The 144,179-nt window shown below is 39.9% G+C and overlaps 7 protein-coding genes across 8 annotated transcripts; 2 read left to right on the top strand and 5 right to left on the bottom strand.

Annotated features, from left to right (window-relative positions):
• Positions 1 to 6,510: 6,510 nt before the first annotated feature.
• On the bottom strand, positions 6,511 to 12,599 carry LOC122651792. The gene is made up of 7 exons (XM_043845329.1): positions 12,579 to 12,599; positions 11,218 to 11,310; positions 10,850 to 10,920; positions 7,770 to 7,818; positions 7,577 to 7,683; positions 6,961 to 7,043; positions 6,511 to 6,870 (listed from the first exon to the last, which is right to left on the bottom strand). Exons 2-7 carry the CDS (start codon positions 11,285 to 11,287, stop codon positions 6,606 to 6,608), a joined length of 645 nt encoding a protein of 214 aa, XP_043701264.1. The 5' UTR covers positions 11,288 to 11,310; positions 12,579 to 12,599; the 3' UTR covers positions 6,511 to 6,605.
• A 4,352-nt stretch (positions 12,600 to 16,951) lies between these two features.
• LOC122651791 lies at positions 16,952 to 33,615 on the bottom strand. Its single transcript, XM_043845328.1, has 6 exons — positions 33,074 to 33,615; positions 24,577 to 24,675; positions 22,935 to 23,112; positions 19,401 to 19,498; positions 17,423 to 17,484; positions 16,952 to 17,328 (listed from the first exon to the last, which is right to left on the bottom strand). Exons 1-6 carry the CDS (start codon positions 33,545 to 33,547, stop codon positions 17,184 to 17,186), a joined length of 1,056 nt encoding a protein of 351 aa, XP_043701263.1. The 5' UTR covers positions 33,548 to 33,615; the 3' UTR covers positions 16,952 to 17,183.
• Positions 33,616 to 46,712: 13,097 nt separating this feature from the next.
• On the top strand, positions 46,713 to 75,755 carry LOC122652256. The gene is made up of 10 exons (XM_043845948.1): positions 46,713 to 47,011; positions 48,545 to 48,779; positions 48,999 to 49,085; positions 50,778 to 50,947; positions 52,682 to 52,824; positions 53,279 to 53,456; positions 53,543 to 54,143; positions 55,148 to 55,260; positions 63,308 to 63,551; positions 75,322 to 75,755. Exons 1-10 carry the CDS (start codon positions 46,728 to 46,730, stop codon positions 75,547 to 75,549), a joined length of 2,283 nt encoding a protein of 760 aa, XP_043701883.1. The 5' UTR covers positions 46,713 to 46,727; the 3' UTR covers positions 75,550 to 75,755.
• Positions 75,756 to 86,579: 10,824 nt separating this feature from the next.
• Positions 86,580 to 103,133, bottom strand: LOC122651584 (UPF0426 protein At1g28150, chloroplastic-like). The gene is made up of 4 exons (XM_043845026.1): positions 103,123 to 103,133; positions 89,328 to 89,395; positions 89,069 to 89,185; positions 86,580 to 86,899 (listed from the first exon to the last, which is right to left on the bottom strand). Exons 2-4 carry the CDS (start codon positions 89,361 to 89,363, stop codon positions 86,720 to 86,722), a joined length of 333 nt encoding a protein of 110 aa, XP_043700961.1. The 5' UTR covers positions 89,364 to 89,395; positions 103,123 to 103,133; the 3' UTR covers positions 86,580 to 86,719.
• On the top strand, positions 89,617 to 99,944 carry LOC122651582 (elongator complex protein 5). The gene is made up of 9 exons (XM_043845023.1): positions 89,617 to 89,869; positions 89,954 to 90,046; positions 90,301 to 90,461; positions 90,584 to 90,630; positions 97,147 to 97,216; positions 98,425 to 98,606; positions 98,697 to 98,786; positions 99,081 to 99,156; positions 99,297 to 99,944. The coding sequence occupies exons 1-9, from the start codon at positions 89,703 to 89,705 to the stop codon at positions 99,494 to 99,496; spliced, it is 1,086 nt and encodes a 361-aa protein (XP_043700958.1). The 5' UTR covers positions 89,617 to 89,702; the 3' UTR covers positions 99,497 to 99,944.
• A 1,177-nt stretch (positions 103,134 to 104,310) lies between the features above and the next one.
• Positions 104,311 to 123,816, bottom strand: LOC122651583. Of its 2 annotated transcripts, XM_043845025.1 has the most exons (12): positions 123,812 to 123,816; positions 117,494 to 117,497; positions 109,487 to 109,602; positions 108,833 to 108,928; positions 106,216 to 106,300; positions 105,895 to 106,016; positions 105,678 to 105,702; positions 105,502 to 105,585; positions 105,357 to 105,386; positions 105,141 to 105,246; positions 104,698 to 104,762; positions 104,311 to 104,547 (listed from the first exon to the last, which is right to left on the bottom strand). In XM_043845025.1, the coding sequence occupies exons 3-11, from the start codon at positions 109,574 to 109,576 to the stop codon at positions 104,699 to 104,701; spliced, it is 702 nt and encodes a 233-aa protein (XP_043700960.1). In that variant the 5' UTR covers positions 109,577 to 109,602; positions 117,494 to 117,497; positions 123,812 to 123,816; the 3' UTR covers positions 104,311 to 104,547; position 104,698. The 2 variants fall into 2 exon arrangements, with proteins under 2 accessions (XP_043700960.1, XP_043700959.1); XM_043845024.1 differs by lacking the exons at positions 117,494 to 117,497; positions 123,812 to 123,816 and having other exon boundaries at positions 109,487 to 109,615.
• Positions 120,887 to 124,769, bottom strand: LOC122651581 (putative receptor-like protein kinase At4g00960). The gene is made up of 5 exons (XM_043845022.1): positions 124,567 to 124,769; positions 122,064 to 122,274; positions 121,723 to 121,960; positions 121,478 to 121,628; positions 120,887 to 121,373 (listed from the first exon to the last, which is right to left on the bottom strand). Exons 1-5 carry the CDS (start codon positions 124,762 to 124,764, stop codon positions 120,993 to 120,995), a joined length of 1,179 nt encoding a protein of 392 aa, XP_043700957.1. The 5' UTR covers positions 124,765 to 124,769; the 3' UTR covers positions 120,887 to 120,992.
• Between the last annotated feature and the right edge of the window lie 19,410 nt (positions 124,770 to 144,179).

The following is a 144,179-nucleotide window of genomic DNA, read 5'->3' as shown; positions in this document are numbered from 1 at the left end:
AGAGCCACCCAATAAGAGGTGTAAGAAGTTGAAGAAAACCGAAGAGGTCAAGTCGATATGGATTTGATCTTTGTCCAATGGTTCAAAATAACCATATCATCTAGCCACAAGGCAAAAGAATGATAGACATATGAGAATGAGTTCTTTACCATGGATGTGTAGGAACCAGTTTTTGCTAATTTTAAATTTCATCCGCAACAGGTATTTGGAAGAAGAGACTAAGGTTACATTATCAAAATCTTACATTGAAATGAAAAAACAGGTAAGACTCGGAGACACGGTGAATGCAACTGCAGGTTATGGAATTGGCATTCCGTGAAGAACGCTTTTGAAGACAAAGTAGCAATGGTGGACCAGTGCCTCATTATAACTATGAAAGACCTATGCTTATTGAAGGATAAGTAGACAATAGAATAGGTGTCGATAGTCGTTGCATCAGGGAAGAGAATGCTACGTGGTCGTGTGGCTTCTGTGCCTAGACACAGAAGCGTGTGAAAATACTGCGCTACCCCATGAAAAGGCAGAAATCCTTCACAAGGCGATGCTTGAGCATGCCCTCCCATTGGCCAATGTGCGTACAGGCTCTAGAGGTCAAGAACTTCTTTAAAACTGTTAGTACCCTAATCTAAGCTACAAAGGGAAGGCTAAGACAAGCCAACAGAAGCCTACAACTACCAAGGGGGGCATGCACTCCAACCGGCAAGCCACCAACCAACTGACCAAGCAATTGTAGTTTATAGCCAGATACTAAAAACTATCTGGCTACTGGAGGCTGAGGAACTTTATTGGATGTAGAAATCTAGATGTTCTTATGTAGTTGAGAGGGATACAAATATTTTCATGTGATGGGTAAAAGCTCGCTTAGAAAACAATCTATTGCTTTTATTTATGATAAGGGCAAGAGATCGTTGTATGGTCATATAGCCCATGCACCAACATGAGGCCAATGAGAGCACGCACGCAGAAGCATCAACATTGATGAGATTTTTTATTTCATAGGGGGTGGTAATTTCACACATAGGGGCCACACGACCAAGCAACATTCTCGTTCCCTTATGATAATAATGGTAATAAAGAATATGATGTCCTTTTTGAGGACTCGTTATTTGTTGTTCATTTTAATAACATCTACACTACTTCCAATCTGTTGGATCCATCCTTTGATTGAACCTTTTAAAACTGAAAATAAGAATAATGCAATGATTGCTCCCCCAACAAAAGAAGAAATCAAATAAGTGGTGTTTAGCCGAAGGGCTTATAAGCCCCATGGTTGTGATAGGGTATCAACTATGTTTATCATCAATGTTGGGATGTGATTAAAATGGATGTTATTAAGTTTGTGCTTGAGTTCTTTGAAATTTATATTTCCCTTGGAACTAATCATACCCTAATTACTGTTGTCCCAAAGAAAGAGAAGGATTGTCATGTAGAGGATTTTAGGCCAATTAACTTATGTATTGTGAATTACAAAATTATTGTTAAATTGTTGGTTAATAGAAATAAGCCTCTTTTGTCTCGTTTTTATTTCTCCTTTTCAAACGGTTTTTGTCAATAGGAAACAAATAACTAATAACATTGTTGTGGCTCAAGAAAATTTTTGTTTTTTTTGTGTTTCTAAGCATAAGGGTAGGAGTTTGACCCTCAAATTAGATATGTCTAAGGCGTATAATAGGGTGGAGTGGGGTTATGTCTGAGCTGTGTTTGAATTTTTAGTCTTTAGTCAAAGGTGGTGTAATATAGTTTGCTAACTGATGGTATTATGTACTTATTCTACAAAGTTGGAAGGTAATTTCTTCGAGTTGCTTGAGCATTCTAGGGGTTTGTGGCAAGGTTGCCCTCTTAGACCCATACTTGTTTAGGGTTTTTGAAATTAATAAATGTGGGAAAAAGAACACTACTTGGGCGTGTGCGGTGCACTACCATGAAAGAGATTAAGAATAGGATTTGTCGATGAGACTTTCTTATTTTGTCGTGCTTCTAAAGTGGATGTAATGAATATTTAGGCTATTCTTGATCTTTCTCGATTTTGATAAACCCTATTCTTAATCTCTCTCAGGACTTGTCCGGTTAGCAGATAAATTTTGCAAAAAGTAAGGAATTAATTGGTGGGTCTATTTCTTTTGCTATGCAAGGTTTGTGTTTAATAGATTAGGGGTTCATACTCTTAAGTAGGATGTGTTATATCTAGACACTTTTGTTGCCTTAACAACGAATAAAGTCTTGGCTTGGCATCATCTGATTAAGAGAGTTAAGTCTAAGTTTGGTTTGTGAAAAATAACCATTTTTTATTCAAGCTAGTCGCTCTGTGTTTATTAAATATTTTTTATGTCAATAAATTCTCCAAAAATCTCTAAGGTTCTTAATTGTATTTACTCTACGTTTTGGAAAGACAATGAGTATGGGAGTTGAAAATGGTGGCATCTATCTATTGGATTTTTTTGGTTGACTTTTATCTAGTCCGGTTGATGGGTTGGTTTAATGGTCTAATTTTTGGTCATCCATTTGAATGTGAGGTGAAGATTCTTCAAGTGTTGGAGTTTTTCAAGAAAATGAAGTCTTCAAGAGGTGGAGTCTTCTAGTAAATAGAAGAGTTGAGTCTTCAACAATATTGGAACTTCCAAGAAAGTGGAAGTGGTTTGGTGGTTGAAGATATTATGCTTGGTGGAATCTTCCAAGAGTCTCTTTGGAAGAAGTGTAAGTGAGCTTTTTCTAAGGAGAAATCTTCTCCAACAAGTTAGAAGAGAGAAAATTAATGGATTTTCTCTAAGGAGAGAGAAAATACCAAGAAGAATAAAGTGAGGAAGGAAAACAAAGGTGTAGAGACACTAAGGGAGAAAGAGTGAGAGAGAAAGACGAGGTGGGTGAGTGTCCAAGTGAGAAAGGGTGTGCAAGGGATTAGGGTTTGGGTATCAAATCTCAAGGATTATACTATTATTTTTCTTCTCTTGTTCGTAGTGGAAGATCAATCTCTTCGTGGATGTAGGCAGTATTGCCGAACCAAGTAAATCTCTTGTCTCTCATGTGATTGTTTTCTTTTTCTTTTCTTTTCTTTTGTTTGTTCTTGTTGATCTTGCGCATACTGTTTCCTTGCATTGATCACATCGCAAGAAAGTTGTTTTCAGTCCCAATAAGTGGTTTCAGAGCCGATGATTGGTGACCAAGTTTGAGGTTAACAGTATTGGTAGATGGTGTGCACATACGGTATTTCAAGAATATTGATTTGAGATCAACAAGATGGTGGGATCAACAAAGTTTGAGATGGAGAAATTTGATGGCAAGAATAGTTTTGGTTTGTGGCAGAGCACAGTCAAAGACATCTTGGTGCAACAAGACTTAATTAAACCGTTGATTGGAGAGAAGCCAGAAAGGAACTCAATTGAGGACTGAAAAGAGATGGAATTGAAAACGGTAAGAAGCATTCGCTTGTGTCTCACAAATAAGATAAAATATAGTGTTTTGAATGAAACCTCTGCTACTAAGATGTGAAAAAATTTAGAGCAATTGTATATGTCGAAGTCCCTCACAAATAAATTATTTCTTAAAAAGAAATTGCATCAACTAAGAATGGAGGATGAATCAAATATTGTTGATCATATCAATGTGGTTAACAAGATTGTCACTCAGTTGATGAGTTTAGGGTTGAAAATAGAAAAGGAGGACAAGGTCTTACTTCTATTGTCCTCTCTTCCAATTGTTGATACTTTTGTCACTACACTTTTTGTTGGAAATGACACATCAATGATTGATGAAGTTACTGCAACTCTTCTGGATACAGAGATGTTCATGAGGCCCAATAATGGTTCATAATCATAAGCATTGGCGATGAATGTTGATGGTAATCACCCAAAGGGAATGAACAATAACAGAGGATTTGCAAAGAAAGGACACATGATGATACAAATCAACCAAGTCAAGAAGCATAAATACTAATGAGATCATATGTTTTTGGGGTAATAAGGTAGGACACATAAAAAGGGATTGTCTGGAAAGAAAAAAATATTTGGAAGAAAAAGGAAAGGAGGAGAGGACTCGTGATGATACAAATCGAACAAGTATGACTGAAACTTGTTCTTATTTTAGTGGTGATGAGATCCTTGTCATAGCCGGTGACAAGCATAGTTCGAGACCGAAGGTGAACAAGAAACACATGTGTTGCTACAAGTGCAAAATATTTGTGCACATGGAGAGGGAGTGCCTGAACCAAGGAGAGAAGAAAATACATTCTTTCAAAGGTATGAACATTATTTATTGTGATGAATGGATTTTAGATTCTAGAAGTACTTTTCATGTTTGCTCTAATGGAGAACTTTTTAATAAGTTTCAAGAGACCAAAGGGACTATGTTACTTGGTGATGGTTCTACTTGTCATATCAAGGGTGTTGGGATGGTGAAGATAAAAATGTTTGATGGAGCAGTCCGCACTCTTAGTGATGTTAAGTATATTTCAAAAATACGTAGGAATCTAATTTCAATTAGTCGATTGGATTCCAAGGGTTTTAAGATTTTATTTGCAGGTAGATCAATGAAGGTCTCACGTGAAGGTCTAGTCATGATGAAAGATGAAGAATGTAAAGGGTTGTATCGATTGTTGGGGAGTACAATGGTTGACGGTACTCCATAACCACAATGAGTGATTGGAAACGTAGTGCACAAGTTGGAAGGAACATGTGCAAGCTTTCTTTTGTTTATAATATTGAGAAGTGAATTCATGTTCAACATGTCTCCAAGTGGCTATGATAAAAGCCAAGGTGGAGATTGTTGGATTTTTTTGTTGGCTTTTATCTAGACCGGTTGATGGGTTGGTTCAATGGTCTAGTTTTTTGTCATCCATTTGAATGTGAGGTGAAGATTCTTCAAGTGTTGGAGTTTTCCAAGAAGGTGAAGTTTTCTTGTAAATTGGAGAATTGAGTCTTCAACAATGTTGGAACTTCCAAAAAAGTGGAAGTGGTTTTGGTGAGATATTATGTTTGGTGGAGTCTTTCAAGAGTCGCTTTGAAAGAAGTGTGAGTGAGCTTTCTCTAAGGAGAGAGAAAGCCAAATCTTCTCCAACAAGTTAGAGGAGAGAGTATTCGTAGATTTTCTCTAAGGAGAAAGAAAATACCAAGAAGAATAAAGTGAGGAGGGAAAACAATGTGTAGAGACACTAAGGGAGAGAGGAGGTGAGTGAGTGTTCAAGTGAGAAAGGGTGTACAAGGGACTTGGGTTTGGCTATCAAATCGCAAAGGTTGTACTATTGTTTTTCTTCTCTTGTTCTTAATGGAAGATCGATCACTCCGGGGATATAGGCGGTATTGCCAAACCACGTAAATCTCTTGTCTCTTGTGTGATTATTTTCTTTTTCTTTTCTTTTGTTTGTTCTTGGTGATCTTGCGCATACCGTTTTCGTGCATTGATCATATCACAAAAAGAAGGTTGTTTTCAACCTCAACACTATCTTGGGCTATTGTATGTAAGCCTAAATGTATGGGTAGGTTAGGATTTCGTTTGAGTAGTTTGCTTAACAAATCTCTTCTACTTAAATTAGCTTGGAGGCTTCTTACTGAATCAAATGAAGTATGGACAAAGGTCTTAAAGTCTAAATATTTCCCCCATAAATCCTTATTAGACGATGATGTTTTACGTAAAAAGGTTCACCAATTTGGAATAGTATTGTTAAAGGGATTTTCATCCTCTCAAGAAGTGCACCACACTTAAAAATCCAACCGTAAAAACATGGGTAGTAACGTCTTTTTATCCTTTCATGTGTTGGGTGGACGGTTGAATTCTTAAAGTGGGTTGGCATGTGGGTGATGGAAGGTCTATCTCTTTATGAACTGACACCTGGATCCCCAATCTTGATAATTTTAGAGCCTCAGAGTCCATCACTCTCATTCCTTCTTTATCTCATGTTAGTGATTTAATGAATGGCTGTTGGAATGTTCCCTAAATTAGGTCGATATTCCCTTGTTTGTTGATTAAGGCTATCTTGAAAATACCTCTTGGAAGAACTTCATTTGCAGATTTTTAGATGTGTCCATTGGCTAGGAGTGGAAAATTCTTACTTAAATAGGAATTAAATGGTTGGTAAATAGTTCTGCCCCATGCTCTAATAGGTATAGTTTGGGGTGCCCACTGAGGCTTAACAGTCGGTTTTCCTTTTCAAAAAATAAAAACTATTACCATTATTATTGTATTCTCTTTTGTGAAGGGCAAGAGATCACTGCCTGGTCATGTAGCCCCTGCCACAGCGTGGGGGACCAATGAGTGCATGCAGGGCGATGTCTGGAATCTGGATGGAATTTTTTATTTCGCTGGGGCTGTATTGTAATTTCATGTGTTCCTGTGTCTAGGCATAGGAACCAGACGACCAGGCGGCGTTCTTTTTCCCTTCTGTTAATTTTTTCCATGTGAGTACCAAATCCCCCCCTCCATCCAAAAGAAGAGGGAAAAAAAGGTCAATGTGAACATATTCTTAGAACCTTCAGTCTTGCCTCAAATAAGTGTGCTGATAAAAATACTCAGATAAGCTGGCTCTCTAAGAAACGGTATGTTATAAACATTGAAACTACAACAAACAAAGATTAAAGACACAAAGTTGCAACAGTATAGATCCATATGTTCCCTACTCATACTTCCTCTTCATCGGAAGTTTCATAAGCTAAACCCAGTAAGCTGTTAACAGAATTCTCTGGTTTGGTATCCACTACTTCTCCTTTGCTTGGCCTTGATGGAAGAAGCATTTTATCTGGAATTGATTCCTTTTTCCCATTCGTTGAAGTCAAGGCCACATTAACTGTGGCAGATTGATTTCCACTGTTAGGGCTTGACTCACTTGATACTCTGTGTCGCTTCGGTCTGATCTCCACAATGTTCTTTAGAAGATCTTGTTGCCTTTGTTTTCATCAATAAGTGGATAAAACCAAAGTCAGTCCCAGAAAAGAATATTACAAGTATGCAGAGTAAACAACAGGAAAGTTTTACCTGATCCCACTCTTCGGCTTGGGCTCTACACGCAGTGGCAAAGGTACAGAGGCAGGTGAAGAATCTGCTAAACTTGCAGCTTTGTATCCAGTGATTAAGGAAAAACAAGATGAATTCAGAAAGATGATAAAATAAGGAATATTTCCTTTCAAGACTAGGAAGAGCTGTCACTTCGATTTTAGACCCCACCATTTCCAGGATTGTACCAAAAAAATAAAGAGAGAATCCTGAGTGACAATTTAACCAGAATGGATGTCCCTAACAACCAAATAATGCGCCCTTTTTTAGACATCATGACAAGTATCTACAATCAGAAATTAAGCAAAGAAAAGTAGTAATAATAGAAAGAATAACTGTATATGGGTGATAATCTAGGACAAATCTAAATTGCACTGATTTGTATCATCCTAAAAAATATAATATACAACTGGTAAATAATAATAATAATAAGAATAGGCCTATAATTCAAAATGTAAGTACCATCCAACCAGGAGTTATCATGGCTAGATGATCTATAAAGTTATCCCACTCGCACATAATATAATTTCATTTATTTTAACACATCCCCTGCTTTAGTGCGACATTCCAACTTGAAATACATGGTCCCCGAGGATATTTTAAAGGCTGCAAATGCCCGCTTCTCAGTGCGGCGAAGAAGACGCTCAGCATCCTCCTCAGCTTCCATCTGTTCCTTCAGATAGAGCAAATCATCACTGTCCAAAGCTGCACCAGTAAGTATAACAGAAATTCAGAATATTGGTAAAGTAACAAGTGCCACTCTTTTTTTTGTCTTGAGAGAAAGGCAGTACCCCCTCTCCCATGAAGGTAACCTCCCCGTTCTCCAGCAACCTCCTGCATCTGCTTGCATCAACCACCCGGTACAAAAAGCCAAGATCCCTGCCGGGGCATGTTATCAGAACACTCCCTTCAGAGGGCCCAAAAGAAAAGGATAAAATCACAAATATCCTAAGAATAGAAAACAAGAGACATGTATATCACTCTCAAACAATCTACTATCAGAGAAGGCATCCCTTCCTCTTTTGATCCTCTACTTACTTCCAAGGCAGAGTGATCTTGGTTCAGGATTCTTTGGTCCCTAGGAAGACCTATCAAGCTAATTCCTCCATCAATCTAAACAGTAGCAATATAAAAATGCAAACTAGAAGTAGATTGCCCGAAAAAGAAAAACTATGTGCAAGGCTTTCAGGTTTAGAATGCATTTTCTCATAACTAAATGCAAATGATAACACAGTTAACAAAATTGTAGGAACCTCCAGAAAGATGTTCAAACAATATATCGTCAGACGACTCAGGCCAACAAACACCAACCAGTTGGAATAGAACATCATTACTTTCTCTATTAAAACAGAGAGATACCATGGATTTTGCATTTTTATATTGTAACTGTTTATATTGATGGAGGAATTAGCTTGATAGGTCTTCCTAGGGACCATAGAATCCTGAACCAAGACCACTCTGCCTTGGAAGTAAGTAGAGGATCAAAAGGAGGAAGGGATGCCTTCTCTGATTGAGGATCAAAATCCACATGATAACACAGTTAACCAAATTGTAGGAAGCTCCAGAAAGATGTTCAAACAATATATCCTCAGGTGACTCAGGCCAACAAACACCAACCAGTTAGAATAGAACATCATTTACTTTCTCTATTAAAACTGAGACATACCAATGGATTCTTAATTCCAACCAGTATATCTCACATGATTGTTAGCATCTACACCGGGTAGACATAGAGTCAGTAAATCAAAAGAAAAAAAAAATTGTGAATTCTAAAGACCTCCTAACCAACATTTTTTTTTACATTCAGCCCCTGATCTTTTCTATTTTTCGTTTCCAGCCACCAGAGGGATGTTTGTAATCCATCATTTATTAGCCCTAACCTTCAAAATCTCAAGAACCAATCCTCATACATTCATATTGTTACTATCTTTCTTTCCTATGAGTGCCACCACCAAAAGCTGAATCCTGACAAGCTCAAGCTCATCTTGGTTCGAACCGGTTCAAACCTTGATGAGAAATGGCGTGTACCACTTAAAAGGCAGATAACATAGAAGATATAGAAGAGGATCACCAGTTTCAAAACAACAGAAACCAACACTGAATTCGATAAAAGAATTAGACCTTCTACATGGGATAGTGGGGGATGGCATGAACCCCAAGTGCTAATAGATCATTTTCTGCATGGGCCTCTGTTCTCATAACCAGAAGATTAGTGCCTAGATCTAATATTTGCTTGTCAGCATACTCACTTAGTTTTTCTGCCCTGAATGGGCTTAGGGGGTTACTAATGCAGGGTTGGTTGATCAGTTTAGGCTGTTTTGGAATGTTTGTGAATGTTTCCTCACACATTCTGTTGACGACCATGACCATTAGTGTTCTAGTCGTACAAACGCAAGGCAGCTTCTTCACTGGTCTAGATACAGAAGAAGCATAGTTGTTAAGGTGACTAGGCGACCCAAGGCGTTGGAGGGGCACTTACACAAGGCACCTTCCTAGGCATGCATTAATGGGTATATGTAACATATCAATGATAATTTTATATAATTATGTTTATATGCAACATAGAAGCCATATCAACGCAATATGATATAATTATGCTAGTAATGGCCAAATATGAGAAAGTCAACATATGCTTTGGGATATAATATAAGCATATTCATTAAAAAACAAAGCAATAAACATCAATCAACGTAAACCAGTGACGTGTCAACCAAACATGTTGTCGCCTTGGACCCAAGAAAGAGCTTGGATGCCTAGACGATGCTTAGAAGATGCCTTGACAACTAAAGTTTATACCTTCTAAGCAAAGATAAGAAATTTCTCAGTTCCAATATACTATTCATCGTCACCAGAAAGAATCCTTCAAAATTTTCTTGTGCACCCACCAAAACTATCCATGCACAATCATTAGAAACTCTATTGTACCTGCAATGAAGATATCCTTGATACCCACCCAGCAAGGACATGGGAGCATGCTGTCACTTTCATCCCTTCTCAAATCTGAATGTTAAATAGTTCTAAAGCTTTGCGCAGCCAAATGCATGGTTTGCCTATTCACTATTGTTAAAATATATCTTAAGTCAATCATTTTTCCTACCTAGACCTCTAATGCCTGCATCAAGGTCTAGTTAGGTGGAGGATAAGATGAAACTGGACATTGTATCTGAAACAGTCTTTACTAATATACTTGTACACATTCAATGGCCTATAACTCAGTGGAAGCATTGTTATATTATTCAGCTGAAATCATCTATTACCAAGAAAATGGCCCAGCAGGACCTTTCTCAAAACCAACAGATGAACTATATAACTACTCAGTATTCTCTCTAATTGAATTTTTTTATTTACTCTTTGTTGAGATACCACAATTTTAAAGCAAGTGGAAAAATTATGTTCCTGTTCAACAAAAATGATGTGGTTATCAAAATACCTAAGACTACTCATCAAAATACAGTCACAAGGTATAGACTTTATGGGCATCTGGAAATCATTAGATATTTTTTATTTTTCATGCATTTGAATTCACAGCTTCAAAGTCTAAAATGGATTCATGACAGCTCACTTGGGGAGGGAGGTGGGATATGTGACAATTAAGGATTGCATGATATGAAAGCATTTCTATGCATTCCTGTGATGATCTTATGCTTTCAAATTCTATGAAGAACTTATCATTTCATTCAACTAGGATTCTAATCATCCCCCTGAAACTCCTTCATTTCAATCAAACAAGAAGATAAGATTTTCAAGATAAGCAGAGAGACCCTTTCTCTTTCTTCATTCAACATGGAGGCCAAAAAGAAGCATCCTAATAATACCATCCAATAAAAAGCAAATAAATTAAAAAAACAGATAGAAGGTTCGATTCGCTAACCTTTGCCACCATCCGCTGGAAAGTGACATCTTCGTCATCAATCTTATCCTTTCCTTTCCCCAATTTCCTGTCTATAGAAACAAAATACTCAAAATGAAAAATTAATAAAGGCACTCAGATGAAAGGGGAAAAGCAAAAGCTTCCATCTCATAATTCCTTATCTACGAAACTAATGCAACCAGGAACCATATCTCTTATTAATGGAGAACCCAAAGGACAAGCATAAACATTAAAAAATTTTAAAAATATAAAATATGTAAAAATTGAAGCAGGACAAGAACAAAATAAATTAGAGAAGAAAAGCATATAAACAAAACTGCATATATTACCGAGAAAAAAATATTTAACAAGTTAACCATGGAACATACCTTTTGGGTCGGTGAGGTTGGTGTATTCTCGAACTTCCCTACCAGCCATCCCTGAAACCTCAACAACCATGTATCAAAGTCCAAGACAACAAGCTGTGTGGAACAGAACCAAAACAAATCCCAGTATTTTTATGGTTCAAAAGACAAAGTTCCTTTGATCCTTCTGTACTTCCACTGAACAGTTAGTATTGTTTACCTCCAGTACAAAAACCAAAGGAACAAAGTAACCTAGAAATAAAAAAGCTAAAGTGTTCGTTTTTCATATCCATGGATGCTCTAGGGTCCAGGACTGGCAAAAAGTTAAAGTTTGCATATTATTCAGTTTGGGATGTGGGGAGAAGAAAAGAGGTAAAATTTTGGAAACAGAAAAGTCAAACAACGAAAGTGGCTACAGAGAACACCATCGATCGTCACAAAAAGCAAGTTCAAGTTACAGATCGATGACTAACTAATACATATTACAACAGAAAAAACTAGAAAATCACATGAATTCCAACTTCCAGAGAAAACTGAGCTGCTGATAGAAGATTTTGTTTCCATTAACTACATTGTTCAACACAAAATTATATATCAGCAGCTAGGAAGATGGCCCAATTCATCACCAAATTCCACACACACAACCCCCTCCCCCCCCCTCCCTTTTTTTTATTCTTTTTTTTTTACATCAAATCCCCAGTTTTGTGGCTGTTGTGAGTGAATATATCCTAGGATTTCAAATTGAAAAAATAAAGACAAACAAGGGAAGAATTTTCTCAATATGCTTGGGTCACCTAAGCAGAAACATGGCTTAACTTTCAGTAATGTGCTCCCCCCAGATCCAATGGAAGACATAAATTAAGAACATGGCCTCCAGTCCTAAACCTCCAAGCAGGGAGAGAATACAGGAAGAGAGGAGAGAGAATAGTTGAATATAGTTGGAGCTGGATATTTCATGAAGTGATGAGGATGTAGGAAAGATAGAATTAAAAGAATGGGTGGAGGTGTGGAACAGATTACGATGCCGATCAAAGGAATGTAATAACGAAATGGGCTTGAGACGTGGAGTAGATTTGATTTAAGAAATTTGGTTTTTTTAAAGTCCAGATAAATAAAAACAATTTCGCTAAACCAGTATTTACTCGAGAAAATCTGTTAGTGAACAATATTTTCTTCAGATTAATCTGACTGTAGTATCATCAATCATCATGGAAGTCCTTTAACTTGAAAAAAAAAACAGATCTTCTCACAATTCCACGACGTCTATTGGGTTATTGACGTGCCAAAGGGAACATGGGTTTGAACAAGGCGAAAATCTCTTTCAATTAACCAAACATCTCAATTTTGTTGATTGGAAAATCGAGAGTGTGTGCAAGCGAGCAAACCTTAGGTCGAATTCCGTAGAGGATCAACGTGAAGTGAAGCCAGAGCGCGGGAGTAGGGCTGCAGAGTTGAGGTCGTATCGCAAGTTCCAGAGCGAAGTAAAACCGAGAGTGGGACTGCGTGAGAGGCAGCAGCCGCAGCACTGAATTAGCGAAGCAGAGACGGGAATGATCTTCGAAATTATATGAGACTTGGGAGGGAGATTGATTATTGGATTGAGGAAGTAAGGGAGCTACGACGTTGAAGTTCCTCGAGTTTCAGACTCAGTGCGGCCAGGATGATATTGGGGAATTAGAAGGTCCGCCCAGTGCGACCAGACCAGCCCGTAACGGCCTGAGTTGCTTGTGTCAAGGTCTTGGGATCTAGGGGTGCAAGTTTGCCCTGTTGCCTCTGAGCCCGAACAGGGCCTGGGCTGAGAAACCCAGGCCCTGAGGATGGGTCAAGTGTGGGAATTTCTGGCCCTAAGTTAATGTTGGGTCGGACGAGGGTTGAGGTTTTGGATTAAGCCCGAATCAACTTAGCCCAACCCGTTCTTCTTCTTCTTCTTCTTCTTACGGTCCAGCTTGGCCTACCTTCTTCTTCTTCTCCCCAACTTGGCCCAACCTTTGCATCTCCCCTCCCCTCTCCATGGTCAAGACCAATCAAGGTCAGCCCAAGCCGACCCTGAGGCAAGTTAAGGTTGGATTTTTCAAGCCCTAAGTCGGGGTCGAGCAAAGCTTAGACTCAAATAAAAGGACTCAGGGTTGGGGTGGGGTTTTAAAAAGAGTGGAACAACCCAACTCTGTTGCAGCCCTATTGAGATCGACTCTCCCACCTTTACCTTAAAAGGCTCTTTTTTCTTCTTTTAATGGAACCTTAAGCTCCCTTGTTGTTGTTGTTGTTGTTTTTAGGGGAGGCACACTCACATGAGAGGGGTGGGAACTATGATACGTCAAATACGAAGGTTTGTCTTTGCGACCCCTTTTTGTGAGAGGGGGATAAATCCGTGCATAATGTACGATTGTGCACAAAACCTTTTGCTAAAATTATATTCAAAAACTAAAAAAGAATTAAACATGAAATATATTTTTTATTTAAAGAAAAAATTTGAAATATTTTAAAAAAGAAAAAAGAAAGGCATAAACTTATCATTATTTTCATCAACAATTTTGTTTTAATATATTTTTCTTTTCTTTCCTTTACTTTTCTTTTCTATCCATTTTTTGCATTTCAAAACATAGCCTAAGGAAATGTTAGGTAGACGAAACTTTAAGGAGAGACCATTTTACGAACCAGGATATTGGCAATTGAGTCAATGGGATCTATGGTGAGCATGGAACAAAATTTCGATCGAAACCTGTCAAAACCACCGAGTTAACTCGATTTTTCAGGTTTTTGAGACGAGTTGAAGGGGGATTTTATAAAATCTCTGGATTCAATCGGGTTTCGATGGTTTCGACCAGTTTCTGGTGGTTTCGACCATATTTCGGTGGTTTATACACATATGCCCATCGAAACTAGGGGAAACTTGGCTTGAAACTAGGACATACAAATATTTATGCCAGAAATTTATCAGAAACCATCATTTAAGTAAATGTTTTTGTATTTGTATTTCGTTTACTTAAGATATTATTCATACATAAGCAAATACCATCTATTTGAATCCAATAAAAATAGTTAAAAAATAAAATTCCAAAAGCAAACAAAATCAACCCCCCCAATTCAAGAACAAAAACTGAATTTTCGACGGTAGGTGCAATTTTTAACTTTCTAATGCTGTGGTTTTTCTCAAATCTAAAAATTCCACAAATCTTAATATGATAAAACATTACTAAACACCAAAAGTGCGGTAAAATATTCATTTGTTTTGATGTCCAAAAGAATATTTTCATTCAGAGCGATTTCAACAGCATTCGCGCACACCAAATTAAGTTTGATTGGTACATAACTCCATCAATATAAATCAGATTTAAGCAATTTTGGACTTATTGGAAAGCTATCAAAACAAAGCTTTCTAACAAATCCGAGATTACTTAAATCTCATTTATATTGAAGAAATTATGTTCCGGTCAAACCTTATTTGATACTATGTCCAAGAACAATATACAGTATCAAACTTGGATCAAAACCACAAGTAATATTTTTAGTGTTCTCTATGTGAAATTAATGCATGGATTGAGTTTAAAGTGTCAAGAATAGGCAGCATAACAAGAATCAAGGCAAAGAAAAACAACTTCTGGGCCTCGAAACCAAAATTCGAGTTAGCCTGGAGAAAGTCCCAAGTTTCAACAGAGATATGGTCGAAACCGAGACGAACTCGTTTTCTAACTGATCGAAACCTAGTCGAAACCCGAGTTTTAGAACCTTGATAGTGAGTCAGCTTTCGAAAAAAATATTCATCACCAATTCACAGTTGAAGTCTTGTGCAATAAAGAAGAGCTTCAGACCCATGGACATGAACAATTGAACTAAGGAAGACCATAGATCTAAATCTATCCACACAATTAGAGGAAAATTATCTACTCCATTCCTACCCGGTCCATGTCCCCAAGTTCCTCTAATTGGGGGGAGTGAACCCCATCCAGGCTGTGTGTTCGAGTAGGGTGTAGGGTGGTCATTTCAGCCCCCTATTAGAGAAACTTAGGGAAATGGACCGAGCAGAGAAATGGAGCTGATAATGATCCCACATTTAGAGGACTTTAGACTTTCTAGAACCTTTGGTAGCAAAGAAAATTCTAGAGGAGCTTCTAGAAAAACCATGTACATAGCTAAGAAAAGGGAGAGGTTTCAAGACTTCTCCAAGAGGAAAATTATCCTTTCCAAGACTTTAGAATCCTCCACAAAGGAGGTGGAGAAGAACAAAAATATGAAAAAATTGCACTGACGAAGAATAAATCATCGAGAAAAAAATTGCACTGAAATTTTTCCAAAATCTAGAAGAGAAAAAAAAAGAGGGGGGGGGGGGGGAGGGATTAAAGTTAGAAGAAAAAGAAGAAATTGGTTGGAGAACAAAACAAAGGAGGTAGAGGTAACAGGCATGAGACAAAAAGAGGATAAACGTAGAGGAGTTGGGTTAGATTTATAAGGGCTAAGGGTGTCAATACCAAACAGAAATCAAACCGAACCATTTACACCAAAATTGAGATCAATTATTTGAACGATTTAAACCGAATCAAACCGTTTAACCAATTAGTATATGGGACGTTGTTTTCTAGGTGGGACACAGGGGTCACGCCACGCGCACCAGCCAATGACAGCACACGTGGTGGCACAAAAGGGGGTGGAATTTCCGTCATACTTGGGGGGCATGGCAGTCATTCCGGCCCCTGTTGTGCGTGGGAGTGGCCCCTACATCCCACACAGAAAACATTCTCCCTTATACATGGTAAGTAAGTCATCCATGGTTAGAATAAACAATTATGGTAAAAATAAATAAATTCCACTAAAAAATTAAGTGACATTCAAACCTTTTGAAAACAAAAATCGAACTTTTTAATAAACAGTTTCGATTTTAAATGAACTCTTCTCAAATCGAACCGAACCATTTAACAGGCGTAAGATCTACAGAGTATTTAGACTTCAACCCCTAGCTCCGATGCACCAGCTTTCTTCAACCCCTTTTTTATAATGCAGCTGGCACAATGAAGAAGTTCAAAGAAACCCTACATGTTATTGTAAGGGGTCATTTAGCTATGAGTAGCCTCCTGCGCCATGATTGAAACCTAATAACCTTTCATCAGTCACAAAATTGTAGCTGCTCATTTCACTAGATCCATGGCCACACAAATTCATCAGTTAGTTCACCTCATCCACCACCATTGTTCACCTTCCAAGTTCCAAAAACAGTCAATGAAGAGAGAACTACATAGCAGACAAAGTTGGAGGGATAGATCATGAGAGAGAAAACAAAGGTGGAGATCGAAAGGCCTTAGTTATGGTTTGCTCGAAGATCTGACAGCAATTCAAGCAATTAAGAGAGCGTTTGTAAAGGAGCAGAGATTTTTGGATTTGTAGTTTTGTAGATCCAAAGAAAAGAGCGATTAGAAAAGATGGATTGATAGACAGAGAGAATCAAACCTGGAGTAAAGGGGGATAGAGGGTGAAAGGAGAATCAAAGATGGATCGATTAAACCACAACACGACTCGCCCTGACCAGGTCTGATTCGCACTGAGTCACCAAGTTTTGGGAGGGTGATTCAGAAACCCTGGTTTTCCAACAATGATTTCAACCATATGGATATCTCAATAATAGTGCATATGTAACCACATATTAATTAGTTCAGAATTTTTCAATGCTTCATTTTGCCACTTGCTGAACTGGAAAGGCCAGTTATCCACATTACCCCAACGTAATTTAAATGTCCATGGCAACCATTTTAGGAGAATAATCAACCCATTCATCGCCTAGATTAGCAAATAATTCTTAGCAAAAATTTATGTATAAAGGGGATAACAAAAGAGTAACACAGTATTGCAAAATTGAAACGGAAAATAGGCCTTGTCAAACTTCTTTTCCTCTCTCACTTCTATCTATCTTAGAAATAGATATGAAGAATTTTTCAAACAAAAATTGGACTTTTCTGTAGGGCTAGACCCTATAGTCTTACACTTATCCCTCCGCAAGAATCCTAAGCACCTGATGCGTCATTCTTAGAACCATTAGATTCTCCCTCACTGGTGTCTCCTGCATCTAATCCATCCACCATTTTCTGAATCGAATCCATGTCTCCAGCCTCAGAGAAAGTATGTATCCGAAGGGTATCTACATCTTCACTGAAAACAACACAACGGATTGCAAAATCAATAAATTCAGAAGTGAAAACCCCATCACCTTTTTTTAAGAAATAGTGTAAGGGAAGAGGCCTACTCTATAACCCCAAATATCTCCTTAACGATTAGGGAGCTATCCCTTGAGCAGAACTCTGGAAGCTGTCTCAAAATGTCAAATAAAACGTTTAGTCAATTCAACAAGCAAAAGACACAATCTTCTAATCAACTTGGAATAACTTTAGCAACCCCAAATATGGAAACTCCAAATGCAATGATTGAAAATGTGAGATTTAAAAACCAAACTGAAAGTTATGGAACCTCAAGCAACTGAGTTTTAGCCCCAATTGATCAGAAAACAGTCAGGTAACAAATCTAGAAGCCTATTTGATGCACAATATATCCATATGAGCCCTATGAACCTCAATTTACAGGAGACCCACTCAAACAGACCAATCAATTGGCAAACCCTGTGTGGCACATAACAAACAATTGCTTGTGAAGACATTTAGGTAGTTTAAACAGTCTCAACCACAGAAACCTCCATTGTCGGTCGCTCCCCCAGTCCCAGCAACTTGAGATTAGATTGATTGCTTATAATGCAAAACCGACCTCGAAACCAGCAGGAGATCGGTTGCATCAGGATCAATACAATACATAAAATTAAATAACTGAAACTCTTTTTTTATTTCTATTCTCTATTTACATATGAAGAAGAACATCAACGGTTAGAAACGAAGAAGAAAGGGATATAGAAGGGGGGGAATAGGATCAGCTATCTCAGCCCATCATACTCTCAACCAGGGTTTCTCACCCACGGTATCTCACCGTTACCGCATCTCACAGCTTCATCAATAGCTCTTTTCCCTTCCATCTCTGTCTCTTTCTGTTCAGCCACATACATGTATTTATAGTAAAACAACCCAATCCTAATTTAGTTAAGAAACTAATTAATAAAACCTATAAAATAGAAACTAGACTGTAACTAGGATTCCCAATTACGATTACAACTCAAACAGGAAACTAAATAAGTGTCTAATAATAAAAATAACACCAAAACTCAACTCCTCTAAGACAGCAGTCCATATCAGCCCCCAAATCACTGTTCACGTGAACAGTGCATGAGGAACTGTTCACATGAACAGTACTTTTCTTCTTCTTTGGTCTTCGTCATGCTTCGACCTACATCAACTCTCCCCATCTTGAAAAAACTCGAGGAGTTAGACAAAGCTTCTTGTTGTGCACGTCCATCTTCATGACTGACCATAGTAGGCTCTGATACCAAGTAATGCCAAATCGACCTCGAACCAGGGAAACCAGTGGGAGATCGGTTGCAGCATGATCAATACGATAAAATGAATAAAATTAAATAACTGAAACTCTTTTTTTATTGTTATTTTTTATTTACATATGAAGAAGAACATCAAAGGTTAGGAAAGAAGAAGAAAGCGATATAGAAGGGGGAATAGGTTCAGATATCTCAGCCCATCATCCTCTCACCCAGGGCTTCTCACCCATGGTATCTCACTGTTGCTGCATCTCACAGCTTCATCAATAGCTCTTTTCTCTTCAATCTGTCTTTTTTCTGTTCAGCCACATACATGTATTTATAGTAAAACAACCCAATCCTAATCTATGTAAGAAACTAATTAATAAAACCTATAAAATAAAAACTAGACTCTAACTAGGATTCCCAATTGAGATTACAAATCAAATAGGAAGCTAAATAATAAGTGTCTAATAATAACAATAACACCAAAAATCAACTCCTCTAAGCCAGCAGTCCAGCCCCCCAATCATTGTTCACGTGAACAGTGTCGGGAGGTACTGTTCACATGAACAGTAACTCCCCTCTCTCTCTCTCTCTCTCTCTCTTTGGTCTTTTTCATGCTTCGATCTACATCAGCTTAACCATCGAAGTCTGACAACTTTAAGCCTACCCAGTAGAACAGAAGGCATATTTGTACAATACAAGAAGAATGTGTCTCAATACTCGCCTAACAAAGTGAAAATGCAATACCAGAAAAAAGCAGTAAATCAATATGGAGGACAGACTCAAATTATCTTCATCCATTTACCTCAGATAAATAATGAACCTTTCCAAAAAGGGCCCGTACAGCTAGTTTTCGCCTTAATCCCTTTTCTGTGTATCCCGAAATATCCATGACAACTGGTCCTGAAAAACATAGACGAGCTGTAAGCACAAGAAAGCATCATGTTGAAACCGATGTAACTAGGCTCTAATATTGATTCCTTTTTTCTTTTTCTTTTTTTCAAGAATAAAAATCTGTACCGTAGGCAGTTGATTTGTGTCTTGTCTAATAGTGGACATGCCAGGAAGAATACAAATTTTCATATTATAAAGAAACAGAAAAGGACAAGTAAGGTCAAGTACTATTGCCTACAGCATACCTATATCTATTTGCATGTGTGTAGATCTCTCTCTCTCTCTCTCTCTCTCTCTCTCTCTCTCTTGTAGATTTTGGGACTGTGTTAAACAATGATACACATGTTTATCCTCACAGACATGGAAGAACAACTCGGTCAAAGCCTGCAGTTTAGACCGAGTTTTCTCGGTTTCACAGCCTACCGCGACAGATGTGGGTTGACTTTATTTTCGACCTGGTTTCGCATGGCTTCGATAGGTTTCAACCATATTTTGGTAATTTCCCAGGTTTCGACCTGAACACCTATATAAATTCACTTATCCCCATTGAAACTTGAGGAAACCTGGCTCGAAAACCAGGCAGCCACTTATTTATGCCAAACATCAGTTAAGTAAATGAAATTATTCATATTTCATTTACTTAAGATATTATTCATAAATAAGCAAATACCCCCTATTTGAATCCAATAAAAATAGTTTAAAAAATCAAATTCTAAAACGATAAAAAGTCAAACCCCCCAGTTCAAGAACAAAAACTAGATTTTCGACAATAAATGCAATTTTCAACTTTTAAATGTTGGGGTTTTCTTAAATCTCAAAATTTCATAAATCCTAATATGATATAACACTGCTAAAAACCAAAAGAGCAGTAAATATTCATTTGTTTTGATGTCTAAAACTTATTTCCATTCAGAGCGATTTTAAACAGCATTCGCGCACACCAAATTAAGCAATCTTGGATTTGTTGGAAAGCTTTCAAACAAATCCAAGATTGATTAAATCTGATTTATATTGAAGAAGTTATGTTCTGGTCAAACCTTATTCAATACCATGTCCAAGAACAATGTACACTTGGGTCAAAACCACAAGCACTATTTTGAGTGTTCTCTATGTGAAATTAATGCATGGATTGGGTTCAAAATGTCAAAAATAGGCAGTACAACAAGAATCAGGGCAAAAAAAACAACTTCTGGGCCTTGAAACCAAAGTTTCGAGTTGACTTGGAAAAATGATGTGCATCAGCTGCAGGTGTAGGGATTCTTCCCTACACCAGCAGTAGGGTAGGTATAGGGTAGGTGTAGGGATTCCCCTACACCAGCACTAAATTGTGGGCTGTAGGTTAGGGTTTTTATTTGGTTTTTTAATTAGTCATTTATTTTGAATTGAGTTGTAATCCTAATTAAGATTCCTAGTTTAAGTTTGAATCCTAGACCTATTTTGAGTCCTATTTTGAGTATGTTTTTCTATTCAGCCATAATGCTATAAATACGTAAGAGCTCTTGAGAGCCCTCCACGATTTTGATGAATAAAGAAGCTTTGCAGTTTGCAAATTATTGTCCTGAGATGGGCTGTGAGGGTGAGATACCCAGGCTGAGATAGCCTTTCCCTTTCCCCCGTCTTCTTCCCTACTTGATCTCTACTCTCTTTCTATTTTCTGCTTTGTTCAAGAACCTGCAACCAAGCAATCGAGTGAGCATTCTGGACATTTGACTCAAGCTTGAAGAACCTTGACAAACTATAGCAACACAGATTCGATTGCTGATCTGAGGGAGACAAACCAGAGTTGCCGACTGCTGCTATTTTCTATCTTCTGCTGAAGATTCGAAATCCAGATCTCAGTTGTCCTACATCCAATAGGAGTGAGGTTTGGAGAGCTGTTTCTGCCCCATTCAAGCTGCACTCGACCTGCCTTTGAAGAGCTGTTGAGCACAGATTAAACAGATCTGGAATTTTTCCTCCTGGGTTCAATCGGCTGGCTGTTTAGGTTTTCTCTGCTGCAAATTTCAAGTTTCTATATCTCTGCAAATAATCTTCTGTTCAGACTGTTATTCGAAGGACTTATTTCTTCCTCAGAGGACTCCACTCGATCCAGGTTAGAGATCTATTCGTTGGCTGAAAAAAACCCCAATTTCTAACCTTCTACTTCTGATTCTACCTCTATTTCGGTGGACTGTTAATTACTATTGCTCTGCTGGACTATTTGGATCTGCTGTTGAGGGTTATCTTTTGGGGTTAGGGTTGATTACAACCTAGCCTTACATTAAGAAAGTACCAGGTTTCGACCGAGATATGGACGAAACCTGGGAAATCTCGGTTTTTGGCTGGTCGAAACCAGTGTCGGCACTGAGTTCTTGATCCTTGCTCACAGAGTTATTCCATTTTCTCTGTCCATTTTCCAATTGCTGGGAAACATACAATGAAAAATGACCCTAAAGCCAAAATTAGCTATTAATTCTCCATAGAAAACTATAATCTTGTTCTTTACCCTATCATTCCCATCCTTGTAATGGATTTGCGCAAACTTTTGCCTACTCCAGCATAAGTCCTAGAAATTGAGCAGGTGATTGGTTATGATTCTGAGAATGGTCTATGACAGAGCTTGATGGCCCTCAAAAATCAACGAAAATTTCTGATCATCACCTAGTGGAGTTGAAGCAATACATCCGAAGCCTGATTGTTATTAAAGTATTGATGTTCCAATTCCCTGAACCAAATCCAAGTCTTTTGACACATAAGGAGATTTACATTGACATGATAAAAAAAGGTGAAATTGAGGAAATTTTGCAAACAATATGGAAAAAAAGTCATAATACTCCATAACCAGTTCAAAGAGCTTTTCAACATCGAAAATTTACTTAAATTCTTTGCAGAAGATCTGCAATAAGAATCTTATTCTTTTCTTTCTAATCAGCTGAACCAGTAAATGACTGTAATTAACAGTCCACTCTTCCAGTTGGTGAGAGGTGAAAGTTGATTAGACCCCAAGATTTTAACCAAATAATCCACATCTAACATCAAAAGTCTAAAGCTCCACATTGCTCGCCTTTGTTAATCTGCATGCTTTAGTTTCTTCGCCCAAAACTCCAAATTGCTGAGTAAGGTAGTCAGGCTATTAGGACCACTTACCATAGGCCTGAATGATCATATGAACCTCCTTACACGTCTTTTCTTGGGAAAATATTTACTTGGTCAATGACTGCCCCTAAAGATTGTATGACCATTGTTTGAACCAGACACTATTTTTCATCTATAGCGTATACTATACCCCTGTAGATGCATTTTTTCCTACTGGGATAGGGGAAGCAAATAAATGTTGACTGGATAATATACCCATGCTTTATATGCTTAACAAAAATCACACACACACACACTGTATATATAAATAAATAAATATATATATATCTCACAAGGACCACATAGCAAAAACAGTGGTGCAATATGTTACCTTTGTCTCGCACAATTCGCCTTGAGATCTCATTTAGAATTTCAGCAACCGTGGCATCATCCAACATTGAAGCTTTTCTGAGTTGGATTAGATCTGCAACCACGTCTGCATTGAAGGGTCTTTCATTCATCACATACCGGATGTACTTCCGCAAAATTTCCTCCATGTCAAAACCTGTCTGGCTATAAACTAGGCTATTGTATAAAGGCCAAAATAAAAAACTGAAAAATGAAATGAATTCATCATATAATAAAGCAATATGGCTCTGCAGTATCCATCTAAAACAAAACATGCCTCTGCTATACAAAGGGCACCATTGAAGGGGTGTTTCAACCAAGATTAGAGAAGGCTGCCATAAATAAGGTTTCTAGTGCCAACAAACAATCAAATCAAAAAAATTCAGCCATCCTCTAGGGAGAAATCTGGACCTTCCGTCATACTTTTGACTTCCTATAAGAATGTGAAGTTCCAATCAGGTCAATTTTGACCAGGGATATTCCAAAGGTGCACCATCACTAACGATGACCACAGTACACACTCCGTCACTCCCTGGAGCACATTTTAAGTTGTAAAAGAAACTCTGAAGCAAAACACAAGGGAACACAAAATACTACAATTTCATTTCCAAGAAGCACTCCTCTCCAATGGAAGTTTCTTGCAAACCCAAAGTTCCCACCTTCATCACCCCACCCCAACAACACCCCCCCCCCCAAAGGAAGAAAAAAAAAAACTAGATTGAAAATTTCAGCTACACCTCAGGTGCAGTATAAATCAGTGTATCACAGACAGCCAAAGGAAGCAATCGGACCATCCAAACCACCTGTAAAGGATGAACAGTCCAATCCCAAATGAAACTTTATTCATAGGTTAGAAATATGTTTGCTCAATGAAATGTCCAATTTGCATAGCCATATCATTTGAAACATTCAAACCTGTCAACCAAACGGTTGGATTGTGGGCAAATCTTTTGTGAAATTAAGAGCTGAATTTTATTTAGACAAACACATGGGTTACAATACTTGAACCCTTGAACAATCTTGCATGCCAACAACCTTTAGTTGATCGGTAAAGTTTGTTATATATTTCATCTAGCCATAATTGGTTCCAAATTTCCTTCTCAAAAGAAAAATAAATAAATAAAAGAAACCCCCAATTTAGGATTGTTTGATTCAGATTATGGACATGCACTTTCTATTATCTTGTCTCTTTATATTAAATGAATAATTTTATAGGGTGAACAAGCATATAGGCAGCTTTCATAGTAAGGAAAACACGATATTTGGGCATTGATTTTCAAATTATTTAAAAAAAAAATCATAGGTTTGTTAAACTAAGGGCCACTCTTACATGTATAGGCATTTAGCTGTTTTATACCACGTGTTAGCAAAGCAAGTCCAAGGAAAAAATCTACAATAAATTTAGGATAGAAAGGGATCATTGAGGTAGGGTTACAGTGAGCCAGCATATATGCAAGAGACACACACAAACAAAGCAACATTCAAGTGCCTAGTTGTGACCATAAAAGGACAGTAAATGGAAAAGTGGAAACTTTGCAATCAATAAATATTAAGAATTGGTTCCTTGCGTACAAGAAAACCACAATGTTCAGGACTGTAACTACAACATATGTGAATTATCTCACCTTTTGCATAAGCACCTTCAGAGATGAATGTTGTACTTCATGCCTTCCTTTCTGAAGCAACTCATCTATCGATTTGCATAACACAGCATTCTTGTTCACCTAAAAAAACGATTCAAAAGAATGACATGGCAGAAATGCAGAACTAGTACTGCAAAATGAAGCTTAAATGAGGGTACAGTAGAACAAGTTAAAGTACAATTTTTTTAAGTCTCAAAGAAGGTGATTGCTTGAACAGTTAACACACACATTTTCAACTTCTCACCCATTAGCAGTGTACTGCGGATCTATGGTGGCAGATTCACTGGTATAAGCATCCTCCCTGTGGGGTGGCAATGGGTTGGTCAGGCTGTGAATCCTGTGATGTACACAAACATTACAGCAAGCATTATAATCGCAAAGCTAAGAAGAACCAGGCACATACTTAGGCCCATGTTTCTTCAACTTGACTTTGATCCAGGCCAGACCAAGCCCATGTGGTCTGGGTTTTAGTTGGTTCACTAAAAACCAGAATCATGGGGGACTTACTGTAGTTTCTATTTTGAGTTTTAATTAGATACTACTTAGATATTATCTTTCCTTTTATTCATGTTTCTTATTGTACAAGGGTCCAAATATATCCGTGAGACTTCTTTCTTATTTATTTTCTATGTTTGTTAGAGTGCTACCAGCACCTCTATATTGTAAGGGCCATTGTGTCCATACCCACGATTTTTATGAATGAATAAGCGTGGTTTTATGCCATGGCTGCTGTGAGATGCAGTTGAGAGGTGTGAAATCTTTTTGGTTAGTGAGAGACTGACCAAGGCCATAGGTGAGAGGAATTGGTCATATCCCCCTTCTTCCTTCTCCTTTCTCTTATATCCCTCCTCTCTTTAGTTTCTATTTCTAAGACTGCTACAAGGCCTGATCAGAGAGGCATCGATCAGTAATGTTGTTGTTGCTGTTAACAACTTGAAGAGCTGCTCCCATCGAGTTCTGTCCAAGAGATTGAAGACCACTGTACTGCTGGCGGCACTGTTCTGTTGGGATCCTGGGCACAACTAACTTCTGGTTCTCCTAACTTCAGTTGTAGCCGACAGATCCATTCTATAATTTGAAGGTGTAATGCTGTAGGTCGAAGCATGAAGAAGTGAAGGACTAAAATAGAAGTCAGAAAAAGTTACAGCTCACGAATTACTGTTCATGTGAACAGTACTCGAGCTGCTATTCACATGGTACTTTTCACGTGAACAGTGTCACAGCCATATTGCCTTGGTGGGAATGTTATTAGAAGATCATGTGGGCCCAAGACCAGATTGCATGGAGGCTTTATTAGAAGATTCAATTTTGTCTATGCATGGGGGATTCAGGAGTTCAATTTTGTTTCTTTTTTAAGTTGAATTGGGTAACAAGTTAGTGAGTTATTTAGGCACCGCTTGATAACATTCCCAGAAACAGTTTCAGGTGTTCTTTTATGCTGAGAAACACACCAGAGCACAAAAACTGCTTGATAACCACTGTTCTTTATAAATTGTTTTCTGGAGCATAAATCAGAATTTCTACTCTCCAGAAGACATTTTACAGAACATGTCTTACATGTTCTGATTCAAAAGTGTGCCCGATAATTTTAACCCAACCCCACCCCAAAACCTAACACTATTCTTCAACGAAGGAATTCTCTCGCTCTCTCGTCGCTCTCTCGATCTCTCGCTCTGATCTCTCGCTCTCTGTGGGTTCTCCTACAGATCAATCCACGGCGGCTTGGGACAATCTCGCCGTCTAGCTATTTCTTTGCCAACGAGCAAGAACCCTTAGCTCTGGTCTTCTCCAACGGGCACAAGAAACCCTTGCTCTGGTCTTGCTTCCTGCCATTCTTCTCCACCGAAACCGAATCGAAGGCATCTTGCGACGTCGTCTTCTCCAACGAGCAAGAACCCATAGCTCTGATCTTCCCCAACGAGCACAAGAAACCCTTGCTCTGGTCTTGCTTCTTACCATTCTTCTCCACCGAAACCGAATCGAAGGCATCTAGTGGGTAGAACAAATCTCCATTTTACTCAGGTATACCTCTGCTCATCAAATTGTTCTTCTTCGTCTGTGATCTTCTTATCCTTCTTCCTTTGGTCAGACTCTTCTTCTTCTTCTATTATTTTTTTGTACTCTGATTTTTGCAGAAAAACCCAAAAAAATCAGAGTATTTTTTTGTACTCTGATTTTTTTGTGTATTTTCATTAACCCTCTATATCGGATTTGTTTGGTTGGATTTGAACAGTTAGATTGCTTATGAATGATTAATTTCTGGTTTGATAGACTCTACTCTTGGAACTTGGTTTTATTACTTTTTTTCCCCTTATCCCTGTCTGGTTAAATGTGATTTCTCTCTCTGTAATCCGTTCAGGCTGAGCTTTGTTTTCAATTCTGCCAATACTAGAAGCTGGAACAGAAAAATAATGGAGTTTTTCTTTATTTTGTATTTAAGATGTTGGACTTTTAACATTGAAATGTTCAATAATTATAAAAAAGAAAAAGAAAATAAAGCTTTGTTCTGTGTTTGATCCTCGACCTTCACTGCTAAAATATTGGTCTGTTGAGCATGAATTGTTCAAAAGCTTTAGTTCGAACACCAGTAACTTAATGGATTTCTTGCAATTGTACAAAACTAGAACCAAGCAGTGACTTACAGCTTCATTTGGGGCCATTTTCTGTTTCAAAACCGAACCATGGTTCAGTTTCTGCTTCACTTAAAAGAATCAGTTCGTGGGGTTCAGTTTGGGTTGTTTCAATTTATTTTTATTGTTTATTTCCTTGTTTGTAAAGTATTGACTGGGTCCTGTTTGAATAGAACTCTTCCTTCATTATTCAGCTGTTCATAGCATAGTCAGTTATGCTAATAATCCACACAAGAACCCAATTTTAATGGCATCTTTAAAATTTGACATATTTTTATACCTACTTTGGTAAGAAAAGGATTTTACAAGATCTTTTTTTGGTATAATTGAAAAAAAAAAATGGCATTATCGTAATTAACATCAAATAGGAAAGAAATTTTTTAATTACAATGTTTGAAATACAATATTCAAGATAAATATTATTAAAATACATTATTCAAGATAAATTTTATTCAAATTGGTCACATTTCCAAAACAGAAACAAATTTTATCAAGCACTAATGGTGTTCATTCGTCTTCTGGAAACATTTCCAGAACAGGTTTACCAAGCAGGTAAAAAACAGTTTCTCAGCAAAGAAAATGAAAAAAAATGTGCTGCGCAACAAAAAAATGTTTTCTTGTTGCGCAGCACACTTCCAGAACAGAAACACCAGGTAAGGTTATCAAGCGGTGCCTTAGTTAAGTTGCTTTCCTTTTAATTTCAGCATCTTTGTTTCTATTTTAGTAAGTCAATATTGTCCCTGTAATAGTTGTCTAACAACAACTAAGTTAGAGTTACTTAGGCCGCAAGTTTTATCTTTAGTAACTTAGTCCTATATATTGTAATAGACCCAGGGGGTCTCCTCAACGATTTAGTTGATGAATGAATGCTTGCTTTGGCAGTTTATGTGTCCTGACTCCTGTGAGAGGATGAGAGGCTGAGAGAGACCCCCCTCCCCCTATCTATTCTATCTTCTTCTTCACCCTCCAATCGATCTCCTCTGCTGCTGGCTGCTGCTACTGTGAGACTGCAACAAACCGCTGCCGGCAATACTTGTGAAGGTCTAAATCAACTCTTAATCACCACCCAAGTCTGCTGCTGTTGCACAGTGCTGATAGAAGAACTGCTGCACACCTGCGGTTCATGTTTCCTGCCCAGATCTGCTGTAACTAGCCATTGGAATTGGCTAATTTTTGGAGCACAAATCCCCCTCAACATCCTCTTCACTCGATCCAAACCTGGATTTGTTCTGCCGGTTGGTTTGGGTTTTTATTCACTAAGTTACTAATTCGGAATTTAGTTTCTATTTCGGTGTCCTACTGATATCTCTACATCCAGCCATTAATTTGAGCTGAGATTTTTAGGGTTTCATCCTCCCTACTAGACCTCTATTTGGTAGGAATATCAGGACCATACAAGTTGGGTAACTGCTATTTTGGAAGTTGTCAATTTTATGGTGTTGAACCCTATTTCTAGACCTGTGGCTGCAGTGTTTTGACTGCCTTTGAATGTGAGATTGGTTTATCATTTGTGGGTTATCTTTGGGGTTCGGTTACCTATAATCTAGCCTTACATTATGTAATCTCTTCATTAGCCTCCTTATTTTATAGTGATCTCAGCTACATCCAGCGGCTGGATCTGCCTAAGATCTGTAAGTTGCTATATTTCATTCCTAGATTCTAATTCCATTAGTAGGCGGTTGCACATCCAACCATCAATTCTTGAAGATTTTCTGAATTCATAAGGAGTATAACAGTCCATTCCATTGACATAAACTGTGGTTTCAATCGGGTGGTACTGTGGGATTAGTTTTTAGCTACTTACTAAATCTGGTTTGAACTTGTAACCTGTGTTCTGTTCATCAGTAGACTGAGATGATTTAAGGGGTGTCTAACGTAACCAAGACCTACTACTGATATTAATTTGGGGGTATTCGACCCTAGGGTTTGAGAATTATACATAGTTACTAATTTTGACAGCAAGTTGCCATTTACTTTGACCTACTGTAATTGTTAATCCAACCATTGGATTTCTATTAGCTTTGGAGGGTCAAGTACTTTTCTGTGTCTTTATTGTTGACCTATTTTGGGTCTAATCCAAGCCCTAATACTGTGGTTATCAAGTCCTCTATACTATTGTTGAAGTGTAACCAACAGTCCTACGGTTTAGTGAGCATAGGCCCCATTAGGCTGACAACACTGATAAAAACCAAGGGCCCAAACCCCGCCCAACCTCTGATTAATCAAATTCAGAAGTGTGAGCTTAGAGTGGATTGGGTGGCCAGGCTGCTCAATAAAATGCCATGTCAGTTTCCTTCTGGGTATGACAGTTAAAAACCAAACTTCTACCAGACCTGTTTAATTGTTGGGGACCTAGGGTATAGCTAACAATGGCTCCTCATGTCAGGTTCTGCCATCTCTAGTCTGACTTGCAAGGAGGGAACAGATCCAAAGAGAACCAAAAACTTGACCATTGAGCTCATACAAGCCTAGTGGACCAGCTAGCTTTAAGTAGACAGGATATTATTTAGTTTTCCATTTTTTATATGCATAGCTTTTCTTCGGTTATAATTTGTTTTCTTTCCTTCTTATATATATATATACACATTAATTAGTAGTAGTTGGTCTATTCTTTATTATTTTAAAAGCCCATACTCTATGGATAACTTAGTAGTATGATTGCTTTGGGGTTCTTTGTTTGCGTGTGTGTTTGTTGAAAAGATGTAGTGATGCAGAGCTGAAGCACTATATCCGCAAGAAGAAGAGGAACAAAAAGCTGTCCAAGTAGTAGTAGTAATAGTATTTCCATACTTGGTTTATTTTTAGTGTTTTGTGTTTTTTAAATTGAACCGGCCCAGCCTGGTTGAACCAGTGGTTCAATTTAAGTGACTTGAGCCACCCTTTTATTTATTTTTTTTTACTTTTTGTTTGGACCACACCTCCCACGAATTTAGAAGGGGGAGGTGGTGTTAGAGTAAGCCGGCGAGGAGTATTTACACTCCTAGGCTGATTAGGAGTATGGCCTATGGCCACTGTAAATAAAGTAATTCGGTCGGGGGTATACTAATCTCTGAATTTTTTAAAAATTGCTCAAGCTGCTACTTGCAACTTTGTTCTCTCCTTTAGTAATTGCTTTGTGTCTGATCAAGGCTAGAGGGATTGGTGTCTGATCCAATCGACACCTGGCAGTGTGAAGCCCGGGTGGTTCTAGTGAAACTCTTCTTCAAGTTCAAGTTCAGGATTCAATTTTTATTCAAGTTATACCACCAAACAAGCTGCTGCCAGTTTGAACCTGCAATTACAGTGAGTTTAAACTATTCCCAACCCCCATTATTCTTCTCCTTAACCTCTACAGCCCCAACCCTAACTTTCCCCCATTTGTTTTTGAGTTTTCCAAAACCCTAAAACCTCCACAAACCAAACCAACCATCAGATTCTGCCCATACTTGGACCGAATCACTCTCACACCCTAAGGAGAGTTCGATCCAAACCCTAGCCCAAACTGACCATCCTATAACCCTAGAATCCCCCATATTCCTGTTTTCAAAAACCCAAAAAACTTAACCCTAACCTGCTGCCCAGTCAAGTTTACATACTTCCCTCCATCAAAACATATCAGGACCTTCACTGTTAGACTCCCCTACATCAACTTGACATAACCCACACATCAACCCTAACCCTAACCCTAACCCTAATTTCACCAAAAATACCTAGTTTAGCCTGGCCAATTGAGTATTCATAGCAGACCCTAGTTTACTGGCTCCTAGTTTAACTTTTCAAACCTAGGACTACATTATGTAGGCTGATTAATGAAGGTGATGCAGGTTCATCATAGATATTGGCTTATTTCTTTAGAAATAGGCCTAGGGTTGGGTTATATACATGTTGGGCATTTGTTCCCAAGGGTTTTCTATGTATTAGGCCACTTTAATGAGCCTAAACTAGGGGTACATAGGTTGCATACGGGATTAGCCCAATACTTAGTTTATTTTTATGTTTTCTAATTGAACCGGTTCAAATTGGTTGCATCCAATTGGTTCAATTTAAGTGATCATGTGACTTGGTTGAGTGGTCATGTGACAATTTAAGTGGTCATGTGATGTAAGTTGGGCTGGATTAGGACTCTATAAGTCCAGCTATGTTTTGAGTCTATTTCCTTTAATATTTTAGTTTCCTAGTCAATTTAAATTACCTAATAGGTTAGGGATAGGATTAGGCCATTCCTTTTTAGTGTCTAAGTCTATTTTTTAGTATTCTATATAAGTTTGTAAGGGAGGCCAGCATTGTACACGAATTTGGTTAATGAAAAAAGCTTTTGCTTGTTGGCTACCATTGTTGCTGCTGCTGTGCTCCTTGTGAGTGTGCATCCTTATGGCTCTATCAAGGTGGAAAGGGACTGGTGGAATCCGGTTGACTCCTTATGCCGTGACGGCTGAGAGGATCTTCTTCAAATTCAAAGGTGGTTTTATCCTTCACAACTGTCGAAGCTTGCTGCCAGTGGAATCTCCAGTAAGTTTGACGCCAAAATTCTTCTTCTAATCCTCTAATCCTTTCCCCCAATTGATCCCCTTTATTTTTTGTTTGAATCCCATAAACCCTAACTCCATTAAAGCCCAAAACCTGCAACTCAATTCTGTCCAGAATTGCAGAATTTCAAAACTCATCCAAACCCTAACCTTTTTATACCATATTGACCCCCTAGACCTGCCCATTAATACCCTATAAACCCCATTCCCAAATTCCCATCCTAAACCCTAATTTTGCCCTAAAACAGCCCCTAATCAGCCCCAAACAGCAGGCTTGACCAGACCTTGCTTTTATCTGGCTCCTAGTAGGATTATCTCCTATTCTAGGACTACATTAGAAGGTCTTTGGGCTTTTGTTTCAGCCTCTTGGAATTTTGGTAAAGCACCATAGTATTCGTCCTCTTTTTGCTTCACACAAGGCTTTCAATAAGACAACCTTCATTCAAGTAGGAAGACAATGGGAGTAAGCTCTCAACCCAATTACAACTCACAGCCATCGTTATTGGTTCCGAGCTAACTGGCCCAGAAAAGTTCTAAAGGCCAACTAATTTCTACAATTTGCTTTAAAATTGCATCTTCACTTCTGGACAATTTCATCTATGGTATTATTATGGTTTAACTTCATTAGCCTACTCTTATTTTGGATCACTGACTGACTAACATCTACAGCCATTTTGATATAGTCAAATTGGTAATTTTTTTCTTCAGCATTATGTCTTCACTTTTCAAACCTCTTCAACACTCTTTCCCATGTAAGACTTCTTGTATTCTGTCTTGATGAAATAGTTTGAATAGTGTAGATTCTATTTTGGTCTACCTTCAGTCCAAATTCAACCAACCTCTCAATATCTCGGGATCTCCTAAATAACAGGATCCTCCCACCCCCTCCCATTAATGTCCATTACCTTGTGTGAGAGAACAAAATCCAAAATTGCAAACTACTTTTTTCACTTGCATCCAAGCAATACATGCTTGTCTAAATTCTCTATCTATAAAAATTATAGTTTATATTAACAAAGAACTATGCACTTGATTGTTATCTCTTAAATTAAAATCCTAAAGGTTTTATGAATTATTATTCTTACATTTAGGTTTTTTTTTTTTTTTTTTTGGGGGGTGGGGAAGGGGGGGTTGTGGAGAAGCAACAGTCTTATATCTAAAATTTATAAGGCAAGGCGACCTCTTCTATCTTGAAAATTAAAGCCACCAATCGAAAATGGAAATTTCATAGCTGAAAGAAAGAAAAAAAAAGATATTTTCTCGATTCTCATAAGCCATAAGCATACACTCAACGAATTTAAGATTTTGAACCATAACAGATGGAAAAGAAACAAGAAAACTCACCAATTTTTTCCTTTTCTCCTTTGGGGAATTGAACTTCCGGACAGTCTTGACAAATGCGATAACAAAAGTGATACCAGTATAAACCAACGGTAAAGCGAGAATCCACGGCAATGAACTACTACCGACCCTGGGCCCAGGAATCGCCTGCGTTACCGACCCCGTGAATTCCACCAGGTCCATCGCCTTCTCCTGAAGCCAAGGCAAGTCGTCCTCTACTTCTTCCTCCACTTCTTCTTGGGGTTTTTCGCCACTAGGGTTCGTTTGCCCTTGCTGGGTCACTGCCGTTTCTTCGGTTTTCCTTTTCGCCATTGTTGAGAATCGGAGAGTGGTGGTCGTAGCTCTTTGTCTCTGCCGAGTGAGAATGGATAGGGATGAAAGATTAGGGAAAGATAATGAGCTACCATTTGGAGGAGCACCTAGGTGCCAATTAACCGCACCAGTGAACGAAGCTCCAATAAGCTGCGAAGAAGCCATAGATCAATGTAAGTGCCCCTTCTTCAGCAATGAGCGACCACCCCTTCTTTCTATCTTCGTTAGTGCAATTAATAACGCCTTGTACTTGGGTTTTATCGTTTGAACACGGCACTCGGATGCTCTGTGTTAACCCCTCGGTAGGATTATGACTCTTATTTTCCCCCCTGGGTAGGCCTGAATGGTGTATTGCCGGCCTTCAACTGTATAACTATAAGCCTAGGGAGTAGGGAACTAGGGATCAGGGTTTTAAAAATTGGGAATCGGGTCGAAGTATCGGTCGATTTGGATCGGAATCTACCGTGATCAATCCTGATTTTCATTGACACGGCCGATTCATACCCAAAACCCTAAAAAAAGACACAGGAGCCAGCGGAATTACTGTCCTATCCCCATGAAATAAAAAATCTCATAGAGACATAGATGCCTTGTGCACGCTCTTAGTGGCCCCTGCACTGGTGTAGGGACTACACAACTACGCATTGATCTCTTGCCCTTTATTTTATAAAAAGTTATCTGAGCCATCAAAGGAGGGTATGTTATCACCCTATTTGTCTCTCTCTTACTCGTATATTATGACCTTACTACCCATGTACAAAACCGTTCCTCACACCTTGTTGGTGAGCAAAAAATAATCCTCTTCAATTCCCTAAAGCTCAGCAGTGCTAGGTGGAGATACCAACACGTTGAGCTCGGACCGTTGGATGTCTGAGCTGCCACGTGTCGGCATCCCCACCTAGCACTGCCGCACTATCGAGCTTTAGGAATTGGAGAGGATTAAAATCCGTTGGTGAACTCCTCCATGATGCTTGCTTAGAAAACCCACTCCCATTTTAATTATACATTTGCTTCTTAGAGCCATCCTTATTTAATTAGGTAGAGTGTTTCTTGTCCAGGAGCATAACCTAGCTAGTGGGAAAAAACCACAAGTGCCCCAAAAAATTATTTCAGAGGCGGATACGTCATTTTAGGGGAGGGGAGAAGACAGAAAGAGAGAGGAGCATTGTGGAGTCTATGCTCTCAACAAGAATCATTTTCCCTTTAATTTAATTTAGGGAAGTAGTTTTCTGTCTGGGAGTGTGGCCTACACCGGCCAACACTCTCATGTGTCTATCTCTCTCCTCCACAAAACAAAGGGGCATAGGTGTCTTTTCATATGGAGAGGAGAGAGGTAGACCCATGGGAGTGCTGGCGTAGTCTACACTCCCGGACAGAGTTCTTTTTCCCTTTAATTTATGTAGGATCTATTTTTTATGTATCGATGATCAAATGGTTCATTCGGTAGGGGTGGGTTTTGGTATTTCAAGGGGCTTTTGTCTCCATCCAAGGGTTGAAGTACAACTATGCACCATGCATGTTCGTACTTGAAACTTTTTCCTTTAATTTAATAAAAGTATGTAGGTAGTTTTTTTCATAGGACGATGTTCTCTGCCCAAGATGCACGGGGCGCCCAAACACATGGGGCGGGATGAGGCGGTCATTTTAGTCATTCAAGGGGGCGAGGCAATCATTTCGCCACCCCATGTGTCTGGGTGCATCAGAATATTTTTCCTTATTTCATTTAGTGATGACTATACCTTCATTTAAACTTCATATGTTGATAGGCATGTAAGGTACCACTACAATGGGTCTAACACAATGATCAAATATTTTATAGATCCATGAGGAAACGATGTCACAATATACAACTCTAAGTCCACATGGTGTTCTTTGGTTTCAACCAAATGTCAAATTTGGTTGCTCATCTTAAACATGTGACTTATATTTTAATCAATTTAATTAAACATGTCACTTATATTTTAATCAATTTAATAAAAAAAAAAAAGAAAAAGAAAATAGGTTGGCACGCCGCAAGGTGCCCAACATGTGTCATCATCTCTCCTCCCCCTTTGGAAAAGAGTTACTTGTCCTCCTATGTCCAACCCTGTAATTGGTGCATGCGACATTTACCAAAAGCTATCGGCATGCCCAACCCTCTCCAAAAAAAGACTTATACTTTATCAAAGTTTATTTTTGTAATCTCAAGTTCTCGACTATTGAAGCATCCTTCGTACGTATTGAATTTTTGGCCTTTCCACCAAAAAAAAATTTGGCTTTTTGGGTTTATAAAAAGAATAGTTTTTTGAACATTTGTTTTGTAACATGGAAAACTCTATTGTGGTTCATAATTGACATCAAAGTAGAGGATGGTGAGAAGTGGGGACGTATCCGTGCACCACTTGACAAGCAAAGCAATAAGGCCTCTCCGTCGTGTACAAACTATATTTTGTTAAGTTTCTTTAGAATCTTTGGACACAAATATTTTTTGCTTATAAAAAGAATAGTTTTTTGAACATAGTAGAGTATAGTGAGTGGGGACGTATTTATGTACCACTTGACAAGCAAAGCAATAAGGCCCCTCCGTCATCTACAAACTATATTTTGGTAAGTTTCTTAAGAATCTTGGACACAAACATTTTAAAGAGGCATACAAAGTGATAAGGGCAATTAGGCAAGAGATTGTTGTTTGTTCCTATATGTCGCCCCTGCACCAACATGGGGGCTAACAAGAGTGCATATAGGAGCATCTACTTGGATGGGATTTTTTATTTTGTTGAGGGTTGGACAATAGTTTTATGCGATCTTGTGTGTAGGTGCAAGAACCACGCTATCAGGCAACATTTTTTTTCTTTTTTCAGTTATTCTGCTAATGACTTGACCTCTAATTTTGAACCACTTGACAATCAAGGACAATCTAGATATACCACGTGTCAACTTTCTAGTTCAAATTCAACCATGTATTTCTTGTATCATCATGTATGTCTACGCACATGTCCTGTACTTTGACCTATGCACTCGCACATCTCTTGGAAATTTGAAATATGCTTGAATTCAAACTTGACACATGAATATAAGACAAACTAAAAATGTCATATGGCAAAATAAGTGATTGTGAAAAAAATACCCTTTGCATGGTCACAAAAAGGTACCATTTTCATATACGATGGATATGTTTTAACGGTAAAAAAATGGAAGGATAAAAAGCTTTGGGCCAAGGTATACCATGGGGGAATAGATGATCCAACATATGAAGAAGAAAATGTCATCTTGTAGATGTTAGCTAGGCCTTCTTTGTATTTTCCATTTTGTCTTGCTCAATTGTGCTATCTATGCTCCTTCCAAATTAGCGTTCAGTATGTTGTTTAAGAATATTTCGACACAAATGATTGGAAATCGATATACAAAGTGAAGGGAAAAAGAATATTTGGCCTAGAATGTGAAATTATCATCTTGTCCTCATGAAATCAAAATGTGCTTATATCTTGATGCCCCTCCGTGCGCTCTCATTGGGCCCCATGTTGGTGCCCCCGTGCTGATGTAGGTGTTGCACGACTAGATAACGATCTCTTACCCTTTTTTTTAGGGAAGTGATTCATATCCAAGGTATAGCATCCGCTAGCAACCCCTCTCTTTCTCTCTCCTCTCTCAAAAATGACTTCTCTACCCCTATTGATTGAACCAATAGGAGGTACTCATTGGGTGTTTCTTGCTAGTGTAGTCTCTATTATTGGACAAAATATCCCCACTATTTTTTTAAGGTCATTCTCATATTAACTTATCTTATAATTTTTTATACATGGAAAAATGTTATACATGTTATCAATGTTTAGAACCCTCTCATATTCTCTCTCCTCCTCTTTCTTTTCTAACACTCTTTTTTCTCGTTTTCTACCAATTCACGCAAACAGCATGCCAATCCCTTACCCTGAAAATATAATCATGGAATGCATGGCCCAATACCTATTATAAACTAACCAATAACAATTTATCAGAAGACATCACCTTCGATGTAATTCTAAAAACAACAATGACATCACATGTTGAGATAAAGATAATATAATCTATTTGAAAAGAACATGAGAATGTATTGTTTTATTTTAGGGTAAGACATTCATTTGGTCTATTTCCACTCCCCTTACCACATCTACGACTCTTAAGGCCGTCTTAAACAGTCGTGCCCACTCCATCAACCATATCAACTATCTCATCTCTGATGGTTTCCTCACTAACCTTTGGCATGACCTGTGGCTTAATGACAAACCCCTCTTCTAAGAATCTTAGATGGTCTTCTCCTCTTTGTTGTTGTGGCTCGTTCACACCTCGCCAAAGTGAGCTCCCTCCTCTCTGATAGTCTTTGGTTTCCTTCCCCTCCCTTGGATATCTTCATCTAAGTCAGATGGGACCAAATTCTCAATGTTAAGATCTTTCGTAGATTGAGCTTTGATATGTTTACTTGGACCGTCACCATACATGGGAATTTCACCTTAACCTCCTCGGCTTGGGATTTTTTTCCTCTAAGGTTTCCTCACCATACGGTTCGTGAGGTTCTCCTTAGGGATGTTCGACACATGTCAAACAAACATCCAACGGCTGGCTTTTGAAATACAGTTTATGATGGTGGTTCCCAATGAATCAGTGACTCTCTCTCTCTCTCTCCTCTCTCCACTCTTTCCTCAAAACCAGACTTGTCTCTCTCCTCTCTTCGCTCTTTCCTCAAAACTAGACTTGTCTCTCTCCTCTCTCCATTCTTTCCACGTTTGCAGTTTCCCAATGAAACAACAATTCTCACGTCTCCTCTCTCCACTTTTTCCTCTTTCCTGCTCTTGTCTCTCTCCTCTCTCTATACTATTTCTAAAAATCAACGAAGAGCCTTGGAGAAACTCCGATAAAGCCGAGCTTGATCACCTCTGCAAACTCTAATGAATGCGGGTCAAGGTGAAAGCAAAGACGCTACACGTGCGTGAGTCCCCCGTCTGCTTGCGTTCTCTATCGACTAATCTCTTTGCAAATACAATGAAATGTTAAGAGCAAGCCTTGGTCATCTGGCTCTTGAGATCACTATGGTTCAAATAGTATAGCTGCAGGAATCATGAATTTTGTAGCTTGAAACCCCAAGCCAATTCATGATTCACAATAAAAGCATAGTGGTGTTTTTGATAAATACATGTATCAGACATGGATTGATTCCATGTATCTCAAATGCTCTATTAAATGCTGCTACATTGTAAACTTTGAGATCCCTGATCTCCATCTTATTTATCAGAAAAGTAATAGTACTTGCAGCAATGGTGGCTGTGTGCGTACTAAATGGATACGCCAATAAAACAGGAGTATTAAAATTAAGAAATGAAAAAGCTAAAAAACTGTCATACTGGGAGAAACAAGAAAATCAAAAATAAATATTGTGAGAGAAACTTGAAGTGACTAACATACCTATTTTGCTTGAATGGCAAAGCTCCAATTGTCACACCCTGAAACCACCCCCTGGGAGGAATTCAAAGGCTGACCCGAATACCCGACGTATTCGGAGCCCACCAGGATCCAAATGCAGTAAGTACACGTCACAAGCACAACACAATTTCAAGATAACACATGTTACATTGATCAGAGTGCAGGGAAAGTAAAGTGCTATAAGTTTTATACATATTATTTACATTGAAAGTTTCAATAGCTCGATATTCCCAAGTTCACGACCATCAAGCCAACACACAACTATCCTAAAATATAAATAGTGGAAATTCATCCACAAAAAAGGATAGTGTTAAACAAAAGAAAATAAAAAGGTAACGCCACATCATCAGTTCCTGTTCTCCAAGTAATCTTTTCTGCCACAAACGCATTCACCTGCAGGATCATCTAAAAAGAAGAAATTCCATAGGGGTGAGCTCCACTGAGCCTAGCAAGTAAATGATAGACCACACACACAAGCATGCATCATAAATGCATGGGTTCAATTTTAATATCAAATCCACCTAACAAACAAATGTCTAAGTCGGGTTTGTGCTACAGCAACACCTTAGGCAGCATCCCCTCCGTTGGCGATGTCAAACCTGAGTTGCGCTGGGAGCCGTCGATCTTGGTCCTCAATCGGATATCGTTGGTCCCAGTACCTCTGTTGGTAACAGTTGGTTTCCCAGCCCTCAATCGGATATCGTCGATTCCAGTACCTCCATTAGTAATGGCTGATTTACTCAGCAAACCCCCGAGATTTAGTCCTCTACCACTGTTTTGGTCCTCAGTCGAAATCACCGTTCCCAGTACCTCCATTGGTAACAGCTGATTTCTCGGTCCTCAATCGGATATCGCCGGTTCAAGTACCTTCATTGGTAATGGCTAGTTTCCACAGGGAGGACTGTCCAACACATAGACCCCTGTTGGTAAGGGTTGTAACACCAGGGAGTGACATTCCTAACCACATGCAATCTAATGGCATAGTATGAGGTGTACAGTACTCCCGCATCCTATACTACGACACACCATACCTCTCGTTTTCAAGCCAATTACGACATCTATTCTAACACAAAGATTCATATTGCCCATTCCACATCATATCATTCACAATCATAAGTTATAAATAATGAAATCAATAATATCATAAATAAAACATAAATTCAAATATGTGAATGATTCCTAGCAAATACATCTACGAATGAAATAAACACTCCCAAAATAATTCAAAGTATATCCCCACTTACCTTGTTATGATCGAGACGGTGATGTTGGGTTTTGTTCGGTGTCGATTGTTGGCGCGACTTGACGAGTGAACGGTAAGGTCCTACAAATGTTTAATCACATCCGATGTTAGAAAATGTCAAGAACTCATGTGGAGTCCTAGGGTTACCCCGTGATAAAGTTGGACAGGGTCTAGGGTGTGTTTATAAGTGAAACAACATCTCAGGTTGATGAGGCAGTCAACCGGGACATCAACCTGAGATGGCAGTGCTCTAAAAATTGATAAAATTATTCTCTGGCTGGTGAACCAATCAAATGAGACACCAACCTGAGATGGTAGTGTTTTAAAAACTGAATTTGCATTCTCTGGTTGATGAACCAGTCAACTGGGACATCGACCATAGATGCACAACAGCCCCAGAAATGCAGAGAACAGAATTTCTAATGGGGGTTTTGGGCTGAATCCACATTCAATTGACCAAGGATGTTGTTTGTGTGATCTTTACTATAAATGGGACCATCCAAAATCAAGGTCAGGCTTACCTTGAAGTTGGAATCAAGAGATGGGTTTACTCAATTCCCTCTCAAGAAATAAATTAAAAGAATCCATAGGTTTAGGAGAAGATTAGGCAAGAGAGGGATTTAGGGGAACATTTTGATGATGAAGGAAAATGGGTTTCATAGAATCTACCAGAATTAAGTTGAAGAGAAGATGAAGGGGTGAAGATTTTACCTTATGTTAGCAACCTCTTCTTCTCCTTCTTTTCTTTTCTTTTCTCTCCTCTCTCAATCAGCCTCTCTTTCTTTTCTTTCCCTCTTTTCTTTCCCTCTCCGGTTTAGTTTCTACGGATGTAAGTGGGTGGGTTTGTTGTTGGAACAGGTTTTAGTTTTTATTTTATTTTTTATTTTTTATTTTTTAAATGGTCGATTTAGTGGATGTAGAGATAAGTTAGCATTTTTTTATATTAATTTCACTTGGGTCGGCTTGTGGGTGTAGTATAAACTGAAATAATATAGAAGGTTGTTAGGTTTTTTATTGATTTTTTTATTACATTAATGATGAGGTGGTTTATGGGTTTAGTTAGGTGTCACATTAAGATGGTATGAGAGTTTAGATAGGTGTCAGTTGGGTGGGGTTTAGATAGATTTTGAACATAAGTCAATTTTGAGTTAGAATAGCTTTTGATTATTTAATTCTTATTAGGAGTCGGTTACGTATGTGATACATCCAATATTCATCGGGCCAATCAACGATCGCCACGTGTCACAGACGACCCGCTCCATAGCCAAGGGGAACGAACTGGGGTCCCAGCACCCAGGCGTGGCCCGCACCCGGGCGCGGCCCGCACCCAGGCGCGGCCACCACTCGGGGGCGGCCTCACCCAGGCATGGCCACCCCTCGGGCGCGGCCTCACCCAGGAGCGGCCACACATCCGGGGCGCGGCCTCACCTAGGCGCGGCCACACATCCAGGCGCGGCCTGCACCCAGGCACAGCATCATGGGCACATGAGGTGGGGGCTACCCATCTACGACCCAATCGTGTCGCTAAGACTCATGTCACCACCAGGACTCTAGACCGCCGCTTAGAGGTCACGTCACCCAGACGGATTCAAGCACCAAGGATGTTATCACCACACGCGGGTATCTATCCACCAAGGATCCTGATGCCACCAGGACACTCCCTCCCGCGGGGAGATGGCCAATCAGGATAGAGCCCCGTTACCCAGGGCCTCTATCCACTCAACGGGACAATCGCCATCAAACTGGGACTCTCCACACTGCCATACGCTACTATAAAAGGTAAGGTACACAACCCCATCAGGGACATCAAAACTCATACTGAATAATCACTATTCATCTGTTTGCGCCAGGAGATCTAACTTTGGCATCGGAGAGCCCTAGGCCGGGACCACACCGGTTCTCTCTGTTGACCCCTTTGGTCCACTTGCGGTGACGGCACTTATCGGGGCAACGCTCGGCGATTTCTTGGCCCTTAGCAGTATGGTTTGATAAGGTTTGATTATTCAAATCCTAATAAGAGTCGATAAAATTAGAAAGGATTAGATTGAAGATATATTTTAAGTTTTTAAATAAACTCTAACATGTGTTAGTTTTAGGTTGAGACATAGTTTAGTGTTGAATTAGGATACATGTGTCACTTGAGTTTTGATTGTTTTACTAGTTAAATGCATATATCTCATCTAACCGACTTAACATTTATTTGTTTGTCTCTTAGTGTTAAGTTTTGTTTTATTTATGTAATAAGTCGACACCTAATCATTATTAGCCAATCTAGTGGGCCCCATGAGTCCAAAAATGTGGGGGAAACATTCCAAACCAGTATTCGGGGTGCGGCGGTGAGATCCTCGACCCAAAACACTGGGTCCCGCGCCTCTAGGAGCAAAATCTGCGATGGTACGATTCTCTGGTCGATGCAACAATCGACTAGTACATCAACCTGAGATTTCTGTCTTCATTTGCTTCATGTCGGGACATCTAAAAGTTGATTCGTTCCGCAAGCGAACCCACTCGAACATAATTATAATACCAGAAACACCTAATACGAGGTTAGGGTCCCTTACCACGAGTTGTACATCCGTGTGTGGATCCCACAATCGCACGGGGAGGTATCTATCATTTTGCCGACAAGCGGTGGGTTACCACCGGGATTCCTTCTTCATCTTCTACCTTTCAAACATCAAATCAATACTTCGTAATGCACACGATGCCACGACTTTGGGTTCCGGATCTATATTCGGATTCGGGTCAAAAAAAATTTCTAGGTTGTAACACCAACACTTGTCAAGCAAAAGCTACATCTTATCAGAAGACATTTGATGCCCTTCATAACATTTCAGCCTTTATGTAGCATACACTTATAGCCATGAATGTGAAGTAGTGCCATCCCTTCAACAGGAGCCACCTTTCAATGGAAAGTATCAACTTTGGAAAGCAAATCTTCCACCAAGTTGCTGTTTAGTAACTGAATAGTGGATAAAGTGCAGTCCTCATGCAAGCATGCTAAGTTAGAAGGAATGACAGAAATTTTTTTACCTCGGCAACAATACCTCGTCTGGAATCATAACAGATAATCTCTCCTCCAACTGGTGACTCAAAAGAATCCTGGTTGTTGCCTATATGACTATTGCTTTTGTGCCTTACACCACCACTAAGATAATATTAACAATGTATAATAAGTACGACTCATCTGAAGGATCAACACTTTCATTAATATCCCTCCCAAAGCACTGCCCCACCTTGTACCTGAGACTCCCACAATTAGTTATACTCATGAGAAGAGAGCATTTGGATGGGAACTCAAGTTAGTGGTCCATTGGTTTAAGCTGTTAATTCACAGAAAGCAATCATAAGGGCACAGAGAAATGAAAAGGTTCCATTGGCATAGTTTGAAGAATTTAACATAAAGGAGGATACACAGAACCCAAAATGGTAGTTCTTAAACAAGTGACCCAATTTATATTCGTTCAAACTAATTTGATCTTGATTTAGCAATTCGATTTCACTTATTGGCTTTGAATATTATCAATTAAATAGAACATTTTTTTTTCTCCCTTGTAAGCAAGGTTGAAAGCCTCAATATCATAGTCACATGGTTTTGTTTCAAGAGGAACTAAATGAGTAATAAAAGTTGGTTGATAGGTAATGAACACCCAAGCCACCACCATATTTGCCGAAGTTTGCAGAGGTGACCAAGCTCGGCTTCACCAGAGTTTCTCCAAGGCTCTTCGTTGATTTTTGGAAATAGTATAGAGAGAGGAGAGAGACGAGAGCGGGAAAGAGGAAAGAGTGGAGAGAGGAGACGTGAGAGTTGTTGTTTCATTGGGAAACTGCATACGTGGAGAGAGGGGAGAGACAAGTCTGATTTTGAGGAAAGAATGGAGGGAGGAGAGAGACAAGTCTGGTTTTGAGGAAAGAGTGGAGAGAGGAGAGAGATGAGAGCGGGAAAGAGGAAAGAGTGGAGAGAGGAGACGTGAGAGTTGCTGTTTCATTGGAAAACTGCATACGTGGAGAGAGGAGAGAGGAGAGAGACAAGTCTGGTTTTGAGGAAAGAGTGGAGAGAGGAGAGAGAGAGAGAGAATCACTGGTTCATTGGGAACCACCATCGTAAACTGTATTTCAAAAGCCAGTCGTTGGATGTTTGTTTGACATGTGTCGAACATCCCCAAGGAGAACCTCACGAACCGTATGGTGAGGAAACCTTAGAGGAAAAAAATCCCCTCAGCTTGGGAGACCCTCCGCTCTAGGTTCCCTCTTGTTTCTTGGGCCCACTTTATATGGTTTGCTTACTCCACTTCCAGATTCAGCTTTACCACCTGACTTGCTCTACGAGGCCGCCTTTCGACTTGTTACCAAGTTGGCTTCTTGGGGGTCTATTACTAACACCCATCGTTTCCTTTGCCTCTCCCATCCAGAAACCCTTGATCACTTCTTCTTCAATTGCCTCATCTCCCATACGGTTTGGAAGTCCATCCTCTCCTTTAATGTCTTCTCCCGCTTCCATTCCCCTTCCTGGTCGGAGGAAGTTTTTGGACCTCTCTCCATTTTAAAGAAAATTCATTCTGCCAACAAGTGAAGAAGTTCAACTTTTGTGCAACCATCTACCATCTCTAGATGGAGAGAAATAATAGATGCTTCAACAACACCAAGCGTAGGCCTGAGAAAATCATTTACTCTATTGTTCAGGACACTTCCCTTAGGTTCTTTTACTCCAAGAAATTTGTTCCAGACAGCGTGCATAACATGACCTTATTTTCTTGGGGAATTGAGCGTATCTTCAGAATTAAGAACACCCAACCCTCCACCGATGGCAACACTCTTTGCCTGATTGGATGGTTCTCAACTGTGAATGTTCTATTCGGGAGGACCTAGGTGGGTATGGTTGCATAATTAGAGACCCTAGAGGTAACCTTTCCCTTGCTCTATTTGAAACCACCACCTTTTCTAGCATTTTGTGGATTGAAATCCTTAACATTAATAAAGGTCTTCGCTATGTCGTGCATATGGATATCTCAAAGATAGTTGTCAAATTTGGTTCCCTCTCGGCCATCATAGCTATATTGGGTGAGCACCGGGGCCAACTTGGGCACTTGACACATTCTTCAAGAGATCATCGAGCTTTCTCATCACTTTAGCGACCTTGTTTAAGAGAATCAAATCATTGTGCTATTTGGCTTCCTGGCATTATGAACAGAATCAATGAGCACTCTTTTTGTATAGATAACCTCCCCCTCCTCTACATCTCCTTATTTGTAAAGATGCTAGGGCCTAAGGGCATAACTACATTAGGATGTAATTTTTGTTTACATATATGATCATTTTCTTCTAAAAAAAAAAACAAAACTGGGGAAAAAAAAAATTCAAGCACGGCCACATTAACCCAATCAACTATTCATATAATAAGAGGTAGTCGAGTCGTCCAGGTAAGGGTGTCAGAATCAAACCGAAAGCGTTTGTCGAAACCGAACCGAACCGTAAAACTATTTAATAAATGGCTCGATTATGGTTTCAAAAGTGAGACCGTTTAGTTAAACGGTTTGAACCGAACTGTTTAACACTCTTAAATTTACATAAATGTGACAAAAGTAAATAAAAACCGTTTATCAAATTGAACCAAACCGTTTTAAAACCGAAACCATGAAACCGTTTAATAAATGATTCAATTATAATTTCAAAATTGAGACCGTTTAGTTAAATGGTTTGAATCGAACTAAACCGAACCGATTAACACCCTTACGTCCAGGTATTTCAAGGGAATGATTGTCCCCATCCAATGGCTTCGAGTGCAACCGTACACAAAATCTTTTTATTTTTATTTTTATTGGAATTGTCTTTTACCTTTATTTTACATGTATGGAGTGGTAGTGGTGTGTATGGACCTTTTGACCGGAGTATAGAATGATAGATATTGAGTCGATACTGACTAATCAATATGATACTAGATGAGAGTTTTTTTCAACAGAAAAAGAGAGACCATTTGACCTAGAATCGATCCAATCCGACTCGATAACAAGCATGGTTTTAGTAATCAGTATCGGTATTGGTCTCGGTCGATATTGATTCAGATTGGACAAATTTACCTTTGTCTTCTTTGAATTTATGCTTGTCTGTATGATCCACCGGTACAAGTTTGATCAGGAATTAGTATCGATCTCAACCGATATCGATACGAATTGACCGATCTGATACCGATTCCTCAAACCATGGATACAACTGATCCGTATCGTCTCTCCATGGGTTAAGGGACGGAGCGGGGTTTACGAGGGACGGAATTGTGCTCTTCTAGAATGTTTGCGTCAAGACTTTGGCTCGAATTTATTCGTGGAGTGGACCTTGGGTCTATGGTTATTTGGTTTCTCCGCCAGAAGCGAGTTGCCAAGAGTAAAATGGGCCCATCCCATGATCAAAGTTTATAATTTATACCAGTTGCAAACCGTTGATGGCCCGGTCCAGCCCATCTAGATTGAAGCAAAAGCAACAAATTTGAAAGTCAGAAAAACTTCTTCTTCCTTGCTAATAATAACTTTGAACATTTCCACCAATGGCGTTGGTTGAAAACTGAAACTTAGCCTGAAAACTGCAGTTGCACTGCGGGAAGACGAGGGGCGACGCGACGACAGACATACTCCTCGCTTTCTACCCTTCCCTTTTGGTTGGGGCTTGGGAGTTCCAATGGAGAACAACCGCATTGGCATCTTCGATAATCTAAAACGTCCTAAACCTTTGAAATCGTTCTTCCACAGTGGCAGGAAGTCGGAAGATGTGGTCGAACGCCCGAAATCTTTGAAATCCATCTTCCAGAGTGGCACGAAGTCGGAAGATGTGATCCAACGTCCGAAATCTTTGAAATCCATCTTCCAAACTGGCAGGAAGTCGGAAGATGTGGTCGACGTTTCTCCCAATCCCATCCCTCAGCTCTCTTCTATTGCCAATTCCGTCATTGCTCGTTGTTCCAGGTGAGTTCCATTCTTCTTCCTTTCCACTTCATCTCCACTTGTCCAATGCTGAAGTGAAACAGCCTTTACAGGAATTCTTTCCTCTTTCTTCTCTATGCTATGACATAGTTCGCGCTGTCCACGCATAATGAAATTATTTCATGGATGTGTTCGTTCATTTCTGTTGGTATTTCTTTGATATATTAATACTTGAAAGTGGGGGTAGGGCTCAACTCGAGATGCTTTCACACAAACGCAGACTACTCGGTCATTCTTAACCGGCTTGGATTAGCTTGGATGCATGACCTAGAGCCTGGGAACTGACTTCAATTGAAATACCGCCTCTACAATTGACAAATTTTTTGCTAGTTATAGGCACATTCGATCATTTAAATCAGAATCATCCAAAGGATGAACATAAGTTGGATTAATTCCTTTATTGAATCCCGTGGACTGCCCCTATTTAAGTGATGCCAGCTGAAATGCAGAATAATAGAAATTGATAAATTTTAAAAAGAATGAAGAAAGGGTTGACATTATAAATAAAACGCTTTTATAAAAGTTTCTGAATGGATCCTCTTATTTATCGTCATTTTTCATGAAATATAATGAACTAACTATTTGTGAAATATAACGAAGTAATTATGCATGAAATACATAATGAAGTAAAAGGAGAGAAGATCTGCACCAATTGAAGATTTTTTTCTCCTTTTATCTTGGCTCTGTTTGTTTCTGTGTAAAATGATCTGAAAATGGCAATTTTACCTTAAAATCTAATTTTCTAATTACTGTGTTTTTTCAATAAGTCGTTGCTTATCAAAAAAGAATTTCAAATGATTGGGAGACATTGGAAATTGAGAATAACATATGCCTTGGAGAAGCAGTAGTTAAGTTCTGGAGAACATATACCTCGAATTAGAAAAACACCATCTCCCAATAATTGAAAATAACATTTATGTGGATTCTGAGATAGCCTATGGAGTACAAGAAAATGCAGATGACAACTGAGCCAAAAGCAAGAAAGACTTCCTCCACCACTTACAGCCCTCAAGACAGAGGTACATTTAAGTGTGGACAAAGGGTCTTCACAGACTATTTCCACTGTGAGAGGTTATATAAAGCTCTGATTTGTCATCATAATACCCAGTGCACGAGGCTCCTGCTACTGCGGGTCTGGGGAGGGTCATAATGTACGCAGCCTTACCCTTGCTTTCGCAGAGAGACTATTTCCAGACTCGAACCCGTGACCACTTGGTCACAATGGAGCAACATTACCGTCTCACCAAGGCCCACCCTCATAAAGCTCTGATTTGTGATGGTCATATTTTAACATTGCTATTTTTTTGGTGTTGTAAGAATCGTTCACGGTAGTACTGTCTCATGAACGATTATAATAAATATTGTCATCTATCGCCCCCCCCCCCCCCCCCAAAAAAAAAAAAAAAAAAAAAAAAAAACAGAATCTTGTTTTTGTTGCAAGACAAACTACATTTCTTGAAGAATATTTTAGTTTCATACTTTTTTGTTATTGAAGCTTCATACATGCAATTGCAGGATTCTTTCAATTCCAACTGAAGAGTTGCAACGTTGTTTTGAGACTGAGCTACCTGAACACACTACACAATCTCCTACTTATGCTAGGAATTTGTTAGAGTTTTGCTCATACCAAACACTGGATGTGGTGACTCAGCGTCCAGATTATCTGAGGGATAAGGAGATTCGCCGATTGACATATGATATGATGCTTGCATGGGAAGATTCAGGGGTCAAGAGGGAGCCCACACAGAAGGTGAGACACCTTATTGTTGATATTTGTAAGAAAACCTGGAATTTTTTTTGCATTCTTCTGCAGGATGTCATTCTAGTAACATGTTTGGTTTGCACCTCACTACTGGTGCTTGGGTTATTGTAGTTAATTTTTTCTTTAATATGCTACGGTGTGACTGAAGTTGATGTGAGTCATATTGTTTTAGGCTTGATGGGGCTATGACATGTTTTTCTATTGCAGGAAAATGCCTCTTGCAATAATCAAGATGTCGAGGATGAGGATGGTTGGTCGTTATTTTATTCAAATTCCGAATGCATGGCTGTTCAGGTTGGTCTTGCCTCGTTAATTATCTTTGTTTGTCTTGAAAATGCAAAATCATTTTGCATTGATGTATTAAGGTGGAAAGTCATAGTGGTATGGTATGTTGTAACCCTAGAATGTTACTGGTTTCCCCAGTATCTTTCTCTATGATGTTGTGTTTATCAGGAATATGTTTTGTGAAGCATGCAAACCCCAATATCTGAAAGTGGGGACATGGCTCACCTTTTATGGATTGTTACACTGAAGATATACCTAAGTATCTTCAGTTTATACCTTTTCAAATCTCTGCTCACAGGCGAAAGAAGCCCCAACAATTGGATTGTTGGTGCTTGGATCACCAAAGAGTACGTTATGTACTTTTCCATTTTCCAATTTTATATCACATAGGTTAGGAGAGAAGTCAATGGTAAGTCAGTGCAACTGCCATACATACATATCTTTATGTGTATTATCATGAATGCTGGTAAATCAAGTCAAAAGAAGAAATATGAAGGAAATAAAGGACATAAAGTAACTATTAAGTGAGGCGGCATTGAAGCATGTGATAGAAAAAGGACCTCAATCAAGCAACTCATTTTATTTTCCTGATAGGCAACAGAAAAATATTTCTTTTTTAAGAAAAAGAAAAGAGAGAATATACATCCAAGAGAAAGAAGAAAGACAACAGACAGCAGTGCACCAAAATACCAACCCCTCAAAACAGGGTACGCTACAAGAATCCTCACACCACCATGCCAATATGCCAACAGCCCAGCGATAAAAAGATGGCTTGTGCACAAGAAACACATTACTTGTCAGCACTTCCTGGGCTTTGTGACTTCAATTCTTGTATCGTGTTGTAGACCCACCAGGGAACATTAAAAACCCAAACTCTCACTGACTCAAACACTCTAAAGACTGCATCCTTGGCCAGTTCCAATGAGCTTGGATCATCCCACTACTCCCTCCACTGAATTCTTCTGTGCTACTAGAAGGTCCCAAAGCATCCCTTTGTCTGAAACTCTCTCAAGAAGAAATCAATAGGCTTCTTGCCATCTGCTTGACCACCAACAATTGGAGAGACATACCTCCTCTTACTGGTGAGACAAGATGACCTGAGGTGTGGTTACTATTCATTGACATAGCTAGTATATGATAGAAGGCTTCTCCATAATAATAGATCTTTCAGACTGATTGTAGAGGCTACAACTATGTCCATATGCATCACTCATCAGATCATTGACAATTTGGGAATGAGGAAAATAGATCAGAGGGCATGTTAGTGTATAAGTAGGTATGGTAAAATACAGAAAAAGTTTGTGAATACTGGGTTGGTTAAGAGATTTTTCTTGGAATGTTTGAAAAGCCTGCCATATGGTATAATTTTTTCCCCAAAACTTCAGTATGTGCTCAAATTATTTGTGATTAATATGCAAATATACCAACTATGTGTTGACATGGGTGCATGCATGAGAACTATGAGGGGGAAGTCTGCTAAAAATCATGTATCTTAAGTTGCTTTTCAAAATACTAAATCACATTGTATGCCGTATACAATGGTGGAAAGCCATAATGGTATTGTATGATGTATTTCATACAGCCTAAAACTGTATTTCCTCAAGAATTTGATCCATCAACTCCAGTGCAAACTAATTGTCTAGTGGGTTATTGTTTAGACTGCTGGTATGTTTTCCTGTTCCTTATTATTTTATCCATCAGGTAGATGACAAGGAAACTGTTGGGCCAGAGGCTTTTGCACGAATTGCTCCTGGTTGTGCTTCTGTAGCAGATATCATTACTGTCCGCAATCTTTTTGATGCACTTACAAGCTCTTCAGGTGGCCAGCTGCATTTTATCATCTACGATAAATATCTTAAAAGCCTTAACAAGTATGCATCAGCTTCTTGACATTTTGCATTTGTACAATCCAGACTTTCTTTTTCCGTTAGCTTTTGCTGATTCTTGTAGAATTGGGGTGGAACTTGCTATAATTTTCCTGATTCTGTATTTCAATATTTTGGGGTATTTCTTATATTAATAGACACAACACGAGCTTATATTTAACATGTACAATATTTCAATTTTGGGCCTGATTTGGTCAGGTTTTAATTCAAAATCTTTTGGTTAAAAACCTGCAATCAATTGAAATATGGTAAGAACCAGGAAATTATTTATCAAAAAAAAAAAGAAAAAAAAAGAGGAAACTAGATGAAAAATTTTTAGTTTCATGATGAAACTTCAGGAATGTTTATTTTGTTCAAGAGTAAAGTATATTACTATTTGCATTCGTTGAGAAGGGCTTATGATGTTGTTGCTGCTATTATATTTTGGATTGCGATTGGTATTCTCTACTGCTTATTTTGTTCGTTGTTGTCGGGATTTATTCGACATGAAATTTTTTCTCTACTATTGCTACTGATGATTGGTGTGCTTGAGTGGGTATTGCTACCAAAATGAAGTTCTCTCTGTGCTCACTGATGTCTATGGACCGATATATAAGTTCAAGCTGGTTCTGCTATTAATATCTATTTTTGTTGTTCCAAGCTGGAGGCACACACACACACACACACGATAGGGGAAGTGTCCCTATTGTGAGTTGTGTTGAGTTGTAGAGTTACACACACACACACACTCCAGCATGAGGGGAGTGTTGAAGGTCACTCACGATAGGGAAAGTGTCCCTATTGTGAGTTGTGTTGAGTTGTAGAGTTCAAGTTTATGTCTATATTTCCCTTTAGTTATTTATTTTATAGTTATTTACTTTAAGTGTAATTGTGTAATTGGACCTTGACTCTTAATAGGTTTCCTACTGAGTCCATTATTGAAATACATTGTAAAGGGTAAGGTATGGTTAGGTATTACCAGCTGAGCCTATATAGGCTTGAAAGAGGACCCCGGAGTGACTCCAAGGGACCAGGTTCCAACTCTAACAGACTTCAGACGAAAGGGAGACAAGAAAGATATGGCAGACCTGGCAGTAGAGGTGTCCAGGCTGAGTCCTCCATCAGTTGTTGTGTTAAAAGCTTCCAGCTTCACCCAGCAGCAACTTCTATTGGGGGCTTTTGAGTCATCACTGTGATTTACACATGATATTCCCTGCTCTGGAACTCTCTATTTATTGTTGGATTCCAAAGCTAGTGAATCTAAGTTGCAAGGTCCTTGGTTGACTCTCAAGCCTAGTTGCTCTGATACCTAGTTTGATATGTTGCAGCAGTAATAGTAGCAAAGAAGAGAAAGGGAGAAAGGAGGAGGAAAAAGAAGAACATAGAAGGTTGCACAGAAAAGAGTTGGGAGAGGTTAGGTCGATACCTCTCCCCTATTCACTAACATGGAATAAAAAGATACGATTACATAAATGCCCCTTTACTACATGTAATACACTAAGTGCTTATTTCCCATTCTATTTACTATTCTACCCTCACAATATGCATTACTAACAGTATAAAGCCCCTTTCTGATCTTGAGGCCTTGCTGCTGTGGCTCTTCTTCTTTTTTTGTGTAATTCGATTTTTCTAGCATAATCTTTATGTTGCCTCTTTAAAAAGGAACAATTAGTTGGTACTGTTATCGCATCATAGACTTCCTGTATATGCATTTCAATTGTTGTATGTTTCTGTGTACAGAGTCATCAAAACTGCAAAAAGTGCACCTGGAATGCCTTTGGCTTCTAACCTTAAGCTTGCTGAGGGAGAGATAATCTTAGACGTGGATGGCACTGTTCCCACTCAACCAGTTCTGCAACACATTGGAACCTCTGCATGGCCAGGTGAGGCATCTTTCGTCCAGTTATATTTTTCTTTTTGTTTCCTTATGATTCCTCTGGCCAAACTGTTTTCCTCTACGTGATCAGTCTAGGTTTAGATCAATGTCTGAAGGCAACTTTGTAGTTCTAACTCTAATGAGAGATTGATGCATTGAAGCTGTTGGCCTCACCTCTGACTTGTGGATAATACAACATGATGTGGTTTGATTTAATCCATTTGGATGTTAAAGTTGTCTTGTTTTAACCTAACTTAGTAAAATAATTGGATTTGGCCGAAGGACAAGTTTTATGGGCTTCACTGTGTCTCCTGCATTCTGATGGATTAGCCAATGCAATGCGAATTTGGCTAAGGCTTGAGTTAATTTCATTGACATGATAATGTTGTACTATTGGAGTCACACCATTGTTTCGACTTGAAGGATTTCTTAATTTTGGTTGAATTACTTACTTTTGGCAGGTCGCTTGACACTTACCAATTATGCTTTATACTTTGAGTCGCTGGGAGTTGGTTTATATGACAAAGCTGTCAAATATGATCTGGCTACAGACTTGAAGCAGGTTTTAAAGGCCGAATTGACTGGCCCACTGGGTGCCCGTCTGTTTGATAAGGCCCTGATGTACAAATCAACATCCGTGTAAGTTTCTACTGTACACAATTATTGAGCAAATATCTGAGTATAGACTTCGAGATCCACCCTCTCTAACTTATGCTACTCTACAGAGCGGAGCCCATATTTTTTGAGTTCCCTGAATTCAAAGGCAACTCACGCCGGGACTACTGGTTAGAAATTAGTCTTGAGATTCTGCATGCTCACAAGTTTATTAGGAAATATAACCTCAAAGAGACTCAGCTGACCGAAGCACTTGCAAAGTCCACTCTAGGCATCTTCCGGTACCGTGCCTTAAGAGATGCTTTCCATATCTTTCCATCTCTTTACAAGACTTTACTTGCTTACAACTTAGCTGAAAAGCTTCCCGGGGGAGATAAGATATTGGAAATTCTATCAAGTCAATTGGAGCAATTCAATGCTAGGATGCTCCAACATGATGACACCATGATATCGCTAAATGATGCCAAATGGAAGTCTTCATTGTCCCCAACATCATTATTTGCACTAGTGAGACTTGGGTTGTTACCAAAAGGGGCATATTCTGATGGAGATGCAGCATTCGTGGTACGAGATGTGTCTGCTGGTGAGATCAATCCTTTAGAATTGGCTGTGAAGAAATTGAAACATGACACAGGGAGAGCTGAGGCAGCACAAGCGACTGTGGATCAAGTGAAAGTGGAGGGGATTGATACAAATGTAGCTGTGATGAAGGTAAACTTGATAGCTCTCCTACATCCTACCCAGTGGATTTAGATTTGTGCTGTTCACCAAAACTAATTTTCAGTAGGATTGGCTAAAGCTTTTGGAATTATAGTTTAATTGCATTTTTTATGTGGTTTGAAATAGTTTGATAACAATCACTATCTAAATTACAAGAAATATATATTTTCCATGAAATTACAAGAAATGTAAGTGTTCCATGAAATTACTAGAAATATAAGTGTCCCATTGTATTTACTGAAGGGAGAATCAGATGACAGTATGTCATTTAGTAAGTTCTATCCTCCTGCAATCCATCCAAGAATTTTGTTCCTTCTCTTTTGTTAGTTGATGAAAAAATGTTATTGTATTATGCATGCAAGAGTTTGACAATTCTTTAGTGGGGAAAGCAATCTTTTACCGGAAAAAAAAATCCTTCGATGGACCTTCCATTAGGTGGAAGTGATGAGTTTTCATTGCAATGGATTCCTTGAACACTAAAACCTCAGGTTACAGGCTAGAATCTACATCTCAATATAATGTTGGAAAATGCCTATAATTTTCTTGAATCAAGATCATCATCTTGTTTGGTTGCCTCTCGGATCAGCCATAGCTTCTGAGTATGCTAATTGAATCATCCTAAGTGTCTGACCAGTGAACTGTTCTACAGTTCTAAGGGCAGTGCGAAACATAGCTAAGATTGGATGGTTTGCATCATCCAATTGGTGTAACCTTATGTCAGTTCATGACATAGCTATAGATCATGTTGTCTAAATTGGCACTCAGCATAGATTTAATTGAAACATTGCTAATAGCATACTGTATACCGTTTTATAAATGGCATAAGATTCTGACCAGGACTGGATTCTCGTTGGTAACATAGATATGAGGACTTGTTTTTAAATTTTTGCTTATGTTTAATGGTAAGGCATGTTATAATCATAAAGCATGCCTTTTGGATTTTTCTTCATATCAAAAGGTGATATTTCTTTCTCCTTGTTCCCATTTGATGGTAGGAATTACTCTTCCCTCTGGTTGAATCGGGCAAGCTGCTCCAATTTTTGGCCTCTTGGGATGAACCTTTTAAATCTACAATGTTTCTGATGCTGATTTGTTACACAATTATCTGGTACGAGTATATATCTTTCTGGGAGGCTGGTTGTCATTTTTCTCTGGCAATGCATGTCTAGTGTTTCTTGCAGAAACTTTGAATGTAAATTCATTTATCGTCATATTTGGATTGTTCTGCTTTGATGGTTATGTCTTATGTGAAAGCATCTATTTGAACCATCCGAACTACTGTCGTCCTATGTAAGAAAGGACTCTCCATCTTTCATTCTACTGCTTCATATGCTACCTTAATTCATGTATTTTATCTTTAATTTCTACTCAGTTGCCCTGTTTTAGTATTTTTTGACGTGATCAGACTCATTTTTTTCTTTTTGGATTAATAAAAAATTCATTACCAAAGGAAAGAGAAGGGGGGGAGGGGGAGAGCAAACATTACAAAAAAAAAAAAAAAAAAATTACAAGACACTGCCTTTACAGAGGGGGAGGCATGGACCTGAAAAAGAGAAGGGGAAGAACCCAAAGAAACCACAACTCGACATACAAACCCATCTTCAGAGAGCGGACGAACTACAAATTGAAGAAAGCCACAAAAAATGTATGAATGCCCACCAAATCACAAGTTGTCACGGCAAAGGAAATGACCGCAGATATCCAAACTTAGGAATAACTTCTCATTGCTGGCAAGGAATAGTCAGGAGGGACCTCTTCTTGGGATAAAAGGGAGCTTATGTCATTCCGGAGGTAAACACAAAGGGAGGGGTGATGGACGACAGAGGGCTGGAGTTGGTGAGGAGTTGAATAGAGGGAAGGGGAAGGTCCTGGAAGGAAATGGGGGAGATGGGGAAAGGGAGAGGGAGAGGGCCTGTCCGTAGATAGAGAAGGGTCAAAGGCCTCAGAGGAGACAGGTGGAGGAGGAGGGAGAGGAACCACCCCCACAGCCGAACCCAGCCCCAAAGCTGAAAGAGGATCGAGCAGAGGCAGGGCTGGGAGGGTGGACTGACGAGACAAAAGAGCAGCCAAAGGAGGGGCAGGCAAAGACGATGGGTTAGGGCTAGTTTGGGTCGAGTGGGACGGCAGGGGCTCCAACCTCGCAAGTGATGGGAGGGGAGGGGGTATGGTAACATTTGGTTAGGATTGTGGGCCAGAGGGCTGGCAGTGGTCGAGAGTTGGATGGGCCACAGGGAGGTGGGCCTGATGGGCTAGGACGAGGTCCGGATGGACTCATGGCATCGATTAGAAGAGCCAATAGGCTGGGCCAAGGGGATGGGTCCTAACGAAGGTTTGGACTGTTCAATCTATTCAATTGGTGAAGGGAAAAATAGGAAGGATCAAGGCCATGGCTGGGCCCCATATTTGAGGGGTACGAAGGGGTAGGAAGAAGTGGGTGGAGTCGATATTTTCGGATTTAGTGATAAGATGAGCAGAGGAAAAGGAAGGCAAAGCCAACCTGGGCAAGGGAGTAGAGGCAGGGCAAGCTGTCATCGAGCAAACTACTGAGCCAATTGGTTGATGGAGATTGGTCTACGGACAAGGAGGAGGAAGGGGATGACTAGCAGGGAGGGTCAGGGCCATAAAGGAGAGGACAAGACAAACTGCGATAGAATCAGATGGGGGCAGGGTTGAAGGGAGAAACCATTGGTCCTTGACGGACTATGGACAGCGGTAGGGAGGGGGTTAACGGACTGTGGCCACACGGTGTCTGAGGGCTGTGATGGCAGTGCTTCCTTTGGCGGTGTCTACAATGACCTTGGGAAGGGGAGCGATGGCCAGGAAACAGGGGAGAACTAGGGTTAGAGAGGGAAGGGAGCGAAGGGGGGGGGTACATGGTGGCTAAGTGATTACTAGGGCCAGAAGTGGTTGAAACGAAGCATTGAGGAGTTGTAGTTGAGAGAGGAGTTTCGGTTGTGACTATGCAATCATCGGAGGCATGAGGTGTATCAACTAAATTGGGGGGGGGGGGGGGGAGCAACAATCGATCAATGGTAACTTCATGGGGAGCAATAGTGGTAAATTCAGAGGACAGAGGGAGGTCAGGAGGCATAGGGGAGCACTTACTGGAATTGTGCCAAAAACCTTGCAGATCAGGCGTTGGGGAGGGAGCCACTCAAGGGAGATAGGTTGGTTGAATGTAAATCGTTCAATATCAGCTACAAAGATGTACGAAGGAGGGCTTTCATAAGCCTAAATCTCTACACAGATTCTTGCATTGGCTAATTGATCCATTTTTTTCTGTTCTTCCATTAGAATAAAGGGGTTGCCCAAAACTGAGAGGCATGAGGTGTATCAACTAAATTGGGGGGGGGGGGAGCAACAATCGATCAATGGTAACTTCATGGGGAGCAATAGTGGTAAATTCAGAGGACAGAGGGAGGTCAGGAGGCATAGGGGAGCACTTACTGGAATTGTGCCAAAAACCTTGCAGACCAGGCGTTGGGGAGGGAGCCACTCAAGGGAGATAGGTTGGTTGAATGTAAATCGTTCAATATCAGCTACAAAGATGTACGAAGGAGGGCTTTCATAAGCCTAAATCTCTACACAGATTCTTGCATTGGCTAATTGATCCATTTTTTTCTGTTCTTCCATTAGAATAAAGGGGTTGCCCAAAACTGAGCCAACAATACTGAGACCATGTTCACACCAGAAGTGGAGAGGAAGAACTGGAAGGGAGATCCAGAGAGGGATGCTTTTGAGGTCAACCCAATGCAGCTGTAGATACCCGTCCCATTGCAGGAGGAAGATTGGTTTCAGCCCACATGCCATGGTTCTCCCTCCAGGGCGCAAATCTTGTCATTCCCATAAAATTTGAATATGAAGAACCCATATCCATCAAGTGTCAATAACCTCTTGAATTCTCCATTGTTTGGTCAGAGAAAGCTTTACTATGTTGAATGGTGGGCAGCTACCTACAAAGTGGCCAACCAATGAGTTTTTCCATTTAGAAGCCTCATGGACAAGAAGACCAGCAGGGCAGAGAGCTGTCTTAGAGGACCCAACAATGGTGGGTGGGACAAAATTGAGAGAGACCCTCTCTAGAATGTAAAGGGGCCTTGCTAAAGAGGGAACTCCAAGTCACCCCCCCCGCCCCCCCTGAGGTGGGAGGTTCAAGGAGAGAAAAGGGGAGGGGGGGCCTTGGTGGTGACAGCTCCACACCAGGAGCGCTTGCCATGGTGGCAGGCACCCACGGAAGGGGACTCTCACTGTGGGGAACTCTCACTCAGGGTTTTTTCTCGTCACACCTTTTCACTCCATGTTGGGATTTTGTACTTTACCCGACTCACTTAAGTCTCCTTTCTTCCTGAAATCTGTTTCCAACTATATCTTCAGCTCTCTATGATGCAGATTTATCACCAAACTAGGCTTCTTTTATTAGGAATAAGTCTAGGGTTGGGTTATATACATGTTGGGCCTTTGATCCCATGGATTTTCATTGTAATAGACTACTTCTATGGGCCTAAAATATGGGTAATTAGGTTGCATACGGGATTAGATAGTTTAGTCCTATACTTAATTTTATGTTCATGTTTTTAAATTGAACTGGTCCAAATCTGGTTTGAACCAATGGTTCAATTTAAGTGATTTTATTAGTTTTCTTTTAAGTATTTAAGTGGGGTTGGATTAGGACTCTATTTTGAGTCTATTTCAGTTTCCTAGTCAATTTAAGTTACCTAATAGGTTAAGGATTGGGTTAGGCCTTTCTTTTTTAGTGTAGGAGTCTAATTTTGAGTCTTTTATATAAGGTTGTAAGGGGTCAGAGCATTGAATACGAATCTGATTAATAAAAACTCTTGCTTGCTGCCATTGCTGCTGCTGCCTTGCTTTGTTGAGTGTTGCTTTGTGAATAATATCAAGGTGAAGGGACTGGTGGATCTCCAGTTGACTCCTTGCGTCTTGTAGACCGGGAGGATCTGTTATAAGGGATTGGTGGATCTCCAATCGACTCCTTGCATCTTGTAGATCGGGAGGACCTATTTTTCTATCTTCAAGCTGCTGCCATTGAAGACCTGCAACTACAAGTAAGTAGTTTATTGTTTTTGCAATCACTCTTCTTCTCCTAATCCTCTAAACCCACCCCCATCGATCTCCATTGCTAATACACAATCCTTACTACCTTCCTCATCCACCATTAATACCATAGATCCATTAGAACCCTAAAACCTGCAACTATTCTTCTTCCCTTTTAGAAGGTCACATGCAAGATGATTTTCGTGAGAATTCTGTCCAGCCAAATCTAACCGTTAGAATCATCTCAAGTTTTGACCTAATGTTCTTGAACCTAATTCATGAACTCGATTTCAGTTTGGTGCAATTCTGACATGCAGATCTGTTCCTGCTGTGAATTTCCAGTTCTGCCCTTATTGTTATATTGTTCTTCTGAGGTCACAATTAATATACCTATTCTGCTGATCTGTTATTGCTGATTCTTATAGACTGTTGAATTCCGTGAATCTGGCTTGTCAATGAGACAGAGGCCATACCTTTATTTATAACTTCAGAATATTACAAATATGGAATGATTGACTCAATCCTTATCTAGCTACACATTTAACATGTGCATAATGAACCTAGACACTATAGGTACAAGGACAATATTACCCTTGGGACATAATTACCCTTGAACCCATATTACAACACTCCCACTCAAGTTGGTGCATACATGTCAAGCATGCCCAACTTGCTTATTATAAGATAAAACAACTTGCTGCTAAGTCCCTTGGTAAGAATATCAGCCAACTGCTCGTCAGATTTGATGAATGGAACACAAATCACTCCTTGTTCCAATTTTTCTTTGATAAAATGTCGGTCTATCTCAACATGTTTGGTATGGTCATGTTGGACCAGGTTGTGAGCAATGCTAATCGTTGACTTGCTGTCACAATAGAGTCGCATAGGGAGGTCAGCCCCTAGACCCAAATCTTGAAGAAGACCCTTGAGCAAGCCTATGCGATTCTTTCTGCTGAAGACAGTCGGCGTACAACCATGGTTACTCTGGCTACTCAGGAACGATCGGCCCTTGTGTCTGGTTGTCAAACCTCTTCCCGAGGGAACTCTTCTCGACCTATTACTGGTGATCGGACATCTGGTGATTGCCCTCCTATTAAATGCGATCACTGTGGAAAGGGATGGCACACCAAGGACCGATGTTGGAAGCTTCATGGTCGCCTTGCGGATACTCGAGGGTGTGGGAAAGGTGGCTCCAATTGGCCTACTCGTGCTAACCAGGCCTCTACAGGAGAACAACCCGAGCAATCTCTTTCGCAAGTTGTGACTGAACTGCAAAATCTCCGGGATATGATGACTCGATTGGACACGTCTTCTTCGGCATCTGGGTCTCCTTCCTTGGCTGCTTCAGTTGTTTCTCTGCCTTCCAAGTCCACTCCCACTTCTACTCTAGGTATTCGGTTTGATGGGAATTGCACCTCGGTCATACCCGATTCTTGGGTTATTGATTCAGGGGCAACCGACTATATGATAGGTTCATCCTCTCTTTTTTCTACACATTTTCCTTTGTCTGGCCATAACAAGGTTCAGGTGGTTGACGGGTCTCTTTCTCCTATTTTGGGAAACTTTCATCTGTCTTACATGTTCCTAAGTTTTCTACTAATTTGTTGTCCATTAGTAGCTTAACAATGGATTTGAACCGCAAAGTAACCTTTTTTTCCCAAACATTGTTTATTCCAGGACTTGGAGACGGATCGTACGATTGCATGTGGTAAGGTGGTTGGTGGTCTGTACGTGCTTGAAGGTTCGCCGGCAGCCTTGACATCTCAGTCTCCGTCTTCATCTACCAGTTCTGTGTTACTTGAATTGAATAATTGGCATCGTCATTTGGGCCATCCCCCGATGGATGTTTATTAGTTCTTTTTCCTAGTTTAATAAAGAGTTGTAATTTGAACACTTTTTCATGTGATGCTTGCATTTTGGCAAAACAAACTCGTAGTGTTTATCCAATTTCTGATATTAGGAGCTTGTCTTAGTTTGATTCATTATGATGCATGGGGCCCTGCCCGATGTGTTTCTACCTCTGGGTTTCGGTGGTTTGTCACCTTCATTGACTGCTACAGCCGCACTATATGGGTTTATTTAATGCATAGTAAGAGTGATGTATTTATCTGTTTTACCTTGTTTCATAAAATGGTCCAAACCTAGTTTGATGCCAAGGTGAAGGTCTTACGGTCTGATAATGGCAAGGAGTATATGGATGGTGCCTTTCGCTCCTATCTGGATTCCCATGGAATTATTCATCAGACCTCGTGTGTAGATACTCTAGCCCAGAATGGTGTTGCAGAGAGAAAGAATCGGCACTTATTTGAGGTGGCTCGCTCCCTAATGTTTGCTATGGCTGTACCTTCTAGATTTTGGAGTGATGCAGTTCTTACAACCACCTATTTGATAAATCGGCTTCCTACCCAAGTCTTAGGAAGTCACTGCCTTTGGATCTTTTGTTAGGATCCTCCACATTTGTTGTGCCACCCAAGGTGTTTGGTTGTGCGACGTTTGCTAGAAATCACCATGTTCATGGGAAGTTCGATCCCAAGGGTCTCCGAAGTGTCTTTCTTGGTGGAAGTCTGGCGGAAGAGTGGTGGTGGCAGCAAAAGGCTGGTGGTGGTTAGGTTGGAACACAATCACGAGAGAAAGAAAAAAAATTCATTGCCCATATTCCCGGAGTTTTGGCTCTGATACCATGTTGAATTCCGTGAATCTGGCTTGTCAATGAGACAGAGGCTATACCTTTATTTATAACTTCAGAATATTACAAATATGGAATGATTGACTCAATCCTTATCTAGCTACACATTTAATATGTGCATAATGAACCTAAACACTATAGGTACAAGGACAATATTACCCTTAGGACATAATTACCCTTGAACCGATATTACAACATAGACTAAATTTATATTCGATTACTGAACATAACCCTAATCTCTGATTTCTGAATTTCCTGTTTAAATTACTGTTTTGCCCTTTTCCTAGTTGTACTAGGATTCCCCCATATTAGCTGATCTAACCATTGGATCGTTTTCAGCTTTTCAGCAATTGTTCCAGTCCCCATATGGTAAACTCATGGAATTTGGGATCATTCTAACCATCTGATTTTCTGTTATCAAGATTTTCCTTAATCTGAATTATCCTTTGATGAAAAGACCCTGGTTTGGTTTCTAGTTTGATTATTCGAATCTAGGACTACATTACTCTAGGTTAACAAAGACAAGACTCTTGCTCATTTTTCTATACATCTCCGTCCATTCTCCAACAAATTGATAATGTAACTTCTTGTCATTATAAGTAATGTGTCTCTGTTCTCTTTATTTCTTATCTTAGTCGTGCTTTATTTCTTTCTCCTAGTCTCTCATCTGAGCTTCATGGTTCAAAGTGTTGGTGTCTTTTAACCATCAATGACTTAGGAGTTGGGATGTATATTTTCTTGCATTGCTTTTTTGCAGAATAAGGGATGAAATAAAAAAAAAAAAAATGTACTGGGAGAAATATATACTGCTTCCTGCAGTATCTTTCACACTATTAAGAAGATCATAAACTACTTTCCTATTCGAGAATGAAAGAAATGAACAATAGGAAAACAAAAGATACAAACAAATGGTATAATGTTTGAGTATGATAGTTATTACTTTGCATCCATTCATGCTTTTGTCTCACATTTGGTTTCCTTAGGGTTAGGGAGTTGGGGATGAGGAGGTTTACCTTTTAGGTAGTTCCCCTTGTCATGATTTAACATTATCACCTATGAACTTTTATTATTGGTTTAATTTTTTATTGCTTTTTATATTCTTTTGCTTTATCTGGATCTTTTTGGGCCATATTCATATGAACAGAAAACAATGCAATTGATTAGATTGCTATGCCAATCATTTTGTTTCCAATATGTAAGAACACATAGGTCAGAATCTATCAGGGTGGATCACGATCAACCCCTCTTTTTTTGCTACATTTACTAGCACGTATGGTTGATTGTCATTATTGTCTATGAGATATCCTCATGATTATGTTTTCCTTCTTCCCATATGAATTGGATTCCTACAACTTCTGTGAGGTGTTATTAAACAGACAGTAGGGGAAAAACTGAGTCATTTTTAACTGTCTTATAGGGGTTGGTTCAAGTATGTCTTGCCTTGTACTTCTGTATTCCTGGCAGCACACATGCTCTGGCAGAAGCATCACAATAAAGGAAAGCCATTGGAAGCTGTCAGAGTAACACCTCCTCCCAGTCGTAATGCAGTTGAACTACTGCTGACATTACAGGAATTCATTTCTCAGGTTGAAGCACTAGTTCAAGATGTAAACATCACTCTTCTGAAGCTAAGGGCAATCTTTTTTTCTGCTCTACCTCAGGTTTGCATTCCACCCAGCATGTGTTCTTTTAAAAGAAAAACTGGAATAAACAGATATCTCATGCTTACATACCCTCTTCACATACTCATTTTCTGTTCCCTCTTTGAGAGATTGTTCCCTATGTGCAAAAGTAGCCACTCTCTTTATATTTTTGTGCTGTCTTTTTGTATATGGATGAAGACTTTTGGTGGACATCACCACACAGATCTTCTAGGCTAATGTCAGGGTTTTTGACAGACAAAGGTCTCTGACCAACATTTTTCCTTTACATTACATATGACAATATGACTACAGGGATAGAAAGTGCAAAATCTTGTCAGATGATGGTGTATGGCATGAGCAAGTAAATGATCCTTTGCCATCCTGATTCCACTTTTTGTTTTGTCTTTGTTTCTATGTCAAGGAAAATTCTGGTTGAGGAAAATGTTCTTCTAAATGATATTACCTGCATTAGTTTTAGATAATATCGAGGGTTTTGGGCCTTTATTTTGCAGCCATCTTCTGTTCATGGTTCCGACACTCAGGGAGATGTGCATTGGGGCGCATTTAATCTAATGGTCGTGTGAGGCATTATTGGAATTATGGAGGAGTGTGGAAGAGATTCTGACAAGAGAAGCTCAAAGACCCTTTATATATATATATATATATATTCCAGTATGATTTTTTGTGGTTGTTCATATCTTGTGGCAAAATGCCATAGGCTTAAGTTCTTCTTTGAGGAAGAGTTGCCTCATCCCCTTTGGTCATATGACTTTGCATCATTTGCCATCATGAAAAGTGCTGCGTGTTGGATTGGTCAAGCCTTGCATGCATTTGGAGTATAGGCATTGCCCTTTTTGATAGGTCAGGGCACCTATGGAATGATGTATGAGTTAGAACTCTAGGTTGGATCGATTCTAGGTAATAGAGAGTTGACTTGCAACAAGAAGAAGAAGAAGAAGAAGAAGAAGAAGAAGAAGAAGAAGAGGGATTGAGAGAATCGTGAGTTAGAGAGAAAACCCTCTCCTAACTCCTATATTCACTTCACTAATAACTTTTAGGAAATTACATAGAACTCCCTAAGGAGGTAAAACATAAAAAGAGAATAAAAAGGAAAATTACAACTCTATGGCTTATAATAAAGACAGAGACAAATATACCCCTAATACATAAACTCTAATACTCCCCCTCAAGCTGGAGAATAAATGTCATACATTCCGAACTTGCGTAGAGAACACTGAACTGGTTAGGGAAAAGGCCCTTAGTGAAAATGTCTGCCAATTGATCACCGGTCTGCACAAACGGAGTACAAATGCAACCTGAATCCAGCTTCTCTTTGATGAAGTGCCTATCAACTTCAATATGCTTTGTTCGATTATGGTGGACAGGGTTATGAGCAGTACTTATAACAGCCTTGTTATCACAGTAAAACCGCATAGGTCCCTCACACTCAAACCCCAATTCTTGAACCAATCACCTCAGCCATATAAGTTCGCACACCCCATGAGCCATGGCTCTAAATTCAGCCTCTGCACTGGATCTAGCTACAACTGGCCGTTTCTTACTCCTCCATGTAACAAGGTTACCATCCACAAGGACAGTAACCGGAAGTAGATCGTCTATAAAAAATGGAACCAGCCCAATCTGCATCAGTGTAGCACTCTATCCTCAAATGACCATGTCTAGCATATAGAAGACTTTTCTTGGAGAGGATTTTAAGTACCTGATGATGCGATAGACAACATCAAGGTGTCCACTTTTGGGAGCATGCATGAACTGACTCACCACTCCTACTGCATAACTGATGTCGGCCGACTCAAGGAGAGGTAGATCAATTTCTCAACCAGCCTCTGGTATTTCCCTGCATCAACAAGAGGAGAACCACAGTCTTCACTAAGCTTGTGATTTTGTTCAATTGGGGAGTTGGGTGGCTTACATCCTAACATTCCTGTCTCTTTCAATAGGTCCAGAACAAACTTCCGCTGGCAAATATTGATGCCCTTCTTTGATCTTGATACTGCAATCCCCAAGAAATATTTCAAAAGTCCAAGATCCTTAATTTCAAACTGCTTGGCCAGGTAAGATTTTAACCTCTTCATCTCATCTTCATCATTCCCAGTCACAACAATATCATCAACATAAACAATAAGAGCAGTAACTGTACCATTGCCTCTCCGGATAAACAGGGTGTAGTCAGCCTGACTCTGGGAATATCCATTCCTTAGAATGGCCTGTCGAAACCTCTCAAACCAAGCTTTGGGAGATTGTTTGAGACCATAAAGTGCCTTCTTGAGGAGACACACTTTCCCTTCTGCTCAAGGAGACTTTAAACTAGGTGGAGGTTGCATATATACCTCCTCTTTTATATCACCATGAAGAAAAGCATTCTTCACATCTAACTGATATAGTGGCCATTCTTTGTTGGCTGCCACTGATAGGAGTCTCTGATTGAATTGTGCTTGGCCACAGGAGCAAAGGTCTCTTGGTAATCAATACCATAAACTTGACTGTACCCCTTGGCTACCAACCGAGCCGTGTATCTGTCCACTGTACCATCTGATCGGTACTTGATTGTATAGACCTACCTGCATCCAACTGGAACTCTCCCCCTGGGAAGGTCAACAAGAGTCCATGTACCATTCTTCTCAAGGGCTATCATTTCCTCTGACATGGCCTTCTTCCATTTCGGGTCTGATATAGCCTCAGTAAAGTTCTTGGGAATAGTGGCAGATGAGAGAGCAGTGATAAAGGCAAGACCTGTAGGGGAGATAGCATCATAGGAAACAAACTGGGCAATAGGATTAGTGCAAGCTCTTTTGCCCTTTCTAGTAGCAATTGGGAGATCTAAATCAGAAGGAAGATCACCTGACTGAGGAGGATGGAGCTCAGGATGTGGCTCCAAAGAGGGCTCTTGGCAGGTCTTCTTTCCTGTACTCTTTAAGCTTGCACCTTTTTTGTACTGAATGTGGTAATCCTTCTCCTTACCACTTGTAATCACAGCCCCTTGATCACCCATATCAATAACAGCCCCTTCTTTAGGTTTCCCAATATCAAATAGAAATGGGGAAGTAGGCAAAGTGAGAGGAAAGGGATATCAACATCCTCTTCATTCCTTCTATTCTCCCCCTAAAGAGGATGCTGATGAGAAGGAGTGAAGAAGGGTATAGACTCAAAGAAAGTGACATCTTTGGAGAGAAAGTGCCTTCGGGAAGCGGGATGATAGCACTTATACCCCTTGGTAGAAGATGAATAACCAAGGAAGAGGCACTTGAGGGCCTTGGGATCAAGCTTAGTCCTAGCCGATTTATTGACATGGGCATAGCAAACACACCCAAATACCTCGGGAGGAAGAGGAAAGGCCGAAGTCTGAGGAAGCAGAGTTCCTAGGGGGGATTCGAAGCCAAGAAGAGGAGTTGGCATCCTATTGATGAGAAAGGCAGCAACAAGGAGTGCATCAGCCCAAAAAGTCTTGAGATCATGCATGCTAAAAAGAAGACTTCTAATGACCTCCAACAGATGGCGGTTTTTTCTTTCAGCCATGCCATTCTGTTGAGGTGTATCAACACATGCAATCTAGTGAATAATACCATGATCAATAAAAAATTGTTGAAGCCCCCCATACATGTACTCCCTCCCTTTATCTGAGCGGACTATCTGGATGCGGGTACCAAATCGAGTAAAAATTAACTGATAGAAATTCTTGAAAGCATCATAAACATCACTTTTTTGTTTCATTAAAAAGGTCAAAGTGGTCCTGGAGTAGTCATCAACAAATGAAACTAAATAACGGTATATAGACAAAGAAGTAGTGGGAGCAGGTCTCCAAACATCAGAATGCACAATATGAAAAGGAAAAATGAATCTATTACCATGATAGGGGAAAGATTAAAAAAAATACATGATTCACACTGAAAAACATGAGAAGAAGAAAAGGAAGTAAACAAGTGAGGCAACTGTTTCCTCATAACAACAAAAGATGGGTGGCCTAAACATTGATGCCAAAGCATCACAAAATCCATAGTACTTTATCAGCCTGGCCACAAATATAGGATCGGCAGCTGCAAAACAGTGGTGGGGCTCCATGGTGTAGTCCTTTCTCCTCACGCCCCCGCCAATAACCCTCTTCGTCACCAAATCCTGAAAGAGACAATGAGAAGGAAAGAAAGCTGACACAACAATTCAAGGATTTGGTTAAATGACCGACGATAACAAAGTTAGTGGCAAAATTGGGAACACGAAGTACGTAATCAAGAGAAAGAGAAGAAGTGACTCGAACATTGCCCTTACCAGAGATAGAGGAAAGAGATCCATCAGCAACTCTAACCTTATCTTTACCGGAGCAAATAGAATAAGAGTCATAACACCGAGACATACCGCCATATGATCCGTGGCACCAGAGTCCACAACCCAAGTGGGAGCAAGCTGGAGGGGTGAGATTTGGAGGCCTCGTAAGGCCGAGGCTGGTCTGGCGCCAGAGCAAGAGAAAGTCGACCAAGTCGGGACATCATCCGACGTAGTGCTGCAATATCTTCTCTGGAGAGAGAATCGTGGATCAGCCGTGGTCCAGGTGACTCAGATCGCTATCACAAAATGGGCTCGAGCTCCCACGGTTTTACCGCCTCGGGTACCAGATGATCCACCATGCCCACTAGAAGGCTGCCCATGAAGGGTCCAACTGTCCTTAGTGTGCCCCAACTTTCCACAATGGTCACATTTAAATCGGTCTCGACCTCTCCCCCCTCTTTGGTTGCGGTGGGAATTGGAAACGAGAACAGATCTCTCCAGTGATGGGGCAGTGTCAATGGATCCTCTTCTAGTCTCCTTACTTTGCAAGTAGCTACACACTTCATCCAGTGATGGGAGAGGAGACCTCCCCAACATCTATGCACGAAGAGGCTCATACTGCAGGGTTAAGGCCACCAAGTAAAATAAGGATCCGTTCCTTTTCTTCTTTCCTTTGAACCTTGGCCTCATCCTCGAATTGGACAGATTGGAGATTACCGTAGTGATCATATTCCTCCCACAAGCTAATAATAGTGTTGTAATAGTCAGATATGCTCTGATCACCCTGTTTCATATGGATGATTTTTTGGAGGATTTGAGTTATTCTCCAACTTTGGCTGAATCACCAACTCTATCATAAACTACGGAAGTATTGTCCCAAATATCCTTCGCAGTTTCCATAGAAATAGTGTTGTTAATGTTCTCATGGAGCGACTCTACCGAGAACTATGGTGTATTTTACTATTCTATTATTCTTATAAATAAGAAGGTGCTTGGGATGAATTAATCATCCAATCATAGAGTTCTAATTCAGATCCATTTAACACCTACCAATCTCAGGTTTCATGGAGAATATCAGCCAGGTCATAACAGTGGAGTTCTTAGTCTCCCACTTTAGATAGTCTAGCTCAATAGAAGCAGGCGCCTTGATGGAGCTTGTAATATACCCCAACTTTCCCCTACTGCGCAGGGACAACTTCACTAATCGAGACCAATCCAAGTAGTTGGTACTGTCGAGTTTCACAATAGAAAGTTGGGCATTGGGGTTATCAAAGACAGCCATGGTGGGAAGAGTTCCACTTGAGCTGCCACTAGTAGCTCCCACAGGCCACTAACTTCAGAGTCATTTCCAATCATGGTGGAAAAAATATGCCAAAAAACAAAACTCAATATAGTCTTGCACAAATGGGGAGCAACCTCAACCCAACCACCACATGAATCAAATCAGCAGGCTACAGGGAAGCCGAGAGCATACTTTGATGAAAAAAAGGGAACTAATCACTTCCAACAACCAACACACAGCAGTTCAGGGCCATAGCAATGCATATATCTGTCACGTAAGGTAGCTAACAGGAGCTCAAAGAATCAAAGGGACCTCTGGTTTCATTCCACAATAACCAAGACATACATAACCCTTTCATTTGCATGCACTAAGAGACATCCAAGCCAGTCAGCTAGCAAGAAATAGCAACCGAAGGGCAAAAAACATAGCAGGCGATACCTATTCAGCAGCCAAAAAAGGAGTACCACTCTCCAGCCTTCACTCTTCTTGAACCGAGTCCTTAGGGCTTCATAAAGGCACCTCTAGGTGACTCAAAGGAGCCTAGCTTCAAGGCCAAACAATCTGCCAAGGGGCAGAATAAATAGATGTGAGGAATAGACCTCCAAAGAATGTTGGGAATGTATGATTTACATAACACAGCCTCTAGTGGAACCCTTTATCCTCTTAGGGTTCCAAGAGAGGCGAAAGAAGAGCCAACTAGGCTGAGTCGACTCTCAAAACAGAGGACTGTGCTCTGATACCAAGTTAGAACTCTAGGTTGGATCCATTCTAGGTAATGGAGAGGTGACTTGCAGCAAGAAGAAGAAGAAGAAGAGAGGAAGAAGGGAGATTGAGAGAATCGTGAGTTAGAGAGAAAACCCTCTCCTAACTGCTATATTCACTTCACTAATAACTCTTAGGAAATTACATAGAACTCCCTAAGGAGGTCAAAGATAAAAAGAATAAAAAGGGAAATTACAACTCTATGGCTTATAATAAAGACAGAGACAAATATACCCCTAATACATAAACTCTAATGGTATGGCAGAAGATGCCAACATCGCGTGCTACCAATATTCTTGTCTATGTTGCTAGCACTTCTTATGTATTAGTGGTGGCACATGGCTCGAACAAGGGAACCATTAATGTAATACTGATTTAAGAAGTTAAAACAGTATCAAACCAGGATAGAAACAGACAGATACACAAGTAGTTTGTGAAAAGAATATCATAGAACAAAATCCAGCCGTAAGATGGACCTGATATTCATGTCGAGTTCTCCTAGTAATGAATGAAACAGCTACTGAAAGTTTCAGCAAGATCCAATGGTTAGATCGGAATATAAGAAGGAATCCAAGTTAGATTAGGATAGGGATATAATGGACAATTCACAATTCAGAATATGAATCAGACATCAGAATTATAATCATAGTTCGAGAACTCGCGAGATCTCGCCGAGTCTCTCGGTTTTTGGAAAAGCCGAGACGATACTGCCTGCGAGTCTCAAAAGTGCAATATCTCGGCGAGATCTTGGCCCGAGATCTCGGATCTCGGTTTTGACCCATTTTTTTAACCCACCTGCCACTTAAATACCTCACCTAACTCGACAGAACTCGACATATCTCGGATCTCTGGTTGACCCAAAGTTGAGGCTTCGAGTTGGGAAAAAAAAAATGCACCAACTCGGCGAGATCTCACCGGTGAGATCTCGACTCGTCTCGGTTTTTCCAAGAGCCGAGTTGGAACCGAGACCCGAGTTTTAGTACCTTGATTATAATTATCTAAACAGAACCGATGTTAGGATATCGATTTGAAACAAATCAGATTAGAAATAACAAGATATCGAGTTCAGCCTCTAAAGGAATATCCAGTCCTACTTGAAATAGGACTTCATTAATGACTTTGTCAAAATCTGAATGAGAACAGGGATTGACAAAGAAAAATCTTAATTTCAGTAATCTGTAATCAAACTTGAAATCAGCCTCATAAAACCTTTCCAAATCAAACACTCCTAATATGAGTTGGATTGTTGGATTTAACCAACAGTATCAAAATCAATGATAGATTTTGAAAGCAGATAATTTTAATTGATGAATGCGGAAAACAGGATGTGAATTAGATTATGAACTCACCTCCAAATCAGCACTCCAATGGTGTTTTGAATGAAGAATCACAGACATCAAAAGGGAAGCATTGCAAAGAACAAAAAGCAATACAGTACCTTAAGAAGAACTAGAGAGAGAGCAATGCAACCAGGCTTCCTACCGCAAGGTGTTTGGATGGATCAAACACCAGCTGAACATTGATCAGATACAAGGGAAGATCATACCACGATAGGTAGCAAAGACAAAGCTTTTCATTATTCAAAATTCGTATACAATGCTGGACTTGCTTACAAACTTATATAGAAGACTCAAAAACATGCGACACTAAAAAGGAAAGGTCTAACCCAATCCTTAACTAATAAGGTATCCTAAATTGACTAGGAAACTAAAATAATGAAGAAACTGACTCAAAACAGGACTGGACTTGTAGAATCCTAATCCAGCCTAACTAAAACACTTAAACAATTAAAATAAAGAAATAAAGGCACTAACATAACTAATCTCGTATGCCTAGCCTCTATCCATATTATAGGCCCATTAAAGTGGCCCATTACAATGAAAACACATGGCATCAAAGTCCCAACACATACATAACCCAACCCAGAGCTTATTTCTAATAAAACAAGCTCATTTAGGTGATTTAACTACATCAGATATCCTATACCCTTGTATCAGGGTGTGCCTGTCCGCCTGTCCTATGAGCATTTATTGGATTTGATATGCTTTAAGACAGTTTGTGTTGATGCTTGGTTACTGGTGCATACCACGTAGTGTGATAGTGACAGCTTGATTTGGATGGTTTGTGTCATGGGTATGACAAACCTTAATTATGTTATAGGTGGAGCATTAGGGCTCCTGGCCATTCAACGGTCGCTAAAATAATACAATTGGTAAAAGGCTACAAGCATGTGACGTGGTGTTGGTTTTGCTCAGTGTGGCAATGCTTGGCACTGGACCTTAATGTCTTGGAAATCCTTGTGGTTGGACAAGCATCCTTGCCAGGATACATTTAAGGGGCTAGTTGATCTGATGGGCTATCCTTTGGAGAGATCCCCACACTCTAGGTGAGTGTCTTGTTACTTGTGGGCTGCTTGGGTGGCTCAACACATTAGGCAGCTACTGAAAACTCTTGTGTTGCATGGGTGTATTGTGAAGGCATAGTTTGGTGGATCCTACAATTGCTCAGATGGTCTGAGGCTTGTCTTAGTCAATCATTGGCTAGGGTGTCGCATGGTCATGAGCTTGAAAATGAGGATGACCATGACATGATCAATAGAAAAGTTTGGAAACGTTATATGTTGTCCTAATAAATTAAGCATAGTGTCGGGTGGGCCACAATAAAATTAGGGTAATTTCCACGGACCTCCCCTGAAGAATGGCCAAATGCCAGGCACCTCCCCTGGCGCTTGAATTTGGACTCCCGCATCCCCTGCTGTTAACGGTGTCAAACCTCTAACACCACACTGTTATTATAATGATATTAAATGGTGACATAAAAGCAACTTAATAGACGAAACTACCCTTAAAAAAAGTGTTTTAATAGATCACCGAAGCAGAAACCTGCAACTGTACACGCCGACGACGGACGAGTTCATTCACCATCACCAAAGCAGAAACCTGCAACTGTGCACGCCGACGACGGATGAGCTCATTCACTGGGTAAAGAATTTGTAAAAAAGAACAGAAATCAAAGCCCACCATATTCGCCGGTGAGTGAAATTAAACTTGTAACTGGACTAGATTCTTCTATTTGGGTCTCAATGTTCGAAGAAAATCATTCTTTTTAACGTGTGAAGCATTGTGTCCTTCAATTTGGGACTAGTTGATGGAAACAAAAGTTATAATTTAAATTCAAACTGGTAAAGTTCTTCCCATTGACTTACCAAGACCTGGAATGATTGCGAGAACTCGAGCCAGAGGAAGGACATGCTGAGGAGAATGGATTGCTTACGGCGACGGAGGATCGTGAAGAAGGTGCGAAGCAAGTGGAGGAAGCGTGAGAGGTAGGAGACGTAAGACCAGAAGAAGACATGGCCGCTAGGGCGAGTCCCAAGGAGAAGCAGAGGAGCCACTGGAAAAGGGTTTTGGAACACCCACCAGAACCAACGGGTGTCACATATCTCGGAGGCGGTGGAGAGGAGGATCCCGACGAAGATGACGACGGAGAGAAGGGACATGGCGAGGCTGTGGATTGCAGGGATGGGGCCAAGAGGCACCGGACGGTGGCTGCGGCGGAAGAGAGCCAAGAAGAGGTGGAGGAAGATGGAGAGGGTGATGTAGGCGGCTATGGAGGAGAATAGGAAGGACCATGTGGAACCCCACGATTGGGAGTGACTCCATCAAAACCCCACAATCGACGGGTAGTCCGACAGCCAATAAGAGAGTGGTTTTCGTTGAATTGTGGTGGTTTCCATCTTCGAATTGGGAACGAATCGGCCACGTTAAGGATTTGCAGAACTCTCAGGCGGAGGAAAAGAAATGCTTTGATTAGCTTTGGTTCTTTGATTCCTGTTTTTCACAGAAGCAAACCAGGGTCTTTGTTTATTTGGAAAAGAAATGCTTCGATTAGCTTGAAACATTTTACCAGTTAGATTTTTTTATTTTTACTCTAGGCTTTCTTCACTCGAGCTCTCTCTGCTAACAAGTTCTTTTCGTTAGCAGAAGAGAATGTATTCTCTTTTATTTTATATACGAGGGTAATATGGTCATTTTAATTTTTTATTTGACACCGTTAACAGCAGGGGGTGCGGGAATCCAAATTCAAGCGCCAGGGGAGGTGCCTGGTATTTGGCCATTCTTTAGGGGAGATCCGTGGAAATTACCCATAAAATTAACTAGACAAAAATCAACTTGAACAGAATATGTAATGTATATATTTTTTCCACTTCTCCTCAGGTCATTTTTTGCCTCCTGGTCTTTTAGCTCCGCAAACCTTCACTATATCTGTAGCTTTTGTAGTGCTCACTAAAGCATCAGACTAGGCCATTTAGCTCCTCAAACATTCACCATATATGTACCTTTTGAAGTGCACACTAAGGCATCAGACTAGGCCATTGGAAGAGTCTTGGTCAAGGAGGGACATGGCACATGGGACCGAAAAGAGCCAAATTTAATGAGTTGTTAAAGGATAGACGAAGAGTATGCTATTGAAGACATTGCACTGTAAGTCGAGGAGGCGTTGGTTGATTGTGTATAAACAAAATACTGTTCCAAAGGCAGGTTCACTCCTTATCTCCATGGCCTTCATTATACATGCCCAAACCACATCAAATGACTTTTCCTCATTTTATAATGTATAATAACCACTCCAAAATTACCTCGAGAGTGCCATTTCTTTTTCCTGTAGCCATTGACTCATAGTAAAAATAAAATTCAAGATAGGACTCTAAATCCTAGAATGTGGGACAACTTCCCTGGTTTGACTTGGAACACTTAACTGGACTCTTAAAATATAAAGCTGACCTCACAGTTGACCAGATATAATTAAATATCTTACACTAACCCATGGCCTTGTAAGGTGTAACTAAAGGCCCCTTACAATATTTACCTCATGAATTGGCCACTTAATGATAATAACAAAAGTAAAAGAAAAAAAATCCTAATATCTAATATTTCCAGGTATAGAAGCATGCGTCTTCCTTTTCTGCTGGATAAGACTTCCATTGTGCAGTAGGTTATCTCATCCCTTGTGAGGTGGAATTCAGAGGTATAAATTATTCTCTGAGTGGAAATATGATTTGCATCACATGGTAGAATTTAACCTCATTAAGACCGATTTTAAGTTGGCGTTTTCTCAGTTCCGCATATATTTTGATTCCAAAGCTCCGACGGAGGGATAAGCTTCACGAAGTGGTGAAGCTTTTCAGTAAACTACTTGACTGGGATCCAAGTAGACTCGTCTATTGCTCTGTTATTATAGTTACAGTTTCCTTTTGTAGTAAATTTTTGATAATAAGTTTAGTAGGGTTGCAAATTCATGTTGCTAATGCCATAATGAAATAAGCATCTTTTTAGAGCTTTCTTTGTTTTCATTTTCTTGTTTGGGTATTTTGGTGTCCTCTATCTGAAGTTTGATATTAATAGGATGCAAGGATTGCTTCTGTGTTGCTCTTATAAATGTCTTGTTTTATCTTTCTTCCAGGCCACAGACAAGGTTGTCATATTGTTGATTATCATGGCCGCAGTGTTTGCTTTTGTGCCTCTGCAGTACCTTATGATGTTGATCTTCCTAGAGTCATTTACAAGGGAGATGCCAATGAGAAAAGATTGCAGTGATCGGTTGGTAAGGCGTGTAAGAGAATGGTGGCTCAGGATACCAGCAGCTCCTGTCCAAATAGTCAAGGCTGAAGTCAAAAAGAAAAGGAATTGATTAGTTCTTCTGGATTTGGACAAATATTCATCTGTGCATGGTCAATCACATATTGTCTTCTGCTTGACCAACCTAGTGGTATCACTGTTCTTGTCTATATTAGGGGCTTGGGTTCTGTCGATTGTTCACTTTAGTTTTTACTTTTTACAGGCTAGCTAAAAATGTTAAATGTCTTATTGGCAGCCAGAAAGAACATGGTTAGCCAGACCAGTTATTAAGGCAGCAGAAGTCATATTGATCATATAGTGATAATATGAAAGCAGTGCTAATTTATTTGATCTGAAATTCTATTTTAATTAAACAAGAATGGTAGTTCCTGACACTAACACTTAATTATTCCAGGACCTGATTTGAAGTCACCCATCATGTGGTAAGTGTCTGATGTGAGTTTTGAGCCTGTTAAATTACTGTTTTGGTCTCATTTGGCTGGCCATCTCTGATGGAAAAGATTTGACATCTTACACCTAGGTGTTTTCATCCAGCCTTTGCTGATACTATTTCTAGAATGGTTCTGTTGGTTTTCTGTTATCTTTCTGACCTTACATGCCAAATTTAATATTGCTCATTTGCATGCAACAATATAGTTTGGTTATCCTCTTCTAGGTCTGTAGGCTTTACATATACATCCTCTCTTAGTACTTTGGAATAATAGGAGTTAATGGGCATAATGACAGTCTTGAAACACCATATGTGAGAACTGAACAGAAGCTTTGTCATGCTTGGGCCAAGCTTATGAAGACTAAAACCTTTTGATTTTAGTGAACTTGTTGGAAATGAAAATCCTATTGGGCATCTCTCTCTGGAGTGTCTGTGTGTTTGTCTGAAAGGCAGGAGCTAAGATATATTGAAGTACAACGAGAGGATGGGGAGGAGGTTGCGTAACCGGTGACCCCACTATAAAATGGAGACGATATCATCAATCACGGCATTCACCGATAACTCAAGGACCAACAGTAGCACATCCATTGCACCACAGCAGAGACAATGGTGTTCATGTGACATTGGTAAGTACCCAATTAAACAGGTCATAGGCCATCTCAGTGTCACCCCAGGGGTGTATCATCAATCATGGTGTTCCAAGAGGCTTTAGTGGTTCGTTGGGTGATGCAATTGATGAAGAGGCAATTGTTAGGCGTGAGGATGAAGATATGTGGCTTGAAGAAGAGAGGCAAAGCCCATCTTTGGTATATATGAGAGGGAGAGGTGCAGAAGATCTGACAGTTCTAAAGTAGTTGTTGCTGTAGACTACCGTAATGGAATGGAGGGAAAAATACAAGAGAAGTTTTGAGTTTGAAAACATAGGATTTTGAACCGAGTTTTGTAGGTGAAGGGGGATCTCTTCACTCATGGGTTATGATGCCTAGATGAGACTCCGAGAGTAATGTCAAGGGCACTTTAGACATTCGTCATATAAGGGAGAGGGGGGGGGGAGTATTATGAGATCACAGCAATGGGTTTCTCTTCATTGACGTTTGAAGAAAACCTTTCTCCTGAGCTTTTTTTTTTCTTCTTTTTACACTTGAGTTTGTGTTTGAAATTATAATTTTGTGGGTCCCACCACTATTAGCAATAGAGGGATCTAGCTGTGGTCACAAGGAATGGTGTGGAGCGTCCAGACTCCCGACCCAACTTATGGTACAGTTCCAAGATTGAGCACCAATTTTGTGTATGTTTTTCAATTCTAATTTATAATTTTGGAGGAGAATTGTCCATAATTGGCTCCAATTGTGGAGGCCAATTCCTAAAATTAAGCCAGAATTGCGCACAAGGGATGGTGTAGAGGGTCCAGACTCCCGACCCAACTTATGGTAACAGTTCCAAGATTGAGCACCAATTTTGTGTGTGTTTTCAATTCTAATTCTTAATTTTGATGGAGAGTTGTCCATATTTGGCTCCAAGTGTGGAGGCCAATTCCTGAAATTATGCCCGAATTGCGAATTCTATGGCACATAGGAGAGCAAATTTTGGAGAGAATTGCAATTCTTGCCAATTCTGTGCTGAAGGCTTTAAAGGCCATACATTGCACAAGCTTTTAAAGGGCTTTGTTTGTCATTTTGTGGTCATTTTGTGATTAAACATAAGAAACATGAGGAAGTTGAGGAAGTTGAGGGAAAGAGGGTTTTGTGATCAATATAATAGAAGGGGAAGACGCAAATAGAGCTTTCAAACCTAATTCTACAATTATGAGACTGGCTTGGATCAAGGTTCTACAACTCGGGTTTCGACTAGGTTTTGATCAGTCAGAAAATGAGTTCGTCTCGATTTTGATCATATCTCGGTCGAAACCTGGGACTTTCTCTAGGCTAACTCGAACCTTGATTTCGAGGCCCATAAGTTGTTTTTTTGCCCTGATTCTTATTTTGTTGCCTATTTTTGACATTTTAAACTCAATCCATGCATTAGTTTCACATAGAACACTAAAAATATTACTTGTGGTTTTGATCCAAATTTGATACTCGTATATTGTTCTTGGATATGGCATCGGACGTATTAATATAATGATTTATATCTTGGATTGTAGAGCTTTGTTTGATAGCTTCCAAACTCATTTATATTGGGAGTGTCTTAATTGTGGGAATGTTGTCAAATCGCTCTGAATGAAATTATTTTTTTGGACATCAAAACAAATGAATATTTTACCACAATTTTGGTTTTTAGCAATGTTTTACCATATTAAGATTTATGAAATTTTTAGACTTGAGAAAAACCCCATCACTAGAAAGTTGAAAATTGCACCTACCGTCGAAAATCCAATTTTTGTTCTTGAAGTGGGGGGTTGACTCTTTTTCCTTTTGGAATTTGTTTTTTTAACTATTTTTATTGGATTCAAATAAGGGGTATTTGCATATTTATGAATAATATCTTAAGTAAATGAATACAAAAACATTTACTTAAATGATATTAGACATAAATAAGTGTCGGTCCTGGTTTCTAGCCTGGTAACTGACATACTTAAGTATTTGTACTGGTTTCGAGCCAGGTTTCCCCAAGTTTCGATGGCACAAATATGAAACTTGTGAAATTACTAATATTTTGGTCGAAAATCAGTTGAAACCATCGAATCTTGGTCGAAATCCTAGATTTTTTTAAAATCACTCTTCAACTCGTCTCGGAAACCTGCAAAACCAAGTTAACTCGGTGGTTTCGACAGGTTTCGATCGAGTTCTTCTTCCATGCTTAGGATTAATAGAATTGAGAATTACAATTGGATCCAAATGTGCCCTTTGACCTCTACTCTTTACTTGTATTTTATGATGACTGTTCTCATTGAACTTCTCAACATTACCCCTTTCCCACCAGTCAACCCAGGGTTGTTTGTTTGCCCAAAAAAACGGGTGAGATAATAAAAGAAGTGGGATCCATCTGTAATGGGGTGAGGGAACAATAAAAAGAAAGGAAAGGAAAGGGAAAGATGCGAAAAATGATTTTTGTGAACCCCACATTAATAAAAGGGAAAATTACATGATTATCTACTTCTGGGTTTTCATTTACAAAAGTGTCTACTCTATGTTTGAGTTAACAAAAATAGACAAAAACAAGTTAAGGTTTACAACACAGGACAAAATAATGTCTTTCCCTCAGACACTTACTATTTTAGACATTTTTACCCCTGTCATTGCCTTCTCGCCCAGGCATCCTCCATTCCTTGCAACCCTACCCTTGTCCTAGCCATCGCCATTCTCTGCTACCCCAAGTAACAGAGGGAAAAAAAAGAGATTTTTTCAAAGGGGAACTGCCGAGGAAGGAAGGAGAGTCACTGTTTTGTCTAGTTTTGTAAAACTAAACTTGTTTTTGTTTATTTTTGTTAACTCAAACATAGGGTGGACAGTTTTGTAAATGAAAACCCAAAAGTAGCTAATCATGTAATTTTCCCTTAATAAAATAACCAATTCCTTCCCTTCTCTACAAAATCCTAACTAAAAGGGGATGGGGTGGAAAAATTTGACTGCCACTTTTGGAAAGTTATCGCCTCACTTCTTCCACCCCAACAATCAAACAAACATGAGTTTTGGTGTTTTATGGAAAACTTACATTTTTCCCATGCTTTTTTTCTCACTTCACTTTTTCCGCCAAACAAACGGGCCCAAAATTTTCAGAACTTGAGGTAAATGGTAGGGGTCAATCAGATTGAGATTCTGGTCAATTGATTAGTTAAAACTCAGAACCTCTTTCTTTTAGTGCTTTAATCAATTAAAAAAAATATTTGAGGCTAAATATTGAGAAATAAAAAGGGGTGAGGACTACTTTCCTTACTAGGATTTTTTTATGGATTTTGCTCGGTGTAATCATATATTGGTGTTATACTTGAATTAGCATCCTTCGTATAATGGGGATATAATTAATAATAAAATAGAAGGACGAAGGATGGGCACGCCGTTCGCATGCGGTGTTAGTGGTATGGACCAATGGGAGTGTGGGACAAGAGGAACAAAAGTCTTTTCCAGTGGTGGGGGAGAGTAGGGGTGTCAATTTTAGGTCCGCACCGGTAGGACTGGCCTATCTTGACTGGTGAAAGCCTAAAATCGGCCCGACATATTAGTTAAACGTGTCGTTCATGATGCAAGGGGATGAACCGATGGACGCCCGACTGAGCCCGACATGTTTAAGTCCATTTATGAACTGTTTGTTTTACTCCAATTACCCCTTAAATTTTCTATGTTGTCCCAACTATACCCTTTATTGATATCATTGAATAATTTATCTTCTCGCATTATGTAAGCTATATATAAAGGACTATAACTTAATAAAAACATAAAATTGAAAATTGAATAGTAATGCACTATGAAGTTGATAGGCTAAAAATAAACGAAACACATAATCAAGGCCATTTATAATATTATTCAAAATGGCATCATATATAAGTCCATTGAGATTGAAGTCCATAGAGCACCAAATGCATTGAGATTTACTTATTTAGCTAAAAGCTTAGTGAGGAACATTCTCTCAAGTTTGTTTCAACCCAAATAATTGAATCATTAAATGGACCAAACTTGCATAGCCCGATTGCAGCCCATTTAGTCTGAGCCCGTTAATAGGCCCATTTAACTTATTTAGTACGGACTCGATATTAGATTGGTACCCAATTGATCGTTTATAAGTAGGACAATGCCTAGTCTATGAGGACCAATTACTTAAACAGGCCGATTACGGTGTGGGATCCTAAAGTAAGGGTGATCGATTAGACCTGACCGAACTCAACCCGGACCGATTGACTGACACCCCGAATGTCTAATACTGAATTAAATAAAAAAGAAAATAGAAGAGGTCATTTTAGTCTCATTTGCAAATGAGGCAATGTCTATCCCTTTTGCCTTTATTTATATGCATATGATGCCCTTAAATAACTCCATCAATTTAAATTATTACTTTGATTCTTCATCCTAAAAGAAATTAACTAATTTTTTTTTAAATAAGACTAATTAGCAAAAGTGGAAAAGTTTACTCCAACGTCACATGAATGACAGAGGCAAAAAGGGGGCAGAATTAAACCAAGGAGATGGATTGCTAATGATCAAGAAAAATATATTGATTTTACAATCCCAACCAAAATCTTTTTAGTTTTCTTACGGTAAGAATCATGAAGAAAGGAAAACGATAGATAAAGGATTTAAAGAAACAACAAAATTAAATTGAACATTCATACCTTGATGTTGCTAAAGCTTGAGGATGAAGAAAGATCGAAGAAGAAGAAGAACCAGGCTAGAAACCCCAAAAGAATGGAAGAGTCACAAGAGAGCTTCCTCCAAATAAAGCAATGACGGTTGTAGTCATCATAACAGATATAAATTGAAAAATCCCGTTCACCCCCAAACCACCTTATATCGGTCAGGGTGGACGGAGGTGTTCCTCTCCTCAAAACAACATTTTATAGCCTAAGGATAACGGTTAAAGTTGGTATGAGTAGTATTTTACCAGGCCCCGCTGAGTCCTTCCCTATTATGGGGCTCTAATTAAGCCTAGGCTTGCTTTGTATTCAGGCCTGGCTTTATTTTCTACAAGTTTTTATGAATTGCATACATCTTATGGGGTAGGGGGATCGCTGCCAAACTGCATGGCCCTTGCACCAATGTCGAGGCCAATGAGAGTGTGTAGCATCCCACTGAGTAAGGTGTTAATTCTAAGCCCACACAGTTTCAACTGATGAAAACCCGAAACATGCCCAACACATTAGCTAAACGTGTCATTCACGATGTAAGGGGATAGATCGACGAGTGCCCAACCGAGCCTGACACGCTTAAGGACCGACAAGTTTAAGTCCTTTTATGAACCGCTTGCTTTACCCCAATTACCCCTTAAATTCCCTATTATCCGAAATATACATTTTCTTAATCTTCTTGATTAATTTATCTTCTCACAATACATGAACTATATATAAAGGACTATGGACCAAGTAAAAATATAGAATTAATGAATATTAAATATTAATACACTATAAAGTTGATGGGACAAAAATAGACGAAACATATAATTGAGGCCATTAATGTTGTTTGAAATGCCATCATATGTATGTCCATTGAGATTGAGGCTCATAGAGCTCCAAATGCATTGAGATTACTTATTTAGTCGTTAGCCCAGTGAGGAACATTCTCACAAGTAAGTTTTGTTTCATCTTGAAGAATTGAATCTCATTAGGAGCTATGTGGACCAAATTTGCATCGACCAATTATATCCCATTTAGTATGAGCCCATTTAGCCCCTTTATAGCCCATTCAATATGAGCCCAATTATAGACCGGTACCTGACCGACCGTTAATAAATAGGACCATTCCTTGCCTATGAGGACCGATTACTTAAACGGTCCGATCATAGTGCAGGATCCTAAAGTAGGGGGACCAATTAGACCCGACCAAAATCGGCATGGATCGACCGATTGACAACCTTAGGGGAGGAACAAACGCATGGCTGAGCACAACGTCAACATGCCCAACATTTTCACTAAAATTAATGTGCCATTCAATTTCATAAATTTTTTTTTTTTTTTTTTTTGGGTAGAAACAAAATCTATTGAAAGGAACGGATTACATTCCTGGTCTCTGAAATATAATCAATAGAGACCCAGGGATCGGAGTTGGGCCAAACTATCTTATCCGTTAGGGATAGAGCCCTTCTAGAAAGAGAATCTGCAATAGTGTTGACATCCCTTAAAATAAAACGAAAAGAAACATCATCAAGGTAGGAGACCAAGTGTTTACATTCAATTTCATAATTACACCTTGTCATATATGAATATGTGATCATGTAACAAGTTTGGTGACACTCAATGAGAGTATTAGTTTTTTCTTTTCTATATACCACCGCTCAAGTCTCCCCTTTTCATAAGAAGATATAGATCAAATGAAAATGTAAAATTGGAGATCTGATAACTGCTTTGATGAAGGGAGGAATGAGGATATTGTCTCGTGTCATACCTTTTTTTTTTTTTGGTTTTGCTTGGTACCATGTTTACACCAATCTTGTGACCATAATGATTTTGTCAAAATAAACGCTGATTAGTATTTTTGTAATGAAAAGTTCAACCCCATAATGATCTTGTATCCTCAATGCAACAATCTCATCTTTTTTGTGCCACATACATGGTTAGTTACACTCAAAAGAGCTGTTGGTTTTACATGTATTTAAAGTAAAAGAAGTATGAAAATATCTCTCTTTTTTCTTTCAAAAGAAAAAATGTTTTGTGTGTTGTGTTTCCACAAAGTTTGAATCTTTGATCTTTCCAAAGTTGCTTTTAAGCAAGACATTTTTGTGGGGAAATTTAATCCCACATTGGAAATGTAAAAGAATGAAATAAAATTCATATATTAAAATGGGAACTACAAGGTTAAGACTCCATGAAAAAAAGGTTCTCTATGCTCTCTTATCTCCAAGGGTTTGGGGTTTATTTTCGCACACAGTGCATCGGGCCTGGCCGGATAATGGGGAGGCAAGGCCTTGTATGTGTGTGGTTTCTTTTGTTGACGGTTGGACTATACTTATATCCGGATTTCTTTTTGCCGGCTTCGGATAAGGTTTTTCCTACGTCGGAGTTTATCAGGGACCATATTAAACTATTCTATTCTTTGTTCGACATTGAACAAGGTTATATGCAAATCGACGATCTTGCGTTGCACACCATCCAAATTGTTTTAGACGCCATCAACCGTTATTTATTTTTTTCTCTTAGAGAGACATTCTTTGTGCTATTTTGGAAAAATGTGTCCAAAGGCATCTCTCCTCTTCTCTGTGTGGACTTCCAAAAAGTAAACCTCTATTTTCCGTTGTTTTAACGATCACTCTTTTGAAAGTTTTCTTTGAGTTTGAGCATAACTTTACAGAACTTGAAGAGACTAGGGCTGCAATAGGGTTGGGTTGGGCCGGGCTTTGTAAAACCCTAGCCCAACCCTGAGTCTCCTTAACTGGGCCCAGGCCCGACCCAGCCTTGACTCAAGGCGTGAAAAATCCAACCCTGACCTACCCTCAGGGTCGGGCTAGTTAGCCCCTGATTGGCCCCGATCTTGGGGAGGGGTAAGGGAGATGCATGGGTTGGACTAGGTCGGGGAGGAAATGATCAATTATAAATAAAATAACACTATAATAAAATGTTTAGATGACATTTAAAGTTTAAAATATATATATTATATCAATATATATTTTATAGTATAACTTAAAACAGGGTCCGGCTGGGCTGGGCCAGGCTCAGCCTGAAGCCTAAAGCCTCAACCCTGACCCGACCCAACCTGACCCTGACTCAGAGTTAGAACTTTTCAACATTGACCCGCCCTCAGGACCGAGATATCTCAATCCAGGCCTTGTTCGGGCTCAAGGCGAGTCAGGGCAGGTCTGGGCCAACAAGGCCAAACTTGCACCCCTAGACAAGACGCAATAAGAAAATGCATTACTACTCATGGAAGCTAAGGTCTGTTTTATCTTGGAAATCAATTCACATTTCTCTTGGTTACACCATTAGGGGCGACTATGGTCTTTAGGAGTGACTTGACTCAGCCCACATCTATCATTTACAAAGTAACAAATGCAACACTACTAAGTTCGTAGTTTTTTTGTTTTTTTTGATGAGTACTAAGTTCGTAGTTACAAGAAGGCCTTGGAGTGATTGTTTGGACAACGTAACTGATAAGTTTTGGTTCTCACTTAACCCATTATCATTATTATTTACAACATTTCTTACAGTCAGTCATGGCTGGTGTTTATGCTCTTCCTCAATAACAATACCATGTGCCATCTCACCAGACTATGAAGAGCCAACCACAATAGATCGACTTTGGTGCAATGCTTTTGCCCATGCATCAAAGAGGAGGTGAAGAAGGAAGAATCCCTTGTATCATTGTATGTGACTTGGCAATAAAAAATCTCTCTCAGTACTTAATAGGATTCAAAAGCCTAATTCTTAAATTACAACGGAGGAAGAAAAAATGTGACGCATGGGGGAGAGAGAATTTTGGATCAAGATTGTCTCTCGGGAGCCCAGCGCCCAGGATGCTGTCAGGGGGCATCCAACGGTTGAGGTGTGCCGCACATATCTCGATGCACGCCTAAGGATGTGTGCGACACAGCCCAACGGCTGGCAGCATCCTGGGCATGCTGGGCTCCCTGGTGCCTTTCTGCCTATTTATCCCTAGTTTTAAAAGAAGTCTATCCTTGTGACAGTCAAGATGCCAAGTAATGTGATCATATTGGGTAGGTCTATTCAGATGTCCCTTTCTTAACACTTGAGAAAACAAAAGTATTTGCAAATACGATATTTCTTAATTCTTAAGAAATGATGATTGCATATGATACCTTTGTGTTAAAATAACATTTAAGTTTCCTATGAAATAGTATTATTATATTTTAATCCCTCCACTTTACAATATCATATAATAGACCTACGAGCATGAAATTTATTACTATCACCACCCTATTCCATCGAAAAATCTCATTTAAAGAATCTTGATCATTTATTAGACGTAAAAAATATTTACAAAAACATACCACCAAGCTCGAAATTTTTGGCTAATCATAATTAGATCTCTTTCACGATATTCACCCATTACGAAAAAAAACAGATTCTTTATTGAACATCTTTTTCATCTATAAACAAACACCATGAATCTAGTCAACTAATATATAGTCAAAATCCATAAAATTTGACTTTAACAATAAGATCCTTTTAGGTTTGGAGACCAATCATGAACTATTATTGAGAATCTTGTCCTTTTACAAAAAAAAATTGACAATAATCCATACAAGACTCAAGTGATCGAATCAGATATGTACAAATATGTGTACTTACACTTGTGTTTGGAATCACTACTCCTGAGAATACAGAGTGTGACAACCTATGAATAGAGTGCCCAACTGTGTCCCTAATTGCGAACAGTTTAAGGTACAAACCATAGGACAACATACACCCAATTATATAACTGTAAATTAAGCATCATTTAAGTTAATTAAATAGAGTTTGATGGACATATAAATCCAACAGCCTCAAAATTAATTAATTAACCATCAGATCCCCTTCTCCATGGGCATTACTGTGTTCATTCTTTTCCCTATCGGAGAGTCTCCTTCACTGTACAACCACCAGACATGGTCAAGAATTAAAGCTTTCAAGTACTTCAATGCATGCGATGCTCCATAATTCGAGAGGGTTATCCTTCTGTATTCTTTCACTTTCACAGATCTCAGGTATTCTGCAAAAAGAATTTGGAACTTCAACCTACCTGCAATCTTGTTGTTTGGTCACTTTCTCATGCTTCTTCCATCACTCAAGCCCCTTCCAACTGCGCACCCCTAAGACCAAGAGTATAGGGAGATTTGGAATTGGGGAAAACCTAGTATGTTCACCAGCCTCTTATTTATTCATTCCATTTTCATCCTCTTAAAGAAGCAAAATGCAGGTGACTTAATACAAACAAGCTTAATTTCTACAGTTATCAGCTGAAATTAAAGTACCGAGATTAAAAATTTCATAACTTCACATCTCTTCACCATTTCCATATGTAATTTTTTTTGCTTTTTCACAAAGAAGAAAAAAAAAGATGGAATAATTGTCATGAGATCTAAGTTGATTCTTCAAGAAAAAGAAGCATGTTATTGAACATCCATCCTTGTATAGTTTCCAAATATCAAGTACATGGCTTTGATATACATAGAAGAACTTAACTACTGGTGTAAACCCTGAGAAAACTGGCCTTCATTCGATCTCTATCTGTTGTGGGGCTTCTTCTTCTAGTTTCGATCCTTTCACATCCATTTCTTCTTCTGTAATTCCAGAGGCTTCAGCTGTTCTTGTTATCCATTCTTTGAGTGGATCTTCATTCAAATCAAGTCTTAGAAGACCCGCAACCATCCCACTCATGAAGGCAACAGGCTCCTAAGACAACAAAAGGTAGCTTACTTAATTTCAAATGACATTAAAAATATGAGGAATGGTTTTCCCGAACGGGCTACTTAAGAAGGCATTCCTGCATGTCCTCATATCCTCCACAAGGTAAGTCCGATGAGGCTCATACTTTGTGAGCAAGTAGGCCCAAGGTCTCCTATGCCCACAATCAAATTTCAGCCAAAACAGAGATTGCCACGTGGCAAAACAAAGATTTGAAAATCCACTAAGAAAATGAAAATTTTGAAATGATAGTTAAAAACAAATAAACAGCTGAAAAAACAAAAAGAGGAAGTTGCCAGCATACAAAGGGCAACTTGACTGAATTTGAGTTGCAAGTTTGAAACGAGGTTAATCCAGAACATGCCCTATCTATCCAATTGCCAAAATCGCCACCAAATCTTCCACTTGACACAGGCCTGTGCAAAAGAACCATTTCCTAAAAATTAACAAAAAGTTACAAACCACTGCTATAAAAACAATGTCTTTTGAATATCAATTGCTGTTTTTACTTTATCATGTTTGTATAATATAGTGACCAGCGTAAAAACTATGGGAGGGGAAGGGTAGTGAATTTCCAATCATAAATGGATTACATCAAGGATCAACTTTGAACCCATATTTGCTTGTGGTAATCATAGAGGAGCTGACTTGGTGTATGCTTTTTGCTAATAATATTGTTTTGATGGACGGAACAGAAGCATTGATAAATGTGAAGTTGGAATCATGGAGATCAACCTCGGAATCAAAAGGTTTTAAGATAAGAAAGACAAAAACAGATTATACTGGATGTAACTTTCGTAACATTAGGATTGAAAGTGGGGTAGTGGAAATTTTAGGTACTTAAATTCAATCATAAATAAAGAAGGAGAAATAGAGGATTATGTTGCACAAGAATTAGTATATGGTGGATAAAGTGGAGGGGTGCATCCAAGTGTTGGGTGATAGAGTATTCCTTTTAAAAACTCAAAGGAAAACTTATAGGACAGTTACACAACCAACAATAATGTATGGAGTTTAATGTTGGGCAGTAAAGAAATAGCATATAAACAAACTTAGTATAACTGAAATGAGGATATTAAGATAGAAGAGCGATAGAACTAGAAAAGATAAAATAAAGAATGAACAAATTAGAACTAATTTAGGTGTAGCTCTAATACATGATAAGTTGTGGGAAAGTCGTTTAAGGTGGCATGGATGTGTGCATCAGAGGCCTTTGAATGCTCTAGTACAGAGAGGTGATTTGATTCAGACTGAAGGAGCTAAAAGAGCCACAAGTAGTCCTAAAATGATTTTACGAGAAGTGAGGAAAGACATGCATAACTCAGGACTAGTAACAAGTATGGCTTTGAATAGCTGATCGGAGAAAAATGATCCATGTAGCCGACCCTATTTAGTTGGGATAAGGCTGAGTTGAGTTGAGTTGAGTTGAGACATTATCATCTCTGTACTCTCTCTATATATATGTTTTAAATATTTTTACAATAAAAGGTCACAATTAGAAAATCACCAGCTCACCAGTAAAGCTGGTGTCATTTGGTCATCAGATTAACCTCCCAATTATCAGATTCAATACAGGCTTTGGGAAGATGCTTCATAAAGACCAGGAGCTCTGATGATCAAATAGATTGATTTGAGTGATTTAAACTAATTTAAGGAGGAAGTTTCTATAATGTGACATCTAGGAAAACACAACATAAGACCTCCTAGCATAATCATGAACATGATGATGACCGAACTATCAATTCTTGGATAGAAACTGGAACATTTGACTTTGAATAATGAAGCTACAGGTGAAAGTGAAATGAAAATGAAAAACAAAAGAAACCCAACTACTTACATTTAGCATTATTAACTAAAACAATGCAGAAACTGAGAAAAAAATAAAAAATCCTAGCATTATATATCATACTCAGATGAAATTTAAAATGACAGCAGCCATATTTACACCCTTCGGCTAACTTTTGGAACACAAACAATGAGTTTAACGACTAAGCCTGGTCAATCCAAACACCAAACTTTATTTAAAAAAACAAAAATACTCCACTAGTCTACCAATTGATCGAAATTATAAGAAATTTGTCATTATTATTAAGAAAAATAGAGTAAGAAATAAAATAAAGGAGATTAGCAGTGAATTAATAAAGAACAACAACTAACCTTAAGAGCTTTCTTCAGAATCGGCTCTTCGATAGGATTGAAGAACGCTTTAACCCGGAAACCTCCGAAGCGCACCCGTTTCAGCGAAGGCGAGGCGTTTGCGGGATTCAATTTCCCCTAGAGATAACAAATCGAAAAGGGGATAGGCAGAATTACGACAAAAGAAACAAAAACGAATTCATGTCAGAAATAAGGGGAGGTCAAAAGGAACAAAATTAAGGAAGAGGTAAAGCTATTCGAAAGCAAAACATAAGCTCACAATTGCCATTGAAGAACTGACAAGGAAGAGAGCCATCTACCCTTCTCTCCTTCGCACTTGAACTTGCACTTTCGTCAGCTCTTCTGCGTGTCGCGACGTTTTTCAAGTGCGATTGTGAGTGCAGATTGAAGAACGTGAATCGTTTCATGGTATACGTTAGAAATTAAAATGGAACCACGAGGGCATTTACGTCAAAGCGGAAAACACATAACCGAAGTCGGATACTCGGATCTCCGTCTCCTTTCGTAATTGCCTCGTTCGCTTGCTTTGCTTTTTCATTCGTGATTCTTTCGTGGAAGAGTGAAGTGTGAAGACTGAAGAGTGCGATCTAGGGTTTTGTTGGGAGATTCGAACCCTCTGCGACTTATTAAACTCATGGCCGAATCCATTTGCAGAGCTTTGCGAGATGGGGCTTTGGAGGGAGAGCATGCTCCCGCCCTCACGATAAAGGATTCTATACAGTGTTCTATGGGATGTGATGTCTTCAACTTTGTTCTTTGTAGTCTTGCGTCGAACATCGTGGCTGGAAAATCGCAAGCTCGGTCAGTTCAATTCTTCCTTGTAGCTGAAATTTTGGTTTTGTTTCTTAATCCATGTTCACTAGTTTAGCTTTACTTTCACAACAGAGGTCTCGTGCTTGTCGCTTTTAGTCGGAGTCCGTCGTTCTACATTGATTTGCTGCGGAGTAGAGGAATAGACGTCACCTCTTCTCATAAATGGTATGAATCCGTGCTTCAAATCTGCAATTTTTTGGAAATTTTGCACAATCGCTTGGGTGACTGTTCTATTCTTAAGTAAATAATTGGAGAAAATTTGTACTGCGTCGAGGAAAAATGTTGCATTCGAAGTTGCAGGATAGTTTACAATTATCTAGTGAAAATTGTGCTGAAAACTTGTCATCATCTTTTATTCTCTTTCCTTTTTTCTGCCTATTAAACTGTGGGAATTGAAATGAACTGAACTGAACGTCCAGGATAAGGATTATAGACTGTTATTCGGATCCTCTTGGTTGGAAGGAACAGCTTCTGGGCTCTGAAAGAGTTGCCAAGGACTCCGGGAGAGCTGCAGAGACTCTTTGTAAGGATGTTAGGGATCTAGATAAGATCTTTTCAACAATTATCGAACTTGGAAAGGGTAGGTGTCTACCGTGGTCATGTTTTGTGATACTATATTGCGGATGGAACTGGATATACCATAAAAGTGTTTAATATTAGTTCATTTATTTTTTTAGTTTCTGGCATTCCATATGGTTGCAGGTCTGGTTGGACATGGCAAAATTCGTTTCTCTGTTGCCATTGACTTGGTAATCCTTCTTACTTGTGGTTTTAAATATTATGTTGTCAAACTCCAAATTGTAAAAAAGTTTACTTTGAGGTCTGAAGCCAAAATAGGACTGAGGTCCTATGATGATCATAGACTATCTGGCACAGTTAAACCTGTCATCTGAAAGTTGTTGTTTGTTTGGGGCTGTTCTAGCTTCACTTTGTATAGTTCGAATATTGGTTTCGATAAATGTCGAAATGAAATGATCTGCAACTCAGTTGGGTTACAATGTTTCAGTTGAAATTTCCCGAAATGACACAAACAAGTGCATAAAATATCATAAGTTGCTCAAAATATTGATCAAAATTTCGACCGGAAGGATAGGGAACTCTTAGAATTCCAGATTTTTGGCCAAATTGCTTCAATTTTTGGCTGTACCAAGCATAGTTGCCCAAGCACCTTGACCGCTTTGCTTCCAGGCCCCCTCCAACGCCTTGGGTCATCTAGACGTCGTGACCATGGTACTAAATCTCGTTTCGTTTCGGTGTTTCGGTTTGACCGAAATTTTCGAGATACCGACGAAATTTCGTCGAAATATGGTATTTTTCTATGGGCGTAAAATGCCAAAAATGACCGAGATTTCCGAAATGAGATGACCGAAATTGCCGAGATTTACGAAATTTTCGAAACGAGATGAGCGAAATTTCTGAAATATTCGAAATATTGCATTTTTTCATATCGGACTTGCGTTTCGTTTCAAATAGGTCGAGATACTCGAAATATTCGATATCTCGACCGAAATTTCGCAATTTTTAGTACTATGGTCGTGACAATTATGGTATCGAGGCATTGTTGACTAGTTAATGTAAGACTAGAACCAGAATAAGTTTAATCCCAGGCAGGATCAAATAGAAAAACTTCAGAGAACAAGAAAGAGAACAATGGGATCTCAAATTTGTTGGAGGAGAATGGTGAGATCTCAAATCGATAACCACAAGAAATATAATCCACAAATTAATAAGCTGTTGAAGCTGCAATTGAAGTTGAATGATCAATTGACGAATTACGTTGAAAACTCCCCAATAGAAGAAACCAATCAGAATAGAGAGAAACAGATCGAACAATTTGTAGGGTATTGGGAAACCCTATTTTTTTTCTCAAATCAGTTCTGGAGTTGGCCCCTGTTCTGAATTCCAGCAACTGGTGTAGATCTTCAATAGCAGCAATAGTAGATGATTAATGAAGAAGAATAACCAGCAGCAACAACTTGTAGTCGACTCAATTCACATAATAAAGGATGGAAGGGGAAATAATGAAGTGGGTCTCTCCCCCTCGGCCTCTTGCCCTAGCTCTCACAGGACAATCACTTGCCAAAACAAAGCAACTCTAATTCTTAACTCAAATCTCCCCTGCTCCTAAGAATTGATTACATATATAGCCCAATGGCTGAGACAAAAATAGAAACTAGAATCTAACTAGGATTCCCAATTAGGATTACAACTCAAACATAAATAGGAAACTAAATAAAAATCTGAAAATAACACCTAACATCAACTCCTCTAAGCCAGCTGTCCAGGTGGGGGCCCATATCACTGTTCATGTGATCAGTACTCGGATACTGTACTCGTGAACAGTGTTTTTTTGCCCTTTTCGTCAGCTTTGATCTACATCACTAGTACAATGCATCTACTTCACATCCTAGTGATCCATATCCTAGGTTGGGTTATCTTGCATGTGTTGACGATGTCACCTACATGGCTGATGTGGTGGGCTTTGAGTGTTTCTTCAGCCAAAATAAGACATGGCTGACATTTGTCATCAAATCCGAGGCTTGGTTCCAAGTTCCAACAGTCCCAAGGCAGCCTAGTGATTATGAGGATCCCGTAATAGTATGTGGTATTGACTTGTATAGTTGTAAATTTATAACGTATTGTACATTTGTACTTATTGTCTACAATGACACATTCTGACAGTGTTGTGGATTTTTAATGTTGAATGATTTCACAGCTTGTTAATTGTTTAATTCTTTCCAATTTTATGGCTCTTCATTCGTATTGTATATTTCAATTGTTTTATTGAATGCTGTTCGTCATGCTTTGATCTACATCACTAGTACAATGCATCTACTTCACATCGTGGTGATCCATATCCTAGGTTGGGTTATCTTGCATGTGTTGACGATGTCACCTACATGGCTGATGTGGTGGGCTTTGAGTGTTTCTTCTGCCATAATAAGACATGGCTGACATTTGTCATCAAATCCGAGGCTTGGTTCCAAGTTCCAACAGTCCCAAGGCAGCCTAGTGATTATGAGGATCCCGTAATAGTATGTGGTATTGACTTGTATAGTTGTAAATTTATAACGTATTGTTCATTTGTACTTATTGTCTACAATGACACATTCTGACAGTGTTGTGGATTTTTAATGTTGAATGATTTCACAGTTTGTTAATTGTTTAATTCTTTCCAATTTTATGGCTCTTCATTCGTATTGTATATTTCAATTGTTTTATTGAATGCTGTTCGTCATGCTTTGATCTACATCACTAGTACAATGCATCTACTTCACATCCTGGTTATCCATATCCTAGGTTGGGTTATCTTGCATGTGTTGACGATGTCACCTACATGGCTGATGTGGTGGGCTTTGAGTGTTTCTTCTGCCATAATAAGACATGGCTGACATTTGTCATCAAATCCGAGGCTTGGTTCCAAGTTCCAACAGTCCCAAGGCAGCCTAGTGATTATGAGGATCCCGTAATAGTATGTGGTATTGACTTGTATAGTTGTAAATTTATAACGTATTGTACATTTGTACTTATTGTCTACAATGACACATTCTGACAGTGTTGTGGATTTTTAATGTTGAATGATTTCACAGCTTGTTAATTGTTTAATTCTTTCCAATTTTATGGCTCTTCATTCCTATTGTATATTTCAATTGTTTTATTGAATGCTGTATGTTATAGGACTAAATAATGTGTTGAGTAGGCTATATTATGGAAAGGAATACAGTAGGCTAAAACATACACTATCAACCTAGGGTACAAGACATTTCAAGGCAAAATTTCCATTTGGCCACCAAAATGTCCATTTTGAGTTGACTTGCGAAATGGACCAAATTTTGAGCTCATTTTGCAAATTCGATGGTATAGAGTTTCGACCAGGGTCAAAATTGAAATGTAGAACCTTGTCATTATGGTGAATGGAATTTTCTAGAACCCAACATAGAATAATGCAATCAATTATTCCCTTCTGTAACTAATGTGAAAACTCATTGTTGAGGGGCCTTTTACTAAGGATGTAAACGGATCGAATTCGGTTGAATGTATTCAGCCAAATCAAGTCCTGAACTTTGATTACTGTCAGAAGTCGCTGCCCCTTTTATGTGCTGATGTCCTGATCAAAAGATAGGAGAGCACCCCTTCTCCTGAAGTTGCGGAGTCATTTTGCCGAGTTCGTTCGACATGGTTATCTCACTCGGTCATTGGCGGGAATTTCGCCAGCATCCAACCCCCAATTGTTGTTCACCCCGGATGATCGTGTTAACTGTTAAAATTTTCTCTCAGATAAAATCTTTCTTTTAATAAATCTCTTCTTACTCATCAACCTTCGGAATGCAGTAGGTCTGGGCGGAAATCAACTATCTCTCTTTTCCTTTCTTCATTGGCCCAAGCGCTATTTGTAATTTTGCCCACCCGTTCCACTTCTGTGTGAGGGGAAATGGGATTCGAACCCATGATACAATCTCTTCTTGTACGTCAATTTATACCTAGGTTTCAAGGCAAGGGAGGACAAAACCCCACTTTGACTCACTAAGGAGAAGATAGTGATATTTAGATCAATGCCTAGACTGAGTTGGAGTCTAGACATTCTCATAGGCCATTGGTGGGTTATAGGTTTCATATTCATATAGTTTTATTGGAAAATATGTTTCCCCTGTTATTGTATATATTTCTCATAGAAGTGTGGAACGCCCTAGGAGTATGTGGGGTATATTGGTTAACCTAATTATTTAACAAGATTATGATCACAAGGAAAATGCCAGATGATTGGAAGAGAAGCATTGTAGTTCTGATCTATAAAAATAAGGGTGATGTCTAGAACTGCAATAACTATAGAAGCATAAAACTAATGAGCCATACTATGAAACTTTGGGAGAAGGTTATTGAAGCCCGTCTGAGAAGAGAGACTCATATCTCGAAGAATCAATTTGGTTTTATGCCAGGTAGATCCACGACAGAAGCTCTCTACCTACTGAGGAGGCTCATGGAAAGATGTAGAGCTAGCAAGAAGGATTTCCATATGAACTTTATTGGCCTGGAGAAAGCCTATGACAGAGTCTCTAGAGATTTAATCCGGCATGTTTTTGCAAAGAGAGGGGTGTCTAGTAAATATATAGATGTAATTAAAGATATGTATGATGGTGTGATGACTAGTGTGAGATCTGTGGGAGGCCAAGGCAAGGAATTCCCAATTAAGGTTGGATTACATAAAGGATCAGCCCTAAGCCCTTATCTGTTTGCGGTTATCATGGATGAATTAACCAAGAACATCCAAAACGAGGTACCGTGGTGTATGCTCTTCGCCGATGATATCATTTTGGCGGATGAGACAAAAGCAGAGATTAACGCTAAGTTAGAGTTGTGGAGATCGACCTTGGAAACAAGAGGGTTTAGAATTAGTAGATCAAAGACGGAGTATATGATGTGTAACTTTAGTCACACTTTGATGGATGATGACAAGGTGAAAATTGAGGAGAGAGAGAGATACTGCCAAATGGTTATTTAAGATATCTGGGATCTATCATGCACAAAGGTGACATATATGATGATGTTTCACAAAGAATTAAAGTGGGATGGATGAAAGGGAGAGGTGCGACCGGATTACTGTATGATCGACACATTCCTTTAAAGCTTAAAGGTAAGTTTTATAGGGATGTTGTCCGACCTGCTATGATGTATGGAGCGGAATGTTGGGCAGTTAAGAAATTCCATATAGCGAAGCTTTGTGTTGCTGAGATGAGGATGTTAAGATGGATGTGCGGCAAAACTAGGAAGGATAAAGTGAGGAGTGAACGTATTAGAGCTGATGTGGGAGTTGCCCTGATCAGCGACAAGCTCTAAGAATGTCGTCTAAGGTGGGTTGGCCATGTGCAACGCCTAGGACGCCCCAGTAAGGAGGAGTGATCTGATTCTGATTGAACAAGCTAAAAGAACTAGGGGCAAACCTAAAATGGCCATAGGTGAGGTTGTGAAGAATGACCTGCATAGTCTGGGTCTTGTCTCAAATATGACCTTAGATAGAGCCTATTGGATGGCGAGGATCCACGTTGTCGACACCATATAGCTGAGATTTTCCTGATTTCCTGGACTATCTTTTTTCCTCTTACTTTCATCTTTCATTTTTCATTTTTTCACTTCTCACTTCTCTTATATCATTTCTTCATTTTTATTCTCCATTCCTATTACTTTCCTTTCCCTGAGGACCTCAATTTTCCCTACTTTGTTTTGAAAGGATCCATGTAGCCGACCCCATTTAGTTGGGATAAGGCTGTATTGTTGTTGTATATATTTCTCATCAAACTCGAGTATGTTGTCAGTTGTTTCACATAATGTGGACCAGCATTTGGACTGTTGACTACTTGGCCCTGAACAATCCTAAGTCACAACCATTCATGATTGCCTGAGACCTGTTTATTTCAAAGGACCCAAAGTAATTGGACGATATGGACAGGACAGAACAGGCTGTCAGAGCATGACCATTTATGTATATATTAGAATATTTATATATATATATATATTTCAACATGTTTTGCTACAGTTTAATCCTAGACCTTAAGTGCCTTATTCCGTGAGCTAAAATTTCATTTGTGTTATTAAATAACTCTTACATGTGGTCAGTTTTTATAGTCTTCTCCACCTACAGAACTTGGGCTGCATAGTGCCGCTCTACAGAAGTTCTGGATCTGATCTGGTTCGGTTTAAAAATATTATGTTATTTTGACATGCTATATGCGCATGTTGAACATCTGACCCTGTATATTCTCTTACAGTTGTCTTGTTCATATTTTTTCTACTTGTAATGTGCGTGATCATTCTTGTTAAAGTGTGTATCATGGGGTGGTGTTCCATGGACATCCATGATCCATGGAACAGTGTACCGTAAGATCATATCTAATAGCTTAGTTTAGTTCATATATAATAGCTTACTATTAGTTGTCGTTATTTTTTCCTTTTATAATTAGGCTTAGTAGTTGTTTAGTTATATTGTAATAAGTCTGCCTAGTAGGATTCCTACTAAGAGTTGGTAATCCATAATATATATTTTGGTTGCTAATAGCAATAAAATTAATCTATTGTATTTTAGCTTCTCTCTCTCTCTCTCTCTCTCTCTCTCTCCACTTCATCTTCTTTTCTAGGCATTAAATATTTTATGTTATATTGACATGCTTTATGTGTATGTTGAACATCTGACCCTCTATATTCTCTTACAATAGTCCTCTTCTTGTTCATATTTTTCTCTACTTGTAATGTGCATGATCATTCTTTTTTAGGCAAGTACAATGCTGAGGCATGCATTGCTGCCGTCTGTTGCAGGTCTTATAAGCAATCTTCGCAGCCATGGTATAATGTTCTTTTGTTGATTTATCTTTCATTGTACATTGTCTGATAAATTTATAATTTATGGTGTTATATGATATTTACTGGGGATGGTAATTATGCGGGCTAAAGGGTTACCCACTCTTCCCTGCCTGCCCCTAGTGGTCTTTTATGGTGTGAGTGTGCGACTCTCATCAGGTTTGGTTCAGTGTGGTATTTGGAAACCCTAGCTGCCCTCCCTGCCCCCGTCACCCCATAGGCACCTGCCACTGTCACCTTGTGAAGTTAATGATCCCCATCCATGTTGTCGTGGCAGGTCAGTTATGGTTTTCCAAGATTTTATAAGGTCAGGTATGCCATTGGTGAATGCTGCTCGTTTGCCTTTCCTAATATCAATTTATGGTTCCTCTATAACCCGATCCCATGTCGATAAATTGCGCCTTGAGATGTCTAATATGATATAGTTTCCTCTCTTTTTGTTGTAAACTTGTAATATCATGTGTAATATGGGTATATGGATAAATCAGTCCATAGGGGCATTAATGTACTTGTACCTGTATGTCACTTATTATAAATAGAATAGGGCTATCACACTGGCACCCTAATGAGCTGAGATCCACCTCGGGATCCCAGCCCTAGCCTCCGTCGACTCTCTTTCTCCTTTCCTCTCTCGGTTTCACCTCTCAGCCTCTCACCTTCTCTTCTATGACTTCTCCCAACACCTTTCTTCTCTTGGTTTTATCTTCTACTCTCGGAAGCTCTATCCTAGATCATCGTGGGTCTTCCTCTCTCCCATTGGGCTCTCAGATCTCCCATGGATAATGATCTGAGGACCCATATATGAAAATCACCTTTTCTTCAGGGTTTGAGATAGACTTTTTTAGGGTTTTGGGGTAGATAGACATTTCAGGGTTTTGAGGTCTGGATCGACTTTTTCAGGGTTTTGATCCCTCTTTCGACCTGTACCTGTATGCATAGTTGTCAAGGTGTCACCTAGGCGATGGTCGCCTTGTTGGTGTCGCGTTGGTTTTTTTATCCCCTCGATCGCCTTTGTTCGCCTAGGCGCCTTGCCAACTATGCTTCTATGTCACTTATTATAGATAGAACAGGACTGTTACACGGGCACCCTAACCATTCCTCTCAATCAATTACTCTTTTTTTTTTGGGGGGGAGAGGTGAGGGGGTGAATGTAATCTGATGATGCAGTTTCGACCTGTGTGTTGTTCTTTCAGATCAAGTTTCAAGTATATTTTGGTTGATCCACTCAGACCTTCATGAAGCCAGGGCTACGACAGTTCTTGAATATATGTCCTCCATGGTTGCCAACTTAGAGCCAATTGCTCAATCCACTAATGGGCAAAGAGGAAAGCTCCATGTGCGGTTTAAGCGTCGAAATGGAAGAGTTAAAGTGATGGTAATTTCTCTCTCTCTCTCACGCTGCGGGAATTTTTTTATCAAATATTGTTACCTGCAAAGATCTAACATTTGGGAAACTTCTATGTAGTATGAAGAGTTCTATGTGGAACAAGCAGGCATTAAATTTGTAGCTGTTTCTTCTGGAAATGGAATGGTTGATCACAACCTCTTACCAAAGGTCAGTTCTTGCAATTCCATTGAGCTTTGGATTCTTGGGGTTTTTGGGTGACTCTCTCTCCCTCTCTCACATATGTATATATTGACACACTCACCCGCAAACATGCATACAAGTACTTGTGTTATGCATGATTTTATTATGTTTGGGTTTTCTTTCAACAGACACACGAGACATTTTCATATAGATGTCATGTTTTCTTTCAACAGATGCACAACACATTTGCATATAAATGTCATGTGCTCTCTCTCTCTCTGCCTGCATGATTTCAACTTATCTGGGAGTTTCTTTCAACAGGTGCAGTTCAATCTCCAGTTATCTGAAAAAGAACGGGTTGACAGGGCGAAGGTTGTGCTTCCATTTGAGCACCAAGGTAGGGTTGTATTTTTCAAACTTCGATTATGGAATTTTAGCTTTGACTAATTCCTTAACTGGAAAAAGTAAGTTCTTGGAATTTCTTAATATGGTCTTTATGTTATGATGAAATTTCTGATAATTTGCTGCTTATTTCAGGAAATGGGAAACCTGTTCAGATTTATGATGGCCGGCAATCTCTCCCAGAAGGCCAAAATGATGCAATGATGCTGACTTCAAACAACAAGAATGCACAAAAGGAACCTGTTTCTGGCATGGGTGAGATACACTATGTTCGTGATTCTGATGATGAGCGGCCAGATTCAGATGAAGACCCAGATGATGATTTGGATATATAGCCCTATTTACTCTCTCTTGCAAGCAACCTGTTGGTGATTGAGGGCTCAGAAGACTGTAAATGTCTAATCTGCAAAAGAACTATTAAGTTTGTGTTTGTCTAAGTTCAACTCGAGTGTGCTAGGGAGATGTTGCTCACAGGCAGTGCTCCATGGGTTGCTTATACAGACTCTGAATTTGGACTTAGAATCCTACTGACGAAAGGATGCAGGTGATGAAAGGATGTACACTGGAGATCAGAGACTCATATTTTGAAATAGGATCGACTGTGGAGTCAGCTCATGATTTCACTTGGTAAACTGGTTTTGCCCCCACCAAAAACCAAAGAAAGCCATAATATCAGAGGGACTGTCGTTCTCTTGCTTTGGAGTGGCTTCTTAACGGTGCAATCAATAAGTTGAATAGGGTGCAGTTGTGGAGTGCAATAAATGGTGAATCCATCAGTGAATTACATGGATCCAACTAGTACCTTGCCTAGCTATCTGTTGCCATGTCATCTTTGTCAAGTTTGAGAATGATAAGGGAAATGGAAATGGTCAGTGAATTGTGATGTGCTTCTAGAGGTGATATGGATCAACTGAATCAAAGGAGCTGCTGCAATTGGGATTGAAACTTATTCCCCAATCTTGGTTATATTTAGACATCTTCTAAAGTTCTTAAGAATGTTGTATCCAAGTATTTCACATACAACACCTTGATCAACTAACTGCACATTTCAACCTTCTCTCTAGTTATAAAATTTGCCATATTTCTTGTTTGTTGTTTATTTTTAATAATTATTATACCAGAGGTATGTCTGGCACGATCAATTGACAGAAAAATACAAGTGGGGAATTCTCCAATCTCCATAGATAGCAATTGTGCGATTGCATTTCCGGGAGGGTGGCCTATGCCAGCCCTCCTATGAGTCTCTCTTTCCTCCCCATTTGAAAAGACACCTATGCTCCCTTGTTTTGAGGAGGAGAGAGATAAACACATGAGAGTGCTGGCGTAGGCCACACTCCCGGAGAGGGTATCAGTTGCATCAGATCCATAATATACAAAATTACACCTTTCAGAAAGAGTCTGAGTGGCGATTTTCCTGGATAGTCTAAGAGAGTTAATATTCTTGTTTGTAAGGAAAGCATGAATTGTGTTCCAGGGTCAAGGTGTTCTGTCCTGGTGTGGTAGGAGTGAAACAACATTTTTGCTGCTACACCAGATTTCCTGGATTCTAATATGTATCATTCCCGCATGTTGAAACCCTTGCAAAGTACCAAAAAACTCTGCTTCCAATATGTCTTTTGCAGTTAAGGATCTTGTAACAGTCAAAATAAAATTGCCATCTAACAAAATACAAAAAGCCCAGCCTGAGTAGGTTAGACTTGGGTTACATGCTCCTGTGCAAATCATAAAGATCAGTACTATTGGGGGAGGATAAATGTTAAGATCATAAAGCCATTCAAGTACAGACCGAATAACCAATTGGGATTAGCTGTGGCTAAACATTAAGTGACCTTGTTCCTGGTGTGCCAAATAAAATAACAAGTAATGATAAAAACCGAAAAGAACCAAGAATAAGATTTTTTTTATCAAGAACATCTGATGATGATAAGGAGGCACAGAAATCAGCCAGAGATGAGTTGGGGAGAAGCTCTATTCTCAGTCCCAAAGGGTTTGAAGCCCAAATACGTTTAGTCTAATCACATGATAGAAACAAATGCCAGATGGTTTCATCACAAGTAGGCTCGAACGAGATCAATTTTGAGAGTGACGCTTTAACTGGGAGTCTTGCATTTGAAACACGCAAGAAAAAAAAAAGTTTAATTTAGGATGTAAATTAAGTTTCCAAAGAAAATGCCACCATTTAGAGAAAAAGGGACTTTGAAGAGAATGAGTTGACGTTCTCAAAAAATCTGTTGACAGGTGAGTGGAAAAATGCCCATCTCAGGATAAAGAACACCACCATTGGTCCTCAAGTCAAAAAATAGAAATCTTTAAAATTTCTCCTACAAATGCAGTTTGGGAGAGCAGAAAATAAACCATCAATAAACCAGGTAGAATTGGAAATAACACCACTGACAAAGACAAAATTGCTGTAAAAGCTAATATCAGTGGGTATCGAAAATAAAAAATCTGATATTGATGGGATCCTTGAGTCAATCTAGAATTGTGTTCATTGCCCATTTCCAATTTTATTAAAGCAACAAAGCTTAAGAGTAGGTAAAATTGAGGCAATAGTATTCCATGACCATGAGCCCTTTTTAGAAATAACCTTCAGGTTAAACACATAAATGTTAGGAAAATACTTGGCCTTGAGGGTTTGGGCCCAAAGGGAGTTATCCTCATTAATAAGACGCCAACCAAGTTTAACCAAGAGGGCTTTGTTGTGAATATATGCTTTTCTCAAGCCTAACCCTCCCTGTTTGGGAGGAGGGCAATTTCAGTCCCAACTAATAAGATGGAGTTTTCTATTCTTGCCAAAATCACCATTCCATAAACGAGAGCAAGTAGAATCTAAGGATCTGTAGATCTTATCAGGAAAAAACAAAACATGACATTAGATAAAAAGGGATGGAGGCAAGAACTGATTAAATTAGCACTTTTCTATCACTATAGCTGAGGAGATTTGCTTTCCACAAAGAAAGTCTATTACTAACTCCTTGGAAAATGAACTTGAAATGCCACAGTCCACAACGGGCCCTACATACCACAATATTGTCCGCTTTGGCTAAGGTTCGTCACACTGCTTTAAAACACGTCATGTCATGTGAAGGTTGGCCGCCACTTATATGGACATTCCATGGCTTAAGCACAGCCGATGTGGGACTAAATTTCGTGGCACAACATCCAAGCTTCCACTGCACATTCGGACATTCCCCCACACTCTGGCTCTGATACCAATGAAATCCCTAGTATAGAGCATAAATGCCTTCTATCAAGGGAGTCCACATTTTTGCTGAAAAATATCTCGCTTTTTCTATATTGATCTCTCGACCTGAAAGATCTGAAAACAGGTCAAGGATTGCCTTGATTGTAAGGAAATCATTCTTAGTGGCCCTGTAGAGAATGAAGGTATCAACTGCAAGCAGAAGATGAGTAATTTTAACGACATTAGAAGCAACAATAATTTCTTTAAAAAGTCCCAGATCTCTATAAGCCCCCAGGAGTCGTGAAAGGATTGCCATAACAACATATGTAGTTTCTTCAAACTGTGTATGGAAAATGTAGAGCTTAGTAAACATATTCTATGTTCTTTCCAGGTTCATCTTTTCTTTACAATGAAGATATCCACGCCAAAAGTTGAATTCTGATACACAAACTGGTTTGAATTTCAGCCTGAAAACAAGGATGCACATAGGGAAAGATCAAATAAGGCAAAAGGTCAACTAAACCCAATATTGAAATAAACAATACAAGCTTGGGTGATTGCTCCTTCAAGCCAACTCTCAGAAGATTGTGCAACAGGTTGGATTTTCAGGTATCCTAACGGTGGCTAGGTACTTTTATATTAGCAAGTGGGAACCAGTACGAGGGAGCTAATGCACGAGTGATGGAAGTCTTGGACATTAGAGAGTCAATTGTCGTTGCAAAGAACTACTTATTGTTTATCTAAATTTTATCATATATATGGGATAAAGAACGCCACCCAGTCGCACTAAACACACCGCCCCTGCGCAACCGGGTGGCATTGTCTTTGCCTATATATTGTCATTTGCTCTTTATTTATTTTGGTACATGATCACTAAGCATATTTATGAGAAAAAGAATTCTGCCTTATGATGGGAGTAGAGTCCAATAATGAAGATACTGCCACTATTTTAGGAAAACATCCTAAATGTTGAAATGGATGTCTAATACTTTTTTGTATTGCATTTTAATAGAACAAATTTTTTTTTTTCACTTTCTAATATTTTCACAATTTTCTATTGATTTTCAACAAGTCCTGTAAAATACTTATGATGAAGTAAACATAACCTTAGTTTTAGGAATTTGCTTTGAAAATCTTTGTTAAACATCTCTTGTTCATGATGGATGTATTAGATAATAGGTTCCAGTTCACAAGTAATAAAATCATCTTTGAAAAAGAAAACCTCAAGTTGGGCCATGCTTGCAAAATAGTTCAACTCAGATTCAGTAAGCTTTTTTTTTTTTTTTTTTTGTTGGAAGGGGGTTTGGAAGGGACCATAAACTACGATTAAAGAAAATGCCAATACGGGAGATGTATTAGAATTAAGTAGCTATAGCTCATAACTATGCTACTACAGCTAGGATTTCTAAGCTCTCTTTGTAAATCAAAGAGCACCCCTCAATGTAATTCCTAATCTTAATGAAGTTTTCTTAGTTCTCTTATATATATATATATATATAATATATATATATATATAAGGGAGATGTATGATTGAATTTTGATTTCTGAAATTGAACAATATCTCAACCTTATCCCAACTAAATGGAGCTAGCTACATGGATCTTTGTCCTCCAATCAGATCTATTCGAGGTCATACTTGATATAAGGCCTAAGCTATGCATGCATTTTCTCACCACTTCTCCTAGGGTCATTTCAGGTTTATCCCGGGCTCTTTTAGTTCCTTCAATGTGAAATTGAACTAGTAGTCATAAAATGACCATTTATTGCCTCCTTCAAGCTACACTTACCATTTACACTTTATTTGAAATTTAATAATTTGAGGCTCTTTTCAAATATATATATATTAATGTCAAAATGCATCCCATTTACTTTGCAAACTCAATTGGACTGAATAAAACTTGTTTGCGATTAAATCTCTCCATGCTAAGTAACAAAGATGGAGCCCAATGTTACAACGGGTTAAGAAAGAATTTGTTATAAATTCACTGCTAGATGAATTCACAGATAAAAAATGTGAAATTGGGAATATGTGAACTCAAATCAGGAAAAATAATAATCAGGTACTTGGGAAGAATAATCTTGATCAACCAAACTTTATCCTGCTATATGGTGCTGGCCACAAGTACTGTCCTTATAGTTCCAATCTATCCAAGATGAAATAATATCTGGTGACATGCATCATTTGAACCACAATTCTTGAACCTAAACCAAGAAGAAAGCAACATGGATCAGAAACGTATGTAGATCTACACTTCAGATCAAATGCCTATGACTCTAATGGTCCACAAGTCAACATGGAGAGCCCATGAATTAAAAAATTGACCTATAACTCATCGTGGAAACAGGTGCTACCTCAAGACATGATGACGAGTCCAAGATACATGGCTCCACAGAGAAACATAAATGATATTAACCCCCTGTGAACAATGTGCCCTTGGTTAGTAAATCTGAGGATGGGAAGGACAATGCATATTTGAGCATAGTATAGTATTCATACATCCCAAAACAATGAAAATATGGACAGATACAGAATAATGTGGATTAGTGCAACAAAATACAGAAAAGATACGGTTCAGGTATGCAATATAGCAAATTAGAAAAATAAATAAAGTAAATATTCTCCAAAATATATCATGTGTATCATCCATAGAAAATGGAATTTACTAACTAGAAAGATACCATTAGTTACAGGTTTTGCAAAAAAGAAAAGAATAGAAAAGGAATATATAATTAGGAGATGAAGCAGCATAAAACAACCAATGCCCATACTCACGCCCTTTTTAGTAAATGCTTACCAAATGACTCCCCATGCTACACCATTACAGGGGCAAGGACAAAGTTCTGCAAACTTTTCAGCATCACTAGTATGAACTCTTCGAGATATAAGATCATCATATATATCTGTATTATAAATGTGTAACATATCAGTACACTGCATTCTGACAAAACAGTTCATTTCCAAAACACTTTAAAACAGAATCACTGAAAGTAATCCAAGTTGAAGACCATACCATAAACTGAAAACAAGCTGTTCATTACGCCTGCAGTTAGCCAAACCAATAAAAGCAATTTATTTTCTTCCAGATTGAGGGAAACAAAGAGTTCCAAGGTTTGCTCCATGAAGAAAGGGAGAGATCTAAACAGACAACTATATACCAATGAACAGAATGATGTACCGCAGAATACGGATCTTTGTTGTTTCTTGCAAAACCCAAATTATGCCAAGGAAAATGATGAATCCTGAATAATAGAATGTTATATATTACAATTTGAACACCTAAATTAGCATCCAATGAATAAAGCAGAACAATCAAGATCCAGAAAGAAGTTACCAATGCAGAGCCCTCGAAGTGTCCACTGTTTGATCCACAGAGGGAGTATAATCAAGCCAACATAGAAAGGATGTTCAGAAAATGAAAAGAAGTATAGCATAAAAAGTATTCATAATAGAGAAGTGCTATGATAAATCACTTAAGTCAACTTGCATTTGTATATCATAGATTGAATTTAGCAGATCATTTGCCATTTATACAAACAAAACCAACTCACATTTTTAGCAACAAAGAGTACAATGAGCAAAGCAACACCAAAACATCCAGCAGCAATTCTTGCAGTTAGAAGATTTGTAGAAGCCAGTATAAAAACCATTCCCCAAAATGACGAACCAAGATCTGCATCCAGAAAAGAATACTATAGATCATAAAACAACTAAGGTAATTGCCAAGATATCAACTTTAAAAGCCCAATAATATGAACCCCACAATGGATTTGCAGATAGCAGTGCAGCAAACCAGAAATCAGATAAACGAAGAGAAGCCAATGTCTATGAAAACTTTAAAAAAGAAAAGAAAAAGGGTAGAATTATATTACATCCGGCTGGCAAAATCAACCAATAAACACCACCACGTGTTTGTGTTACTCCACCTTCATTTGCATGAACCTGGATCCCTTCCACCTGCATAACAGGGTAGAAATCAAATAACTAAGCATACTATAAGCACATTAGGTCATAAGGACATAAATATATAGACAAAACAGGTAGCAACATCTAATTAACTATGGATATTAGTGGCAAAACCAAGACTATACTCATCCAACTGCTTTGATGTGAAACATAGCTTCTTATTTCACATAGCAAGACACATCAGTAAAGGTATTAAGAAGTTGCCGGTACAATGAATGAATCCAGAAGTTCACAAAAAATTAAATAAATAAAAAGAAAATCTGAAGACTGGGTTACGTATATCTCAAATAATCCAAGATTTTTTACAACGTACTGAACATTATGCATTTTATCTTACAACAGAATGCTTCATAGTACAAACATTTTGCAAAGAAATAATATAGTTTCTGTGATGTAGGGCTGAAAGTATCAAATCGGCAAGGCTTAGTGGTGCTGTTTGAGTTCCAAGAAGAGAGATTGGAGATGGTTCACATATGTTTCATATTTGGCCAGATCTATGAGCTGAAAGCAGCAGTAAGCTTCTACAATTGAAAATCGAACCAACAAGAAGGATCATGATTGAACTGATTTGAGATCTATCAGGGAGCAACCCACAATGCTTCATTCATCATTTCTGGCCATTGGCTTAAGTTTTGGAACTTGGAAGCATAACATTTCAGAAATTGAATTATTTCTGTCAATCCTTTTCGGAGCTATATTAGGTAGGTCAAAAATTATCTGTTTTAACTAATTTGGTCCCATTCAAAAGCATAGTCAGTTGCCTTTCAAAAGAGACCACAAAATTTAGATTCACAATTTATAAAATATGGAGTATGTTAGATAATGCATGTTATTCACCAAACACCTTTGGCCATCATAGATAAATAATAATTTGACAGAAAGACAAAGCAATTATTGTCTTACCAAGAATTTGGTCTTCTTAATGAAACAATCTAGTACCAAAGTCATTAAAAGAGTTGATGCATGGCCTTCAAATTTAATTAGTTCAAACACAAACACCACTTCTTTCTTATCTCCTCCTTCATAATGATTAAAAAAAGGTATAAAAAGAATTATGAAGAACACATCAATGTTTAAATATTTTTTCCTTCTTACTTGCATCAGGTATTAGTTTCCAACTAATGGGGGAATCATTTAATGTCATTACTAAAACATATGATATAAAAAAGTCAAATAGAATTTGACACAGATCAAGATTTTCAGGCAATTATCGACCAAAACCAAAATTTTCCTAAGTGACTGATTCAGCAAGAAAAAGTACCCACTATATTCATGATATTTGCCAGAATTGAATAGGTATAGAGGTGTTCAAGAAGTTATTTAGTTATCTCAAAAATACAATTAAGAGGATTTAAATGCAACACTCTTTTCTATATCCACCACATCCTCAAGAAGTTAGAAAACCTAGGATTAAATAGAGCAAAACATGAAACTAATAAAAAATATAAATATATATTGATAAACATAGTAGGCGGTGGTGGTGATGGTGATGGTAGCTATATCTACATACTTTCAACTTTTTAAGTTTTTCAAGGACTAGTAATTATGTTATAAAGCCTTAACACAAACAATTATCTAATCAAGAATAAACTCAGAGTGCATGATGGTTGCTCGGTGACTCCCAAAATAAGTAATTATAATGATATAGAGTTTTTCACACTATACCATCACAAGCATACAATCCTAGAGTGACTGAGAAGACAATGTGTTCTATACTTTTATTGGAAAAGAAAAGAAAAGCAGTAAATTAGATCACATGCTGCAATAAGGAGTGGTAAATATTCACCACAAAAGTCATAATCCTAGTCATAATTTCTATTCTTATATTACCAGATCCAATTTATAAAAACTTTTCAATTTGGACAAAACCACTCAAAATTTTATAAAATTCACTTGTTTGCTAACTAACAAAAAAATGTAGCAGCAAATTTAAGAGTAGAAAAGAGTACTACAAAAGGGTATCCTTCTCACTCTCCAAAATTTGTCATGGATATTTGATGGCAAGCATTCAGTGTGAGAAAAATGGCATGGTCTCACACATCCCATGTAACTGCAAAAGAGAACTGTTGTTTCCTATTCTGTTTTACCTTCAATCCATGACCATGAAGAAAGTTCTTTGCCTAAATCAATTTTAAGAAGATAGGGTCTTATCCACTGCTAGTCTAAAATGCTCTCAGTCAATATATTTTAGTTGGTGTCTTTTCCAGTCAAAGTAGATCTAAGGAATGCTAGAGTTTGATGATTAATAAAGGACCAATGAGAAAGAGTTGATTACTGGATATCTTAAAGCTTTAAGAGGCAGTGCAGAATGCAGATATCTTATCATTTAAATACTAAAATTGCTCAAACTCAATAAGAAGTTTTCTAATCGAAGCAATTAAGTTATCTTAGTTAAGACATCTGCTTAGATCCACACAAGTATGAAGTATATTATAGCAATTACTTTTAAGACTTTCATTGGTGTTAAGAAAACTATGAGCATTGCTAACACGGAAATTTGGAGAAAGGAGTGGAGTTGCTTACATGACCACATGTTAGTTTACAAGCTATAGCATGGCTTGCTTCGTGAAGAAAGACAGTGATGAGCTTGAAAGGTGTCAACAATATTGTCCTCCATAGCTGTATAGATTCAAATTCAAACCCAACAAAAGAGCTATTTTAGAAAACAACATGCATCACTAAGAAGCAAGAATATCCAAATGATAAGGGAAAAGACAGCTTCAACTACAAAAAAATAAAATTCTACACCAAATACATTAAACCATATCGTTTGTGTGATTTAATCTGCAGAAACCCACATCCACCCAGATTGACAACTAAAATATCCTCATTATCGTAAAACCATTGAAAGAAAAACAAATATTGAAGAACCAAATTTTCAAAAGATAGTACAGCCGTTCTTCTATCTAATTTCCTTCCTTCCCCAGCAGCACAATCGAAACATGGCTAATGGCGCCTGCCATTTATTCTAAAGGCCGTAAGATTTAATTGAAGCTAAGTAGCACAAATACATAAGAAAGATCTATCGAGCTAAGTATTCCTCTTCTCGCGCCGCCAGGGGGAGGAACGAGGGGAAGAAAAAATGGAAAAAGAACAGAGGCACACAAAAACAGGAAGGAGGATTTGACAGAAGAAGATAAGTAAGGATGCACATAAAAGGGAGGAATGTGAGCATACCGCGAGGACCACCACAGTGAAGATGCCTATGGTGGTTAAGAAGACGACTTGCTCATGATTACAACAGTTTCTGAGTTCCCAATTTGGCATCTTTGCTACTACTATAAAGTGGCCTAACACAGAGCTGTTGACCTTTTGCAGATGGGATCTCTACTCTAGAGACTCGAGCTCAGAGGGTCCGAGAGAGAGAGAGAGAGAGAGAGAGAGAGAGAGAGAAGGATCACTTAACGCGAGACCCTCCCCCTCTCTCTTGATCTCTCTTGTGCGGCGCTGAAGAATGAAGAAAGAACGTTGGTGGAAAATGTTGAGAGCCTGCTGCCTGCCTCGGAAGAAGAACACGGAACTGACGGGGATAAGCTCCTCCAAGTTCAGTTTCGTCAATTTCTTGCAGAGAAACTTCGGAAATTTTAAATTTTGGGTCTTTCTGTTTCCTCCAAGGCTCCAACAGCACAGCGAGGATTGGCTATAGCGGGTTTGTTTCCTTTGGTCGTCCCATTCCTCATTCCAAAGAAGACGCTATTAGACCAACAACAGACCAGCACCCTGCACCCTGTCTGTCCACCAGATCTAACAATTGGCATTTTTCACACTATTTTCAAATTTTAAAAGAATATAAATTTTTTTTAATGATTAATAATTTATGAGGAAAAATGCCAATACATACATGCGATATTTGATTGAATTTTATTTTGAAATTTAACACGTGGATAATCCAACATCTCTTTGTATTTATCTTTATCCTTTTTTCATGAAATGACATATTTATCCTTATTGTAGGAGGACAAAAAAAGACATAGGAGCGGCTACCGTATGCTATACAACTGGATAGAGAACTCAAACCCATATGTATAAGTATTTTTCTCTATTATATTTTAAAAAGCTTATTTGGCATAGTTTTTAAAAATTATAGAAACTACTCATATTTTAAAGAGAACAATTTGTCGTCACAAAAAAGGGTGAATTAACAAGTTATAACCTTATTTTTGAAAAGGGGCGATGTTCTCTGTGCCGCAACGCAACGTGAGCCCAGGCACATGGGGGTAGGCACAATGATCACCCTGCCCCCCCTGCACAAACTGCCCATGTGCCTAGGCAAAGGCTGCGCTATGACACAAAGAACACTCCCTTTTAAAAATTATATATCTTAGACAATCTTGCGTCTCCCATCCAATATTTGAAATGATGAAATTTGGAGCATCATTCCAAAATTCAGATGCTCTGGATCGAGCAGCCCTTTTTGCTAAGATATCAGTCATTGAATTGACTTCTCTATTGCAATGAGTAATAATCCATGAAATAAAAGCTTAGAAAATTCCTTATATATATTCAAAATTACAGTAACTTCTAAGGAATTTATGATGAACCATGGATTCCACCACTACCTTTTCAATGACATAATTGATAGGGAAAATTACACTGTCACCCCCTGAGGTTTGTAGTAAATACAGAGTGATCCCTTGTGTTTTTAAATTATACAACCATACCCCCTAAGATTTGGTTAGTTGTTACAGACAACCCCACTCCGTTATGTCATTCCCGTTAATTGGTATGGTGTTGGTAATTCATGACTTAAAATGACTAATATACCCCTAATTGCTCAATTTTTTCCTTTTTCTAATTTTACCCTTGAAATAGAGTTAATGGGACCCATCGCCATCCCCCCTTCTTCTTCTTCTTCTTCTTCTTCTTCTTTTTCTCTACAACCCCACTGGCCCCACCACCTACTGCAACCCAACCCACCCGCCCCTACCCACTGCCACCTAACACCACCACCACCACGACACCCCATCTCCCCTCCCGGCTTGAATTTGCTTGAACAAAAAAGATGAAATTAAACCCTGGGTTATGCATAAGTGCTAGAGCTCAACTCTTGAAGAACAAACACACAGAGAGGTTTCACTATCCACTCTCTTTAAACGCTTAGGAATTAGAATCATCAATCTTTAAATGCTTACACCTCCCACTTCTCTTCATCAATGCTTGAGATCTTGTGAGTCAGAGTATGATCTGGTGAAGGTTTTGGTCGGATCTGGAAAATTCTGTAAATAGAGACTCTTAGGTTTAGGAAATTGCTTAACTAACACCATTTTCTGTGTTCGATAATGTGCAGTTCGTCACAGCAACTCCATTCACATCCTTTTCAGCTGGATACTTGCCAAGGCTACCAACTCTGTTGTTTAAACATAAAACCTACAATGTTAATATTGAATTAGTTAAAGCCACACCTTTTCTGGGTTTCTCTTGAAAATTAGGGTTAAGGATCAAGGGAAAAAATACCTAATTCCATGTCCTGGTCCGCAAGTAACCTCATTAATGGTGGTATTGATTGGGCCTTGACCGATTGAGATGCAATCATCGCTTGTTCAAATGATGCCTTTGGATATTGTGACAGAATTGGATTTACTGATGTGGTTGCCGTCTGTGTTTGGGCTAGTTTCAAGGGTGGTGATAGTGAGCTTGCATGCCCTAAAGTTATGGCAAAAGTTAATCATAAAGTGGAAAGCTTTCTGTTGCGTGAATGGATACACTGAACCGAACCCTCCCATTGTTTACATGATTGAACTTTTGTTCTGCCAAAATCAATAATTTTCTTTGAACCCCCACCCTCCCCCTTCCTGGCCGAGATGCCTCTGTCGGAATTTGAAGATGAAGGTTGAAGAAGAAGGTTGAATAAGAAGGGTTTTTGTTTAAGATGTAAAATGAAAGTCGATAGTTCCTCCCTTGTAGATCGCCGGAGAGGACAGTGGTTTCTAGAGAAGAAAGAGGGTTTGGTACATAAGGTTAAAAGGGTAAAGTTGGAATTTCCCATTGGATATTAACAGGATATTAGAAGAGGGCAAAATTGGTATTTAAAATGTATTATTAACACCGTCCACTCAGGGGGTGTGGCTGTATAATTTAGAAACACAGGGGGTCGCTCTGTATTTAATACAAACCTCAGGGGGTGGCAGTGTAATTTACCCCAATTGATATAAGCATTCTCAAGTCTTCTTTTATTTTGCTCTTGCCAGGAATTGGTCTCAGGGATCCATCTTTGCACAACAGGGCTTTGTTATCAAACATGGCTTGGAGATTATTTGCTAAACTTGACACTACCTGGAGCTTGTTTATAAAGTCCATTTACTTTCCAAAGGTGGATTTCTTACAAGCTAAATTTGGTAACAACCCCTCATGGGCCTGGAGAAGCATCCTTGAGGGTCGGAAGATTCTTGAGCAAGGTTTGGTCTGGAAGATTGGCAAAGGCAACAAAGTAAAGGTATGGACTGATTAATGGTTGCCATCCCTCCCGGATTTCAAGATCCAACACCCTCCGCCTACTGGTTGCCCCATCAAACTTGTCATGGATTTGATAGATCCTGACTCAGGACAATGGAACATAGACTCCCTCAATTTATGGTTTCACCAATCGGATACAAATGCCATCCTCAAAATCAAACTCCCTCTCTTTCCTGGTGAAGATACACAAATTTGGGGCTCCTCCACCAAAGGGAAGTTCTCGGTTAAATCCTCTTATCACCTTCAATGTAAGATGCAACAAAATGAGAGGAGCAACCGTCCATCCTCCCGAGTGTGTAGATGGGAAAAAACTCCTTCGTCAGTTTGGTCAGCAATTTGGAAGATCCATACTCTGGCGAAGATTAAGTCCTTTATCTGGAGGGCTTGCGCTGGGGGAGTTGCAACTGGAGAAGGTCTCATTCAGAGGAAAGTCCCAATGGATCCTCAGGGCCACAGGTGTGGAGCTACCTTTGAATCCATCGACCATGTCCTCTTCCACTGCCCCTTTGCATAGGCAGTGTGGTTCAGGAGCACCCTATCTTATAAAATCCCCCCTCCCAAACCTCCATCTCTGTGGCTAATTGGATTGAAAGCTAGAACAAATGGCATCCCTTTGGGTAAACAAAGGAAGAAAGAAATGGTGAGTCTCCACTGCTTCATTGCCTAGAACCTGTGGAAAGCTAGGAATGACCTAGTTTTTGAGACAAGGAGTTGGGACCCTGGTGAAGTTATATCTAAGGCACAACAAGCCTTTGAAGAGTTCTACCCAAGCCTCCCTCCAACTCACCACCTTCCACAATGCACCCCTCCCATCTCCGCCCCGTTCCCCACATGGCACCCCCCTCTCCAGCCATTTGTAAAGCTGAACAGCGATGCTTCAAGAAGTAGAGATCTCAGGAATTATGGGTTGGGCTTCATTCTCTGAAACTCTCAAGGCCACACATAGTGCATGCTCAATCGGTAGGGTCGCATTTTGAGGTCAACATTGAGGGAGAGGCCTTGGCCCTATGCTCTGGTATGCTAGAAGCGGTAGCAAACTATATTGATCACCTCATAGTCGAATCTGATTGCCAAGAGTTGATCAAATACATCCAAAACCCCTCCAGAGTAGCACCCATTGGAGTCCAAAGCATTATTGAAGATATTGTCCATCTTGTAGGCTATTTCCTGGAATGTAATTTCTGTTTTATTTCTAGAGAGTCCAATGTATTTGTGGACTCCCTAGCTCGGAAGGCCCTGTCGATTTTGTGTAAGACAGTCTGGCCTGTTTCCACTCTGTAGTTGATGGATATTTGTAATTCATCTCCTACGTGCCATACACACAATGAATAGAGCTATCTTTACCCAAAAAATAACAAAGTTGATATGAAATAATTGTTAGGAACTTGGGTAGAACTCATCCTTAAAAGCTAGTCATTAAGGAGATGGTGCTCATATACCTAAAAAGTGGTATTAGAACCAAGGTTGGGGCAAAGCCAATATTGGGATAGAACTAGGGCGTGGGAACCCAGTGTGCCTCTGATGACGAAGTCAGAGAAGATCCCAGATGTCCCGCGTTAAGGGGGAGATGGGAAAGATCTCGGTAGCTCACTCGTGGAGAGGAAAATTGTTGAGGTTTCAGGTGGAAGGCGGAAGTAATAATCCCACATCGAAAGTGAATAGCCTGATGTGGGCACTTATAGGTACTTGGACACCCTCTTCTTAATGGCTAGCTTTTAAAGATGAATTCTACCTAAGTTCCTAATAAGAAGAATCAACATGGCCATCCATACTTCCTAATAGCAATGTTTGCAACCTTCCTTTTCCATTACGAAAAAATATGTTGCATTGAATAAAAAATTGGTCAATGTAAGTTGAAGATCTCAAGAAGCTTGCTCCATACCCCAACCAAGAGAGGACATTGAAAAAAAAAAGTGAATCGAGCTTTCGCAAGCATGGTGACACATGGCACATCTCGAAACCTCACAAGCATGGTGACACATGGCACATCTCGAACACAATGCTGACTAACAGCTTCATCAATGAGAAATCAGTGATGCATACATCTCCAGCCAAAACAAGACCTAAGGGGCAGTGCAGTTGGCAAGGGACGAGGCCTAAGGAAGCTAAAGGTCTTGAGTTCGACTCCACCTCCCCCCTTGGGGCCAAGGAAGCTAAAGGTCCTGAGTTTGACTCCGCCTCCCCCCTTGGGGCCACCAGCCTGAGAGGAAACAACCTGGTGAACATGGGGGCCCTAGTATCTCCCGATTCGTTTGTGTTGCGGGGTCATACATGAGCCCGGCCTGGGAGATTAGTTGGCCAAAGGCCGGATAGCTCCTGTTCCAACAAAAAAAAAAAAAAAAAAAAGACTCTACCTTTGAATCAGTAAGTTGTTCCAAACCAAACCAAGAAACAGAAAACTGCGGAATTTTAATGACATTCCAAGCTAGCCGATTTAATTGAGAACTTGCCCGATTGAGAAGCTGCCCAAACTCTTCTCTCAAGGTAAATGAACATTAGAAGTCATGGAACAAATCTCTACCAAAAAATTGGAGTGCAAAGATGGAAACCGCCAATTACCATTTTCAATAAAATCTAAAACCTTCAATTTCAAATTATTGAAGAACGACAATCCCAGTTTGGATTCCTTTGTTATAGTAAAATCTCCTAGCCACTTATGACTCCAAAAATTTATCTGAGAACCATCAGCAACAATCCACATTTCTTGGCTACTAACAAATTGCCAAACCTTAATTCTCAGCCAAATAGAAGAGGCAACATACGAACTTCTAATAGACCCATGTTCAAGAAGATATATATTCCTCATATATCTTGCAAAAACCGAATCCTCATTTTTGATATCCCAACATTGTTTAGAAATCAAAGCTAAATTCAAGTCTTTTAGCCTTTCAATACCCAAGCCTCCCTCTTTCTTTGGCTTACACGAGGAAGACCATTTCACAGTTATCATTGTTGAAGCTTCTACATCTTCGCACGTTATAAAGTTTTTAATCCATCTCTCAAGTAAATTAATCACGGAAGAGAGCCATAATTATACAAAGAAATTATAGACTTGAATGCTAGTCAAGTCAGACTTTCTACTATAAGCAGCAACAATTCCTTTTTAACTCTTCCTTTAAAGATCTCTACCCCAAGCTATTTTGTAGAAATTCCAAGAACTTCTATTATTCTATTATTTCTTACCTCAGAGACTCCTCCAAAGAAATTTGCTCTTCTCCCAATAAATTGTTTGTCCTGAATATCCTTCATATTTCTCAAGAAAGGACTATAGATTTCTCACAAATCAGAGACCTACATTCATGAAAACAAAAATATCATCTGCGAAGAGCAAATGAGAGGGAACTATAATATTACGAGGGCCCATTGATTGAACAGATAGGGAGCACTCATTGGGTGTTTCTTGTCCGCGTAGCCTCCACTACTGGACTTGAAGCACCCTCCCTATATAATTATAGGGAAAAAGAACGCAGCTCGTCGCGTTCCCCTACACCCTCTCACAAGAGGCTGTGAAATGACCAAATGCCCCTATTGGATGCCCCTATGCACTGTCACATTACACACAACCTGACAGCGATCTTTCACCCAGAATATTACAACTAAAAGTCAAAGAAGTCTGGAAGAAAAGAAAACACGACCAAAATCTTCTTTTTGAAATGCTACTCATTGAACCAGCCCTATACTAAATTCTTAGAATTTCACCATATGACGGCATGAGAGAAGAAGCTTTCGAGTTTGTGGGAAAAGAAGTCAAGAATTTCAACATATTGGAATTCACTTCATCGGGAATTTTTTTTCAGAATCTCAAGAAAGGGTTTTTCTTATTGACAACTATTAAGCATAGTTGGAAAACTGGTTTTTGACTGGGGCAAGTCCCGAGTTGAGTCAAAATTTTGGAAAATCTGGTCAAGAGTTGTGTAGACTTGGTCAGAATAAAAAATGACGAGACTAGGTCATAATTCGTCCGAGTCAAATAAGACTCAGTATTTTTACTCGAGTCATGACAAACTGAACGAGTTTAGTCATTTTTTAAAAACCCATAAAGCCGGTTCACTTACAATCTGAGTTGAGTAACATAGAAAATTTGTTTTTTGAAACAGTAAGAAACCATCAACTCTTTGACTCCCTTCTCTTGTTCAATGGTTTACACTCAAAATACATTGATATGTGATTCCTTATTTTATCTGGTTTTTCTCTCTGTTTTTTGTATTTTTTATTAATTTATACATATTTATTGTATTAAGAAAAATTAAAAAACGTAAATCACCTTGACAGGGTTTGACAAGGCTGAATCACCAAGTTTTTCTGAAAGACACTGGTTTTCCAACTGTGCTATTAAGGTGTCAAATAAATTTGTTAACTTATTACTGGAAAAAATTTGTGAACTTACTACTTTTTTTACCCTTTTAATATAATACAATGGGGGTAAAATCCTGTCATTTCAATTATGTACTTGAAAAGTGTGTGTGATAATACCCTCGCTTGAAACAATAGCATAATGGTAAGTCACTTTCAAATAAATTTTTTTTTTATAATACTTTCAAATAAATTTAAAAATTTTTTTACCGCTCACTTAAAAAACTTTTGGAAATAAGAAAAGCTAATCACAAATAGGTTAAGACAGTTTTCCTCCACCAATAGAAGATGGTTCACCCACCATCCTAGGGTTCACAAACCCCTCCTAAGGTTGTAGTATGTTCCAAAATACCCTCCCAATACTCATTTCCACCCTCACCCGCTTCTCGATGAATAAGATCCCATTCAGTGTGGGTGGAGGGAAACTTCGTCCAGTAACTTATATATTCTAAATATACCTATAGAAGTTTCATTCAAAGTCCTTTTAAGAAAATACCCAATATGGAAATCCTAATATTAGGGATTTTCTGTCATATTTTTTTTAATCTAAGTACCAACATGTATAATTAAGCTTCTAAAATAATTTTTTAGATGTCAAGGTTCTTATGGAACCCTTCCCCTTTTTTTTTTTTTTGGGTGGAAACAATTTATTATCTCTGGAACAAACGCAACACCAGCAAGAGCCAAACAAATAAAATTAGGAGGATCAGTGATCCAAGTACATTGACATTGATAGGAGGCTTCAGTACATCAGCTACTTGATTTGCTTCACGGAAGACATGTACGAAGGAAATTCTGGAAAACAGTGAAGATCTGCAACCAATGAAGAAATTCTCCATGGAATGGCCGAAACTTTGGAGTTCAGAATATCCACTACCAACAAGTTTATCACTCTCAATGAGCAAGCAAGAAATTCTGAGCTGGTAAGCAGTGAGAAAAGCAAAGCGCAGCACCAATATTTCTGCAACAAGAGCATAATTCCATCCAATGCCCACCGAAAAACAGCAAGGGAAAGTTGAATTTTCAGATCTGCAAACTCTTCCAATGCCAGCCTTCCCAGGATTACCTTGACTAGCTCCATCCACATTAAATTTCACAAAGGAGGAGGGGGGAGGGGGGAACCACCGAAACCAACCTCGGAGCCCTGCCTCCATTCCACATCAAACCCGATGAATGATCACTACCATTAGATATGGATCCGAGGAAAATGGCACTCGTGCAGAAGTCGATATTTCAGAAAATGCAATCCAAATAACTATTCCAAATTTACCATAAAATGAAACAGAATAACGAAATCTTGAAGGACCTGTCCGGGTCATGAGGATTGCCAGATTTCAGAAGATCTTCGATGTTTGAAACCAAATTACCACTCTGCAGTGCATTTGAAAGACCAATCTGAGTCCACAAATTCTTGACCAACCCGCATTCAAAAATAAATGATTAGGGGTTTGAAGCTGTTGATGGCACACTTGACAAATAGGATTCAGATTGAGACCTCTAGGGATAAGAAGGTCAGGCAGAGGCAATTTTTGATGCAAGATCTTCCAAATGAAGATCTGGACTTTTAGGAGTTGTTGGAAGATGCCAAAGCTTTAACCAAATACCTAGATCCATCGGATGAGAAATTTCAGTAATAGCAATATTATATGCTGAAGCCACCGTAAAAGTGCCTGAGGAGGTGGCTTTCCAGATCACTTTATCTTCAGAGGGGAAAAAAAAGGAGAGGAATTGAAATGATAGAATAAGCTATGTCAAGAGGCCACCAAAAAAAGATTAGATCTGTGTTCCAAGTGTTGTTCAAAGGGTGGATAAGATGAGCAACCAAAGTCGGGGCTAGAGTATGAAGAGGATAAGGAGCTGATGACGGGGGAAGTTGGGAATCCACTGATCAGACCATGGATTGATGCTACATGCGTTTCCTACCTGGTGAAAGATACCCTCGCGCAAGAGATCGCGAGAGGAGCATAAAGACTTCCAAACCCAAGAAGCAGTGGTAGGGCAAGAAGCTTGAAGAAATGAAGAGGAGGGAAAATATTTAGATTTCATGATAGAAGCCCAAAGTGATTTTGGGGAGGGAAAAAAAGCTCTCAACCCTTCTAAGCCAGGAGGGCAAGATTCATATGAGAAGAGATCTTAATATTCAAGCCTCCCATCCTTTTGGGGAGACAAATAGTGGTCCAGACCACAGTGGGAACTAATGATTTACTGCTATTTGATCTAAAGAACCTTTTGCTCACGGAATCCAAGGCTTTTTGGCATATGCCGAATAAAATTCCAAACGTTGTCATGTGATAATATTTAAGTGCACAAATTCTACGGACATGTTTTCCACATCATCAACTAGTTATAGATTAAATTTCAATCTGTTTTAATTCTCCACATGTCATATAGTGGTTTTAAAATTGATTAGGTATACCAATTTTTTGTGGAACTGTTTCAACTGCATAAAGCATTCAAAAACAAAGGGAAAGTATCACACATGGTAGGTCAATCTCATTGAAGTAGGCCACTAAATTTGAAATATGGTCCACCAAATGATTTCCTCTCCTCTGTCTATCCAACCATCACAATGCCAAATTGTCAAATCCATGTCGCAAAAGAGAAGTGGGCATTTGAAAATAGGTTTGAAGAATACAGATATACGAAACCCTTGCTCCCTTAGTTAATTTAATCTTAGTTGAAGAGTGCATATCAAAGTGCTTCAACTTGATCTTGGATGCAAATAAGGGACAATTTCTTAGATCTATTAGATAAGAACGAAAATTACAAGTAGGTTTCAAATTTGTTTTACATCCACTACTTTCCATTTTGAAAAGATTTATTTAATCCCCAAAGTTGGTTAGTGCTTAAGCCACGCAAGAATAAAATAAAAGCAAACTTCCAAAATTGTCCCAAAAATCTGTTTTAAACCAGGATCGGAAAATAAGAAGGAAGGGGTGTGCAACTTTCTCCACCTGTTTTTTTTTTTTTTCCTCTCTCTTGTTTTTTGTTTTTTGTTTTGGGACCGAGTTTCCTTCCACCCACGGTGAATGGGATCGCAGGAGAGGGCAGGAATAGGTATCAGGCGGGTATTTTGGAACATACAAAAACCCTACAAGAGGTTTGTGAACCCTCTTTTTTCATTTTATTTTTTTAATACATTTCTATTGTTTTCTATTCAAACAATTAAGGTATACTTCCCTTTGGACTTAACGTTATAGCTTTGTTTTTCATATTTTTTAGAGAGGATAATAGGAGCTTTGATTTCTACTCCTACAATTGAGGTGCACTTTTTAAAACAATTCAATGAGATTGGGGCAACTATCAAGAGGTGTGCACTGACTTTGTTAACATGCCATCAAACATCCAAATGTGCAAGTTCAATTAGATGGAGGGAGAAGGCGAGAATGGGTTATCGGGAGAATATTTTTGAACATTCAAAACCTTAGGAGGAGTTTGTAAATCCTAGGCAAACTTTGTCCTGATAAAGTAAGACTAAATCATAATTTGCCAGGTGATTTTGAGCATAATATTAGTGAAAGGGAAAACGTTCCTTGAGCTACAAGGGAAGGATAGCACCTTCTCTCTTTATCTGTCCTTTTTCATATGAAAAGACCTTGCTGTCTTCCTATGCACGAAACCATTCTGTCACACCTCAGTGGCGTACTCTTCTATGCCGTTTGTTTAGAGAACCCTCTTATTGCTTACTAAAGAACAGTCCTCCTTGATATATTGAAATGGGGGAAAAAATCATTACTAAAGGCAATTTTTAGAACACATTCTAGTTCAATGTACAAAAATACTGCCAATAAATTCTACTTTGGAATAAATTGTAGAAAAAAATAATATGGTTATGAACATAAAACCATAAAAATGCTATACAGAAAATTAATGGAGGTCATCGGCCTTCATCTATGGAAGAAAAAGATATATTATTTCTAGAATAATCCTCAACTAAACCACTATCCATAGAAGCTATAGAAGCTTTAGTAACACCAGTACTAATAGTACTAGTAGCATTTGATTTGGTGTTAGTAGAAAAGGTGGTAGTCCAACGCCCTCCACGGCCATGAATTCCTGGTTTTCCAGGTTCAGGCAATGTAAAGGAATCGCTTGAGAGCATGAGATGAACAGAACTCATGTCAGGTCTCTCAGCAACAGTTGCCTGACAGCATAACAACCCCAGCTGAATGCAAATTGCTGTCTCATCATTATTGAACTCGGCAAGACTAGGGTCCACCAAGTTCAATGTATTTCTTTCTTGATAGAGCTTCCATGCCTATGAAAAGAAGAAACAAAACCTTAGCAGATGGAGCAAATAATAGCTAATCTGAGGAAAGCTACTTAATAACTTTGTTATAAACTATAATTTATGTAACTTACATAGCTCAAAAGATCTGTCTTTTCTAAACCCAACTTTGAATCATGATTCTTTCTACCACTCACGATCTCTAATACCAATATTCCGTAGCTGAAGACATCGGTTTTCACGGATAAGAAGCCACGCATTGCATACTCGGGAGCCATATAGCCACTGGATTCAATAGAAAGAATTTCTTAGTTTCAGTAACTACAAAATCAGTACTAAGTGAATTATGGAACCAAAACAGGGCAAAGAAACTACTCACTGAGTACCCGAAATCCTAAATGTCTCCATATGGGTGTCTTCCCCAGGAAAGAGCCTTGCCAGGCCAAAGTCTGAAATCTTTGGGTTCAGCTGCTCATCTAGCAAAATATTGCTTGCTTTGATGTCTCTATGAATGATTCTCTCTGGGGCCTCCTCATGTAGGTAGAGAAGACCTTTTGCCACACCATAAATTATCTCATATCGCTTTGTCCAATTCAAGGATGATGACTTGTTCTTATCTGGACAATATTGTACCACATCAACTACTCAAGTGAGTTTTCTTCCTCAATATTGCCTTAATTAGTTCAAATGTAAGTAGTATTTCTTAGATAGTACTAATACCAAAAAGGAAGTAATCAAGGCTCTTATTGGGAAGATACTCATAGACAAGCATCTTTTCAGGACCTTCTGCACAACATCCCAACAGTGTTACTAAGTTTTTGTGCTGGATTTTCAATAACAGCTTCACTTCATTTGTGAATTCCCTTTGCCCCTGTCTTGAATTCAATGACAACTTCTTCACGGCTACTTCTTGGCCATTTGGCATCAAGCCCTGTCAGAAAAGAAACAATGCAAAACATATATATAAGAAAAAATTGTACATTCATAATGAGGAGAGAATGTTAGTGTTAAGTTTTGTTACTTACATAATCCATTAAGACAGACAAGGGGAAAGGGTGTATTAAGATGTGGAAGAACTGCTGAATCAGGGATTTGGCAGATGAGACAGCAACCGAATGAGTAGTATTGTGTCTAGGTAGTATAGCTGAACCCAAAAATAGTTGTTTTTGTTGTCCGAGAATACAAAATCGACCTAGAACGCATACCAAATACAGCCCAAATAAAACCCTATAATCTGTTCAGGCCGTTCCAAGGTATATATGCTGAAACTATGGCATCTCTGTAACTCACTGTTGAGCAGGAAAAACCTGATTGGGGCTATGCAATATCTATATATTTTGGTCCGTTTCATGAACCTCCCCTGTTATATCTCTCTTCTTGCGATAATGGTGAAGTTGCAATGGGTTTCATGAGGAACACGATTCTATTGAGAGGGCTTTGACCATATTCTGAAGAAATAAAAAGTTAACACAAAAACGTGGGTGGTTTAGTCCTCTCTTATGATCGAGATGTTTTCAAAATTTTATATACTTTTCAGAATTCATGTGGAACCATTATTTTACCATCCAATAAATTCCACTTGTTGAATACGGGAAAACTGGAAAATGAGCTTGCATGTTTTATCTGACTTGGCTCCTGTCAACCCGGGCAGCAGTGCTGCATGTGCAGCACCTGAGATGAGGTGGTGCACATTTACCGTCTTACCCCCTACCAACGTCTTGCCCGAGCAGGGGTAAGGCGGTCAATGCGCCCACCTCATCTCAGACGCTGCACACGGCTGCATGCTTATTTACCAAAAAAAAACATGGGAAAAACTGGGAAATTATCTCCTTCAATTCCCTCATTGCTTGTAATAAGGGAGTTGGACACCATTCGGGCAGAGTGTTCGGACAAGAGGTAAGGCAGTCATTGTACACCTCACGACAGCAGGGTCTTGCTGGGCAGTTCTACAGTAAAGGATCTAGATCCGGCAGAGAACTGGATGGGACAAGGGATCAGTGTGGACTAAAACAGAAGAAAGAATGAATTTTTATTTTAAAAGTGAAAAAAAAAAAAATAGGGAAAAAAAAGTGTTTCCCAAATTCTAACATTCAACTCTTACCCAAAAAAGAAAATTTCTAACATTCAATTTTAAACGCGACGTATCAACAGTCAAATGATAGGAAAGCACGTACCACCACCCACTGCTGACCTTAGGGTAAAGGAAGGAAAGCACGCACACGGCTCTCCTCCTCCTCCTTCTTTACGACGGTGATCGCAACCACATCCACCGACCACCGGGATCGCCACCATTGATTGACCCTACAATGTCAGCCCACATAGGCTGGACACACACACGTCGAGAACCAATGGTCTTTACCAAAAAAAAAAAAAAAAAACCAATAGAAAACTAATATGTCAAAATCGGGTCTCCCGGCACGCGCACAATCAGCTCAGCTCTTAGATACCTCATTGGACAGGAGCCAGACGCCACTTCCACTTCTTCATTGGAAGAGCAATTTGGATAATCTACAGCGCCTCTACCCTTTCTCCGTGTGCTGTGTAAACATAGGGTCATGCGCAAAGATTGTTTTATCTTTGTCCGAGCTCCTTGTCCAAGAGGGAGTAAGGCGGTTATGAACCTACTGATAGCTAGTTAGTCCAATGTGGATTGGACACGGTTTTTTTTTTTTTTTTTTTTGGTAAAATGTGGATTGAACACGTCGCCTGCAGTTCCTGTGGCTAATTAGTTCAGCAATAACTTGACTTGACACCCCAAATAAAAAGTCCAGCAAGAAGACCCAACAAGCCTTCTGGTCTAAAATATGTTAATACAAATCTTTTTGCGGATAGGACTCTCTCTACTTTGGAGAAAAACTGAGAAGTTGGAATCATTAATCTAGTGACGAATGAGGAAGAGCTCTGTGCCAATTTCAATCCGTCCAGTCGGATTAGAAAATATATATACACTTCAGAACTTGATAAATTTGGTTTTGCGAAAGGAACAGGGATGGAATAAACACAAGGGAGATAATGGGAGTAGTAGGCCTAATTACTAACCACTTCAGTTTGATGAGTTGAAGCAGAAGATTTTCAATAATGTTTCTTCTCTAATCCCGAATGGGGGAATCACCTAAACTTGATAAAATAAGCAACAATACTACTGCACAGAGAGAGAGAGAGAGAGAGACATGAAAAAGAAGAAAAAAAATAAGAATCAAGAGACAGAGGGTAGGGTACATACCTTGAAAACAGGTCCGAAGCCACCATGGCCAAGCTGATTCAAGTCGGAGAAGAAATTGGTAGCGATTTGCAGAGTTCGAAGCTCGAAGAACAAATCCCAGGAATCTTCCGCAACTTCTGCTTCACCTCCTTCCTCTCCTTGCCCTCTCTTATTCTTCTTCCGCAAGCACGCACACAACCATCCCGTCAGCAACTCCATCGATATCGATACCGATCGAGCCAGAGCCGATTGGCGATTACCCTGGGCAGCAGCTACCCCTAATCGAACGGCTTCCGGTTCCAACTTCCAAGTGGTATTGTGGTAACAACAGGAAAAGAAACGAACTCATTTCTTTCCGATTTGTTTAGTACTTAGTAGAATGTCACGCGCTTTCTTCTCCTGGGCGTGGCCCCCACTCCCCAGACTCTTTCCACAATTAGTTTCGGGTTGACGTGGAAATTAAATCAGACTCCCCCAGTCTCTTTCCAACATTTAGTATTCTGTTAGACGTGGAAAAAGACTCAGTGAAAGCTGTCAGCATATCTTATCAAATGCGAACTCAGTCCAAAGCCATTGGATTCGAACCCATATTACTCCTACGTTTAGTAGTCCCCACAACTCTTAATAGGTGGGGTTCTAAATTCATTGGTAGGATGGTAATATCAACTTTTTTTATTAAGAAAAAAAGCTACTTATTCATGTGCGCCCAACATCAAATAAAGGAAATTGAAATATATAACATAGAGGACATGATAAACACAAGGAATAGATACATAATATCCAAAATCAAAGAGTGAAAATTGACCCGGTCTCTCATGATAATAATATCATAGTATCAATCAATATGGATTAGTATCATTGAATATTAATATGAGTCGAGTATTTGGGTAACCCTTTGTTTCCTTGTCGTTCCAAGGTCAAAAGTCTTACACCCATTTTACATCGTGTCAAAGCAAAATTATCCGGGTGGAAATGTAACCTTCTATCTCAGGCTGGCAGGTTAACGTTGATTAAATTAGTTCTTCATTCCATCCTTACATATCAAATGTCTTGCTTACTTTTTCCAAAATCTATTTGTTCCAAACTTGACTCAATATGCTCGGCTTTCTGGAATGGTAATTCGGAGAAACATAAGGCCCCTACTCTTATCTCTTGGAGTGCCATTTGTAAACATAAAAGACTTGGAGGTCTTGGGTTGCGTTCTTTTTGGGACCATAACCGGGCCCTCATTCTAAAGTTAACCTGGCGGCTAGTAACTCAACCCAATTCCCTTTGGGCCAAAATTCTAAAGGCCAAATATTTTCCTCAAGCTTCACTTCTTAACCCGCAAGCTAGGCTGAGAACTGGATCTTGGACCTGGAACAGTATTCGATCGGTTATCCCCATCTTTAGGCCTTTGGTACGATGGCATGTTGGGGATGGTTCAAGCATTCACATTTGGAACGAACCTTGGATTCCTGCAAATTCCTTTACGTCACTGAATCAAGTTCTACAACCTAATCCACTCTTCACTTCTGTTTCTGATCTCATCATCGGTAGATCATGGAATGCACCCCTTATTACTTCTCTTTTCCCATCTAATATAAGTAAAAATATCCTTTCTATTCCTCTCTCATTACATTCTCATAACAATCACCTCTTCTCCCATGTGTCCAAAACGGGTCAACTATCCACAAAAAAAATTGCTGCTCTTCTCTGCTCCCACCCCACCCCTTCCAATCCTTCCCACTCATCCCTTTGGAACTTTCTCTAGAAGTTAAAGATCCCACCAAAATTTAAGCTCTTTCTTTGGAAAATTTTCAATGATGGGGTACCTACTAGATCGAAATTGTTGTGGAAAGACTTAGGCTCAATATGCTGCTCCTTCTGCCATGAAGCACCTGAGACCCCTTGGCATCTATTCCTATCTTGCAATTTCTCAAAAAGAATTTGGGCAGCGGGTCCTCTTGGCATCCGTACCAAACATATTTGGGGAACATCTCTATTGGTTGCCTTTAAAAATTTGATTTCATTAGCCGGTGGGAATGGTAAAGAGGATCAGGAGCGTATTTTAAGCATTATCTGTATCACCCTGTATTTTCTTTGGTTGCACCGCAATCAAGTTAGCTTTGATAAACAGCCTCTTAATCCTCAGGTGATCATGTTCAACATCCATAGGTGGGTCCATGATCTGAATCTCACTGCTTTGGACACCCTCCCATCTCCCCAAGTCACACAATCACCATCTCCCCCAACCCCGGACCTGTTACCATTGTCTTTCTATTTGCAACTGGGATCTACTGACACATTCGTACTGGTAATGGATGGTAGATTTTGTACCTCCTCCTCATTTGGTGGATGGGGCTATTTGCTGATACATAACCATAAATTGTTTGCTTCGGCTATGGATTGTGGCTTTGTAGGTGTTACGTCAAGAAATCGCTCAGCGGTCTTTCGAGTGTCGTAACTTGTAAAAGACCCTAGGTGACAAAGGAGAATCGGTGTGGTTCCGGCCTAGGACTCTCCGATGCCTAATTTAGATCTCTCTGAGCAAATAGATGAATAGTAGTATTCAATATGAGTTAAGATGTCCCTTGACGGGGCTATGTACCTTGCCTTTTATAGTAATGTATGGCAGTGTGGAGAGTCCCAGTTGATGTAGAGTGTTTGTCGTAGGTGATAGAGTCCTTGAGTAGCAGGGCTCCTTCTTGATAGGTTGTCTTCCCGTGAGATGTAGTGTCCTTGATAGACTTGGTAATTGTATTCTCATAAGAGGTAGTGTCATGGTAGACTTGGCATCCTTGGTGGATAGACCTCATCTACATGGTAGATGAGGTTCCTAGTATATGAGTCCGTTCGGACTACGTGACTCGATAGGCGGTAGCCTAGAGTCCTTGGTGATGTGATCTGTGTCTTGTTGATGGCGGTGGCGACTGTCGTGTTCGAGGGAGACTGTGCCCGGGGATGACGTGTTCGAGGGAGTTGTCGTCCAAGGGGGTTGGCACCCAAGGAGGTCCACGCCCCAAGGGGGGTTGGCGCTCAGGGAGGTCCGGCCCCCAAGGGTGGTGGCACTCGATGGGGTTAGCGCCCATGGGCATTGGTGGTCGACGTCTGCGGTTGGTCTTTCCCCGACTCTATCTTGGCCCACTTTCCTGGGTCATGCCACATGGCGACCTCTGATTGATTGGTGTGAATTTGGGTTCATCATTTGTCCCTCACTCTCTTGGAACAGAGTGCTCAAGAGAGTATCACTTGCCTTCTTGTACCAATTAGGGGGTTCCCTACGAATAATTTCTTTTCTGAGGTTGTGCTTGTGAATTGCTTGGTGAGGGAGAGGTTGTGGGTTCAAACCTCTCCTCTCCCATCTTTTTTTTTTTCTTCTTATAGATATACATGCTCTTGGTCCTTTCTTCTCCTTTCACTTTTCCCTCTTCATTTTTCTTCCTCTCTCTTTCTTGCTCCTCTACCCTTTGCTTTTTTATATCTTCTCCTCTTACTTGGGCTTGGGTCTTGATCACTATTTATTGTTCCGCTCATGTGTTTGCTCTTGGGTCACAATGAAGAGTAATGTGCTCTACTTGCTTGTCTGATTCTCTTATCTATTAGCCTTGTCCTTGGGCTTGGTGTGCTTCAGGACGTGTGCGGCTTGGTATTTGGCTTTTGCCTTGTGTTCACGCTCGTCCCATGCTCATAATCCTGGATCCGCGCCTGGCTCTCGGTCGACGTCCATCTGTGGTCTGCACCTGACTTGATTATTGCCCCCCAAGGTTCCTGCCTGTGTTCCAACCAACGCTCGTCTGCCGTTGGTCCGCGCCTGACCTTTTTGGTTTGGACCTGCTTCGGTCCGTGCCCAACCGCCTCGATCCGCGCCTGGGCTCAATTCGTGCCTGGGTTCCATCCGCACCTGTCCGCCATCCGCGTCCGACAGCCCTCGGTCCATGCCTGCTTCGGTCTGCGCCCAGCCGCCTTGGTCCGATTTTGCTTCGGTCAGTGCCCAACGATCCATGCCTGAGCTCGATTAGCACCTGGGCTTAATCCGTGCCCTGGTCCGCGCCTGCATCGATCCGCGTCTAAGCTTAATTCGCTCCTGGGCTCAATCTGCGCCCTGGTCTGCGCTTATACTCGATCGGCGCCCCTGATCGCACCCTTGTATGTGTCATCTTCATTTTTCTCTCTCTCTTCTTTTTTGTTTTTGTTTTTCTTTTTTTCTCAACAATTTCTTTCACTCAAGAGTCCGCGGCTTTTGGGAGTGGACCTTTGGCTGCCTCTCTTTTTTTTTTTTTTTGACTGGTTCTGCCCTGGTGGTTGCAGGTGGGCATCCCTCTCTTCTCATCGATTGCTTGATCTTGGGAGGTCGTCACTCTAAGTAACTAGTTAGTCTATTTCATTGTTTTTTTATGTCATCATCTAACGACTCTGATCTGACTACGGTCGTTGTTGGATCTGTTGAGGAGTCTTCTTTGGGGTCGTCATCTCCCGCGGATACTTCTTCTTCCTTGCCTTCCCCTGTTGCTACTGATGGGGAGGAGGAGGTTTCTAGAGGTTCCGCCCCTAGTAGGGGTCGTAAGGCTTCTAGTGCCTCTACTTCAGTCGATGACCCTAGGAGCAAGTTGGCTCACATTCCTAGCACCTTGACTTCTTCGGACTTGGCATCACTTCGCCGAGAGTACCATATACCCTCTGAGATCGTGCTTTGCGTCCCTGGTCCTGACGACTGCGCTTACTCCCATCGAGGGGATGAGGTCTGCCTTTACCGTATCTTCTTCGCCCATAGTCTTTGTTACCCTATCTCCCATTTTGTGGAGTTGGTGTTGGAGCACTGGGGCCTCACTCCTGGGCAGGTGTTGCCCAACTCTTGGCTTGTTATTCTGGGTTTCTATGTGTTCTTCGCCTGGATGAGGCGTGCCGCCACCGTTCCCCTGTTCTCTTACTTTTACATGTTGAAGAAGGGGGAAGGGGGTGTTACCACTTCGCCCGTCGTCTCCCTAGGGGGTCGCTCACCGCGCTCGATCCTCTGATGGGGATCACCAGTTCGGTGAAGTATTGGAGAGACCGCTTCTTTTTTGCCATGGTCCCTCGATGTGCCTTGCGATCTACCTAGGAGGTTATTGAGGTCAAGGGGTGAACCACCCTCTTGAGTTGAGCGACTTTGAGCGCGACTCCCTCCAACAATGTCAGGGATGCAACCTGTTCGACGTCCGTCAGCTGGATTCTGAGGCCTTCTTATACCTTTGGAAGTTGAGTCCTGGTAAGACATTTGGCTTCTTTGGTATTTGCTTATGTACTTTTCTTCTGTGTGTACCTGTTGTCTGACTTGTTTTATGTTTCTTGATTGTATGTTGTGGTATAGTGGATATTCGACCTGATCTTAGTGTCTTCCGCTTGGATTTGCGGAAGAGGAGTACTCAGACTGCTCCACCTGGGGTTGGTTCTTCTACTACTGATCCTCCAGTGCCTACTTCTTCTCCTTTCGGGGTCACTGGGACCAAGCAGAAGGGAGGGCCTGACCCCTGGCTCGGTGAGGACTAGACCGCGGGTTATCCTTCTGCGATCGTCTCATACTATTGCTGCTCCTGGATCCTCTATTCCACCCCCTTCTAGAGGCAAAGGGGTGGTCTCCTCTTCTTCTGATACTATTGTTGATTCGCCCACCTCCTCTCCTTTGGTGCTACCTTGGGATCTTCAGCAGGGAGCGACATTGACCAGTCGCAGTGTATGTTGAGAGTGGTTGGATATGGGGAGGCTTCCCGGTGAGCGTTTGGTCCTGCAGAGGTTTTAGCGACGCCTTCCTGACACAGTCCCTCTACCAGGACATGGCTTCTGTGAGTTGTGCTTCTCAGTCTTTTACTTTTGGTGTTGTTATTGTTCTTGTACTTGGGATGATTCTTTGCAGCTATATTGCTTGCAGGTCTAACATCGTGTCACAGAGACGGTACTTCACCTGGAGAGTCATGCCTTTCGAGAGATCCAGCTGAACCACAAGTTCCAGGACTTGGAGAAGGAGCTTCAGGGGAATAAGGTAGCCCGGGAGGAGGCCGTGGCACGGGAGAGGAGTATGGCTGAGGAGCTCAGGGTGGCGTCTGCTGCAGTAGCTGAGCTAATCTAGAGCTCATGCCCTGGAGGAGGAGCTTCGCGCCTTGAGGTGGAGTCATGAGGTTAAGGTGTCCGAGGTCGGGGAGCGAGCAGTGGCAGCTTATCAGAAGTCTCCTGAGATCACTGCGTACTTCTATAAGTACAACCAGGAGATATATGACGTAGGCATCCGAGACTTGGCGGTCCGCATTTTGGAGATGACCCCCGACTATGATTTCTCTGGGTTCCCGGAGGTCACCACGTTGTTGCCTGCGACTGCAGCTGTGGCTCGTGCTTCTCCAAAGGGTGAAGCTGTGGCGACGGAGGAGGGGGTGGTTTTGCCAGAGAAGAATGTTGCTCGCCTTGCTGAGGCTGATATGATGTCCCCCGTTGGGTCGGATGCCACCCCTCCGTCTGATGCACCCTGAGTTGATAGGTGTTCTTTTATTTTTGGATGTTGAACTTTGGATTGTATGCACTTAACTTTTTATCTTCTTCGATGTGGATGTTATATGTATGTAATCCTTATTGCTTTGATGGTTTTTTTACCTTTGTAATCCCCGCCGGTCTATAGTTCTTAGTGATGTTTACACCTTGGCGGTCTACGGACCTTGGTGGCCAATGGGCCTTGGTGGCGTAATGCCTTGGTGGTCATCGGACCTTGGTGGCCAACGGGCCTTGGTGGCATAACGACTTGGTGGTCATCGGACCTTGGTGGCCAACAGGCCTTGGTGGCATAATGCCTTGGTGGTCAATGGACCATAGTGGCCAACGGGCCTTGGTGGCATAACACCCTGGTGGTCAACGGACCTTGGTGGCCAACGGGCCTTAGAAGCATAACGCCTTGGTGGTCAACGGACCTTGGTGGCATAACGCCTTGGTGGTCAACGAACCTTGGTGGCCAACGGACTTTGGTGGCCAATGGGCCTTGGTGGCATAACGCCTTGGTGGTCAACAGACCTTGGTGGCATAACTCCTTGGTGGCCAACGGACCTTGGAGCGGTGGCAGTAATCCATTCGAGTAGTAGAAGACGAGTATTTTCGAAACCAACTCTTTACTTCAATAAAAAATTTCAAATTATTCTTGAAACAGTGATGCCATCTACTGCTACTGCTACTACTACTATTTTACTGCTGCTGCCCGCTACTATTTTACTGTTGCTGTTAGTGGTGCTGTTGCTCTGCGCTGCTGTTCCTTCTACTGATAGTACTGCTATTACTTCTACTAATAGTGGTGCTGTCCCCTGGACGTATCTGCTTGGAAACTATGTAGGGTCCTTCCCAGTTTGTTGATAGCTTCCCTTCTTTTCGCGGCTGCGATTAAGGGTGTTAAAGGGTCTGGTTTCGGTTAAACGGTTCGGTTTAGTTCGATTTTGACTGCTTGAGGGCAGAAACCGTAACCAGAAAAGTTCTCATAATCAAAACCTGGACCGTTTAGTAAACCGTTTTTAAATGGTTTTGATTAAATGGTTCTATACGGTTTTACACGATTTCTATTAGACAGTTCTATACACATTCACTACTCTATTTACTAATACTAGTTATTATTACTTATTACTTACTAAGTTATTAGTTTTTTTTTTTTTTTTAAGGAAGGAAATCATTAATGAAGAAACATGACTACTTAGTAGTTGCTACTTGCTAGGTTTTATTTTTTGTTTATAAAAAAAAAAAAAGTTATTAGGTTTTTAACGGTTAGACGGTTTGGTTATAATCGATTTTAATTGGATTATACGGTTTGAAACTGTTGGATTAATCGGTCTAAACAGAGCCAAATCGATTAAATAAAAGTGTCATTTATAAAACCATAACCGCACCATTTAACTAAATGGTCTGTCGATTTTGGTTTAAATGGTTCGGTTCGATTTTGGTAAACGATTTTGGTTTGGTTTTGACACCCTTAGCTGCGATGAACTTGCCCTCCTTAGGACTAGGTCCCCCTGGTGAAATAACCTTTCTCTCACCCTGGCGTTATAGTATTTGGCTGTGCGCTGCTGGTATGCCACGTTTCTCAGGAGTGCCTTCTCTCGTACCTCATCCAGGAAGTTTAGGTTTGCTCACAGTTCATCTGTGTATGTCCTTTCATTGAAGTACAGTACCCTATGGGACATGGTGAGGACTTCTACCGGTGCTAGTGCCTCTGTGCCATACGCTAGGCAGAATGGGCTTTCCCTTGTGGGTGTTCTTACTGTGGTGCGGTATACCCACAGGACACTCAGTAGTTCTTCGACCCACTTCCCTTTGGCTCCTTCTAGTCTTTTCTTTATGTCATCCAGTAGGGTTTGGTTTGTTACCTCCACCTGACCATTGGCCTGTGGGTATGCTACTGAAACAGGTCGATAGTCAATGTTGTAGCTTTGGCAGAAGACTCTGAACTTGGGGTTGTTGAATTGCTTCCCATTGTCGAAGAATATGATTTTTGGCACACCGAACTTGTAGATGATGTCGTCACGGACGAACCTCTCCATTTCATTCTCTGTGATCTTGGCCATTGGTTTGGCCTCTACCCACTTGGTGAAGTAGTCGATGGCAACCACCAAGTACTTGCGGTTGCCTAATGCTGCTTTGAAGTCTCTCAAGATGTCTACCCCCCACACGGCAAAGGGAATAGGGTTGAGGATCGATGTCAGTTTAGTGGCGGGTAGATGGGGTGTTGGGGCGAACAATTGACATTGCTCGCAAGCCTTGACATATTGCATCGCTTCCTTTTGCATTCTCGGCCAGTAGAGCCCTTATCGAAGGACTTTGTAGGCTAGATGTCGTCCTCCCATGTGGCTTCCACAAATCCCCTCATGTACTTCTATCAGGGCATATTGGGCTCCCTTGGGTCCTAGGCACTGAAGCAGTGGTGTTATGGCCCCCCTCTTGTACAGTACACTGTCCAGGACGGTGTACTTTGCAGCTCTCATCCTTATCTTCCTTGCTTCGACCTTGTCTTCCGGTAAGACGTCGTTCTGTAGGTAGTTGAGTATAGGGTCCATCCAGCTAGGCCCTTCCTCAATTTTGTTGACTTGCTTCTCCTGGTATGTTGGTTCATGTAATATTTCCACGTACACTGCACTGGCCAGGTTTCTGAGTTCATCATTGGCTAGCCTAGACAGTGCATCAGCGGTGGCATTTTCTACCCTAGGAACTCAAACCATCTCAAACTTCACGAACCCCTCGATTAATTCCTGAGCACGTGCTAGATATGATGCCATTCGCTCGACCTTTGCCTCATACTCTCCATTCACCAGATTTACCACTAGCTGCGAGTCACTCCGGATGGATAGGTGTGTGACTTGAATGGCTTTGGCCACCTGGAGTCCAGCCAGTAGTGCTTCGTACTCTGCTTCATTGTTGGATGCTGGGAAGGCGAACCGGAGAGCATACTGGATTCGAAATCCTTCAGGGCTGGTGAGTATGAAACCAGCTCAGCTTCTTATGGCGTTACTCAAACCATCCACGAACATCTCCCATGATCCTCGATCTTAGTCCTCTAGTTCCTCTACTTCTACCTCAGTCTCAGGAAGGGTGCATTCGACGACGAAGTCCGCTAGAGCTTAGCCTTTAATGGTCGTCCTGGGCTGGTACCTGATGTCGTGTTCGCTCAGTTCAACCGCCCAGGCGATCAACCGTCCGAAGATGTCTGGCTTGTGCAGTACCTTCTTCAACGGCAAGTTGGTGAGGACTGTAATGGTATGGGCTTGGAAATAAGGTCTGAGCTTCCTAGCCGCGATCATCAGTGCATATGCTACCTTCTCAATCCTTATGTACCTGGTCTCTGCATCAATCAAGATATGGATAACATAATAGATGGGTCTTTGTATCTTACCCTCTTCTTTTAGTAGCACTGCGCTCACTGCGACGGGTGTCCCAGCCAAGTAGATCTACAACTTTTTGTTGGGTTCTGGGCGCCAAGCAATTGGGATTCTCGAGGTACACCTTCAGCTCTTCAAACGCTTTTTGGCACTCCTCTGTCCATGCAAAGTCTTTAGGACTTCGGAGGTTCTTCAACGTCTTGAAGAATGGCAAGCACTTGTCTCCCGATCGTGACACGAACCTTGAGAGGGCAGCGATCCTTCCATTCAATCTCTGTATTTCTCTGACTATCCGAGGTGGTGCCATCTCTTGGATGGCCTTGATTTTGGATGGGTTGGCTTCTATTCCCTGTACTGAGACCATGAACCCCAAAAATTTACCTGAGGTGACTCTGAAGGCACACTTCGCAGGGTTGAGTTTCATTTGGTTTCTTCTCAGCACGGTGAACGCTTCTTCCAGGTCAGTCAGGTGTTGATGGGCTTGGACGCTCTTTACGAGTATGTCATCTACGTGTACCTCCATGTTGCGCCCAATCTGTTCCTCAAACATCCTGTAGACCATCCTTTGGTAGGTGACCCCTACATTCTTCAATCCGAACGACATGACATGATAGCAATAGTTCTCCTTGTCCGTTTGGAAGGCTGTGTAAGACTCGTCATCCTCATGCATGAGGATCTGATTGTAGCCAGAATAGGCGTCCATGAACTCAGTATCTCATGTCTGGCGGTGATGTCGATCAGCAGATCGATCCTGGGTAGTGGGTACTCGTCTTTTGGGCATGCCTTGTTCAATTCCGTATAGTCGACGCACATTCTCTACTTTTCATTGGGCTTGGGTACTATGACCTCGTTCGCAAGCCAGGTAGGGAACTTCTCTTCTTAGATGAACCCTGCTCAGCTCAACTTCTCGACCTCTTCCTTGATGGCTGCTTATCAGTCGAGGGTAAAATTTCTCCTCTTCTGCTGGACGGGCTTCCTGGTTGGGTCCACATGCAGTCTGTGCTCTGCTATGGATCTGGGTATGCCTGGCATGTCTGCAGTTGACCATGCGAAGACATCTATGTTAGTCTGGAGGAGGTGCCCCAGCTCTTCTTTCTATTCATCGCTCAATAATGAGCCAACCTGTACAACCTTGGAAGGGTTGTCTTTGTTGAGTGGCCAGGCGATGAGGTCCTCCACCGGTCTTCCTCTTTTTTCTATCATTTCATCTCTCTGGTCACTAATTAGGTTCTCTACGCATAGTGCCATCCCCCGTGTGTTGCCCTAGGAGGCCATTGAACGACACCACGAACTTGATGACCATGAAGTTTACCATGATCGTCACTTGTCAAGGGTGCTCTCCAAAGGTGACGGGCAGCTCTATGGTGCCTCTGATGGAGGCTGTGGCGCCCAAGAATCCATGGAGGTAGGTGGGCTCTGGCTTGAGCTGATCGTCTCTAAATTCGAACTTGCGGTAGGCTTCCAGTGAGAGTACATCCACGGACGCCCCTGTGTCTATCAGCATCTTGTGCATGAGTCGGTTAACTATCTCCACCTGTACTACCAGGGCGACCTCATGTGGAAAGCTCACACCTTCCAAGTCATCATTCGAGAAGGAGATCACTGTCTCGATCTTGGTCATCTTGCTTGGCTTCTCTGCTACTCCCACAAACCTGGCATGGGCTTTGGCCTTCCTGGTTGATTCTTACCCCGGTCCTCCAAGTATGGTGAGGATGGGGGCCCCCTTGGTGCCGCTGGGCTCTGCTACATCTCTTCTTTCATTAGTGCGGTCTCTCTCCCTATCTTGGTCTGCTCTTCTTTCTTCCCTCCTTGGTTCTCTTTCTCGGTCACGTCCTCGATCTCCTTGGCCTAAACGGCCATCATGTCTCCCCTTCACGTATTTGTTCAAACTCCCTGCTTTCACAAGGCCTTCTATCTCCCTCTTCAGTTGGTAGCAGTCTTCTGTGTCATGCCCATAGTCCTTGTGGAAGAGACAGTATTTGTTAGGATTGCGCTTCTCAGATCCTGCTAGCATGGGTCGTGGCCATCGAATTAGGTCATGGTCCTGGATCTGCATAAGAATTTGGGACCTGGTGGTGTTCAGCGGTGTGAACTCTGGACTGCCTGCTCTCTCACTCCTCTCTGGGTGGCGGTCACTTCTTCCTGATGGGCGATCGCCCTTCTCTTGTCGACGTTCAGTCCTCGACCTCTTACTCTCTTTACGGTCATCTGGTGCTGACCTCTTGCTGTCCTGTGGCTTGGCTTCAATTGCCTTCTTCCGAGTTGTACTATCTCGGCCATGTTGGTGAACTCGTTGCATAGCTCTAGGAGCTCCTTCATAGTCTTGGTCTCATGACGCACCAGGTCCTTGATCAGTTCTATGTCTCGGATGCCCCCAGCCAAGGCAGCATGCTGGGTCTGGTTGTCTAGGTCTCTGACTTCAAAGGACTCCTTAGTGAACCGGCTGACATACTCCCTGAGAGACTCCCCAGGGTTTTGTATCACGTTCAGTAGATTGATCGTGGTCTTCTTTTGCTTGATGCTGCTCTGGAAGCGGGTCACAAACTGTTCGCATAGCTCTGCAAATGACCCAATCGACCGTGGTCGTAGTCTGGAGAACCATGAGGTTGCCGCATCCTTAAGGGATGCAGGGAATGCTCGACAGGATACCACGTTCGATCCACCATATGGCGTCATCATGCCATTGAAATAGTTGATGTGGTCATTAGGGTCGGTGGTACCACTATAGAGTTCAAAGGTGGGTAGCCTGAACCTGGATGGGAGTGAGGCTGACATGATCTCTTCTGAGAAGGGGTGTTGTCCAGGGATTGAGTGTGTCTCACCCTTGGTCTGCTTCTTCAACCCTTCTAGCTTCTCGTCCAATTCTCGGAGTCTCTTGTCTAGCTCTTCATCCCGCGTTTGCCCTTCACGTTTGACTGGTCATTCGCTGTGAGCTCGTTCGCTTCCTCTCCTGGAAGTCCCCTCTAGTCTCGACTGTTGGCGAGATGGTGAAGGGTTGCATCGTGACGAATCTTATCTTGATTGCGAGGGGCTTGCTTCACAGTAAGTCTGGCTTTGCTCTGGCGCATAGCTTCCTCCTAGTCGACCATCAAACACCGACCTTCGGATGGACCCTTCAGGATTAGGTACCATGGATCGGTGTGATGGCGTTCTCCCCTGATTCAACCGTGCTGGAGGATCCATCGATCTCCCCCTAGGTTGGGAAGGCTCTCCCCGCTGCCTGGTGTGCCTCTCTGATCTGTCACCCCTGGGAGGGGTTCTCCTGGGGCTCTGTTCGAATCGAGGGTCTGTCCTGCGATGGTGTGATGTTGCACGCTGCCTCAAGTAGTCACGGAAGAGTCGTTGATCCTCGAGGATCTGTCGCTGTAGGTCATTGATTTGACCCATAGTTGTTGGGGCATTGGGGTCAGGTACCACCTCCACCACCACTTCGTTGTTGGGTTCGATCACCGCAACTTGATCATCGTCTGGGATCTCCCTCTCCAGAGAGACATGGTCCTGGTTATTGACTCTGCGACGTGAGCTCTTTGGATGAGGTGATCCATTCCCCTCCCTCGGGGCATTATTGGTGGAGGGAGCGGTCTTCTTGCCTCATGGTGTCATGGTATGAACAGTTATGGAAACAAGCTAGTAAAGGTAATGGCTAGCGTCGTTCCCACAGACGGCGCCAATCTGTTGCGTCAAGAAATCGCTCAGCGGTCCTTCGAGTGTCGTAACCTACAAAAGACCCTGGGTGACAAAGGAGAACCGGTGTGGTTCCGGCCTAGGACTCTCTGATGCCTAAGTTAGATCTCTCTGAATAAATAGATGAATAGTAGTATTCAATATGAGTTAAGATGTCCCCTGACGAGGCTGTGTACCTTGCCTTTTATAGTAGTGTATGGCGGTGTGGAGAGTCCCAGTTGATGTAAATTATTTTTCGTAGGTGATAGAGTCCCTGAGTAGCAGGGGTCCTCCTTGATAGGTTGTCTTCCCGTGAGACGTAGTGTCTTTGATAGACTTGGTAATTGTGTTCTCATAAGAGGTAGTGTCATGGTAGACTTGGCATCCTTGGTGGATAGACCTCATCTACGTGGTAGATGAGGTTCCTAGTATATGAGTCCGCTCGGACTACGTGACTCGATAGGCGGTGGCCTAGAGTCCTTGGTGATGCGATCTGTGTCTTGTTGATGGCAGTGGCGACTGTCGTGTTCGAGGGAGACTGTGCCTTGGGATGACGTGTTCTAGGGAGTTGTCGTCCAAGGGGGTTGGCGCCCAAGGAGGTCCACGCCCCAAGGGGGGTTGGCGCCCAGGGAGGTTCTCGCCCCCAAGGGGGTTGGCGCCCGTGGGCGTTGGTGGTCGGCGTCTGCAGCCAGTCCTTCCCCGGCCCTGTCTTAGCCCACTTTCTTGGGTCGTGCCACGTGGCGACCTTTGATTGGTTGATGTGAATTTGGGTTCATCGTTAGGGTCAGCACAAGAAGCGGAAATCAGAGGACTCCAAGCAGGGATCAAAAGAACACTTTCATTGGACTGCCAACAAGTAATTATCTGGACGGAATCATAGCAGCTTCGGGATTGGCTTTCTTACTCCAATGCATTTCCTTGGCCTTGGGAACTTTTTGGTATTTTGTTTCATGTTTCCCACTCTATTTCTTCCCTTCGGTCTGTATTAATCATCAAGCAAGCAAGAACGTACATACATCCTGTGGATAAGCTAGCTAGATATGCTAGGATACATAAGACATCTTCGGATAACATAGACACTGCTGTAGATAGTATGTTTAATTAAGTAATTTTCTTTGTTCACCAAAATATATATATATATATATATATGTTTCGAATATTCCCAATGAGATGACATTTTTTTTTATTATGTTTCAAGTATTTATATAGATCACCAAAATATGATATATGTTTTTTTAAATCTAAAATCAACCTGCTACGACTTGATGGCTGTTGAGACTTCAATAGAATACAAAAGTCAACCCAAAAAGCAGAGAGAGTCAACAACACTACCTTTCGAACTTTGGATAAGTTATTTATGGGTCTATTTGGATTAAGCGTATCTGGGCATCTAGCTCGTTTGGACTAAGAAGAGAATTTCTTACTAGCCTCTCTTTAGCACATCTGTGTGTGTTTCTTCTCTCTTCAAAAGTCTTGGACAAACAATCTGCAATTTGGTTCTTTTTTTGTGTTATTTTAACTTGTTATTTTATTTGGTTTGTGGCTAGGGAATAAAGTTTAATTGGTTGTGGTAATCCTCATCTAGTTTGCGGATCTCCATCTCCAACGTCCTACTAAACCACACTTCGGTTTTCATTTATCACATAATATACAAAAAAAACACTATTATTTTGCATGATGTTTCTAACCTGAATCATCAATTCCCTGTTTTATTCTATGCAGGCATATATGAACCTCAATTAGATTTAATAGGGTGGGCTTTTTGAATTGGTTTCTTTCAAATGCCCCCTTGAAAATGACCAAACTTACAGTTGTCCCCTTATTTTTCATTAATTTCATGTGCACCCTTGCTTTCCAAACTAAGTATCATTATAGTCCCTCCCGTTAGACAGAGACGTTATGTTACAACGGATCCCAGTTTTTTAATATTGATGGATCATTCTGCCCCCCTTGATAGGGTAAAATGACCAAAATGCCCTTGCCTGAAAAAAAAACCAAAAAACCTACAACTCATCTTTCCCAAATCGTTTAGTTTTGGGGAAGATAGAGTTCTTGAATCAGAAATCAAGAATGGCAGAATAAGGAGTTTGTGAACTTCTTCATGCTTTCATCCTTGCCTGTAGTTTTGCGTTTCTGAGTTTGTGAATTTAAACCGTTTATCATTGTGGAACGGATCGGAGTTTGTTGAGACGGCAAATGTGGTTTTAGAAATTGTAGATAAAGAAAGAGAAAAAAACTGCTGAGACTTCGTCATAGGGGGAGAGAAGTGGACGTTAATTAGAGAACTAGGGAAGTATTTTGATGAATTTTGGGGGTTTTTTTGATTCTGGTGTTGGTGGTGGTGCTAGAGTCGTGGCCGATATACCTTACAGCAACATGCCGGCTGGTGCTATCACTCAGCCACGCCTTGTCGCTCCGTCTCTGGCCAAATCTATGTTCTCTTCTCCGGACCTCTCTCTCGCTCTTGTACGATTTTATTTGTTTTTTTTCAGTTTGATGTTTCTGGATGAAAATTTTGGAGCAGCAAACAAGTATGGAGGGGCATGGCGATGCAAGTCGGATTGGAGAAAATTTGGATTCCCCAGCAACAGTAGGGAGGTTTAATAGAGAAGACAGGTATGAGAGCAGATCTGGTAGCGATAACATGGAGGGCGGATCCAGTGATGATCAGGAAGCCGATAACCAAAGAGGAAGAAAAGATACCACCGACATACTCCACAGCAAATCCAAGAGCTTGAATCGTAAGATTTGTGTCATTTGTGAACCTGAATGTGTTTGATGATGAGATTTCTTTCAAAAACTCATCTTCCCCAAACCCTAAATGATTTGGGAGAGATAAGTTGTAGGTTTTTTTTTTTTTTTTTCAGGTAAAATCATTTTGGTCATTTTACCCTATCAAGGGGTAGAATGGTTCATCGATGTTCAAAAACTGGGATCCGTTATAACATAACGCATCTGTCTAACGGGAGGGACTATAGTGGTACTTAGTTTGAAAAGCAAGGGTGCACATGAAATTAATGAAAATTTAAAAAGGCAATTATAAGTTTAACCATTTTCAGGGGGGTATTTGAAAAAAACCCTTTTGAATTTTGCTAGGCGGGCAGGGTGTTCTAACATCTACAGGTTCTCACCATTCAAAAGATCCAATGGAAGCTGAACATTTTTGAAATTCTGCAAAGGTGGAAACGAGCTGAAAACAAACACATTCCTCTTAGAGCTATATGGTGCAATAAACGTCACTTAGGAACTTATTTTTACCCTTTTGAGTATATGTGCATCCCCTCGAACTTTGTCTAAGGCTTTTTTGACTCAGTTGATCTCTCTAACAACTTTATTAATGTATCTTTTTGTTAGAACATCAATAATATCTTCTGTAGTCCCTTACGAAATTGGCTCTCACAGCCATAGAAAACTAGTGTACTACTCACAATCACTTCTACTTCTCTCTAATGTATAGTCGGTCTCTTTATTTTAATCTAATTTTCTTCTTTCATTTAAGAAAAAAAAAGTGGAGTTCAATCAGTGTAATTCCGTAAAACTCTCCCCACAAGTCCAATACTAAGGCTAGGTATGGGCAAACACATACCTCCATTCCGATTTCTTTCCTTTCCACATTTATGTGCCTGCTTTTGGTCTTTCGTTGTTCCTAAGGGTGTCAATTTTGGAACATAATCGGAAACCATACTAGAATCGTCTCACCCAATAGTTTATTGGTTCGATTCTTGATCTACCAATTAGGAATTGGAATAAATTCACATCTTAACCTTATATATTATATAATTCTTTAAGACTCAAGGTCATAAGAGTTAAGATCAAACCCTTTATTTTTTTTAATCTTTCAATTATGGTTGATACCACTTGTCTCATATACTATTTTACCAAAGATTTGACTAAATTTAAAGGTCCATTTGAGAATGCTAATTTAAGAACATATTTTAAAATAATTATCTCATGTGATTGAAGTAGTGTTTTATTATAATATTGTTAAATATATATATATATGTAGCATATGTTGGGATTTTTTTCTAAAAAAATTGGATTACTTGAAACCGTTTAGGAACCGGAATCAGCCCACCCATTAGCTAATGATCTTAGATCTCAGGTTTGAAACCGATTAACTTATTGGTTCGATTCTGATCCCAATTCCTTAAAATTAGAACCATTAAGGAACCAAACCAATAGCCCATTATTGGACCAATTGACACCCCTTGTGTCCCTTTTCCTACGGAAGTGAGTCTAGATCATGTCATGTCTAAAAACCCTTTACCATATTTTTATTCTAAATGAACGGATGAACGCATTATCATCGTTATCATTCGATGGCACTTCAGTTTTCATTCGATTTTTTCAAAAATTATAACTTCTTCTGTGAGATCGAATTTTCCCACATCAACAGTCCAGAGAGAATCCCTTTACTTCTCCATTGACCGAGGGGTTCGGATTGTGTGAAACAGTAAGCATGTAACAGTAAAAGATATTTTCAACCATTCATATGCATATATATACGACTAGACATTTATGACCAATGATAGCGAATGTTTTCCTTCCTGCAACGTGAAGAAAAACGTTCTCCTTTTTCTGTGCGGTAGCGTTTGACACTTTTTTCTCCCAATAAAAGGGGATGTGGAGTCGTTCTTAATTTTCAACATCTAACATTTTGTTTCATGTCAATTTTATAGATTTTGACTTTTTTTTTCTCCTCTCTCTTTCCTTTTCTCTGACCAAATCTCTCTCTCTTTATGATTGAGTTTCCCTTCATCCAAGGTCTTTCACCACTGCTATCGATCAGTATTATCAAATTGCATTAGACATAGCTAATTTCAACTAATTAAATATATGTCGCATCACCTGTAGAGAAAGAATGGAATTATTTTTCTCTAATCTCTCTCTTTTGCTGCCCCAATTTGAAAATTTTGAATCTAAGACTACGCGTGCATTAATTTATTAATTTTAGATGAGAGGTCGCCCTCTTTATGTGACCAAATCCTTAGCTCAAAAAACAATGTATTTCACTAGAATCAACAAGATCAAACCTATGTAGAGAATGGACTGCATAGGTTCCCTATTTGGCAAAAGGTTTCGTGCACAACCATGCATGATATGCAATTGCACACAAAACCATTGGATGGTGACAATAGTCTCTTTGAAATATTCAAACTATCCCCTATTATACGAGTCGTCGATGAGGCTTCCGTGGCGGTGCATGAATCCCTTCCCCATTTTATCTTTAAAACTTCACAATGAAATATAAATTCTAGCCCTTATTCAAAGCCTGAGCCTAGCACAGTCCGAATCAAAGTCTGGTGGGTAGGGCTTAGGCTGAGATCATCCCAACCAGAAGTTGGACCGGACCAGCTGGTCTTGGGCCTTCAAAGTCCTAGACCCAACCCGGCCCAGTTGCATCCATAATCCCTTTCTATTGATAGTTTCGATAATAAAGTTCCATTTAGCTCGTTTTATTTTCTCATACACATTTACTCAAACCATTAGTTGGAACTTGGAAGACCTTAGACCTTATATAATCAACGAACCATTAGTCAATTCGTGTTTACCGGGGGAAAAAAACCAATTATAAATAGTGTTTCTCTGATTGACACATAGCCACATAGGTTAGATTTGGTATGTTTTTTATTTCAATTTTGGATTCATTTTATAAAATAGTCAATAAATACATTTTTGGTCAAGAAATTTAAATTGTTTTGACTACAAAAATCTGAAATATTTCATCAAGAATAAAAAATCCATTCGATACTCATGACATTGGAAAATCAGGGTTTTTTTTATTTGATTTATCTTTTAGAAAAAACCTGGTGACTCAGCCTTGTCAAACCCGGTCAAGGGGAGTCATGTTTTTTTTTAAATTTTAATATAATAAATATGTATAAATTAATAAAAAAATGAAGAAAAAAAAACACAAATAAAATCATGAATCACATATCAATGCATTTTGAGATTATACCATTGAACAAGATAATGGACTCGAAGAGTTGAGGGTTTTTTACTGTTTTAGAATACGGATTTACTATTTTACTCAACTCAAATTTTAAATGAACTGGCTTTATGGTTTTTTAAAAATGACTAAATTCATTGAGTTTGTCATGATTCGGGTAAAAATATCGA

This window comes from Telopea speciosissima, chromosome 2, assembly GCF_018873765.1.
Source record: "Telopea speciosissima isolate NSW1024214 ecotype Mountain lineage chromosome 2, Tspe_v1, whole genome shotgun sequence".
Taxonomy (NCBI): domain Eukaryota; kingdom Viridiplantae; phylum Streptophyta; class Magnoliopsida; order Proteales; family Proteaceae; genus Telopea; species Telopea speciosissima.
This window is presented reverse-complemented; position numbering and strand designations above follow the sequence as displayed.

Coding starts and splice junctions, on each gene's coding strand:
- LOC122652256 (XM_043845948.1), top strand. CDS start 46,728: ATGGAGAACAACCGCATTGGCATCTTCGATAATCTAAAACGTCCTAAA. Junction 48,780..48,998: donor AGAGGGAGCCCACACAGAAG/GTGAGACACCTT, acceptor TTTCTATTGCAG/GAAAATGCCTCTTGCAATAA. Junction 49,086..50,777: donor CCGAATGCATGGCTGTTCAG/GTTGGTCTTGCC, acceptor TTTATCCATCAG/GTAGATGACAAGGAAACTGT.
- LOC122651792 (XM_043845329.1), bottom strand. CDS start 11,287: ATGGTTGTTGAGGTTTCAGGGATGGCTGGTAGGGAAGTTCGAGAATAC. Junction 7,044..7,576: donor GGGCATTTGCAGCCTTTAAA/ATATCCTCGGGG, acceptor ATCACTGGATAC/AAAGCTGCAAGTTTAGCAGA. Junction 6,871..6,960: donor AAGCCGAAGAGTGGGATCAG/GTAAAACTTTCC, acceptor ATGAAAACAAAG/GCAACAAGATCTTCTAAAGA.
- LOC122651583 (XM_043845025.1), bottom strand. CDS start 109,576: ATGCCAAATTGGGAACTCAGAAACTGTTGTAATCATGAGCAAGTCGTC. Junction 106,017..106,215: donor GTTGATTTTGCCAGCCGGAT/GTAATATAATTC, acceptor TTCTGGATGCAG/ATCTTGGTTCGTCATTTTGG. Junction 105,703..105,894: donor TACTCTTTGTTGCTAAAAAT/GTGAGTTGGTTT, acceptor TGGATCAAACAG/TGGACACTTCGAGGGCTCTG.
- LOC122651582 (XM_043845023.1), top strand. CDS start 89,703: ATGGCCGAATCCATTTGCAGAGCTTTGCGAGATGGGGCTTTGGAGGGA. Junction 97,217..98,424: donor AAGCAATCTTCGCAGCCATG/GTATAATGTTCT, acceptor TTGTTCTTTCAG/ATCAAGTTTCAAGTATATTT. Junction 98,607..98,696: donor ATGGAAGAGTTAAAGTGATG/GTAATTTCTCTC, acceptor ACTTCTATGTAG/TATGAAGAGTTCTATGTGGA.
- LOC122651584 (XM_043845026.1), bottom strand. CDS start 89,363: ATGGCTCTCTTCCTTGTCAGTTCTTCAATGGCAATT. Junction 89,186..89,327: donor TCAGTTCTTCAATGGCAATT/GTGAGCTTATGT, acceptor TGTTATCTCTAG/GGGAAATTGAATCCCGCAAA. Junction 86,900..89,068: donor TTCTGAAGAAAGCTCTTAAG/GTTAGTTGTTGT, acceptor TTGTTGTCTTAG/GAGCCTGTTGCCTTCATGAG.
- LOC122651791 (XM_043845328.1), bottom strand. CDS start 33,547: ATGGCTTCTTCGCAGCTTATTGGAGCTTCGTTCACTGGTGCGGTTAAT. Junction 19,499..22,934: donor GCGAATTGTGCGAGACAAAG/GTAACATATTGC, acceptor TATGTTTTTCAG/GACCAGTTGTCATGGATATT. Junction 17,329..17,422: donor GAGATATTTGGGGTTATAGA/GTAGGCCTCTTC, acceptor TGTTGTTTTCAG/TGAAGATGTAGATACCCTTC.
- LOC122651581 (XM_043845022.1), bottom strand. CDS start 124,764: ATGGAGTTGCTGACGGGATGGTTGTGTGCGTGCTTGCGGAAGAAGAAT. Junction 121,961..122,063: donor CCTTGATTACTTCCTTTTTG/GTATTAGTACTA, acceptor AATATTGTCCAG/ATAAGAACAAGTCATCATCC. Junction 121,374..121,477: donor AGACAGATCTTTTGAGCTAT/GTAAGTTACATA, acceptor TTCTTTTCATAG/GCATGGAAGCTCTATCAAGA.